General features: G+C 39.7%; 3 protein-coding genes across 3 annotated transcripts; 1 reads left to right on the top strand and 2 right to left on the bottom strand.

Annotated features, from left to right (window-relative positions):
• The first annotated feature begins 19,579 nt into the window (after positions 1–19,579).
• On the top strand, positions 19,580–25,427 carry Pfn2 (profilin 2). The gene is made up of 3 exons (XM_032898354.1): positions 19,580–19,849; positions 21,797–21,989; positions 23,801–25,427. Exons 1-3 carry the CDS (start codon positions 19,718–19,720, stop codon positions 23,896–23,898), a joined length of 423 nt encoding a protein of 140 aa, XP_032754245.1. The 5' UTR covers positions 19,580–19,717; the 3' UTR covers positions 23,899–25,427.
• A 5,297-nt stretch (positions 25,428–30,724) lies between these two features.
• On the bottom strand, positions 30,725–136,011 carry Rnf13 (ring finger protein 13). Its single transcript, XM_032898353.1, has 10 exons — positions 135,870–136,011; positions 113,173–113,298; positions 108,602–108,682; positions 98,752–98,877; positions 72,732–72,819; positions 65,594–65,684; positions 60,655–60,760; positions 44,482–44,575; positions 32,826–32,906; positions 30,725–32,361 (listed from the first exon to the last, which is right to left on the bottom strand). The coding sequence occupies exons 2-10, from the start codon at positions 113,284–113,286 to the stop codon at positions 31,997–31,999; spliced, it is 1,146 nt and encodes a 381-aa protein (XP_032754244.1). The 5' UTR covers positions 113,287–113,298; positions 135,870–136,011; the 3' UTR covers positions 30,725–31,996.
• On the bottom strand, positions 64,979–65,585 carry LOC116895176 (60S ribosomal protein L34-like). Its single transcript, XM_032896531.1, has one exon. It carries the CDS (start codon positions 65,324–65,326, stop codon positions 64,979–64,981), a length of 348 nt encoding a protein of 115 aa, XP_032752422.1. The 5' UTR covers positions 65,327–65,585.
• Positions 136,012–144,179: the final 8,168 nt, after the last annotated feature.

Raw genomic sequence — 144,179 nt, 5'->3', positions numbered from 1 at the left:
CATACTAAAATAAACAGTTGAACAAGAGAAAAGAAAAATTCTAATCACTACAAAATCGACAAAAAGGCACATATCAATTCAGACATTTCAATGATAACACTATTAATGGTCTTAATTTCCCAATCAAGACACACAATTATAGATTGGATTAAAAACCAGAAGTCATCTCTTTGCTGCCTCCAAGAAAATGTACCTCACCACAAAAGACAGATATTTCTTTAGGGTAAAGAGACAAAAAAAATGTATTCCAAGGACAAAAAAAAAAATGTATTCCAACTAAGTGGACCTAGGAAACAGGTGCCACTCTACTAATATTGTAAAAAACAGACTTCAAGCCAAACCTGGTGAGAAAAGATAAAGATGGTCAGATGGGAATAACGGATCAAGAGGGCAGTGAGTCTAAACACATTCCCTGATCACAGAAGCATCAGTTTCATATAACAAGTATGACTAGAGGTAATGTGGCAGACAAATGAAGCGCAATAGCACTGAGGGACTTCAGAAACTGACAAGTCTTTGCAGCGACAACAAAAAATCAACAGAAATATGAAGATTAAATTATATCATAGATCAAATTTGGACTAAAGAGACAGCTATAGATCACTCCACACAAATACTGCAAAATATACCCTGTTCTTAGCTACTGATGGAGCAGTATCTAAGATAATAGGATACTAAGTCTCATTAAATACAGGAAAATTGAAAGAAATCTTTGTATTCCATCTATTAACAAGAGAAGTCATTAACAAAAGATTACATCGCTCATTATTGAATGATGACTGTGTCCTTGAAGAAATTACAAAGAGGGGCTGGAGATACGACTATGTGGTTAAAAATGTATACCCCCCTTAAAGAAGACTCAGGTTTTGTTTCTAGCTCCTTGGTTAGGCATCTTACAACTGTCTGTCACTCCAGCTCCAGGGAGCCGAATGCCCTTTTCTAGGCTCTGTGGACACATATATACCTATATACAGATATACATAAATACACAAGATTTTTGAGAAAAATCTTTATAGGAAGTTAGGAAAATAAGAAAGTGCCTAGAATCAAATGAAAATGGAACACAACATATAGAAACCCATAGAAAACAATGAACAAAGTTCCAAGAGAACAGTTATAGCTCTAAGTTCCTACATTAAAAATTATGTACTTGGACCCTGAAGAAGTAAAGCAAGCCAAATCCTCCGAAGTCAGTACAGTGGAAGAAATCATTAAGATCAGGGCAGAAATTAATGAACTAGAAACAAAAATACAAAAAGCAATCAATATAACAAAGAGTTATTTCTTTGAAAAGTTAAAGAAGACTGGCAAACCCTTGACCAAATGAAACAAAAAAGAAAATATCAAAATCAATAAAACTAGAGATGGAAGGGGAGAAACATCTATTGGAATAGTAATGAAATTCAGAAAATCATTAGGACTTACCTTAAAATATATATATATATTCTGATTCTCCCCAACCCCACTGCCCACCTTCATCAGACCTGTAGATTCTGAACCATACAGGTAAGCTTCTCTTCCCACCCACCTTCCCTGCTTGCTGAATCCTCTGGAGCAAGCAGAGCTGCCCTGAGCATCCTGATATCCTAGGGGGGCCTACATCCCCTCCACCTTTCTGGCTACCTTCATCAGACCTGAATCTTTCCTGCTCAGGGAGTCCTCTGGGCAGCCTGCTAGTCCAGGTGGACACACATTCTCCTGACATCTCTCTGCCTACCTTATTGGAGCTGCAGATCCTGAACCATACAGCCCAAAGATACCCACAAGAGGACTGCCACCAAGGAACATCGCATCAGGGTTAACCCCCATCCTGATACCTATTATAACAGAAACATCCAGGGACCAAAGGCATCCAGATGACTAAAGGTCCTTGAAAGAACACACACAACAAAAGCCAGGGGAATATGACACCTTCAGAGGATGGCTATCCTTCTACAGCAAGCCCTGCATATCCTAAGGTAACAGAAGTACAAGAAAATGACCTTGAATCCAATAAGATAAAGGTCTTTAAAGAGGAAATTAATAAATCCCTTAAAGAAATACAGAAAAAATACAATTAAACAGGTAGAAGTCTTTAAAAAAGAAACAAATTCCTTAAAGATATACAGGAAGACACAAACATGTGAAAGAAAGATATAAAACTATGCAAGATCTGAGAGTAGAAATAGAAGCAATAAAGAAAACACAAACTGAGAGAATCCTGGAGATAGAAAATCTAGGGAACAGAACAGGAATAGCAGATGCAAACATCATCAATAGAATACAGGAGATGGAAGACAGAATGTCAGATGTTGAAGATGCAATAGAAGAAATTGACATATCAGCCAAAGAAAATGTTAAAGTTAAAAAATCCCTGACACAAAACATCCAGGAAATCTGGGATAACATGAAAAAAATCTAACCTAAGAATAATAGGAATAGAAGATTCAGCCCAACATAAAATACTAGTAGAAAAACTCCAACCCAAGGAGGATAACTACATCCAAGAAAACACAGGATACACACCACCACTACCACTACCACCATCACCACCACACATCAAAATAACAAGAAATAAAAATCATTGGTTATTAATATCTCTCAACATTAATAGTTGATTCCCCAATAAAAAGACACAAGCTAACAGAATGAATGCAAAAACAGGATCCATCATTCTGCTGCATACAAGAAACCCACCTCAGCAATAAACATAGACATTGCCTCAGAGTAAAGGGCTAGAAAAAAGTTTTCCAAGTAAATGGACTCAAGAAGTAAGTTGAAATAGCCATTCTAATATCTAATAAAATAGACTTTCAACCAAAATTAATTAAAAGAGACAGGAAAGGACACTTCATACTCATTACAGGAAAAATCTACCAAGATGATATCTCAATTATGAACGTCTATGTCCCAAACACAAGGATATCCACATTGCTAAAGCTTAAATTGCATATTGAACCCCACACATTAGTACTGGGAGACTTCAACACCCCACTCTCATCAACTGACTAGACATCAAGATAAAAACTAAACAGAGAAATAACAAAACTAACAGACATTATGAATGAAATGGACCTAATAGACAACTATACAATATTTCATCCAAACACAAAACAATATACCTGTTTCTCTGCACCTCACGGATCCCTCCCCGAAACTGACCATATAGTTGGTCAATAGCAAGCCTCAGCAGATACAAGAAAATTGAAATAATATTTTGTATCACATCAGACCACTATGGATGAACACTGGGCTTCAAAAACAGCAGAAACACCAGAAAGCCTACACTGTCATGGAAATTGAACAACTCTCTACTCAATGGTCTCTGAATCAGGGAAGAAATAAAGAAATTAAAGACTTTCTAGGATTCAATGAAAATGAAGGCACATCACACCTAAACCTATGTGACACAATGAAAGCAGTGCTAAGAGGAAAGGTCATAGCACCTAGTGCCTCCGTAAAGAAATTACAAAGTTCTCATACCAGCAATTTAAAAGGACACCTGAAGGCTCTAGGGAAAAAATAGAAGCAAGCATACTAAGGGAAGTAGAAGACAGGAAATAATCAAAATCAGGGCTGAAAGCAATTAGTTAGAAACAAAGAAAACAATACAAAGAATCAATGAAACCAAGAGCTGGTTCTTTGAGAAAATCAACAAGATAAACAAATCCTTAGCCAAACTAACCAAAAGACAGACAGTATTCAAATAAACAAAATCAAAAATGAAAAAGGAGACATAACAACAGACACTGAAGAAATTCAAAGAATCATTAGGTTGTAATTCAAAAGCCTGTACTCCACGAGTTTAAAAAATCTTAATGACATGGACAATTTTCTAGATAGATACCAACGATTTTTTTACTGAAGTTAAATCAGATCAAGTAAACTATTTAAAGATCCCTATAAGACCCCAAAGAAATTGAAGCAGTCATCAAAAATCTCCTAATACTCCCCCCAAAAGCCTAGGGAGAGATGGTTTTAGTGCAGAATTCTAATACCAATACTCCTCAAACTACTTCACAAAATAGAAACAGAAAGAACACTGCCAAATTCATGCTATTAAGCCACAGTAACCCTGATACTAAAAGCACACAAAGACTCAAAAAAGAAAGAGGACAGCAAACCATTTCTCCTAATGAACATCGATAAAAAAAATACTCAATAAAATACTTACAAACCGAATCCAGGAACACATCAAAAACATCATCCATCATGATCAAGTAGGCTTTATCTAAGGGATGCAGGGAAGTTTCAATATATGAAAATTCCTCAAAGTAATCCCCCATATAAACAAAAGAAAAGAAAAATTCACTTGATCATCTCATTAGATGCTGGAAAAGCCTTTGACAAAACCCAACACATCTTCATATAGGTTAAAAGTGTTAGAGAAATCAGGGATACAAGCCACATACTTAAACATAATCAAAGCAATATACAGCAAGCCAATAGCCAACATCAAGCTAAATGGAGTGAAACAAAAGAATTCCACTAAAATCAGAGACAAGGCTGCCTACTCTCTCCCTATCTACTAAATACAGTACTTGAAGTTCTAGCCAAGACAATAAGACAACTAAAGGAGATCAAGGGGATACAAATTAGATTATTTGTAGATGACATGATTGTATACACAAGCAACCCCAAAAATGCTACCAGAGAACTCCAACAGCTGATAAACTCACAAAGTGACTGTATATAAAATTAATTCAAACAAATCAGTAGCCCTCAGGCTGAGAAAGAAATTAGAGAAACAACACCCTTTATAATAGCCTCAAATAATATATAATGTCTTGGTGTAACTCTAACCAAGCAAGTGACAGATCTGTATTATAAGAATTTCATATCCCTGAAAAAAGAAATTGAAGAAGATGTCAGAAGATGGGAAGATCTCCCATGCTCATTGGTAGATAGGATTAATATAGTAAAAATGACCATTTTACTAAAAACAATCTACAGATTCAATGCAATCCCCATCAAAATTCCAACACAATTTTTTATAGACCTTGAAAGAACAATTCTCAACTTTATATGGAAAAAATAAGTCCAGGATGGCTAAAACAATCCTGAACAATAAAAGAACTTCAGTAGGAATCTCCATCCATGACCTGATGCTGTACTACAGAACAATAGTAATAAAGACAGCATGGTACTGGTATAGAAATGAACAGGTTGATCAATGGGATTAAATTGAAGACCCAGAAATAAACTCACAGACCTATGGACATGTGATTTTTGATAAACAAGCCCAAACCACACAATGGAAAAAAGAAAGCATCTTCAACAAATGGTGCTGGTCTAACTGGATGTCTATATATAGAAGAATGAAAATAGATCCTTATTTATCACCCTGCACAAAACTCAAGTCCAAGTGGATCAGGGACCTCAATATAAAACACTAAGTCTCATAGATAAGAAAGTGGGAAGTATCCTTGAATGCAGAAGACATTTCCCTGAATAGAACACCAATTGCTCGGGCTCTAAGATCAATAATTGATAAACGGGACCTCATGTTATTGCAAAGCTTCTGTAAGGCAAAGGACAGTGTCAATAAGCCTAAACAGTAGCCTTCATATTGGGAAAAGATCTTTAACAACTCTACATCTGACAGAGGGATAATATCCAAAATTTATAAAGAACTCGAGAAGTTAAACAACCCAATAACCCAATTAAAAAATTGGGAACAGAGCTAAAGAGGGAATTCTCAACAGAGGAATACTGACTGTGTGAGAAGCATTTAAATAAATGTTCAAAGTCCTTAGTCATCGGGGAAATGCAAATCAAAACAAGATGGAAATCTTATACCACTCAGAATGGCTAAGACCAAAAACTCCAGTGATACCACATACTGGCAAGGGTGTAGAGCAATGGGAACATTCCTCCACTGCTGGTGAAAGTATAAACTTGTAGAACCACTTTGGAAATCAATTTGGTGGTTTCTGAGAAAACTAAGAATAGTTCGACCTCAAGACCCAGATAGACCACTCCTGGGCATAAACCCAAAAGATGGTCTACCTTTCCACAAAGACACTTGCTCAACTATGTTCATAACAACTTTATTCTTATAGCCAGAAACTGGAAACAACCTAAATGTTCCTCAAGTGAAGAATGGGAAAAGAAAATGTGGTACATGTACACAATAGAGTATTATTCAACTATGAAAAACAAAGGCATCATGGATTTTGCAAGTAAATGGATGAATTTTAAGAATATCATCCTGAGTGAAGTAACCCAGTCCCAGAAGGACATGAATGGTATTTACTAACTTATAAGTGGACATTAGCTATAAATATTGGCTACTCCACAAACCCAAGGAAGCTGGACAGGAAGGAGGGCACAAGCAAGGATGCTTACTTGGAGGGGGGAATGGAATGGTCATGGAAAGCAGATAGAGGGAGGGAACTGGGTGGGACAGGGGATCAGGATGGGAATGGGAGGTTCAGGGATGGGGAGAGTTACGGGGTTTGGCCGATGGCCATGAGAATGAATGGAAATCTGCAACTGATAGGGGAAAGGTGGGGGCAAGTCCAGGAAGAGACAGAGACCTGGGATAGGGGAAGTACCCAAGAATCAATGGGGAGGGGATATCCTTAGCTCTTACTCATGGCATTGGTACTATGGAGCCTTCGAAGGGTTGTGGCCAGGCAGGAACCCTGCTGGAGCCACAGGGATACTCATCTACCCACAAAATTTTCAACCCAAAACTTATCCTGTCTACAAGAAATGCAGGGATTGGGGATGGAGCAGAGAATGAGGGAATGGCCAACCAATAACTTGAGATCTATCCTATGGGCAAGGTCAATCTCTGACACCATTGATACTCTGCTATGCTTGCAGACAGGAGTCTAGCATGGCTGTCCTCTGAGAGGCTCCACCCATCAACTAACTCAGACAGAGGCAGACACCCACAGCCAAACAGTGGATGGAGCATGGGGACTCTTTTGGAAGAATAGAAGGAAAAGTTGTAGCCCATAAGGAGATAGGAACTCCACAGGAAGACCAACAGAATCAACTATCCTGGACCATTAGGGCTCTCAGAGACTGAACCACCAACCAAAGAACATACATGGGCTGGACCTATGTAGCCGATGTGCAGCTTGGCCCTGAACAACTGGAGCAGGGGCTGTCCCAAAAGCTGTTGCCTGTACATGAGAGATATGTTCTTCTAGCTGGGCTGCCATATCTTGCCTCTGTGTGAGAAGAAGCACCTAGCCTTCCAGAGACTTAAAGTACCAGGGTTGAGGGATACCAACTCCCTCAGAGGAAAAGTGGGGAAAGAAGGATTGTGGGAGTGGGTGACCAGGAGGGGAGCAGTGATTGGTATGTAAAGTGAATAAGTAAAAATAAGTTAAGTACATTATATATATACGGAAAGAAATGCATACATTTCTATACATATATGATCTAACAAAATTGATCCAAGATGAGATAAATAATTTAAATAGATCTATTAAAAGCTGTTATATTAAATCAGTAATTAATTAAAAATCTTCCAAATAAAAACAGAAGACTATGCCCAAATGGACTCACTGGTGAATTTTATCAGTCATTTAAGGTAGAACTAATACAAATGCTTCCCAAACTAGTCCATCAACTAGACAGGGAAAGTACATTATCAAACCCCTTTTAACAAGCTAGTGTTACCTAATATCCAAAGTATAATAAAGAAGCAATAAAAGGAAAATCACAGACTAGCTCTCCTGATGAACATGACAAAAATGTTTAACAAAATACTTGCAAAAATAATGTTTATTGTGGGTTTATTCCAGAGATGTAAGGATGGTTCAATATATGCAAACCAATAAACGTAGCTAATTACATAAACTGAATCAAGGACAGACATCATATCAAATGTTCATCTCAATAGACACAGAAAAAGCTTTTGATAAAATCCATCATCCCTACTTATTAAATATATAGAGAGTTGTAACAAAGTATTTATTTCAACATAATAAAAGCTACAGCAAAAATTGAATGGGATAAAACATTTCCACTAAAATGAGGATCAAGGAATATTTTATTTTCACGACTCTTCTTCAGCATAGCACTGGAAACTTTAACTATGCAATAAGACAAGAAGCCAGAGGAACACAAATAGGAAAAGAAGACATCAGATCCTGGACAGATGTCATACAGACCCTAAGAGAACACAAATGCCAGCCCAGGCTACTATATCCAGCAAAACTCTCAATTAACATTGAAGGAGAAACAAAGATATTCCATGACAAAACCAAATTTACAAAATATCTTTCTACAAATTCAGCCCTACAAAGGATAATAGATGGAAAACTCCAACACAAGGAGGGAAACTACTCCAAAGAAGAAGCAAGAAAGTAATCTCCTTGCAACGAAACCAAAAGAAGAGAGACACACAAGCACAATTCTACTTCTAACAACAAAAATAGCAGGAAGCAACAATCATTATTCCTTAATATCTCTCAATATCAATGGACTCAATTCCCCAATAAAAAGACATAAACCAACAGACTGGTATGTAAAGAGGACCTAGCATTTTGCTGCATACAGGAAATAGACCTCAGAGACAAAGACAGGCACTACCTCAGAGTAAAAGCTGGAAAAAAACCTTTCCAAGCAAATGGTCCAAAGAAAAAAGCTGGAGTAGCCATTCAAATATTGAATGAAATCGACTTTCAACCAAAAATCATCAAAAAAGATAAGGAAGGACACTTCAAATTCAACAAAGGAAAAATCCACCAAGATAAACTCTCAATCCTAAATATGTATGCTCCAAATGCAAGGGCACCTACATTCATAAAAGAAACCTTACTAAAGCTCAAAGGACACATTGCACCTCACACAATAATAATAGGAGATATCAACACCCCACTGTCATCAATGGACAGGTCATGGAAACAGAAATTAAACAGAGACATAGAGAAACTAACAGAAGTTATGAACCAAATGGATTTAACAGATATTTATAGAACATTTCATCCTAAAACAAAAAGATATACCTTCTTCTCAGCACCTCATGGTACCTTCTCCAAAACTGACCATATAATCTGTCACAAAGTAGGCCTCAACAGATACAGGAAGAAAGAGATGATCTCATGCATCCTATCAGATCACCATAGACTAAGTCTGGTCTTCAATAACAACAATAATGACAGAACACTCACATATACATGGAAATTGAACAATACTCTACTCAATGATAACTTGGTCAAGGAAGAAATAAAGAAAGAAATTAAAGACTTCTTAGAATTAAATGAAAATGAAGAGACAACATATCCAAACTTATGGGAGACAATGAAAGCAGTGTTAAGAGGAAAAGTCATAGCTCTGAGTGCCTGCAAAAACAAACAGGAGAGAGCATACATCAGCAACTTGACAGCACACCTAAAAGCTCTAGAACAAAAAGAAGCAAATACACCCAAGAGGTGTAGAAGGCAGGAAATAAACAAACTTAGGGCTGAAATCAACCAAATAGAAACAAAAAGGACAATAAAAAAATTAAAAAAAACTAGGAGCTGGGTCTTTGAAAAAATCAACAAGATAAATAAACCCTTAGCCACACTAACAAGAGGGCACAGAGACAGTATCCAAATTAACAAAATCAGAAATGAAAAGGGAGACATAACAACAGAATCTGAGGAAATTAAAAAAAAATCATCAGATCCTACTACAAAAGCCTATAATCAACAAACTGGAAAATCTGGAGGAAATGGACAATTTTCTAGACAAATACCAGGTGCCAAAGTTAAATCAGGAACAGATAAACCATCTAAACAACCCCATAACTCCTAAAGAAATAGAAGTTATTAAAAGTCTCCCAACCAAAAAGAGCCCAGGACCAGATGGGTTTACTGCAGAATTCTATCAAACCTTCAGAGAAGACCTCATATCAATATTATCCAAACTATTCCACAAAATAGAAACAGATGGAGTACTACCAAATTCCTTCTATGAAGCCACAATTACTCTTATACCTAAACCACACAAAGACCCAACAAAGAAAGAGAACTTCAGACGAATTTCCCTTATAAATATCAACGCAAAAAATTCAATAAAATTCTTGCAAACCTAATTCAAGAACATATCAAAACAATCATCCATCATGATCAAATAGGTTTCATCCCAGGAATGCAGGGATGGTTCAATATACGGAAATCCATCAACCTGATCCAGGGTATAAAAAAATCTCAAAGATAAAAACCACATGATTATTTCATTAAATGCTGAAAAGCATTTGACAAAATTCAACATTCCTTCATGATAAAAGTTCTGGAAAGATCAGGAATTCAAGGCACATACCTAAACACAGTAAAAGCAATATACAGCAAACCAGCCAACATCAAACTAAATGAAGAGAAACTTGAAGCAATCCCACTAAAACCAGGGACTACACAGGGCTGTCCACTCTCTCCCTACTTATTCAATATAGTACTCAAAGTTCTAGCCAGAGCAATCAGACATCGAAAGGATGTCAAAGGGATACAAACTGGAAAGGAAGAAATCAAAATATCACTATTTGCAAATGATACAATAGTATACTTAAGTGACCCCAAAAGTTCCACCAGAGAACTACTAGATCTGATAAACTACTTCAGCAAAGTGGCTGGGTATAAAATTAACTCAAACAAATCAGTAGCCTTCCTCTACTCAAAGGATAAACAGGCTGAGAAAGAAATTAGGGAAATGACACCCTTCACAATAGTCCCAAATAATATAAAATACCTCAGCGTGACTTTAACCAAGCAAGTGAAAGAGCTGTATGACAAGAACTTCAAGTCTCTGAAGAAAGAAATTGAAGAAGATCTCAGAAGATGGAAAGACTTCCCATGCTCATGGATTGGCAGAATTAATACACGAAAAATGACCATTTTGCCAAAAGCAATCTAGAAATTCAATGCAATCCCCATCAAAATTCCAAGTCATTCTTCAAAGAGTTAGAAAGAGCAATTTGCAAATTCAAACCAGGATAGCAAAAACTATTCTCAACAATAAAAGAACTTCTGGGGGAATCATCATCCCCAACCTCAAGCAGTATTATAGAGCAATCATGATTAAAAAACAAACAAACAAAACAAGCAAAACACCCTGTTTGGTATTGGTACAAAGACAGGCAGGTAGATCAGTGGAATAGAATTGAAGACCCAGAAATGAACCCACACACCTATGGTCACTTGATCTTTGACAAAGGAGCTAAAACCATCCAATGGAAGAAAGACAGCATTTTCAACAAATGGTGCTGGTTCAACTGGAGGTCAGCATGTAGAAAAATTCAAATCTATCCCTTCTTATTGTCCTGTACAAAGCTTAAGTCAAGTGGATCAAGGACCTCCACATCAAACCAGATACACTCAAACTAATAGAAGAAAAAGTGGGGAAGAGGATCAAACACATGGGCACTGGGGAAAATTTCCTGGACAAAACACCAATGGCTTATCCTCTAAGATCAAAAAGCAACAAATAGGACCTCATAAAATTTCAAAGCTTCTGTAAATCAAAGGACTCTGCCTTAGGTCAAAATGGCAACCAACAGATTGGGAAAAGATCTTTACCAATCCTACATCTGATAGAGGGTTAATATCCCAAATATACAAAGGACTCAAGAAGTTAGACTGCAGAGAGCCAAATAACCCTATTAAAAAATGGGATGCAGAGCTAAACAAATTCTCAGCTGAGGAATACCCAATGGCTGACAAGCACCTAAAGAAATGTTCAACATTCTTAGTCATCAGGGAAATGCAAATCAAAATAACCCTGAGATTCCACCTCACACCAGTGAGAATGGCTAAGATCAAAAACACAGGTGACAGCAGATACTGGCTAGGATGTGGAGAAAGAGGAACACTCCTCCACTGTTGGTGGGATTGCAGAATGGTACAACCACTCTGGAAATCAGTCTAAAGGTTCCTCAGAAAATTGGACATTGCACTACCCGAGGACCCAGCTATACCTCTCCTGGGCATATACCCAAAAGATGCTCCAACACACAACAAAGACACATGCTCCACTATGTTCATAGCAGCCTTATTTATAATAGCCAGAAGCTGGAAAGAACCTAGATACCCTTCAACAGAGGAATGAATACAGAAAATGTGGTACATCTACACAATGGAATATTACTCAGATATCAAAAACAATGACTTCATAAAATTCATAGGCAAAGGAATGGAACTAGAAAATTTCATCCTGACTGAGGTAACCCAATCACAGAAAAACACACATGGCATACACTCATTGATAAGTGGCTATTAGCCCAAAAGCTTGAATTACCCAAGATGCAATCCAAAGACCACATGAAGCTCAAGAAAAGGATGACCAAAATGTAGATGCTTCACTCCTTCTTAAAAGGGGGAACAAAAATATCCATAGGAAGGGATATGGAGGCAAAGTTTAGAGCAGAGACTGAAGGAACGACCATTCAGAGCCTGCCCCACATTTACACACACACACACATATCCACCAAAACTAGATAACATTGATGAAGATAAGAAGTGTATGCTGATAGGAACCGGATATAGATCTCTCCTGAGAGACACAACCAGAGTATCAGAACATGTCAAATACAGAGAACACTAGCAACAAACCACTGAACTGAGAATGGGACCCCTGTTGGAGCAATTAGAGAAAGGACTGAAAGAGCTGAAGGGTTTTGCAACCCCATAAGAACAATAATGCCAACCAACCAGAAGTCCAAGGGACTAAACCACTACCCAAATGGACTGACCCATACATGGACTGACCCTGGGCTCCAACTGCATAGGATGGTCTTGTTGGGCGCCAAAGGAAGGAGAAGCCCTTGGCCCTGTCAATGTTGGACCCCCAGGCAGGGGAAAGTGGGGGGGAGTGGTACGGGGGGTTGTGGGTGGGGGAGAGTTGTGGACAGGGAGGGAGCACCCTTATGGGGGGAGGGGAGGGGATAGGGGCTTATGGACAGGAAACCAGGAAAGGGGATAACATTTGAAATGCAAATAAAGAAATAGATCCAAAAAAAAAAAAAAAGAAAAAGAAATCAGAAAGAAAACCTTCAAAATCCCCTATCTATCAAATAAATAGAAATAAATTTCTCAGAGAAAATCAGAGCAGCAGCTTGCGTGTAAGCAGGAATTATGGGGCTGCTCTGAGTACAAGTGTCAGCAGCCATGACAGAGGAGTCAAACTAGGAACATTTGTTTTGAAGCACAGTGAAAGGTATGGTGCCACCCTTCTATAATCTGCACATTTGTATAAGCAAGAAAGGCTTACCAATCAAAGACAACCCAGCATTACATAGTAAGACTCTGTTTCAAAAAACTAAGGGCTGGTATGGGGCTCACAGGCACAATACTTGCCCAGCAGGTAAAAGGGCTTGGGTTCAATTCCCAATACCACAAAACAATAAAAACATGAAGAAAAATGAACTCAGAAGCCAGCAAAATCAGTATACACAGTTCTTTAGAGATAGGAATTACCAGCAGATACAAAGTATACAATAACTAGGCAACAGATGTCTAAAGAAGTGATCCAGGTAACCACACATGACAAGCAAGGACAGGACCACCCGGAATCATCTGAGAGTTAACGTCTCACAGTGAAATGTAATTTCAAAAATAAAGGTTCAACAAAGGTTTAACAGAAGAGACAATTGAACATTAACATGGAAGGTGTATGTCACTTGACTTTTCCCTTACTGCTTTTAATATTCTTTCTTTGTTTTGTGTATTTGGTATTTTGACTATTTTATGTGACGGGAGGAGTTTCTCTTCTGGTCCAATCTATTTGGAGTTCTGTAGGCTTCTTATAGGTTCATGGGCATCTCTTTCTTTAGGTTAGGGAAGTTTTCTTCTATGATTTTGCTGAAGTTATTTACTGGTCCTTTGAGTTGGGAGTCTTCACTTTCTTCTATACCTATTATCCTTAGGTTTAATCTTCTCACTGTGTCCTGGATTTCCTGTATGTTTTGGGCTAGGAGCTTTTTGCCTTTTACATTATCTTTGACAGTTGTGTCATGTTTTCTATGGAATCTTCTGACCCTGAGATTCTCTCTTCTAGCTCTTGCATTCTGTTGGAATGTGTAGCTAAACGAATTACCCAGGATGCAGTACTGAAAGGAAAGGTAAAGAAACTCTAGAGAAAGTGTCGGCCTTTCCTTAATAGATAGTCTGTTTTGACGGGAATGAAGATGATATAAAGACATTTTCACAAAAACAAAAACATAAAATTTACCAAATACTGACATTAAGATATAACTAAAGAAAAATGACCTGGGATGTGACAAGGAACAATAAGTAAATAGCAAGGATGTATGTACAAAGATACAGGTCTGTCTAAACAGACCACAGAATGACCAGACTTCAAATGCTCTAAGGTTCCTGGACTGTGCAAAGAGATCCTTTACAACATTATTTAAAGTTCTATTATGTTAAACATACAAAGCAAAAATCTTCAGAGTAACATTAAATGGACAAATTGATCATATAAATTTCAGATGAAAAATTTTAAATACCAATTTATACCTTCACGCCTTTCTTATTTTTCTTTTTGTTTTCATTTGTTTTTGTTTTGTTTTGTTTTTCAAGACAGGGTCTCTCTGTCTCAAGAACAGCTCTGGCTGTCCTGGAACTTGACAACTCAGGCTGGCCTCCAGCACAGAGGTCCACCTGTGTCCACCTCCGGAGTTCTGGAATTCAAGGCTTACACCACCACCATCCAGCTTCAAACACACGTCTTCAAATGAAGTGGCGGGGGGATGTGTGGCACTAACAGAAGTGTTCACACATATTCAAATATATGCCAGTTATTACAATGAATATAAATGGAATAAATGTGTCAATTAATGGATATGCATCATATTGGATAAAGTGACAAATTTCACAAAATTCTTTGTGAAATTTATGGGACACATCTAAATTGTAGAGATAGAGAAAGATTAAAAACAAGCTGAGCTAGAAAGGTTTGGTTTTGTTATTTCCAACACATATTTCACATGTTTTGAGGTTTGATTCACAAAATATACTGTTCTTCTAATACTTTTACTTGGGAGGTAGAAGGTAGGATTAGGAGTTTGGAGTCATTGTGAAGTTGGTTAAATATCAAGTCAGAGGCTAGCCTGAGCTACAAGAGACAATGTATCATAAAACAATGGCATGAAGGTGAAGTAGAGCAAAGATATAGTAGGTGAAAGCTGAGAGAGCTGAGATATTTATCTTAATATTTATAAAGCAGATCTTAAGACAAAGTACTACAAGGGTTAAAGAAGACAATTAATGACAGGCTAAATTTTAAAATTTCCTAATTATTATATTACTTTTATAATTAACTTACTTCCCCTAAAATGAAATATGTGGGTGAAGATTTTAGCTGATGTAGTTAGATTTAATTCTGACCTTTTTGTAGTTGGGTAATTAGAGTCTATGTTTTAGTGTCTATTAAACTATTTATCAGGTTGTACATAACCATTATGGCATTTCTTTGGTTGGCCAAATTATAAATTTATGGAATTACATATATTACATTATTTAGGCACCAAACAACTTCTAAATCAAAGTTGTTCTACATGAAAGAATTTTGGGATAAGGCACAGAGTCTAGGCACATGACTTACTAGCTGTTACTCACACACCATTCTGAATACATGCACTAGCAGCAGAGCCACAAGTCTGCAGACTGCTGCCCTGTCACTACTACTCTGAAGAAAGGAGCGGAAGGTACAAGCCAGTGGTTCTTTTTCTTGTACTGATACTCCTCTGAGTGTAACCTGTATTGTCCCTAAACCCCAATATTCTGCCTCTACTGAAACTTTTGGACAGGCAAGATAAGCAATAGCTAGCTGACCTGGAAGAGAGCACTGTATACACTGTACTGGCTCAGTGCTATGGAGGTTGGGACTAAGGAAAACAAGCACAGGACAACTCTCTCACAGCACTGACACCACAGTCAGGAATGGCCTCTCTTAGTATACAAGCTACAATTCAAGCTGGAGCTAACAGGATATCAGTTTCCTAGCTATTTAAAATTTACTTTAGAAACAGCAGAAAAATAATGCCATGTGGAAAAAGTAAAACAGTAATTAAAACTCATTGTTACAGTTTTGAAAATATGAGGAAGTGGCAGGCTCTAAACTCTTATGTTTTTTTACACTTGATTTTAGCAAAAGAGAGAAAACTGTGATACAATTAATTTTTTTGCTTTTTGCAACATATGTTTTTTTTAATCTGTAGATTAGGATTTACAAAATATGCAGTTCTTCTAATACTTTCAATGTTTCAAGCCAACCATAAAAGAATGTGAATGAAATAATAAACTACAGAAATAATGCCTTAAAAACACCAGAGTGTGGGTGGCACTGAAGTCCTTGTGCTTGCAGGTAGGCACTAGGGGGAACCAGGAATGCTAAGGACCCAGGGACACCCCTTCGAAGAGCAGGCATAGTTAATACCCTAGTGATCTTTGCTATCCTTGTGGCCAAGACCACACCAAATCCTCTCCCAGACTCGTATCATGAGTTTGTCAATCTATATAACACCTTTTTATGGAAGATGTCACAAGTACTTTACAAAGAGTTTTGATGTAGTTATGTCTCAAGCTTTATTGTGCACATGAAAACGAGTTAGGAGAAATTTCACCTGTTGTATTTAACTACACCTAAAATAAACTACTCCGGAATAGACTCTCAAAATTTGAACCAACACCAGCTACTGAGTTATGTCAAACAGAGTTACCTTCCTGCCTCCAGGGAATCACTACCTCAAGTGGCCACCACCCCTACCACAGTCCTACAAAAAACATAGTTTCTGTAATTCTGCAAATTAGTATCTTTTCTATTATCTTATTCAATGTTTAAATTTACTGGATTATAGAATGCATAAAGGAGATGAATTCTAAACATTATCATTTTATAAATTTTCACAAAGTAAGCATATCTATTTCATTGGCTGTCGTCAGGTAACAGGTTTCACTGTGTAGCCCTGGCTAACCACTAACACTATATGTAGACATGGCCTGTACTGGCTGGTTTTGTGTGTCAACTTGACACAAGCTGGAGTTATCACACAGAGACGAGCCTCCCTTAAAGAAATGCCTCCATGAGATCCAGCTGTAGGGCATTTTCTCAATTAGTGATCAAGGGTAGGGGGGCCAATTGTGGGCGGTGCCATCCCTGGGCTAGTAGTCTTGGGTTCTGTAAGAAAGCTGAGCAAGCCAGGGGGAGCAAGCCAGTAAGTAACATCTCTCCATGGCCTCTGCATCAGCTCCTGCTTCCTGATCTGCTTGAGTTCCAGTCCTGATTTCCTTTGGTGATGAACAGCAATGTGGAAGTATAAGCTGAATAGACCCTTTCCTCCCCAACTTGCTTCTTGGTTACGATGTTTGTACAGGAATAGAAACCCTAAGACATAACCTCAAATTTAAGAGTTCCTCCTGATCCTGCCTTTCTAGAGCTGGGATTAAAGATATGTGACACCACACCCTGCCCCATCTTTAATTGCTTAAAAAAGATTTATTTTGTGCATCTTGGTATCTTACCTGAATGCATATATATGTATACTACCTGCATGCTTGGTGTCACAGATCCCCTGGAACTGGAGTTACAGTTGTGAGCTGCCACGTGGGTGTTGATAATTGAACCTGGTACCTGTAGAGGAGTATCCAGTCCTAACCTCTGAACCATTTCTCCCCCCATCTTTAGTTTTTAAGGTGATAATAAAAGTTAAGAAGTAAGAATTAAAATGATTGTGGCAAAAAAGGCAGAATAAGAAATAGGAAAGAGTGAGGGAGATTAAATCAGGTGAGGACACAATGGCAGAAGTGGATGGATTCCTTTATAAGGAGAATTCTCTATCTTCCAAACATGAGGACAAATAATCTCTACTTGACAGTTGACTACTCTGTTGTTGGTCCTACTCGAGGGCTTGAATGAGAATGGCCCCCAAAGGCTCATGGATGGATAGTCATCAGGGAGTGACACTACTTGGGAAGGATTAGTAGGTGTGGCCTTGTTAGAGGAAGTGTGGTACTGTGGGTGGGCTTTGAGGTTTCCAAAGTCCAATTCAAAACCAGTGATCCTCTCTTCCTGCTGCTTTGGGATCCAGACATAGAACTCTCAGCTATTTCTGCATATCATGCCAGCCTACATACTTCCAGACATGATGAGAATGGACTAAACCTCTGGAACTATAAGCCAGGCCCCAATTAAATGCTTTCTTTTATAAGAGTTGCTGTGGTCACGGTGTCTCTTCATAGCGATCAGAACTCTAAGACATTAGTTTTATTTTTTAAAGCCCAATAAATAAATAATAAATAAAAGTTCAGTGATGCTATTATAAAATTGTCAGTGTGCTCCACAACTTTAAACTTGATGATAGTTTGCAATCTACTGGAGCTCTTTCCCTTAATAAGCAGATCGGGTTTGTCACCTCAAACTGGTCATTGTTGGGGAACATCTGATGCTGAGTCTAGACCCAGCACATAAAGTTAATAAAGATGTAGGAGAATGTTCAGAGACTCTTAAACCATTTCCCACTCTGTCATATACAAGTCTTCCTCGGATGTAGATTCTGAATTATTTTCACCATTTAGTACAGTGGGTCTCAACCTGTGGGCCTCAAACCCTTTGGAGGCACGTATCAGATATCCTCCATACCAGATATTTACATTATGATTCACAACTAGCAAATTTACAGTTATGAAATAGCAACAAAATAATTTATGGTTGGGGGGTCAGCACAACATAGGTAACTGTGTTAAGGGGTCACGCTCAGCATTAGGAAGTTTGAGAACCACTGGTCTAGTTCAATGAATCTTTTCTAGCTCGACTATTCTTTGTATTTCGTGGATGTATTTAACGCACAGTAACTTTTCCAGTTACCAAGTACGCATAGGGTCTGGTTTTTTTGTTTTGCTTTGCTTTGCTTTGCTTTTTTTAGTTAGAATTTCTGGACCGTTGAGCCCCATGTGTGATTAGCAGCACTGCGTTCAGGGCAAAAGCTCCACTGAACCTGGAGTTCCTTGTACTCAAAGGAGGCAACAAAGAGCTGCGCTGCTCCGATGCCACTGCTCTGATTTCAGGAGCGTGCGAGGCGCAGCTGGCCAAGGTCTTTCAAGAGACACCTCCCCAAGTGTGGGCAACCCGCACTGGCCGCTCCCACTACAAAGAGTAAACCCTCGTCTGCATCCCGTCACCAGGGCAACCCTGCCACCCGACACCGGTGCTGTCAATAAATACCGCGTCCGGGGCTGGCACTTGAGGAGTGAGCACCGCGGCCGCCGTGCACCCAGAGCTCTGGCACCCCACGGCGCCCACTCAAGCTGCCTCGCCTCATAGCCTGTGGTGAAGCCTCCGCCGCCGCGCCCCAGCCGCGCGCCCGCTCGCCTGCCGCACGTGTGGGCCGTGATTGTCCCCGGCGGTATCCCTCCGCGCCCCCGCCTCAGCTCTCCCGCCCTCCCCGGGACCCTCGCCGGCTGCGTTGCGGAAGGATCGCACGCACGCGCGCACACGTCCCGCTGGCCGCGGAGAGCCGAGGGAGCTGCGGTGTGAGTCGGCCGTCGCCAGCCCCGCTGCAAGCGTCGCTCAGCCGCTGGCCCCTGAGCCCCGCGGCCGCGGCCGCCCGGCGCTCCCCGCTGCGGGTCCTGTCCCCGCCCGCCGCAGTTCCCCGGAGAGGGGCGGTCGGTGCCTGCGCAGAGCCGCCTCCTCCCGCCCCCGCCCGCCTCCACCGCCGCCGCCGCCGCCGCCGCCGCCGCCGCCGCTGCTGCTGCGCCTCTGCTCCTGCCGTCCCCGCTGCAGTGCGAAGGGCTCGAAGATGGCCGGTTGGCAGAGCTACGTGGATAACCTGATGTGCGATGGCTGCTGCCAGGAGGCCGCCATTGTCGGCTACTGCGACGCCAAATACGTCTGGGCAGCCACGGCCGGGGGCGTCTTCCAGAGCATCACGGTGAGGCCCGGGGGCGCCGAGCCGGCAGGTGTGCGGCGGGCCTGAGGAAGGGGACGCCCGCCCGCGAGGAAGGGGATGAGGCCGGGGCTGAAGGATAGGGTACCGCCGGCTGAGGAAGGGCATGCAGCCGGGGGGGGCTCCCCGTGCCAGCCGCTGAGCCTGGGGATGCTGCCCGAGGCCGCGCGGGGGCGGGGCGGCCGGACTCTTCGCCCCGGCGGCGCCCCGGCTTGCGGCTGCCAGGGTGGAGGAGGGGACGTCTCCCCGGGAGGCCCCTCAGCGTTCGGGGAGCCCGGCGGGCTGCAGTGCAGGTCCCCGGGTGTGGGCGGGAGGTCCTACGCGGCAGGCTGGCCCTGGCTCGGCAGTGTGCGCGGGATGTGGGTGGCGGCGGTGGCCGGGTCCCGGGAATTAATGGAGTGACTTTGCGTAGGCTTGCGGGTGTCCAGGCCTCCTAGGCTGGAGAGAAAGGTACGCGGACCACGTAGGTGGAATCGTGAATCTACTTCAGCTGTGGCTCTATAGTTTTTTTTTTCCTCCAAGATGGCGAACTGCCATTGATTTCTCTTCTCCACCTATAGAGATTCATCGATATACTGTTATCCCCAGTTACGCAACATAGCTCTAAAAAGGGGATGGTTTAAGGGTGATTTAAAAAAAAATCAGGGGAGTCGCTGGAGGGGGGTGACACTTCTCAAGTCACTCCCTCTTTAGTGATGGTAGTAAAAGAACTAATACCGATATCTGCTTCACGTTGTCTCATCTTCATGTGACTTGATGGCATTTGACTCGGTTGCCACACGTTTGGAGTATATTCGTCAATCAGCACTGCTTATTGTTATGCCCGTTTCTATGCAATGCTCTTCTTTAAAATTTTGGCACCAGTATCAAGTACAAGACCATTCCCTTAATTTCTTAGTTCCACACTCCCACTCCCTTCCCATCACCTAGGAAAATTCAAGTCCCATATCACAGGTGCTCAGCATTTTACTACTTAACATGGTTTAATATATCAGTGTGGATTCAGTCCATGCTAGGAGTGCTTTAAGATCTCCTGTCCCCATGTGAGAGACCACAATTCCTACAGCGAATTGACATTTGGTGATTAACTTTTTTTTTCTGCAGTCTTGCCTTTGTGTGTGAGTTCCCGCTGTCTGGCTTAAGAAGATTGCGGGAGTATGCTTGGAAATGGCTGGGGCCTGCTATGACTCTGCAGTTCTGATGGGGGCGACGCCTTCCTTCTTATTCATGGAATGTTAGAATGAACGTATTCTCTTTTCTGTTCTGCTGGCTACCTCACTTTCCTTACCAATGCCCCTCCATTTTCTGTCTGATTTTACTATTGCTTACTGCAGTGCTGTAGACAGACTCCACACTGCATTTGTCCAGAAGGAAAAGCTGATTATTGAATGGAAGGGCAAGGCAAGTTGGAGAGAAAAAAGTGGCTAGAAAAATAGGAGGGAAAAACGAACTTGGAAATGCCCCACAGTGATGGAGGCGGTGGTTGAGGTTTGAATATCAGGGATATTTCAATCTGCTCGAAACAGAGAAGTGAGCAGGTTTATCTGGGTAGACTTTCACTCAACTTTAACTTTGATGCAACATGACTAATGTGGCTGAATGTGACAGGCAAGCTTTTGTAAGAGCTTATAGCTGAATCTTTACAATTACATAAGCACCTTCAAGTAGCACCTGACTTGATATAGTTTATAAATAACTCAATTTCAGTTTGTAGCCAGTGTCAACTGCCAACTGTTTAGGGAGACTCTTTGTACCGTTGCTATACTCTGGCTTTTAGTTAGCAGACCTCACTGCAAAAGCAAACTAATGTGTAAATCATGTAACCGTGTAATGATAAAAACAAGAAAAATCAAGATATTTACATCAGCACACCATTTGTTGTATCAAATTCTGATTAACTGTAATTTTTTCTTCTTTGTTTTGGGTGGCCAGCCAGCAGAAATAGATGTGATTATAGGAAAAGACCGGGAAGGTTTCTTTACCAATGGTTTGACTCTTGGAGGAAAGAAGTGCTCTGTGATCAGAGATAGCCTATACGTTGACTCGGACTGCACAATGGACATCCGGACAAAGAGTCAAGGTGGGGAGCCAACATACAACGTTGCTGTTGGCAGAGCTGGAAGAGGTAAGCAAGCTGGTTTTTTGTGCCTAAAAGTTGCATGCCATGTTAGAACTTGGGTTTCTTTAATGGTTTAAGTAAAGATTCGTTCCTAGAGACTCTTAAGGGGGTTTGTGAGCTGCTCAGCACTGAGGGCTGGCACTGCTACCATCTCGTCTGTTTGAGAGTGGTGCGTACGCGCCTCACTCCTCCCCCTGACTACTGTAAACTGCCACAGCTTTAGTAATCTTAACAATGGAAAGTTGCCTCATGTTAGGATGTTAAGCCATCATGTTAGGATGCTGGGGTATATGTGATTGTTAAACTGTTCTGGTCACTTAGTTATTTTTGTGTCTAATTAGTCTTGTAGAGCTCTCCTTTAATGTTTGCTTAGATTTGAAATCCGTTCCCTGCTCATCATAAAAAGGAAACAATCACATTGTTTTATTTTTCTGCCAGGAACATTTCGGAAGAAGAGAGAAATAACCTAGAGTCTTAGAGTACATGTCCCATTTATTAAAATACTTCCAAAGAATGAGATTTTAATATGAAAAGTAGGAAACTACATGCAGTTTATATACTTGGCCCACAAACTCTGGTACCAGTTTCTAGACTTGGTAATAAAAATTCTGATTTCAATATGGCGTAAATTTAATATTTCATAGAGAACCTTTGAGATTGAAATTTACACTGGCATCTCACTGACAAATACATTTATGCATTAAGTTGTATAGCTGCATCATTTGGCAAAGTTAGCACACAACAGTTCTGCAGTGTGAGCCTACAGTGAGTTATAATTTAATGCTGTGGGTGTCTGAGGTGTGATTTGTTTCATAAACAAATCACATAAAACAAGATAACTTTAAAACATACAAATCTTAAGTTTTAGCTGTGTCCAGATATATAAGATGCTAAGGTTGGGAAAATAAATGCATCAGCTGAAGGACTGGAGAGATTGCTTAGTGTATAATAGCCATGACTGAGTTCCCTTCCCAGCACCCACACAGCAGCTCACAATTGTGTAGCTACAGTCCAGGGGCTCTGGTGCCCTCTTCTGGCCTCCAAGGACACCAGGCACACATGTAGTATATACGTATGCATGACAAACACACACATATGCATTTAAAAAAAATCAACACTTGAAGCCAAATGAAATGAAACTTTTTTTTATCATAAAACACTGCTGACATCTAGTGGCAGTGAGTATATTTGGCACACAGCTGTACATAAAGTTGAGTTCAGTACAATACAAATTAGGTGCTAGAAGTAGTAAACAAGTTTGATGATTTTTAGACTGGAAACGATTAGCAAAGGGAAGTATCAATATAAGACAAATACCACTGATGCAGAGTTTTTTGACTGACAGTATCATTTCTGTTTAAATTTGGTTTTCATTTTCCTCTGGAAGTGATAGACATGTTAACTTATTTATAGTAACACATGTGAGACAATAGCTTGTATTTATCATGCATGCTGCATTTGAGGAGAATTTATAAATGAAAAATATCAAGTTGTTAAAGTATATTTTGAGAGACAAATAGTGTGGTGTCAGCCAGAATATTTCTCCCTGTGACTCAAGGTAAATGATCGCCTTCCTTCTCGCTCTCACACAGAGCCTTTATGGGACTCAGCTGTTGTACAGTGGGCTTCCCTGCATACATCTCACAGTGTGCTGGTTTTACTAGCCTGAAGGATCTCCAATCTGGAGACATGATGGTTTTGAGTGTTAAACAGTTATGGAAAACTAACTTAATGTTAACTTATTAATCTATCTGCTTAAACTTATGTGATTCTTGATTAACACTTCTTTTGAAACACTTTTCTCCTTTTTCTTTCAGTCTTGGTCTTTGTAATGGGAAAAGAAGGGGTCCATGGAGGCGGATTGAATAAGAAGGCATACTCAATGGCAAAATACTTGAGAGACTCTGGGTTCTAGCTGCTAGGCAGACTGTTAAGTATTAGGGGAAAATTGCTCTTAAATTTTCCTAGCTGTAAGCTTAAGTCTTAATTCTGGAAATTTTATTAGCAATGCAGGGTGATGGGATATGAACCTGTGTCTCCTTTGTATCCCTCTGTTGGTGGGGAAAGGTGTCTGTCTTTCTTCCCCTTCCCCTTAAATAATTATGTTCATTTTTGTTTTGTTTCCTTGTGTACTCCAGCATTGGTTATAGTCATGGGAAAGGAAGGTGTCCACACAGGCACAATTAACAAGAAAACATACGAACTCGCTTTATACCTGAAGAGGTCTGATGTATAAGCAGCCTCTCCCATCTACCTACCTATCAACTGTCTTCATCACCACCCTAATTACGGTCACAATGCTACCAGATTGTAGATGGTAGCTAGTTTTTCCTTCCTTATTTTCTACTGTCATGATTCCCAAGGGTCATTTGTATGTTAGCCACTGTGTGACCAACCCTTATCTGGCATCGTAATCGCAGCACAATAATGATTTGCATGATATCTTGAGATTGGGGGAAGGGGGCATGCCAAGTCGGGCATCACTTCGTCTTAGCAATTAGTGGAATACTGATTACTAAAATAAGTTAATATTAAGCAAGGTGCCGGTGTACAATCTCTAATTTGATCAGTGTTTTCTCAGCACTTTGAGCATTTACTTAGCTCATTTAGTCTTCCTTTTGTAGCGCATGGTTGGGAGGAAAAAGTGCATGCATCTGTACTTCACACCTTTCTCATCCCCTCCCTTCGAACATGAGGCGTTTGGTTTGCTTCCATTCTCTTTGTGTAGTGCCTGGTTTATTTAACCTAATCAATACCTCCTCGCTGAGCAGTGAGAGTCGCAGTGATTTACTTTGATACAGTGATTGCACTTGGGACACTGTTTGTAGTGTCATAGCACGTGATGAGTGCAGCTGTGGAGAGAAAGGCACTTCCTCCCATGACCTTACTACAGTAACCATACCGATCAAATTCCCAGGGACATTCGATCATTGCAGTAGCTCAGACTTCTTGTCTTGTCTTTGCACACCAGCTGTACTCTTGAGTAAAATTGTAAAAGGCTGCCATTATGGATATTAGGTAACCCAACATAACCATCTGGAGTGTGTCCAGTTTATTTTTCATAGGACCAATTTTTATTTGCAGCTTAGGTTTTTATATGAAGTTGCATTATTGTGGACTTGGCTGTCTTGTGATGTATTTTTTTCATATGTATCCTGTGCCATACTATTGTTAAAATGAACTGTTGCTATTGTGAGATGGAATTTCTTTCGAATGGCACTACTTTAGGGACATTCTAGTATTTGCTTCTATTGTTTGGGCATTGTGGATAATGTACAGATTTAAAAACAAATCTTGTTGCTGATTTGTCCATTTCTTTCCCTGCACTTTGTTACATCTGGGATACAGTCTAACTCATCTGATTTAATATGCATTTAAAAAAATGCCATAACTATTAAACACCTTGTTTACAGACAGATGAAATAAATTTATTCCAACCAAATACTCTATTGGACTCCTGTTTTCATTATAAATTATACATTTTTGGTTATGTTGTTATTGTTGATTTTGGAGGGTGGGGCAGGAGGTATTTGCTGTGTAGTCCTTGTTGGCCTTAAACTCAAAATACTCCTGCCTAAGCCTTTGTAGGCAGCTGTAGCTGACAAGGGACTGTGAGGAAAAGGCCAGCTTACCTGCAAGCATGTAAAAGCACCTACAAATTTCTTTTCACTAAGCCTTGGTCTACTAGATGTGGCTTTTGTGCCTTCATTCTATGATCATCCTGACTTAATGTGAAGACAGCTAACCTGCTAGGGCATACATGTTATATTGGCCTCTTGATGCAAACTCTATATCTACTCTTTTATCTATAATTACTTAGAGGCTCCAGTGGCAAGAAGAGATTCTGTGCACTCCATTATGGAGGGTTCTTCTGGACTGAAGGGTCAGTGACTGTAGATTGCAGTCATGCTGGCAGCCTGACGTCAGCCAGTGAGCCTCGTAAAAGGCCAGAGGCCATTCCTCAGTCAGCACTCAGGAAAATCTCATACTTCTACATTTTCTGGTTTTCAGAGTAATGTGTTGACCACAGCTAAATGTTTTAATGCTAGAGTCTCTTACATAAATAATTTAAGTTCAAGACTATTGAGACACATATTACTGCAAATTATCAAGCAGAAACATAGCAGTAGGTACTCAGGTTATTCTAAGTGAAAGTGGGAGCTGGTAACAGTGAACATGAACTGCCTTAGAGGTGGAGAATCCATAGACCAGGACATGACTGTTTAGAAATAACCAGTGTGGCTCATATCAATTGACCTGCATACTACCCTTGAAAAAGATTGGTTAGGGAACAGGAATTAATCTTCTCCGTACTTAAAATATACTGCACATAACAAATTTTTCAAGGTGTTAGGCAGTAATTATGAGTTAAATTTACATATAAGATGTAAAATATTTAGAAGATAGAAATCTGGGTCTACTTTCATGTGTTAAGATACCCTAGACTTTACAAAACAATTAAAGCCTGTTATCCTTGTCAAGAATAAAGCTGGATAAATGAAAATTTAGTGATAAGGTGATGATTTGAGGTTTTTGAGTAATTATTCCCACATGAATTGTAAAACAAATCCCTTAACGAATACCTGGAAATTGCAATGTATGTTGAACATGTGATAGAGGATGATTATCACAATGAAATAGTAGAAGGTTGTCATTGGTTCCTGCTCACAATTTCAAAATAAATTTACTTAGGGAAATGTATGTGGGGTAGTATGTGTGTGTGTGTGTGTGTGTGTGTGTGTGTGTGTGTGTGTGTGTGTGTGCCGCCTATTATGTACTTAGTTCTGAGAATTTAGCATAAGGAAATGGAGCTATACAAATTTGTATATCAAAACGCCCATCACACTGAACAATAATCAAACATCAACACATCAGGTTGAGTATGTCCCCTAAACAGAATAGTTATAAAAGAATGACAAGGTCTAGATGGACATGCTATATCATGTGTGTGTTTATGTGTGTAATTATATATAAATATATTTTGCAGAGATCCATAGCCAAAAACTAGGCAGAACCAGGGGAAGCCTATAGGAGGAGGATGTGGGGCTATAGGAGCCAGAGGGGTCTAGGACACCACTAGAACACAGCCCTGTATGGGTCTGAACTAGGTCCTCTGTATTTTATGGTTTGTAGAGGTTGATGTTCTTATGGATATTCAGTGGAAGAAGGGACTGTCTCTGACTCTAGCCTGCTCTTGGGACCCTTTTTCTCCCACTGGGTTGCGTTGTCCAGCCCAGAAGAAGACATTGGATCACATTGCTGATGGTTGTGAGCCACCATGTGGTTGATGGGACTTGGAACTCAGGACCTCTGGAAGAGCAGTCAGTGCTCTGCTGAGCCATCTCTCCAGCCCCAAAACCTAATTTAAAATTCTAAGGGCTTGAATATTTAAGCTGTTCCTCAATATGTGAACTTAGGTTAACTGTGACACTTCATGTTGTCAGTTAACAAAGGCAGAAGGATCGCATTATGTGTGCAGTTCTCCACAAGGAGACCAAAGCTCTGGATAGTTACTGTCCAGTCATAGTTCAAAGGGATTACCAGAAAATCAGTGGGCTCACCTTCCTTAATGTGTCACTGTTAGTGTTTGTCAAGCTCCCAGCAGCTGGTGTGCACGAGGAGTTGTGGATGGTTCATCCTGTCCAGGCTGAACATCAGCAAATCCTGTCACCTTTGTCACTGACATACTCTTCATTGTTTTAAGACCTGGAAGTACTTTAATCTTGAAACCAGATAGCCTCTGTGTAAATTTTTTCTATCCCATTTATTCATTTTGAACTGATGGTTTGAATTCTATCAATCAGTTTTCAGACTGCCAGAAATATATTTTGTATATAAATTTGTACATTAAGAACAAATCTCTTTTTAACTAAGATCTCAGATTTTGAAACTAAGTTCATTTTTTCATAGTAAAACTTACTTTGAGACAAGGCCTCATATGTAGTCTTGCCTGGTGGCCTGCCTCTATCTCCCAGTGCTAGGATTAAAGAAGTGGCATGCCCAGATAGCTTTCTGTATTGCAGCTTATTAGTGTCTGATGGGAGGCATGCTGTCCAAGAAAGAAACTGTGCCTGGTTCTGCAAACTCCGCGTCAAGAGTCCATGGCTCAGGAGACTGTAGGGGAGATCACACCACTGAAGGAAATTATACCTCTTCCAACACTGTTGATTGCCAGTAGTCCCTCAGGGAGGCATGGGGCTTCAGGGCCCTCTCCCCAATCCATCATAAACTGTGGCCGGGCCAGTCCTGTGCAGATGAACCACAGCTGCAGGGAGTTCATGAATGACAGCTATGCCATGTGTAGGAGTCCTCCGTTTGCTTTGATTTCTCCCATTCTCTGGCTTTTAGGCACCCTCTTTCCAAACTCTCTTCCAGGATGTTCTCTGAGCCATGACGGAAGTGATCCTGGCTGCTCTGCTAAGAACTGAGCACACCACGGTCATGTATTCTCAACATTTTGGTATTGATGGATTTCTGTTAACCTCTGTCCTCTGCTCTCAAGTTTTTCGGGTGAAGGCTAGGCACCACCAGTATATAGATATAAACACGAGTATTTGTAAGCCAATTTAACATGAAGATTTAGTAAAACAGTAGTAGGATGTATATAAGGCCTATGATCTCTCCACCCATGGACTCTTAACTAGGTTTACAGAACCAGGCACAATTTCCTTCTTGTACAGCAGGCCTCAAACAGTTGGTATCCCCATAGTAGTCGCCACAATTTCCTAAGGGGAGACACCTTCCCTATCAAGTCATTATGACAGCTCTTGGGTGTTAGCCGAGTAGCAGCATTAATGACTTTCCTTACCCAGTAGTCTGGCACCGTGAAGGAATCTTCCAGCTCTGCTCCAGCCTCATTCCTCTCATGACCAGAGAATGTGATGTCTCCAGCAAAAGCATTAATCGGGTTCAAGTGGGCAACCAAGGTCAGTACCAGTGACCTTGAACTGAATTGTTTGAATTCCTTCCCCTCGCCACCATTCAACAATCCATAGGAAGTATTCCATACCTTTATTCCATGGCTTTGGGGAGGAACATTACCTATCCATAGAGGATACCTATGACCAATCTTTTTTTGTTGTTCCAATAAGCTTATAAAACACGTAAGCATGTGGGTTTCCTATAGATCCTTAGTATTGATTATCCTTTCCTCCTCCACCTCTGCCACCCTATTCCCCCATCCCCTCCTCTTGTGCAGACCTTCCTATCCCTAGTATCCCCCACCTTTTAACTTTAATGCCCACTGTGTTCAATCCTAACACACACACACACACACACACACACACACACACACACACACACACACACACACACACACACACACCCCCTTCCCACATGCATTCCTTGCTTTCTGGCCTTTACCAGCACTTAATGTTAAACACACTGCTCTACAGGAGAACATACAGTGTGTGTCTTTCTTGACCGTGGGTTAACTCACTCGGTATGCTATTTCCCAGATCCATTTTTTCCTGAAATTTTAGTGAATTTATTCTTTACCTTTACCATTGGATAGAATCCCATTGTATATATGTACATTTTCATTATCTATTCTTCATTCACCGACATTTAAGCTGTTCCATTTCCTGTATATTGTGAATAGAGCTGCAATAAACATGGAGGTCCACGTACCTCTGCTGTAGGGTATGGAACCCTTTGGGTATGTGTCCAGCTGGGTCATACAGCACTGTCCTGCTTTTTGGTTTTTGAGATACTGACACTGATGCCCATAGTAGTTACTCAGCTTACATTCCCACAAGCAGTGAATACGTTTTCCTTCTCCACAGTACTTTCAGCATTTGCAATCATTTGCTCTTGACAACAGCCATTCAGGCTTGAATAAGATGTTGAACACTTAAAGTATTTATTACATATTTTTGTTTCTTCTTTTGAGAACTCTGTTCAGTTCCCTAGATCATTATTTAATCAGGTTGTTTCCATTTTTTATTTTAAGTTCCATATATTTATATATACATCAAAATGATATCAGATGTCTGGCAAAGATTTTTCTTCCATTCTATAGGCTGCCTCTTCACTTATTAACATTTTCCTTTGTTGGCCTTATTCCCTGAGCATCTAGAGTCCTACACAGAAAGTCCTTACTTATTCCTATATCTATATCCTTTAGTAGTTCAGAATTGCAGATCTAACAAACACTATATTTGGAATTGGTTTTTGTGCAAAGTAAGAGATAAGGTTTAAGTTTTATTCTTCTGTATATGAATACCCAGTTTTCTCAGCCCCATTTGTTGACGATGCTGTCCTTTCTCCAATGTGTATTTGTAACATCTTTGTTATAAATCAAGTGGCTGTAAGCTCAGAGCTTACAGGGTTCTCTGTTTGGTCTGTTCATCTATGTATATTTGTGTCAGTACCATGTTGCTTTCATTACTATAGTAAATAATGTTTAAAAAGAAACAGAAAGAAAGATCTGGCGGTGGTAGTACAGGTCTTTAATCCCAGCACTCAGGAGGCAGAGGCAGAAGGATCTCTTGAGTTTGAGGTTGGCCTCAAACTCAGAGTGAGAGTTCCAGGTCAGCCAAGGCTATGCAGAGAAACCTTGGCTCAAGAAACCAAATGAAACCAAAGGAAACTAACCAACCAAACAAACAAATAACAAAGAAACAAACAGTATAAAATTTTTAAAGAGAAACAATTAAAAATTAAATTTTCTTTTCCTAGTGTTATGTTTCTCTTAAAATACACCACTTTAAAAAGATAATGAAATGCTCATACACCTGATATACTTATAATATTACATGATTTTATTCAATTTTCCATGTCACTAAATGAATCTACTGTAAAGAATTTATCACAATTTACAACAAAATACCCTAATTTACATTATTGAAGAGATAGGAGATGATTTTTGGCTATAGTGTTAATTTTGGTGGAAAAGCCTAACTGTTTGTAATGCGTGAGTAACCTTGTATCAATCCTAAGGTGATGAATGACCTTTATCATTTTCCTTTATAGCACCCTGCATATAAGGCAAGCGTGATAAAAGTTCATCAGAACAAATACTTTGTGGCTTTTAAAGTGGAAAACATTTATTAACATTGAAGCTCTCATCATACAAGGCCATATAAAAAGTCTTAGCATTCTGATTATATAAGTATATTTTCTACATAGTTACAGTGTTATATAATTTCGCTTTTCATAATACATTGCCTCAATACATTAGGTCTATTAAACAAAAGCACTTATTTTCAAATCCAATACTTGAACAATTTCCTCTGCACATGGTTCAGCAGGGCTAGTTAGCATAAGATGCTCTTTATGAAGAGGTATGTGATCTCAGTATTAACAGGTGCTGAAATTTGGTTTTTTGATGCAGCATTTTTTAATCACAACACAAAAGTATACTGAAATATGGAAAGTGAGGTCCAGAGACGTTCCTGTGGAATCAAACTCATAACACTATAATGGTTTTGAAAACCTTAAAACAAAGCACTTGAAGTCAACAAACACTAGACCTTTCCTATGAGGAAAAACTACTCAGGAATAGAAAGGAAGATGACATCTTTTAGTTTCTCTGTGGTACTGTGAAGGGAAATAAACTGCTGTTGCCACGCATTCATCATGACACCGAGGGACTGTCAGAAGGGACATGTGCCAACCCAACAGCACGAGGCAACTTTATGAAAGGGAGAGTTGTTTAGCTCATGCTAGATGACCTTGGCAGACCTCGTGTGTAAGAAGACATCTGCATACTGTGATCTAGGGCTCCATTTCAAGCTACACTGAGGATTTGTAAGTGTCCTTGGCTACATCTCGTCATCCCCAGAGCTAAAGTGATGCCTGAGTTACAGCACCAGTCTGTTACTGGTTAGTAGAGTGGCTGGATACCACTGGACATAAGTATCAGAGATCAAATAGCCTGGTTCAGGACTTGATTACACTAGAAAACTGAAAAGTAAGTTATTTCTACAGAAACTTCTAAAGGGAGCAGAAAAATGAAATCATATACCTAAATAAACATTTTAAGGGAAATAAACCAACCACCTGAAAGTCAGTCACACAGTATTTGCTATGTTGTAATCCGGCTCACCATTAGGCTGCAGCTGGACCACAACACTGTGGTCAGTAATTTCATTGTCTGCATCACTGCTGTCGGTCTCTTCATTGTCGTCGTCCTCGTAGTCTGAAGACTCTGTCATGTTGTGATGTGAGTGGGATTCTGACAGAGACCCAAATGACTGGGTCCTGGCAGAAGCTGAGGGTGGAAGTAAAGGGGTGTGCTCTGACACTTGGTTCTCTTCCTGACTGCTGTCTGTGTCAGAGTCCGAGTCACCTTGGGAAGGAACAACCTTTTGTTTGCAGACTGGACAGGTCTTTTTGGTTTTAGTTAGCCAGGGATCTACACACTTGCAATGATAAGCTGTTGAAGCAAAATACACATCTTCAGTACAACAGTTCTATTAAGAGCACTTAGTTTCAAATACAACGCTTGATTCAGTTCAGCAGGGCATAAGATGCTCTTTATGAAGAAGTACATGACCTCAGTATTAACAGGTACTGAAATTTGGTATTTTATGCAATATTTTCTTCTTATCACAACACAAAAGGATGACACTGACACATAGAAACTAAGATCCATCGATATTTCTCTTGAGTTAAGCAAGTATGCATCACACTAGAGTATGAAGAGACTATTACATTTAATTTCTTGCTATGTTTATTTAGTGTAGTGATCTGTTCACATTGTATGTGCATATTAGAAGTTAGTGCATTTTTATAGAATCACACCTATCCTTTATTGTGGCATTGCTCTCCCTTCTCCCTTTATACAGAACTCAAAATCGAATTATATGCAAACTCAAAGCACTGTGTGCGTACTCGTACCATGGGAACAGGGAAGGATCCTGAGCTTATCTCCATCTTCATATTCCTCCAAGCAAATAGCACACACGTCATACTCATCTCCTGTAACAGAAACATAAATAAAAATGTCACAGAGCCATCAAAACTTTATAGACTTTAATTGTAAATGCTTGTTGATTCTCTCTAAATGATGCCTTTGTTTTTCTATCTGGCTCAAAGAGCTACTTCAAGTTCAGGAACCTGAAGTTTTAAGTAATTAGCCTTTTACTCAACTCAGGCAATTAAAATTAGTTGTCAGAGTTGTTTACGTTGATTGTGTTTGTCAAGGATTTTCATTGGAATCACAGTTACATTAGTGTTTTACTTAAGCATTTAAATGTTAGTTTTGAAATATTTTACACTAAAAGACAATTTGGGGGATGGTGATAGGACCGAATAGAGGAATGCTAAGTAGGAATGCACTGACTGCATATATCCCTACCCTACTACACACACACATGCAAAAGCACATTAAAACATTCAAACACTTAATGTTAATTAAAATATATTTGACATGAAGACACTTGGCTTCAAATAACCAATGTATACCAATTCTATAGTGTTATGAGGCTGATAATGCAAACAAATGACCAGGGAAATAGGTATTTACTAACCTGCTACTTAACAGAAAAGAAAGGCATTGCTCCTGTGCCTTACTCTTGTTTATTACCCTATACTAACTAGTTTCCTTAATTCACAACTCTCCTGGGATTCAAAGGATACATTTTTAAAGGAAGAAAGGTACTCTTCTAAATACAGCTGCTTTGGGTGGTAGATTTAAAAATATTTTATCGCATCAATGACTGTTTTAGTTTAGTCCAAAAAAATTTCTTAAAAAGATAGCTTTAGGAAACAAAAGAGTTTCATTGCCTGACCTGCACAGGAAGAATAACTTTGAAAGGTGTTAGAAATAAAGCTGCTATCTGGGAAGATAGTCAGGATGGGCATCATACATAAAAGGGAATAATGGCTTTTTCCAAGTTTCCTCTAATTATTTAAACAGTGAAGGAAGAATCCAAAATAGAAAGCTTTAAATGAAATTAGTAACTTTGTTTTATTAGTATTTTGCTTACTGTATTGTCACTACCAAATATGCTCTAACAGATTCATGTGTATACATGTCGAGTTTGGTCAGACTGATTGGACAGGTCTTAACCAGAAATATTAAAGAGCTCTAACATATTTATGATAACTTATAATTATACAGATTGATCACTGACATGGATTTTGAGAGTAGAGTTTGAATACATTAGCAGTTAAATCCCAGCTGATATTATCATGACATGTCAAACATTTAGTCTCATTACCTGGTAATATGCCTATTAGAAGCCATGTGGTTAACAAGGATCAAGGTAGGTAGGAAGAATGGCTTGAATTTTTCACATGAATTCAGGATGACTACAAGAGTCCTTGCACAGAACTATAAGAAATAAATTTATAGTGCTTTAAGCCATTGCATTAGTCATAATTTGTAACCAAAGAAACTAATGAAGGTAGCTGTGATCTGGGTCATACTTAAATGTGTAGATTTATTATTTTAGAGCCATTGAGTTTTCATGTCCTATGCATAGTTCCAAGTGATGACTTCATATTAATCTTACACTTTTTGTTACAATACTTACTTTGTACATAAGGCTCAAAGATATAGTTTGTGATTGTGGACCAGAATAAAGCCTACTATTCTGTATGTTCTGTAGAAAGTCCTTGTAGTCCTGGACTAGTTGTGAAATGGTGAAAAAACTGGCTTGTCCCATCTTATAAGTTTATTTATTTGATATATAGCCTTTTATAAGACATAAATTATACATCAGTTTTTCAGAGTCAAAACCAAAAATTGCCAAGATGCACATGTGCTGAGGTGTTTGTGTGCTCCACAGAGATAATGCAAAAGCAGAGCACACAACACACATCTAGAGCTCATCCTGGTAAGAACAGAGTGGTAGACATACTGGTTTATCACGAAACACTGAAGGCCATCCCCATCAAATACACTGTTCCACCTTGAGCTAGTGGCAGTGTTCGTTGAAACTCCTTGGGGAAGTTACACATTTAAATGTTTAGCATGGCCTGAACTTTGAATATAGGGTTTTAACTGAATGGGTTAAACGCACTAGAACATGGACGAGCTGGCTGCAGCCTGACCTCACGCCTCGTCCCTAGTCAGAGTGTGGTTAAAACTGGGGATGGGAGACAGTGAGGAGGACACACAGACCTTTCTGTCAGTAAACAGCAAATGATGGCAAAAGTAATTATAAAAAACTAAAACATTAGTAACTAAGTTAAAGTAGTAAAAAATTATAAAGAGTTATTCCATATTTTAAAGTAATCACTATAAAGTGCTATGTTGTTCTTTTCTAATCTTTGATAAAAAAATCTTTCTTTTATATGTGTTATCTTAGAAAATAACAACTTTTCAGCTACAGTGGTTAAGAGCCTTAGGTAACTTAAATAAGAGAAAATTTCACTTTATTTACAACTTATTTAAAAAGTTGTTTTGTGTTAGTAAAGTCTACCATTTTTTTGAGTCTTGTTACATGGGTCTGTTAAGTATTTTCTCTTTCTTTTTTCCCTTGTTGTGAATATGTGCACCTGACACATCGGTACACTAAATACAATGCATAAAGGGAACATTAAGAAACTGTGTAAGATCTCACACAACGTATGGGGGAATGAAGTGGAGATTTCTGGTTTCTTTGGAGACTCAACTGGGCCATGTGGTGCTCTTTTGGAAACTGTTTTATGAGAGGATGCCTCGCTGAGAAACAGACACATGGTGTTTTTCTAGAAGCTGCCTGAAAAGAAAGCATATGTTTTGATAGAGTGGGCGCTTCAGAGACGACGTGATGTTTGGAAAGGGTAGAAATGTAACCCAACAGACAGTGGACAGTGTTGTGTGGCATTGGCTTCCCTTGCCACTCTCTGCTGACCATGCTGTGGCATTGGTCTGCCTTCTTTGCTGAACATCATTTGTCTTGATTTCATAGAGAGAAACACACCAAAGAACCAAAGAACTTCTCAGGATATTCCGCTGTTGCTGGCCGTTTCCACTGACTGTGGCTGATTGATTTCTTCTGGATCAAACTGTTGCTGATTTGTGAATGGTATTTGCTAGTGGATCCGGCTACCACTGCTGATTTGTTTGAACTGAACTGCTGATATCCTGACAAGGAATATTGGCATCACCCAGAAGAACTTTTTCTAAAGAGGTTCACATCCCCCTTTGCCCCCTTTCTTTCCCACTACCTCTGGTGGGAAAGAGGGTGGTTAATGCATTTAAAAATCCTTATTAAAGTATGTTTTAAAAAAATCTAACCCTACAGGGAAATCCAGACTTCCAGAATGCTCTATACTTCAAGGTCTTTGTTGTCTTAGTCATTATGTTTTATTGTCTTCTTCCCCTTTAACTCATAGTACCTAGAATTTTTTAGTATGTATATTTTTGTTAGTATATATGTGCATATGTATGTATGTATGCATGTATGTATGCATGTATGTATATATATGTATGTATGAGAACAACTTTGAATGTAGGTGCTTGTTTTCTACCTTGTTTGAGACAGATCAATTGTTCCCTGCTGCATACACCAGGCTAGCTGACCTGTGAGCTTCTGGGGATTCTCCAGTTTCCACCTCTTATCTTGCCAGAGGAGTGTCAGAACTAAAACCGTACATTTATGGCTTTTGGCGGTAAGGGTTGGTGGGGGTGGTACATATTCAAACACAGGTCCTCACCCTTGCTTGGCAGGTGCCTTACCCACTGAGCTATCTCCTTAGTCCAGAAGTTTAACAGCCATCTGGAAATTAGGAATTTAGAAAATTTCCTAATTAGGAACTTAGGATGTAAAATACTTCCCAGAGCTGACTTCAGGGCACCTAAATTTATATATATGCTGGACTAGAGAGGTTACCAGGGTTCAAATCCCAGCAAAATCTGGTGCCTCACATCCATTTATAACTCCAACACCAGTGGATCTGATACCCTCTCCTGGTTTCTAATACATGAGGTACACATATTTACATGCAGGCAAAGCACATGTACACATAAAAATAAAGCCTATGTTTTTTATTTACACACATCCTGAAATACTAGTGTTCTACTGCAGTATTTCCTTTGCAATATAAAGAAAGTTTAAAAAAAACCTACTCGACTTCAGTACATCTAAGGCTTTTGGATAAATGAGGTTTCTAAATGATTTATGCTTGTTGGCTAGATTATCTTTGAGTTTAGTTAAAACTAAGTTTAAGTAAAGTAACTATAAAAATAAACATAAATTTCCTTCTAAAAAGTTCATTGGTAAGAAATTGATAATAATATACTAACATCCCAGTAGAAACATTCTAGCAAAGGACATGCTATCATCTGGATCTTGAATGTTCCTCAAAGGCCTGTGTTTTAAAATTTGTTCCCCAGGATGGCAGCACTGGGAAGTGGTAGACAGGGCCTGATAGAAAGAGACTGGTCTCATATTCTACATGTTGAATGTGTCATCCAACTCTGAAGACTGTATAAGACATAATCAAACACAGTTGTAAACTAGATATTGTGTCTACTGACAATCCAGATATCTGAGCGTGAAGACTTCATTATGATGGGTGTTAAAGAAGAGATTTTTTTAGGAAGAATTAAAATAAGGTCTTAAGTGCAAACTGAATTTTGAAAAGGAAAAGACATCATTGGAACAGTAAACAAATATAAGGCATTTTTAAATAAACACTCAGAGTCGTGAGAGTAAGTAATAAATAGGAGTGGAAGGTAAAGTTAAATATAATTGAGCCAGATCACGAAAAGCTCTAGATACCAAGATGACTGAAACCGTTCAAGTAGAGGAGGCAGTGGACTGAAACATGTTGTTACAAACCCGTCGTCAGAGAACTGAAGGACATGGGCCTGAGCTATATAGGTGAACACAGAGACTCTAAGACTAACCCACTGCCTGGTCCTTTCGGGACTCACATAATAAACAGGCAGGTTGGCTTACATAATGTAGTAACAAGAATGAAGAGAAGAGAAACGATGCAATCCCCACCATCTGAAACTTTATCAACACACACTGCTCACAGCCTAGGGTGCAATAAAAGGTAATGCAGAAAATAAAAAGTTAAACGTTTTTGATGGATATTTAGGTGTTTTATTTGACATTAGTAAGAGGTTACCTGGAATCAGAACAGGAGAGAGACTAGGAGACAATTAACCATATAAGCAATACAGACTTTTGTTTTAGTTCAAAATTAGTAAGATAACTAAGCATGATGAGCTGGTCTACACACTTTGGGGAGCACATCTTATCCTTAGAGCTGGTATAACCACTCTATACAGCCTATCTATAGTCTGTGTGTCTGCGTGTGTGCGTTTAGACAGGGCAACCCTTTCAGCGGACCACTCACTACCGTACAAAGCGTGGTACTATGGCAGGGAGCCACACTTTTATATGGAGCTATATATAAACATATTTGTCCTGAAAGTTACTCCAAAACTGGGTCATATGCTTCCTCCTTAAAGTTTTCTAATGTGTCTGTAATAGTGATAGGCACACATTCATTTACAAGTGTAACTGGGGGAAAAAAATCAATCTTGGCAACTGAAAGAAATAACCACCCTGCAGACGGCACGTTTAGGTTTCTTTTCTGCAGAAGTTACGACATGCCGAAGCTCACCTGACCTGCAGGATGTCAGAGATTCTACACCTACCATGGCAGTACGGCACTGGACTGTCCACTTTCAGGCCACAGACACCCCATATGTGAAAAGACACAGTTTTGCATTGCCTTCCCTCATGATTGAGCAAGACGCATAGCAGACATTCTCAGGTCACATCCAAGTGGTAGGATGAGGTCTTGCGGTTCATTCTTTCCACAATATCATGCTGGCGGGACACTGGCCAACTAAAGAACAGTGGCCGCTGGCTTACTCATTACTGTAACCTACTTGTATGCCTCCCTCCTGCGAGTGTCGTCTTCATACAAAGCATGAGAAATGCTGAACTCTAGAGACGAGAGAACTGAGGAACCAGAACCAAAATGATTTGTGATGCCTTGGGAGTTCTAGTGATCTGCAATTCCTAAAGTAAAGAGACTGAACCTAGTACAGCATCCCTCGCTGAGCTCTGGACCTACTTACACGCATGTCAGCATGCCACTGCTCTCCTTAACATATTTGTAAATCAGAAAAAATTTAAAGCATACATATACAAAAATACGTCACTACTTGAAAAACATTGAAAGCCAATATTGAGACATCATTCTATTAAATATTACTATACACAGCAAGTAAGAGCTTTAAAAACATAATCACAACACTATTATCATGCCTAATAAAAATGAATGACAATTTCTTAACATCTAAATTTATTAATACCACTCAAAGCAAATTCAAATTTCACCAACTATCCTAAAAGTATTTTTTCACGGGCGATTGGTCCTAAGCAGGGCCCAAGCCCTCAGCTGCCTGCTCCTACTGCTATGCCAGCTGCTTGCTAGCATGCTTCCCAACCACCATAGACTCTTCCCTCTGAAACTGAAAGTTGCTGTGTCGTGATACTGTATCACAGTAACAGAAAACTAACTAAGATGCCTATAGATCCATGTCAATTCATTCTTAAATTATTCATTCGGATTTTTACAAACAGTGCTCTGTAGCTGTTTCCTCTGAACTATAAAATTCCTGCAGGGAGGACTAAGACTCATAATATTCTAGACGCTTACAAGACTTAAAAGTTCGTATAGCCTTTCTCAAAGGTTATCTATGAAACAATAAACAATTATAGGAGAGATGAGACACTCTTAGTGGAGCTATCTGCTAGCTATGTGTAGCACTTGAGAGATGCAGTTTTTCTGAGCCGTTACCCATGGTGGGGTGCACTATACAGGGATGTGACTATCTTTGAGTCACCCATACTCCTATAAGTAACCCTAAAGAATTTATTGGTTCAGCAAGCTAGAGTAAGTTATTTATTTGGTCTCTCATCCAGGCCCTATCTAGGGTGAATAAATATTTTCATGTTTTCCCAAGAAATGCTGCACAAGCAATTGGCATCTGAATAGTGGCTGAGAGATGAGTTGCGGAGAAGTGTGGCCTATATTATGAATGATAAATGTAACTGGGTGATCTGTCTGTGGATGGAGTATATGTGGGGGGTAATCTTGGTTTTTTTTTTTTTTTTTTGAGCTGAGGACCGAACCCAGGGCCTTGTGCTTGCTAGGCAAGCGCTCTACCACTGAGCTAAATCCCAACCCGGTAATCTTGATATAGCCATTTCCCCTCTGTGATATGACTCCCCTCTGTGGTGTGCCTCCTTGCTGCTGTGGCAATTACGTGTTCCCAAGAATGAGAGATAAGACGTAAAACCAAGGCCAAGCCACCTGAGAGTGAGCCACTTAGAGTGGCCATCTTCTATGCAGTATGAGGGGCCATGCCTCCTTGATGAACACAGGCCCATCTCATTCCCCAACAGCTGACGGACTAAGGACTATGTTGCAGTCCATGACAGCCCAGGTGATATGAGATCATAGGCAGTTTGTCACAGATATTGCATGGGTTGCTGTGGGCAGTAAGATATGTAACTAAGGCTCAGTTATCTGAAGGAAACTGGCTGAGCTTTACAGTGGGAAAAGGTCGATGAGAATTATCCTCTGATCTGGCAGGAAAGCTGGAAAAAGGAGAAGGAGATGAAGGTGTTGGCTGGCCTTCTGTTTCTCAGAGCTGGCAGGAAGCAAGGGAAAGAGCACAAATTAGATCTCTGCCAACGAGCTCTTGTTGGAGGTAATCACCAAATACATCTGACCTGCTTCACCTGGGAAGACTGACCACCAGTGTCCTCTGACAGTTGGCTTATGATGCTGTGTGGGACAGGCACAGAAGGGGTCAGTGAGTGCCATGGAAGTGGAGACACGGAATTATAGCCACCTACCATCATCCTCAAGACAAAGATTGGATAATCTGAGGTAATAGAGAAGAAATCAGTTTCTGAGGGACTGGCCCATACAAGTCATTAGGAGCACATGCTACTGATGGCTGAGGGTTCCATGAGTCTCAGGGACTGGAAGACAACAGGGAAAGGAAGGTGGGCAGGAGCAACCTGGGCAGCAAGAAATAACTATGTGGTGCTTGATAGTACAGTTTCACAGGAAGTTAGGAAGGTGCAGGCCTGGGACTGACAAGACTTACTCAGGGGTTGAAAGGACAGAATGCTGTTTAAAGGCACTGGTTTGGCTCCCAGCACCCACACTGAATTTTACAACAGCCTATATAACTCCAGTTCCAGGAAATAAAATGCTTTCTTCTGACTTCAGTGAGCACCAGGCATGCATATAGTTCACACAGATACACTGGGGAAATACATAAAATTCATTACCTATTCAAAAAGAAGAAGGAAAAGAAGTTGTTGGGAGCCAGTGTCATAGCCCAGCAGATATAGGCACTTGCCACCAAGCCCCTTCCTTGACCTGAGTTTGATCTGCAAGCTCATATGGTGGAAGGCAAGAATTGACTCCTATAAGTTGTCCTATGGCCTTTACATGTGTCCTGTGGAGCCTGTAACCCACCCCTGCCCCCCAAATAAATTAAAGTGGATGTAGAAAAGAGGAAAAAAGATTTTTTTTCCCTCCTTTCAGCAATGACCTTGGGACTAGAATAGGGATCTGCAGGCCGTCATGGCAGAGTGTAATCTTCGTAAGATCGAAGGGGCTCGGGCAGATCTTACTGGCAGGCCAGCATGCAAACGGAATTTATAAAGTCATGAAGCAATGCAGAGGAGCTGACAAAGGTGAAGCAAACAAAAGAGTCTTGTCTGGGCCATTCAGATCAGTGGGGAAACCTGTCTTAGAGTGCCTGAGTAAAAAGTTAACAAAAAAACAAATCCTGTGTTAGTTTCTGCAGGGCAGAACAGTTCAGAGAAAACGTAAGTGATAAAAAATAGTGCAGATGAAAAATATTAAGCTTGCCCTAGGGCTGTACAGTTATTTGCTTATGCGCTCTCTCTCTCTCTCTCTCTCTCTCTCTCTCTCTCTCTCTCTCTCTCGCTCTCGCTCTCGCTCTTGCTCTTGCTCCTGCTCTCGCTCTCTCTTGCTCGCTCTCTCTCTCTCTCTATAGTATTCTGTATGCATTTCTCTCTGTTACCAAAAACAAGCAAACAAGCAAAACAAAACAACACTGGGGTTGGAGACTTTGCCCAGACTGGGGCTCTAAGCAACAAGTTGTGCCAATGAAAACAAAAGGGTCACAGGTTAGCCGGTTAGCCTGGACTTATCAAACCTGAGGAGCCAACCCCAGTGGCAGGCACAGGAGATTTCTTCTTGCTTCCCCTTGGGGCTGATCCAGGCTAAGCAGCACAGCAGGCCTCACCGAGACTGCTGGATATGTAGGGGGTGCACAGAGGCTTCACAGACGATGCAGCAACACAGCAAGATAAGGAGCCCAAACGGCTGTGAGTTAGAGTTGGATGGATTGGTGCCCCATCTCTGCTGCTGTATAACACACAGTTGACACCAGTTCTAGGGTCTCTTGGTGCAGTGTCGGCCCTTGTGGATGCTTTATTAGCAGCAGCAGACATAGAAGGCCTGCAGAGGTTTTACCTGCCGTCTGCCAGTGCTGTAAGCCTTGGTGCCTTTCAGACTTTGAAAGGTATCTGAAGAGATGGTAGACTCTCTTAAGTGTTTGACTAAAGTCCCTGTACATAGGTAGAAAAGGATACTCCCAAGAGCCGTAAGGTTGCTAAGTAAAACCCTTAACCCCAGGAGTAGGTTGCCTTCCTGTGCCCTGTTCGCAGAGGACTCAATCCCCTGACACCCTACACACCATAAGGTTATTCCCACTATGTTGTCTGCACATCAGAGTTGGATGGTAAGACCCTCTTTCTAAAGATGACACACACTTTGGCTGCAGACATGGAGAAATGAGGCTAAGAGCAAGCTGAAAGTCCACTCTATTTTCGCTGTAGTATCAGAGTATGCAGACTTCTGGGGAAGAATTGTTGCTGGTAGTCTGCTCAAATGTGGATGCTGTGGGTTGTACTAACAACATACCAGGCAAGCTGAACACACTGGTGCAACTGTGACGTGACTGTTATGGGTACAACCAACTGCTTTTGAAAAGTAGATTTTTGGGGTGTGTGTGTGTGTGTGTGTGTGTGTGTGTGTGTGTGTGTGTGTGTGTGTGTGTGTGTGTGTGTGTGTTTTGGGACAGACCTCGCTATGTACCCTTAGCCTGGAAATCACTGTATAAACCAGACTGGCCTCAAACTCATGGTGGTCTCTGCCTCCTAAGAGCTAAGATTAAAGAATGCTAAGAGAAAGAAAAAAGGGTGTGTGTGGACTTTTTACTATTTAATTTAAGTGCTACTTCTGCTCAAAAATCCTACAATGGCTACTCGCCGTTTGTTTCTTTGGGGCTTTTTTGGTTTGGGTCTTGCTTAAAGAAAGAAAGGGCATGGAGTTGGGTTATTAAGGAGGTGGGAGGGTCTAGAGGAGAGGAAAACATGATGAGAATATATGAAAAAACTTTTTCAACTAAAAGATTGTGTCACATTATTCAAAAACATGGCGCTTTCAAAAGTGATCTCTAGAGGTAGACTTTCATACTGGGTCTGATCTATAAACAACTTTTAAATAACTCACCCTACATGTCCTACAGTTTTATAGCATCTATGTCCTTTTGAAAAATGAAATTCAATGTTTTTCCAGGTTTTATTGTTATATTTTTAATAAGATAAAATTATAAATGGTAATAAGACATTTAGCTATATGGAAAATGAAGCTTTGATTTTTATTTATTACTCATTCACCCTTTTATTTATTTTATTTATATGGGCAACACCATGTGCATGTCTGATGCCCGTGAAAGCCACAAGGGTGTTAGGTTTTCCTGGGCTATGCCATTCACAAATGGGTGTATGCACCATGTGGGTCCTAGGAATTGAATCGCAGTTCTCTTGGCAGAGTGACCAGTGCTCTAAACACTAAGCCATCTCTCCAGCCTTTAGAACTCTGGTTTAATGCCTTTCCTATTTTTACCTTCTTTAAACGGTCTTTAAACAGAACATTTTATTGGTTTTTTTTAATGTAGTCTGAGAAGTACTAGCCAAAATGATTATCAAGTATACACCCTCCGTGTGAAGCTCGCTTAGCACTGGCTGTAGTATAAATCCCAGACTCCTTTCCAGCTCTGTCAGTACAGTTCAAACCTCTGTAAACCTCTATTTCCTTGTGCATAAATGGAAAGATAACAACGGTACCCATTCCATATTAGTATGAAAATTAAATGACATATAAAATGGAAACACGTAATAGCTACCTATGGTTTTAAGGACACAGTATAGCAGCATATAGCATAGCATGTGAGGAAACAGGAGGAATGTCAATGAGGGCAGACTACCTTGGTGCAAGAAAGTATTTCTTCTCTGATAGTATAGAAATTTCTGATAGAAATTATTAAGATTTCTGCCAATCCCATTCCTTCTTCCTGCCTTTACCAGGCTACTAGCGCATAACAACATCTTTCCCAAACATTCATTATTAAAGTTAGTTAGTGAGTGTTAGAAATGTTATATAGTAGAGACTCAGAAAGTAGTATTAAGTAATTATATTCATCATGTATTCTGAAACACTAAATGTTAAGATTTAGGAAACAACAATATTCACTTACCCTTTTTAAATTTATGTACAGGAAGTTTTTTAAGTTGATCTTTGCGAAGTCTGTTTCTTCTGTTTCTATGTCTGTCCTGAACAAATTTTGTAATCTAATGATAGAAAGAAAGAAAAAAGACAAGTCAGATATTAAATATATAAATAAAAATTGGCATTAAAATAAAAAATCTCTTTTAAGTTTCTGGATAGCTGCTGTAAAGCCAATTTAATATATTTCAATCCTAATGACAATATTATTAATTAAACCACTAAGTTCAAAGTGATTTGTTAATTTTATATTATAATTTGAATTTCTTATTAAATAAACTTTAACTTCTTAAAATTACTACATTTAGTTTCTTATGTATATGTGCACACACGCATGTGCCACAGTGAGCATGTGGAAGTCAGAGGCTATCTTGGAAGAACGTGTTCTCTCTTTCTAGCATCTGAGCCCCAGGAGTCAGACTCAGGTCAGGTCACCAGACTTGGCAGCAAGCCTTATCCTGTAAACCATTTGCCAGCCCAGACTTTATCCTTCGTTTACTGATATAAAGTTATAAATGGCATTCTAATACTCTAGATCTAGGGTTTGCAATAATACAATCAGTAGATTACAAATTATACATACTTTAATTGGTAACAAACAGTTGGGAAGCTGGGGCTAGAGAGGTGAGTCAGTCGTTAAGAGAGAGCACTTGCAATTGCAACTCCTGCAGAGGACCCAGGCTCATTCCCACACCCACATGAGGCTCACAGCCACCTGTGACTCCAGTTCCAGAGGAGCCAGTGCCCTCTTCTGGTGTCCATGTATACAACTCAGAAATAAAAAGAATAAACAATCAATATACTTAATAGTTTACGTAAATCTCAAAACGTATGCTGAGAGATGACACAAAAGACCACACAGCTTTGAAGTCCATTAATCTAACAAACTGTGGTGAATAAAATCAGGTTTGTGCTTATCTAGGCATGTGAATCAAAGGAGACATAAAGAGAAATAGGGATTACTAAAGAACAGAAACAATTTTTCAGTGATAGACATGTCATCTTGATTGTAATAGTGATATTAGTATACCTGTGTGTGTTTGAATATATATATATATGTAATTATGTAAGTGCTAAACTCTACTATGATGTACAACTTAAATGTGTGGTTTATTTTATGTCAACCATACCTTAATAAATAATTAATTAACCATTAAAACATTAAAAATAACGGTTTTATTGAGGCTAGGTATATAACTCAGTAGTAGAATGGTTGACTTGTTTATACAAGGTCCTTTTATCAATCCTTGACTCTAAAAGGAAAAAAATCCAGCAATAAATTGAAAGGAAAAATTATGGACTCCAAATTTACATAAAAGAAAGCTGAAATGTATGCAGTTATGAATCCAAATACATATGGTTATAATAGATGTAAGTGGCATAAGTTCACCAATTTTTAAGGAAGCACGTAATAGGAAAAGAATCCAATTCCATGCTATTTACAAGATATAGTTAAAATTGAAAGACACCTTAAGGTTTATTAAGGGGGGTGAGGGGAATACATGTGAACATATTAAAGTAAAAGCCATGTACCCAGTAAAACAAGAGTAAAAAGAATATTTAGCAAGATATGCTTAAAACTATAGGAGCAATATATGAGTTCAAAATCTTAGGGATTTATATCTCTGTCAAACACAAATGTAAATACATTTAAGTAGTAGAGCTGCACTAGCTCTCTCTCACTGTCACAGGCGAGCACTTGAAGCACAGCCCCCACAAGTGAGGCTTTCAGAATAGACAGACAGACAGCAGCCTGCAAGATGCAGCACTGAAAGATAAAGACCACACTTATATATGTGCTTTGAGGGTTCAAAAGATTTTAAACTTAAAAACGTAATATTCAAATTAACTTCTTCTTACTTAGCTGAATTTGGCTATCAGAAAATTAAAAATAATAATGTTCTACAAATGGGCCTATCATAACTGCCCTGTGAAAGACCTAACAAGCAGCTGAAAGAGTCAGATGCAGATATGTGCACCCAACCAATGGACAGAAGCTGCTGACCCCTGTAGTTGAATTAGGGAAAAGCTAGAGGAATCTGAGGAGGAGGGCGACCCTGCAGGAGGACCAGCAGTCTCAATTAACCTGGACCCGTGAGATCTCTCAGACCCTGGATCACCAACCAGGCAGCATACACCAGCTGAGATGAGGCCTCCAACACATATACAGCAGAGGACTCCCGGGTCTGAGTTCAGTCAGTGAAGATGCACCTAACCCTCAAGAGACTGGGGCCCCAGGGAGGTCTGATGGGGTAGAGGGTTGGAGGGATGGAGGGACATCCTTATGAAGATGGGGGGAGGAGATATGAGATGTGGAACAGTCAGAGGGTGGACAAGAAGGGGGATAAAGTCTGGACTGTAAAAAAAAAGATTAAATTGAAAAAAGAATTAATAGTGTTCTGTTGCTTAGCTTTGTTTTAGAAAACCTAAGAATGCAAAACAACAGACAACTATAGTCAAAGCCGCACAATTCTGAAATCATTAAACTGTGCATTTTAAATGTCAACTTAATGCTATGTGATTTCTATTTTTTAAGTTAGACAAATCCACAAACTTAAATGGATGTGTAACTGCATTCTTCACATATATGAACAGCATTTATAAAACTTAACTACAAAAGGATGTCACAGAACAGTTGTTTAAATATTACCTAAGGATTCATAACATGTTTTCTGATCATAGTGCAACTGAATTAGAAATATGTATAAAAAGATACTGAAAAATGTCAGAAATGTAAAACTTTAATAAAGTAATCCATGGATCACAAAACAACCCCCGGAGGGTAACAGGTTTCTGGTGAAGCCTTTTTACCACCTAGACTCTCAGCAGCACGGAAGAGACCAGGAATTATTGGAGGTTGGCGAACCCTAACTCACGGGAGAAAGAGCACGATTTCCACTGGAGCAGCAGTAGACAACCTGGAGGACTCAAATACCTGACAGCAGCTTGAGATGCTGTAGGCTGAAGTATAGGCAAGGGTACCTATTCATTCCTGTAAAGGTACTATGCATTATTATCCTCTCTTAAGACAGAAATGGAGATGAGCAGGAAAAGGCTAGGACTGAAGGGAAACAAAGGAAATGCCTTCCAATAAGGATGCCATTTAAGTGAGTTGTACAGCCTAGTTTCAATTGATTTATCTACAAACACCCCCTTCACCTACGTCTCAGGAACACTGCAGAAGAGGGGGCAAAAAGACTCTTAAGAGTTAAAGAATTAGGACGTGTGCTGTGAGGTCGTGTCTCCTAGTAATACCAGAAGGTCCACCTGCCCAAATGTGAGCTGAACAAAGTAACTACAATAAATATACCAAACTGGATGACAAAAGCCCATGCGGCTACACAATAATGAGCAAGTGAGGAAAGCCAGGAAGGGGAGAGGTGGTCCTCCCTACAGAAGAGCACGCTGGTTGGTTGTCTAATACCAAATGGTCAGCCCAAAAACATACATAGAAGCAGCACTCTATGGACTATACAGGTTATATATGTGTGTGTGTGTGTGCATGCATTGTATATATGTATAGTCATAGGCATGAATAACAATTAGTTTTTTAAAAAGGGGCATGAATTTGAAGGAAAGTAGGGAAGGGTATACAGAAGAGTTTGGAGGGAAGAGAGGGAAGGGAGACGTGATCAAATTATAATTGCAAAAATAAAAAATATAAATACAAATCTTAAAAAAAAAAAAGACTTCACCTAAATGCCCTAAGGGACAACAGTGTAAATAAGGGCAATAAAAGTTAATTCAAGGAAAAAGAAGAAAGGCATTTTCAGGCAGGTGTGGTGGGACATGCCTTAATCCCAGTATTTGAGGAGGTAAAGGGGTAGCCATCTCTATGAGTTCAATGCCAACGTGGTCTACAAAGTGAGTTCCAGGACAATCAGGGTTGTTACACAGAGAAACTCTGTCTCAACAACAAACTAACTACCTAGAAAAGAAAAAGAAAGAATTTGTATGTATTTTGCTCACTGAGTGTGTGTGTGTGTGTGTGTGTGTGTGTGTGTGTGTGTGTGTGTGTGTGTGTGTGTGTACATACATATGCATCTCAAAGCAGTGTGAGTCTGGTTTATTATGGACGCAGAATGCAAGTCTACTTCATGGAAAGACAAATCACATAAACATGTAACAATAATGCAAGGCACAGATGGCCAAGAATATAAAGAGAACTCACTCCACATATGACAGAAATTCTCTTCAAACTGTTAGCAAAGGATATGAATAACAGAGACCACTATCGTACTATGTTGAAAATAACTTCTTAAAATATATAATTAGTAAGAAGTTGAGGCCTCCAAGGAAGAATGGAGGACTTTAAGCTGCCTACACATGACTGGTTAAGGAGACATCAGGAGAAGAAAGAGTAGACTGACTCCAGAGGAAGAAAGTAGAAGTCAGCCTCAGAAACTCGGAATGGCAGTGAAGGAACCAATGAGACAATGGGAAGGAAGAGGAAGGAAGAGATGGGTGAGACTGAGAAAAGGTGAGCTGCACCAAACAGCTGCAGCCGTGGCTTGCGTGTGCATGTGCGTGTGCATGTGCATGTGTGTGTGTGAAGACAGGGCCAATAACTAAGCTGAGTGACTCTGGGGAGAGGAGGCTTACAGCCCTCACAGCCCTCGCAAATTCAAATGCCGTCTCTGGTTTAGGTAAGAATGGTACCTCTGGTAACCAGTGAGGTAATAGAAAAACCCCATTTATCACCCTATGAGTAGGGGTGAGTTCTTGCCAGTGAATCTATATTTAAAACTGAGCTAGACTGGGAGGCCTGAGAACAGACAGCCACAAGGCAGGCAGCTATCATGTCACAAGGTTCAGCTCTGGAGCACTTAAAAAAGCAGGAAGGACAGATGCTGACAAGCTGACACTGTAGGCCACAGGAGGGTTGGTTCGGGGGGTGTTGGTGGCTGGGCAGGTTTATCAGTGGAAATAACCACACAGTCTGATAGCTCTCGAGTGTGGGCTCCGACTCTTGACTCACCTATCTACCTGCTGCTGGTCATTACTGCAGAACCCAAGAGCTCTGGCATGCACCCCACAGCATGGGAGCAGTACATAGATCTTGTGCATATGAACGCAGCTCTTTCCTCTGTATACATCTCAACCCTGTAGCTGCTACTTATGCATCTGACACACGGAGAGATGTCCCCTGCTAGAGTATTAGCCACCCTCTTTAATGTAACCTTCGAATCTCAAAGACTGAGAAACTCGCCAAGCCCAAAGACCACTAAGCTAACTATGACCAGCAGAGGTCTATGATACGGAAAGAAAGTTCTATTAATGGAGATACTTTTGGTGGACCATCCAGATTCCCACAGGCTAGGCTAGGAGAGAGGAAGAGAGGGAGGAGGGGGGGGGGAGAAGGATCAGGATGCTGCAGGGAGAGAGCCAGAGCAGACTCAGAGCTGCAGAGATCTTCTAAAATGTAGGCCGAAAGGGAAAGTGGCCCAGGGAAGGGCAGTCCAAAACCATCTTGGGCAGCAAAACCAATGGGCTTCACATAAGGTAAACCAGGCAACCAAGCTGAGGGAAGATTTAGAGGTGTTGAGCTAGGAGTAAAAGTATGGTCATGTTAGCCATGGGAGGCTTAAAAGATCCTAGCCATTGAGACAGTAAGGTAGGTAGGTTAAAAAGAGCTAGTGTACAAGTGTCTTTCATCCATGGATCCAAGAGAACCTGGGAAGGTGGCTGATAGCACAGCCCACCCAGGAACATTCAATTGGGATTGTAAAACTACATACGGTGTCCAACAACACAAGCTCAACACCAGCAGAAATCACATGAAAGACAGGAGGCTACAACTTCAACTGACCCTCCCCACATCCTCCCACACCTCACGTATATATAAATAGTAAGGACTCTAGTACTCCATTCCCCACAGCCCGCTATGCTCCCTATTTTTCTTTGCTTTTTCTCTGTATGTGTATATATACGTTTATGTGTGTGTGTACATGTGTGTCGAGGTGCATGTATATGATGTATGAGGAAGCCAGAGATAGAAAACAATATCTACCTAATTGTTTTTTGGATTTTGTTGGTGGTGTGTGGTTTGGGACTTTTGTCTGTCTGTCTGAGTCAGAGCCTCACACTGACAACTGGAGCTCATACACATGGCCAGATGGGTCTCAGAGATGATCTTGTCTTCGCCCGTGAGCCCACCCCAGGCGCTGGGAGAACAAGGAGGAGCTTCTGCTGCCTGCACTGGAGATGAAGGCTGGCCATTGTGCTTATCTGTTAGATAATGCTTGTCTTTTCTGCCTTGTCTTTCCCACTGTGTTTTCCCCTCCATCCCCCTTGATATACTTTTAATACCATTTTATCTTTTTTAAAACCCACATGTATCTGTTATTTTTGTTTAGCATACGTGCTTGTTTTGGAAATCAGACATGCAGAAATTGGTTCTCTTTTTACCCTGTGGATCCCAGGGAACAAGCTCCGATTACCAGGTGTATAAGCATCCTTACTCCCTGTGCTGTCATGCCCACCCATGCTTTTAGATTTTATCTCTTTAAATAACTTTGTTTTCCAACTCTGTCTTGATTATAAAATCTATGATCTTGAGTTGTATGTGACCTCATGCTCTCTTCAATTCCCTTCTATTATGTTATTTTCCTAATTGTCTTTTGCGTCTCCTCCATTTTTCCTTTTCCCAGTTTTCTTCATTTCATTCACTTATCATTTTTATAATTAACTAAATCAGTTCTTCATAGCACATTCAGAATTAGTCTCCCCACCACTGATTTATGATCATCAGTGATTAAGTGGGCTAGATCTAACCAATCTACTTTAATATATTTCTATATCCTATAAGGTTTAATACTGTTTGTTTTCTGTGTTGAGTAGTAATGGGGATGGTGTCTTCAAGGAAAATATCCCTAAATAAAAACTAGATATGTAAACATACAAATGTATAACATTGAGTCCATTAAAATATCCTGACTTTTCAGCCCCTGAATTAAAAGTTAGTTAAAATGCTGAGAGAAAATTCCAAGTTTAGTAGTAGAAATTACTAGTGACCTGAAATACAATATAAACATGCAGATTAATCATTTCAGAACCTGGAGAGGAAAATCAGTAAGAGAAGAAAAATCAGAAAGTGGATGCTTTAATCCTACTTAGAAGGGGGAAACAAAATAATCACAGGAGGTAGAGGGAGGGAGGGTACTGGGAGAGAGAGAGGAGAAAAAGGGGGGGGGCAGGATCAGGTGTGGGAAGAAACAGCAGAGAAGTACAGGGGTCAGGAAATTGAACAGAAATATGTAGCAGTGGGGGATGGGTAACTGGGGGTGGGGGGCACTAGCATGTCCCAGATGCAGGGAAGCAAGAGGCTCCCAAGATCCAACAGGAATGACATTAGCTGAAATACCCAACAAAGGGGAGATAAAACCTGTAGACCATATCCAGTGGATAGGCACGGCCCTCAGTTGAGGGATGAGGCCACCCAACCATTTCAAAAATTTTAACCCAGAATTGTTCCTATTTAAAGGAAATGCAAAGACAAAAAAATGGAGCAAAGACTGAAGGAAAGACCAGAGACCACCCACCTAGGGATCCATCCCATCTACAGACAACCCCCCAACTATTGCTAATTCCAAGAATTGGTTTCTGACAGGAGCATGGTATAGCTGTCTCCTTAGAGGCTCTGCCAGCACCTGACCAATACAAATGTAGATACTCACAGCTAACCATCTGACTGAGCCCAGGAAGAATTAGGGGAAGGACTGAAGGAGCTAAAAGGAATTGTAACCTCATAGGAAGAACAACAATATCAACCAACCAGACCCCCCTCTCCAGAGCTCCTAGAGACTAAACCACCAACCAAAGACTACCCATGGAGGGATCCATGGTTCCAGCTACATATGTAGCAGAGGGCTGGCTTATCTGACATCATTGAGAGGGGAGGCCCTTGGTCCTGTAGAGGCTTTATACCCCAGTATAAGGGGATGTTAGAGTGGTGAGGCAAGAATGGGGGACGTTGGTGGGGGAGCACCTTCATAGAGGCAAAGGGGAGGAAGGATGGGATGGGGGTTGTGAAGAGGAAACTGGGAAGAGGGAAAACATTTGAAATGTAAATAAATAAAATAACCAATAAAATATGGATAAAAATCATAATGATATAAACAAGGTCAGAAAGAGATCTAGATTTAAGACTAAATAGAAATATTTGAAATTTTTGAGAAAGAAAGAGAACACACAGTGGAAAGCACCCAGAAGAGAGAATGTAAGGGATGAGGACACAGTTGAGCAAATGGTACTGAAATGCCATAAGGAAAAACTTGGCATGGCCATATCCAAGACTGCTGGGATACACTCAAGAAACCAGCCTGAGTCCGTAGGATAGGAGCTGAGATAAGAAGGAAAGGCTCAGGGAATACATGTGTGTATGCACCACACAGCAGTATTAAAATAAAGCACTTAAACAATTAACATTGTGAAAAATGGTCATCCCAAAAAGCACTCTGCAGACTCAAGGCAATCTTACCAAAATCCTAAGACCATTCTTATTCACAGAAAAAGAAAAAAGGACTTAAAATTCTTATGGAAACCCAAAACAGAAAGCCAAAGAAATCTTGAGCAAAATAAATAATGCTGGAGGCATCTTATTATCAAACCTGATTTGAAGTTATACCACAAAGCTATAGCAATAGAAACAACATGGCTCTGGTATAAAGCCAGACAAATAGGCGAGCGGAGCAGAGGGCACAAATATAAACCCACACAATCATCACCACATGATTTTAGAGAAAGGTTTTAAAAATAACACTGGAGAAAAGATGCCTCTAACAAACGCTGCAAGAAATATTGCCTATCCACATACAGAAGAATGAAACCAGATCTCTTAGTTCACTTTGTACAAAAATCAGCTCTAAGTGGACCAAAGACTTTAGACTTGAAACTCTAAAACTGTTAAAAGAAAAAGTAGAGATGGGTAGATAACTTAGTCCGGTGGTTCTCAACTTTCCTAATGCTTTGACCTTTAATACAGTTCCCCATGTTGTGGTGACCCCAAACCGTAAAATTATTTCATTGCTACTGTTATGAATCATTATGTATATACCTGCCCAAAGGGGTTTTGACCCACAGGTTGAGAACTGCTGGCTGAGTCAATAAAGTACAAGCACAATGGACTCTGACCTCATAGGTAGCAATGAATATCCTAGTAAGAGCACCAGTGGAAGGGGAAACCCTGGGTCCTGCTAAGACTGAACCCCCAGTGAACTAGACTGTTGGGGAGAGGGCAGCAATGGGGGGAGGGTTGGGAGGGGAACACCCATAAGGAAGGGGAGGGGAGGGGATGTTTGCCCGGAAACCGGAAAGGGAATAACACTTTCGAAATGTATATAAGAAATACTCAAGTTAATAATAATAATAATAATAATAATAATAATAATAAAAAAGATTACAAGTATATTTATAAATTATGTTATAAATTAAAATATATACAAAATCTGTAAAAAAAAAAAAAAAAAAAACAAGCACAAACACCTGAGCTTGATCCCCAGAGCCCACATAAAATAACCTCGTTGTGATAAGACACACTATAATCTCAGTACTGGAGCCAGGATCAGTGGAGTCTTTGGGCTCACATGATAATCAGTTTTGCCTACCAAGTGAATTCTAAACTAGTAACCCCTCCCCAAACCACACTCCCAAACAACAACAACCAAAAAACCAAAACAACAAAATGAACCCAAAAGGTTTTCTTCCAGTGTGCCACTTAGGATCCCATTGTCATCATGGACCACAGGGGTGTCCCTGATGCTAAGATCCGCATCTTTGACGTGGGACGGAAGAAGGCAAAAATTGACGAATTCCCACTTTGTGGCCAGATGACTATGAAGAGCTTTTTCTTACCGTGGTATTAGTGTCAACAAATGCATGGGAAAGAGTGTGGCAAGGATAGCTTTTATATCCGAGTGAGGCTAATCCTTGCCATGTCATCTGAACCAACAGGATGATGTCCTATGCTGGGGCTGATAGGTTCCAGACAGTATGTGTGGCACCTTCAGGGAGCCTCAGGGCAGAGACCAGGGTTCACCCTGGCCAGGCTAGCATCACCTGCACCAAGCTGCAGAATAAGGAGAATGTGGTCGAGGCTCAAGTTCTCTGGTCACCAGACAATCCCCATTTCAAAGAAGTGGGGCTTCCCCAGGTTTAATGATTTGCAGATGAATTTGAAGACATGATTGCTGAGATACTCATTCCTGATGGTTGTGGAGTCAAACATATCCCCAATCATGGTCCCTGAACAAGTGGAGAGCCCTGCACTTCTCTCTGAGGACTTTCACAGTGTTCTCTTGTACCCTACCAAATCATGTTCAGCCTGAAAAAAAAATAGCACCTGCAGAAGGACATCCAAGACTGTCCTCTGGCCTCCACATGCATGCATGTAGTGACATACATACACAGTGCACAGAGAGAGGGAGGCAAAACACTTCAAGATTCCAGCTATAAAGCAAGGAGTTTCTCAAAGGTACTTAAGCTACTCAAGAAATAAAATCAACAACTGACAAGCAGAATCCCATGAAATCAAAAGGCTTGTATACAGTAAACATCTACTTCTGTGAGAAAAAAAATAGCACACAATGACAGAAACATATTTCCAGCTGTATGCATGACAGAGAATTTATATCTAGATTAAAAGTTCAAAAACTACACAAGAAATCAAACAACCCAATCAATAAAACGGCTTTAAAAAGTGGAAAGACAGTTCTCAAAGAAGTAAACAAAAATGGCTAATAACATTTTAAAGTGTTCAACTTCACAAGTCATCAGAGAAGTTCAAGTCAAAACTATACAGGGATTGCATCTTACCACAGTCCAAATGTCAGTCATTAAAACCAATAACCATAAACACTGGTAGGATATGTACAAATAAATGTGAGGTCTGACACTGCTAGTAGGAATGTAAGCTAGTCTAGCCATTATGGGAATTAATATGAAGGTTTTCTAACACTGTCCATATGATTCATCTACAGCAGTCCTGAGAATTTACTCCAAAGTCTTTAAATTGACGCGTCATACAGAAACACACACATTAACGTTAAATGCAGCAGTCTTTATAGTAGCTAAAGTACAAAACCAATGTAGGTATCTAACAACTGAGAAATGGATAAGGAAAATGTAACACACATGCACACACCTCTTTTAGCCAACAAACGTTACACCATTTTCAGGAAATTATGCAGCTGGACATATTATATCAAACAAAGTAAGCTAATCAAAGACAAATACATGTCACTTCTGGTTCCTAGATTTTATATAGATATTCAAAATCATGAATATACACATATACATAGGACTTATAAGTAAAGCTGTCTAAGAACCAATGGGGTGGTGGGGAAAGAGGCATGAGAAAAAGTGAAGTGTCATAAAGATGAGTAAGTTCAACAAACAATATATACATGCATAAAAACATTAAAATACTCATAAAGTTTGAATGGAGACACCCTCCATGATGATGAAAAAAGCCACTCTCAGAAGCCATACGATTATCTACAAATCCCAGAGCCAATATGAGCTCCCATCTTATGAGTCATTGGCTAGGTATCCCTGAGGCCTCCAAACTAATACAGGTTATTTCCACTGTGGTTGGTTGCCTAATTGTGGCTATATGGTGAGTAAGACCTCACTGCCAAGGCGGCCATACACTCTGGTCATACAGAGAAATTAAGCTAAAACGAAGGTGGACGCTTCCTACCTGCTTTACAGTGGTGCTTGCAGGCTGCTGGGTGAGAGGTGTCATCAATAATCGATTCAGCTAGATATACTTAGTCCACCTTGCATACTATACAGAGCAGGCAAGCAAGATGTGCTCACTGGTATGACTGATACTACTATTGGGGTAACCTAACTCTTCCTCCCTGGACTTGGGGCCTATTCCTTAAGAGAAAAGTCATGTCGAGGACTATAGACCTGTAAAGCTGGAGCTAAGGACTGGCGAGATAGCTCAGCAGGTCAGAGCCTTTGCTGTGCAAGCATAAGAACCTATGTTTGAATACCTATCACCTATAGAAAACCCTGCAAACATGGCTGCATATGCCTGTAAGCCCGGCATTAGTACACAGACAGAGGCAGGTTCTGCGAGCTCACTGGCCATTGAGATTATCTGAAGTAGTGAGCTCTGAGCTCAGTGCAAGACCCTGCCTTAAGGCAAGGCAGAGTAGATAAAGACATCTTAACATCTTCCTCTAGGCTCCACATCTGTACATATGGGAGCATGCATCCACATACTCACATGTACCACCCATATATATACGCCATACATACATACATACATACATACATACATACATACATACATACATACATACATACTTATACAAAAAAAGAAAAAGCTAGTCACTATGGAGACTATAGACCTTAGTGGGGAAACTACGCTTTTGTTTTGCTAAAGAGATATGATACGCCTATCAAATCACCTCCTAAATCTTTATACTTATGCCACTGCTTAGTGTTCCTGTCAGCTTTGGCCAAAGAAACTTTTTTTTTAATGGGAAGCAATTTTGCAGGGATGTTCAAAGTTCTGACAACTCAGGGCTTACTGAGTGTCTGGCCCTAAAAGGGACATCTACATCTGCCCTCCAAGGCGTAGGGAGTATTAAAGAAAATGGAAACAACATAGGAGTTGGAGGAAGGAAGAGAAGCAACATGAAATGCTGCCTTTGGGACATGATATGGCTGTCATAGTCATGATTGTGTTACAGCTCTCAGGTGAAAGCTATCCTGGCAGTTGGGAGTCAAGAAATACCACAGTCACACCACACAACAAACCTCACACAAGCCATTTATTGGGAAAGACATAGGAGGAAGATGGCTGCCTCTGCTCAGGAGAGAAGCAGCACAGAACTGGGCAGGAAGCAGGTTTATAAAGGGTTTTTAGGAAGGTGAGGTGGGGGAGGTGAGGTCTGTATTTCCAGGGTTGTCTGGGATTAGAGGGATTTTGTGGCCTGATCTGGAGGCAAACTCAGGGATTGGTATGATTTTGTGACCTGACCGTGGGCCTGGCCACTCTCCCACCTCAAGGGGTTAGAAAAGATGTGATGGCCGTTAGAGAAAGAAGTCTGGGAGTGGGGGAGGCTTAGCTGCTGGCCCTGTCTCGAGGAGCTTACAAAATTACAAAACAGTTATTGTTCCCTTCGTCATAAGACGTGTCTATAAATATTGTATTATGGATGAGGATGAGGTTCATGAGCCAAAGTATGCATGCTTTAGTAAATAACACCCATACTCACACACACAACTCTAAGTAAACTCAGCAGGCCACAAAGAGATAAGGGGGAAGAAAAAGAGAGGAAGACTACAAGGAAATAGGAAGGGGACTCACTGGGGCTAAGGGGATAAAAAGATTCACTATATACAAGTAGAAAAGTGCCAAAGAATTAACCCAAATTCTTTAAATGAAGAAAATAATGTTCAATGTGTCTTTAAATCAAGTCATTAAAGTAGCACTGATGGAAAATGTGGTTTGCATATGTACTAAATATGAATATATATGTGCTGTTCTTCATGCTTTGAAGGTCCATGACAAATGGAGGGAATAAAGGCTCTCAACGAAGACTTGAATGTTCTTACATAGTACTATACTCAGCTCATATTAAAGCTGATATTGTATGTGTTAATATGATTACATATATATTAATCTCTGGAAAATGCATACATGGATATTGGCATTGAAAAGTTCATGGTGTGAGCAGACTTCAGACACAGCTATGCATGTTAAATTGCTACAAGTTTGCACATGTTCTACCATAACTTGTAAACATTAAATAACTATATAGTCATAATCCTTCTAGTTTCACAGAGTTAAGGCTTCTTCTTACTTTCTAAGATAGTATATATTTAAAATGAAATTAAGGGTTTCTATTACCTAACCTCCCCCTCTTCCTTCCCTATACTCCCTGTCCATGCTTCCTTACCTCAGTGAGTCCCCCTTTGCCTTTCACATCTTCTTGTTGTTGGTGGTGAATAAGTCACCTGACCGAGCCTAATTTTACAGGAGTGCAGGTAAAGGTTATTTCTAGCAGCATGAACAATTTCCCAGTGGCTACAGCACTCAAGAAGATGGCTCTGCATCCTCTAGCAATTGTTAACTGCCTACAAATGCACTGGAAGGGGTGGTGTCTAATGAGCCACTCTCCTCTGTTAACTGCCTACAAATCCTCAGGGAAATGAGGCCCACCACACTCTATGAGGCCCAAATTGTGCATGCAGTCACAGCTGCTAAGAGACTAAAAGAGCAAGAAAGACCTTTATATATTTAATTTTTCTGTTAATATTTAAATAAAGAATATAGAATAATTTTATATCTATTCTGTCTCCAAATATTTTATATCATATATCATACAGCCTCCAGAAATTTCCTCAATATAATCCTAAAAGAATTAGGCATTGGCCAGATGTGGTGACACACACCTTTAATTCCAGCACCAAGGAGGAAAAGGTATACAGATCTCAGTGATTGAGGCTGGCCTGGTCTACATAGTGAGTTCTAGGACAGCCATGGATATACAGTGAGACACTATCTCAAAATAGAAAGGAGGTGTGGGAGAGATTAAATGAATTAGGCATGACTCACTCAAGTATTAGCTCAGTATCACTTTGAAAGTTACTAGGACCTCACAGACCCTCTAGAGTCCTGCAACCATTCTCTAGTTATAGTAGTCTTAGAGAAACAATGTATCATCTCACTACCTCAAGCCCTCGTTCTGTTTACATTTTAATATGAATTTTCTCAAATTTACTTCTAGGTGAGCTTGCTCAATTTGCTGATAATACCAATATATCACTACTCAGACTCTACATGACTATCCACTTTGTGTGTCAATCAGTACATCTTCCTTTTTCTCAAGTTTTTTTTTATTTTTAAATTTCTGTTTAATAATCTTATATTGTTCTTTTTTTAAATTAACTTATTTTATACTCCAGATTTTATTCCCCTCCCAGTCTACCCCCCTAGGGTTGCACATCCCATACCTCCTCCCTGCCTTCCCCCACACTATCCTCTCCCTCCCCCCTTAAGTTTCCACATGGATTTCCCCACCCCACCCGCCCCACCAGACCTCTAAACTCCCTGGGGCCTCCTCCAGTCTCTTGAGGGTTAGGTCTATCTTCTCTGACTGAGTCCTCTGCCGTATATGTGTTGGCCCTTATCTCAGCTGGTGTATGCTGCCCGGTTGGTGATCCAGTGTCTGAGAGATCTCAGGGGTCCAGGTTAATTGAGACTGCTGGTCCTCCTACAGGGTTGCCCACCTCCTTAGCTCCCTCCAGCTTTTCCCTAATCCAAACAGGGGGGTTCAGCAGCTTCTGTTCATTGGTTGGGTGCACATATCTGCATTTGACTCTTTCAGCTGCTTGTTGGGTCTTTTAGAGAGCAGTCATAGTAGGTCCCTTTATGTGAGCGCCCCATAGCCTCAGTAATGGTGTCAGGTCTTGGGGCCTCCCCTTGAGCTGGATCCCACTTTGGGCCTATCACTGGACCGCCTTTTCCTCAGGCTCTTCTCCATTTCCATCCCTGCATATCTTTCTCCAGTTTTTTAAAATTTATTTTGTTTTATTTGTATGGGTGTTTTGTATGTATGTATGTATGTATATATGCATGCATGCATGCATGAACACCACATGCATGCTTGGTATCCAAGAAGATCAGAAAAGGGCATCACATCAGATGCCCTGGAATTGGAGAAAAGACAGCTATGAACGACCTTGTGAGTGGTGGGAACTGGACAGAGGTCTTCTACCAGAACAAGTGCTCTTCCATTTCAAGCTAAGCTATGGATATTATTAGTATATGTTTTCCCTCCTTAGTTGTATATGCATTTTTACATGCAGTATGTTTCTATACAACTTAATAGATTCAGACAAACACTATGCATTTGTGTACCCCAACTTTCTATCTTGATACAGGAAAGGGTTCTCACCTGGGAAAGTCCCCTCCTACCTTTTCAGCCATCCTTTATCCATCTCCAGTTCCTCATGCACAGTAACTGTTCTTTCAGTTTATTTCTCTCCCATACTCTATTTGCCTTTGTTAGAACTTTATATAAAAACACATACTTAACATGTCTTATATGGCTTCTCTTAATTTTTCAATGATTTTTAGATCTACTCATAGTACTTTTATAATTACTAAAGTCAACTGACTTACCATAAAAATAACTATTAAGATGAGGCAGATGCCCACTATGATGAGGAAGGGGATCAGATAGTACTCCAAAGGAAGACTCAGTTCTGGAACTAAGACAACGTGGCCCCTAGAAGAAAAAATTAATAATTGATAGTTAATAACAACTATCAAGTTATATTAAAAATTAATGACATGGCCATTAAATTCAAATCTACTTTGCACACCTTATTTTCTAAGATATGATTTACAGAGTTTAAGGCAGTGGTTCTCAATCTATGGGTTGTGACCCCTTTGGGGGTTGACTGGCCCTTTCATAAGGGTCACCCAAGACCATCTGAAAATACATACATTTACATTATGATTCATGAGAGTAGCAAAATTACAGTTATGAAATAGCAATGAAAATAATTTTATGGTTGGGAGTTGCCGCGTGAGAAACTATATTTAAAATGGTTAAATTAGAAAAGTTGAGCGCCCCCAATTTAGGGGGTGCTTTTTGCACTTTTAAGTCTATTTTGCATATTGTTCAGAATAACCCCTAGAGGAATATTATTTACTGAATGCAATTAAGTATGCAAACATATTTTATATGTAACATCAGCATAAACAACAATAGGGCTTGAGAGATGGCTTGGTGGTTAAGAGTACTTCCTGCTGTTGCAGAGGACCTGTGACCACATGGTGGTTCACAACCACCCGTAACTCCAATTATAGGGATCCAACACCTTCTTATGACTTCTACAGGCACCAGACACACACATGATGAACATATATATGTGCAAGAAAAACATAGAGAAAATAAAAATAATAAACCTTAAAAGCAAACAAACAAGCAAACAAACACAGTAGCACCTCTAGAAGCATGTAATAAAAACTGACCTCATTCATTATTTCCATCAATATAAAACTCTTAAAGTCTGGGGCTGGAGAGAGGGCAGCTCAGTGCTTGCAGAGAAGTAGGGTTCAATTTCTCGCGTCTATATTGGATGACTCACAACCTGCTCTAACTCCAACTACAGAGGACCAACTGTCCTCCTCAGGCCTCCACAGGCACCATGCATGTACACAGTACACATACATGTATATAGGCAAACACTCATAGAAAAATAAAAATAAATACATCTGTTTTTCCCGCTACTTTATAGCAGTGGTTCTCAACCTTCCTAACTCATAAAATCATTTCATTGTTACTTTGTAACTGTAATTTTACTATAAACCATAATGTAAGTAGCTGATATTCAGGATATCTGATATGTGCAACCCAAAGGCTGAGAAACCCTACTCTAGAGTAAATACTGACACAAGTTAAACCCTTCTCCTCCTTATGTTTTACCTGTTGTACCTTACACAATAGACACAGTCCTTGGACTCCTGCAATTATCTATGGGATATGGAATGAAAAAAAATCTCATCAAGGAATTGCAAAGAGTAATTTCTTGTACATTTCCATGTTCTCCACAGTTTGACTGAAAGTGTCACAGAAATAATGTATGTTGTGGAGATGGGAATCGTAGAATATCACCTATCTCATTCCTCTTTGATATAATCATGCTGTTGGTTATATCCTATCAGATGAAAACAATGATCAGAATTAAGTTCACTGCCTTTCATGCATGGCCACACTTTACAAGATATGAAAACATTGCTTCACAACTACCCTTGGTCTAAGCAGAGCTATAACGTGCTCAGCAGTGGGTGTTCTCTCCACTGGGAGGACTGAGGCACTAGACCCGACAGTGTTAGCCATGGTCTCCTGTTGCTCACTGCTAGGTGTTTTTCCCCCAATGGTGATAATACCACATACTCGGTTCAAGGGAAAGTAATAACACTTATATTTTTTAAATTGTTTCTTTTCCCACTAACAAAAGTCTTTAGAATTTTACAGTACTTATGAAAAAATGAATATTTTTACTCCCAAGCTGATTTTCCTGCTATTGTTTCTCAAATTTACATCTAAGGAATTCAACTAAACTGCAATAAATATAAACAGTATCAGGAATTTCTCCTAAACACCCTCCAAAACTTACTAGGACTGCTAGTGTCACTTCTCAGCAGAATAAAGGATAACAAATTATTTTATATGCACTTGTATAGCTTTGTATAAAATATCTAAATGATAATAGCGTTGGTTAAAAAAGAAAGCAGCAGGCTTGGGTGAACCTATTTGATCATCTCTTTTAGTAAAAGACCATCTCAAAAATAATTTTCCAGTTTTGGGCACAAACCTTCTGCACTACAACAATGGTGCCACTTACATGAGACATTGATCTGCTGGTATGTCACCACCACACCCACACTGACATGCTTTAAGTTAACAGTGCTGGGGTCTGAAAGCCAGACCGCTCCATAACTAACTTTAACCAATTATAGCTGTTCAGTATCTTTCAGTAGGAAGCTTATACCTGATCTATTCAGGCTTTTCTTTTTTCATGCCTATGACTTACGTGGATACATTTTCCCCAATATGGCAAAACAATCTCCTGTGATTTAACATATTCAATTGCTCAGAAATACCTTGCTAGGCAAGAAGAAACAAGCTAAAAATGCAAATCAGGATGTTCCAATAAAGTAGAAATGAACACTTTAGAATAAAAACTCTGTTTATAAGTACAAAATTGAAATTCATGACATTCTCAGCCACACTGACTTAGTGGTCTGTATTTTTAACTTAAAATTCTACAAGTCGTATTCATGCTTGTCTGTCATGTTCCAATCATTTTAGCTATATTCAAGACATATTATGAGAATTCTAAATAGTCTAAAATCAATTAAGTATTTTAAGCATCTTGAGTTACAGGTTGTCCTGGCTGGTTTATTGTTAACTTCATAGAAGTTAGAATTATCTGAGAAGAGAGAACCACAATTGAGAAAATGTCTCTATAAGACTGGCCCATAGGCAAGCCTGTGGGGCACTTTATTAACTACTGGTTGGTGTGGGAGGGCTCAGCCCATTGTGGGTAGTGCCACCCCTAAGCAGGTTGTCTGGCTGAGGTTTTTAAGAAGTAGGCTAAGTAAGCCATTTGGAGCAAGCAGTAAACCTTCATGGCCCTTGCTTCCAGGTTCCTGCCTTGACTTTTCTCAGTGTAGGACTGTCACTTTGAAGTGCAAGCAAAGTAAATCACTTCCTCCACAGACTGCCTTTGGTCATGGTGTTTTATCACAGCAATACAAACTTAACTACTTACAAATTCAATAGATATTCAAGATACTGCTCTTTCTTAAGCAAACTGCTAGTGGTAGAGGTTGGGACAGCAGTTACTCATGGTTGAGATCTACTTTCTCTCTACTTTTGTATGTGCCACAGCTATGCATTCACCTTAGGTTAATCTCGATTTTTGAGGAGGAGTGGGAAGAGGTATTTAAATAATTTTTAGTTTTTAGTAATGTCTTACCACATTGCTTTCTATGACCATGCCTAAATACTGTAAACTCCAAAGGTTTTGCAGCTAATATTTGCTCTTTGAGGTCGAGAAATGTGTAATGGAGAAAATAAGGTTTATCCTCCTTTGTGTGTTTTCAGGCTAATTTCAAATCCAACATCAAGGACTACATATCAAAACAACAACAGGCTAATTTCCCAACTTCCTGTTGACACACAGAACCTTGACTATCTCCTTCTGACAATCAAGATCAGCCAATTACAGAGCCTTTAGTCCCACACAACAGTCTTCTATCCATACATAAGTGTGTTAATGAAACAGCCTATAGCCCACTCAACTACTGGATATGCATGCTGGGACTTGAACTCATGTCCTTGACAAGATCAGTATACCCTCTTAATCTCTGAGCCATTTCTCCAGTCCCCCAATATGCTATTATTCTTAACTAGACCATAGCATTAAAAACTTAAAGTAAAGCTGATACTTTCTTAAAATAATTAAAACCCAGAAACCTATTTTGAAACAAATTATCTCATTAATAACTAAGGCAGATACCCACTATCTCTACTAGTTAGTGTGGTGTGAAAGGTATTTCCAATGCATTTAGATGACAGAAAGCAACTTTGAGAAAAATTAGAAAGGAAAGGTGAAGCTGTTCGTATGTGTAATGGAAAAATTGTCAACCATACCATAATTTTGGCAATCACAGATTAACATCACCATATAAAATATACTTTCATTTCTGCAAATAAGTTCTTTATAGCAAATGCAAAGAAATAGGAGAGTTTGCCAGTAATTGCAAACAATAAAATAATAAACTTAAGAAACTATAAAATGGAAAGTTTATCTTTTTAGCAACACTGATGCCAACATTAGCAACATTCTGTAGCATGGACATAGTTTTTATAATCAAATTTAACAAAATACAAATCAAATAAAAAATTTTTTCCAAGTCTTGATTTTTATTACCTAAAAAACTTTGCTTTCTGATTCTGTGCTTGTGCCTTCAACATTTTCATACTGATTTCCTGCTCCTCAATAAGGAAAGCCATCTTGATCCTGTCATGGACACACTTAGAGCCACCATGGGCCCTGCTGACCTGCTTCTTTGTCTTAGACAATCTCATAAGGACTTGGGTCTCTCGAACACCTAGCAGTCTGCCTGGGCATACGCCACAAGCGGACTTAGGTGCTTTCCCAGCCTTCTTGGTGTACAGGTAAACAATCCTGTTGCCAGGGATTTGAGACGGCCTAGTTTTGTTAGAGGCTGTATTGTAGGAAAGCCTACGACGGTATGTAAAATGCTGGACCATCCTGAGTGCCTCTAATCACTGTCCCCAGAAGAGGAAAAGCATAAAAACAATTTTTTACAATACAATAGCGTGTATTAAGAAAAAATAATTTAACACAATCTATTAGCATATTATAAAACAATCTTTTCCAGGCTAGTCAGGGGAACATAGTGAGATCTTGTCTCTAAATAAATAAGCAAATTATCAAAGCAACTAAAATTATATAATTTTATTCTATAATAAGGAACAATCTGAAGTTACATAATGTTTTTGATATTCATTACTTACCCTTTTTCATATGTGAATTCATCTTTCAGGGAATTAGCTGATGATTCACCAATAAAGACAGATGGAATGTCAATTTTCTTTAATGTATCAACTGTGTAAAAGAACAGTAAGCTGATTTATAACAAGGCAATACTTAAGGGCCTCTCTAACAGCAGCAAATGAAATTAGAAACAATTACACCCAAATTCTCATGCCTACCGCTTGATCTTTCAGACTGTAGATTACCCTTACCAGAAAGGTGTTCATAAATGCCACATGACATTATAAAGGTAAGGTTTCTTCATGTACATGTTCACTTAGTTCTCTCAACAGTCTTACAAGGTAGAGACATAATTTTTATCTTTAATATTTTCATTTGACTTAGTCTTTTATAGAGAAGAAAAACTAACTATTAAAGAACAAAGAATAGGACAAAATTTTAGCCTTCCTTTCCACACAAAACTTGATTCTTAAGTACTGAGGAAATGTATTTTATATTCCCACTTCCAGGACAGAAACAAGCCACCACTGTAAGACGTCTTTACTCAGAGAAGTCTAACAGGCAACACCATGTTTCTGGCTCTCAAGGGAATGGTGATAGTTAACTGGCATGAAGCAAGGAGCTAGAGAGTTCAAGTTCCTCCTAGAGGTCATAGCAGGGCTACCATCTAACTGGTGTCCCAAGAAACTTGAGCTGGCCTCCATATTTTAAAAAATAAATAAAATGCCACCAAAATAAAATTCAAAAAATTTGCCCAGTATTCAGGAATGGAAATAAAATAATCAGAAACCCAAATAAAAGCAATTTAGGGGGGAGGGATAGAGACAGCTTATTTAGGGCTGTGTTCCAACGTCTCTCAATGGCTACATAGTAGCTGTGGGTCTTTATATCTGTCCCACCTGCGGCAGAAAGAAGCTTCTTCGACGATGGGTGAAAAGACACTGACCGATAAGATAAGCATGCAATTACTAGTTTTTCCTTTTTCTTTCTTTCTTCTTTTTTTTGAGACCAGTATTATTTTGTTTTATCTTAGGTCCCTGGGCTATCTAGTCAAGCAGTGTCTAGTATGGGCTTCATCTCTGGGGTGAACCTTAAGTCCAATCAGTGCTTTGTGGCACCATTGCCCTGGAATATCTTGCAGGCAGGACATCCTATAAGAAGGTAGGAGGAGTGTAAGAGCCAGAGGGGATATGAAAGACAAACGCGGCCCTCTGAAGTGACATAAGTGAAACTTATACGAACTCTCAGAGATTGAAGCAGCATGCATAGGGCCTACATGGGTCTGTACCAGGTCTGTCTGTCTGTCTGTCTGTCTGTCTGTCTGTCTCTCTCTCTCTCTCTCTCTCACTTGTGTGTGCGTGTGCTAAAGTTGAGTGGGTAGGGAAGGAGTGAGGATCTAGGAGGATATGAGGGACCTTAGTTGGCCCTGAGACCTTAGCACAACTGACTCCATGATCAAAATACCCTTTAGTCTGTAAAACTCAGCATGTAGACCACACCACTTGCCAAAACTAAAACAAAGAGCTAATCCATCAAAGTCCATAGTTACAGCAAAGTCTCTAAATGGACTAACCTTGCTTTTTGACTTCTATAGTTCTGCCTCCGGCTAACTGTTCTTGTTAGCTGAAGTATATCCGCCCAGGGCATGGTTTTGTGCTTAATAACTCACCCAGAGAAAGGTTCAGGACTATACTGGCATCTTCAACAATAAATAATACTAAATAATAAAGATTTTCTATTGCTTAAAACCTATGTCTGAGCAGTCATCTCTGGTGAATGCCCCCAACAATTATAGCTTCCAATTTAGTGTTTTTTATGGGATTCATGAGTGTCTGATTGAGAGTCTCTGATTCTTGTGCCTTTTCTTGGGTTCTTTTTCTTCTGTTGGTTTGTCTTATCCAACTTTGATGTGATAGTTGTTGTTTTATTTTATCTTGTTATATTTTTTAAATGGATGAATGGATAGATGGATAAAATTTAGCCACTAAGAGTAAAGGTTAACAACTGAGTGCCTTATGCCTGCAGGGAGAGGGAAAATCAGTTTTCAGTGTGTATTTCTACCACTAAACTCCACAGATTTTGTGTCTGCTTTTATTTAGTTTTAGTTTGGTGGTATAGGGGATGAGGGAGGACATTTTGATTTCTTGTTTTGGGGGAAGCATGTTATTGTATTGGGTTTTTGTTTATATTTTGAGAAAAAACTTAAAGTTATGAGGATAGGGAAGGGACAAGGATGTTGAAGGAGTCGAGGGAGGGAAAATATGAACAAAATATATTTAAATTTAAAATTTTTGTAAATAATAAAATATAATAGTAAGTACTTTTACCCAATGAGTCATATCACCAACCCCTAAGTTTTATTCTCACAGAGCTTAGAATTAAGAGATTTTATTCTTCCATGAAAATACTATAATAAAGTAAAAAAACTTGACATGAGGCTATTGCTTATATTTAATAGAAATAATATCTACTGAACTATGATATCAAGAACAAAACAGAATAGTCCTCATTTTAATAAGACGCTTGAGTTTGAATTAGAATTCTGATCAAAAGACACCTTTAATTTTGCCAGTAATATATAAAGATCACCAGTGTGATCTGAGTTAGGATGTATCAACTAATATTTTTTAAAAATTAAAAGACAGTATTTTAAAGGGGGGAAGAATACAATCAACTCTTCAGTACATTTTGCACAACAAAGGAAATAAAAGCCTATAAAATGGCAGGAAATATTTGCAAGCTAAAGGTCTGACAATAATAAGCAAATCTAAAAACTTACTAGCAAAAAAGTCTAATTACCCTAATTCTGAAATGGGCAAGAGGCCCAAGTGGACATTTCTCAAAAGCCGTTCTAATGTGCTAGCCACAAGTATACACTATATATTTCAAAAACAAAAGAGATGCTTAAAATGTTTTTGCCACTGAGAACTAATAAATGATCAAGATGATACCTAAGTAATGTGTGCATGCTATATGTTGTAGGTAGTGATGTGTGCGTGTTATAGGTTGTAGGTAGTGATGTGTGCGTGTTATAGGTTGTAGGTAATGATGTGTGCATGTTATGGGTTGTAGGTAGTGATGTGTGCATGTTATGGGTTGTAGGTAGTGATGTGTGCATGTTATAGGTTGTAGGCAGTGATGTGTGTGCGTGTTATAGGTTGTAGGTAGTGATGTGTGCGTGTTATAGGTTGTAGGTAGTGATGTGTGCATGATATGGGTTGTGAGTGTGCATGATATAGGTTGTAGGTAGTGATGTGTGCATGTTATGGGTTGTAGGTAGTGATGTGTGCATGTTATGGGTTGTAGGTAGTGATGTGTGCATGTTATAGGTTGTAGGCAGTGATGTGTGCGTGTTATAGGTTGTAGGTAGTGATGTGTGCATGTTATAGGTTGTAGGTAGTGATGTGTGCATGTTATAGGTTGTAGGAAGTGATGTGCATGTTATGGGTTGTAGGTAGTGATGTGTGCGTGTTATAGGTTGTAGGTAGTGATGTGTGCATGTTATGGGTTGTAGGTAGTGATGTGTGCGTATTATAGGTTGTAGGTAGTGATGTGTGCATGTTATAGGTTGTAGGTAGTGATGTGTGCATGTTATGGGTTGTAGGTAGTGATGTGTGCATGTTATGGGTTGTAGGTAGTGATGTGTGCATGTTATAGGTTGTAGGCAGTGATGTGTCTGCGTGTTATAGGTTGTAGGTGTGATATTGATGTGTGTGCATGTTATAGGTTGTAGGAAGTGATGTGCATGTTATGGGTTGTAGGTAGTGATGTGTGCGTGTTATAGGTTGTAGGTAGTGATGTGTGCATGTTATGGGTTGTAGGTAGTGATGTGTGCGTATTATAGCTTGTAGGTAGTGATGTGTGCATGATATATGTTGCATCAGAGAACAGCATCATCTTGTTTGATACATAACCCCACTTTGCTTACAAGTCTGCTGCTGCCCAGGACATGGCTGTCAGGCTGCACTGAAATCCTAAGACTTATTAGAGGCTAATTTGTAGACTTCACAATCATCACAGCCCTGACTGTGAAATTATTCAATATAAATAATAAAGGAAAACATTAGATTTTAAATATAATTTTGCCGCATCATACTAGAGATAAGAAAAGACAATAGCATAAGACTGGTCTGTTAATAAATAAAATATCTGCTATTTATTGAGGAGGGGGCTGTTTAGAGTCCTAAATATATTCCAACATAACATCTCAGTCCATAACTTTATGTCACCTGTTGTTCCAAGAAAACCTTTGTTCTACCCTTGCATATGTAAATCACTGAAGGTCCAGTAGTAAGAGACATACTAACTAAAAGTGTATAACTAAAAGTAAATAAAAGATCTTAAAACTATGAGGGTGGTCAATAAACAACTGCAATTACAGAGATTTTATTAAAGTTTAGATACCATAAAGGGGGAATGAAAAAAATGGGGGTAGATTTTAACTGGGGAGGAAAGCAAAGGTAAGGAGAGTCAAATAACACTATGGAGGCTTCAAAATGCCATAATGGAACACATGCTTATTCAAAGATATATACACAGTATATGTGTACATACACACATCCACATAGAAATACGCACCCATGTAATTTTAAATGCAGTTATATCACACAGAGTGACAATGCTCTCCCCGAGCTGTAGTCTATCTAACAAAAACCCCAGTGCCAGATGTCAAAACCCCACCTCAAGGTGTTGTTCAGGGTGGTCTAAGAGACACTCCCCAAACAATACAGGCAATTTTCATTGCCCTCAGTTGCCTCCCTGAGCTTAAATATAGTATCAGAAGATACTATGCAAGGTGCCAAGGGGGAAGGGAAAAAGCAATCAACAATCCTCTTCAGCTATAAAGTCTAGGAGCCATAACAGCTGCTGTCCAGGAAGGCATCGTCACTGGCACAACAATGACAATGACTAACCAGGGGATAACAAACAGCTGTCTAATTGGACTGCAAAGTGCTTAATAGCATGGAATTCATGTGTGGCGCTGCAAACCTAGCCAACAACCCATGGCTGGTGAAGTCAAGAACTTGAGTGGAGAACCTATAATTGTCACTTCCATAATACACCACAACTTCTAATGGATTCTAAAGACTTATCCTTAAACCATAGGTGAGTGTAGCTTTCACCCCTCATCAAAGAAGCTTCTTTTGCAGTAGACGGAAGCTACTATAGACATCCATACTTGGCCAAAATACAGAGCATAAGTATCAGTGGAGTGCCCAACCTCAACTGATACATCTACAACACAACCTCTTAAGGTTCAAGGAAATCAAGTAAGGAGGAACAGAAAGATTCTAAAAGACACGACCAGGATGCCTGCCCAAGATAGTACCTTCTATACAAGACAGAAAAACTGTACCCATGAAATCTCAACAATATGGTTGCCCAAACATTTTCTCCAGGATAAGCCCCTGGTGATAGGTTATCCAATCCCAAGTGGTCAGCCCTAACTACGTGTACATACAAACAGCACTAAACAAACTCAGCCATGTGTAAAACAGTAGCAATTAAAGGAGAAAAAAATCATGAATCTGAGAGAGAGTAACATAAAAGATGTTAAAGAGATAAGAGAGAGAGGGACAGAAATGATATAAATACAGAAAATTTTAATTAAAAAAATTCATTGTAACCTTGAATTGTAGAAACTAAACTGAGTGAAGGATACAGCTTTAAAAAATAAAAATAAAAAAACCACCGAATCACGGCACTGAAGGCCAGGCCAGGCCAGTGCACATCTCCGAGAGTTCACTATGCTACATAGTACCGTATCTCAAAACAAGAACAAATAAAACCAGTGAAAAACGCTGGTCATCTCATTAAAGTTGGCTCATTTTTCCCCATTTGAAGTAATATTTGGAATAAGAAAAATATTCTCATTTTAAATAAAAAATCATGAGTGTATCCATGTGATATAAAAGGCCAACTGACGGGTTGGGGATTTAGCTCAGTGGTAGAGTGCTTGCCTCGAAAGCACAAGGCCCTGGGTTCAGTCCCCAGCTCTGGGGGCAAACTGATGGTAAGAAAGCATATGTCGGGCAGGGCATAGTGGCATATGCTTTAATTGCAATACTAAGGGGGGGGTGGAGGGGGGACAGAGGGCAGGCAGATTTCCTGTGAGTTCTAGGCCAACCTGGTCTACACAGTGAGTTCCAGGATAGCCGGGAACACATAGAGAGGTCTCAAACACAAAATTTTTTTTTTAAAGGGGGGAAAGGAGAAGTAGGAAAAGAAGGCTGAGGAGAGGAAAAAGGGAGGGATAGAGATAGGGAGGGATAGAGATAAGGAAGGAAGGAAAGAAGGAAGGAAGGAAGGAAGGAAGGAAGGAAGGAAGGAAGGAAGGAAGGAAGGAAGGAGGAAGGAAGGAAGGAGCGAGCAAGCACAAGAACATCTATTCATTCATCCATCCACCTACCCAGGGACCAGAGACATGGTTCAATGGATAAAATGTTTGCTCTGTTTATAAGGATCTGAGTTTGGGTGTCCAAAGCTTTTATAAAAAGCCCTGTAATTCCTGCAGTGGGAGATAGACAGGAGGGTCCCTAGGGCATACTCAGCAGCAATCTCCCTAACTAGTACATCCCAGGTTCAGTGGAACCGCATCCTCCAAAAAAGGTGAAGGAGCTGAAGAGATGACTCTGCAGTCAAGAGCTCTTATACATCTTAAACTCTAATGTATAGATCTAAATAAATTACAAAAATGAATTTATTATTATTATTTATAGCATTCCTTTTACTACATTTTTATTTATTGTATGTGTATGTGTGTCTCTGTTTGGCTGCCTGTCCTCTGCATGCATGTGGTAGACAGAGAACAACTTTCAGGAATGAACTCTTCTACAGTGTGGTTAAACTTAGATCATTTAGTCCTGACAGTAATGTTTTGCTCACTAAATCATCTTAAAGTCATTCCATGGCATTCTTAACAAGTAACTACATCACTATTTATGGCTTTTGCCTTCTTTTTTAAAGAAGGTATCTACAAATAAATATTTAACTGTTCAGAAAAAAGACACATCAATTCTACCTCGGTTGGGAATGAAAATTACCACAAGAAGGCTAACGAACGTCACTATACAGCAGAAAGTGAATGAAGAAATTCTGTTGGCTTTCATCTGGATGATCTGTCAATCAGGAGACAAGAGAAGTGATACCTGTACTTACTGTCGTTGGATCCCATGCTAATCAGGTCATCAGAGTCTACATTGTGAACTATGGCTGCTTTGTATCCTGCTCTCTGTGCATTTAAAACCTGCGGATGAGAAAACAGTCATACTGTGAGGAAGATGGTCACAGCAAGCCTGCACTGTTTGCCTAGAAGCTTATCATGCACATCTATAGGAATTAAGCACAAATATTCTTGAAAGATGTCTACAGGAGACAGTGAGGAGTTCTTTAGATGTGTTCTCATTTCATTCAGGGCTTTAAGAGATTTCAAAGCAAATAAAGGCCACGGATATGGCACAAGTATTAAGAGGACTCTAAGGAATAAGGAATCTATTTCCAAAACAGACCCTTGCTGTGATCAGGCTGAGTAATCACTAGGCCCAGGCTTTCAAATTCTTCATAATACTTACTAGTGAGTGGTGTAAACTCAGGTGAATTACTTTCTCTGTGAATACCTGTATATACATGTTTCACTTACACACGCGCACACACGCACACACACACACACACACACACACACACATGTACACACACAGAGAGAGAGTGTGTGTGTGAGTGAGTGGGGGAAGGGAAGGAGAGAGAGAGAGGAGTGTGTCTCTATCTGTGTAAGTACATCTGGAGAGCAAAGGTTGATGTTAGTTGTCTTCCTTGATCGTTGAAGCAAGGTCTCTGTTTAAATCCAGAGCTCACAGAGCCACTTTGCCCTGGGGATTTTCTGCCTCTCCCCAACCCCCAGTGAAGGGATTACAGGAAGGCAGCTACACTACCCAAGACTTAATTTGAATGGGTGCTTGAGCTCAGCCTTCGCAGTAGGAAGTCGGGGTCTAATGCTCTTAGTCATCTACTCTACGCAGCTCTACTTTCTTTTTCAATCCTCAGTTTCCTACATGTTCTCATCTAATTTTAATAATAACAATAATAATTTTAAATGCTTAAAACCGTAATTCACACATAGAAATGTGGCATATAAAAGCAATTTAGGATTGCAGCCCACAGCTCTAGTGGAAGCCCCTGCGCCAGCAGAGCCATAGCTAGAACTCCAAAAAGCCCTATCCACAGACAGCCAACATTCCTTCACCCAGCGCACCCCAAATGCTGCCTCCTTCTCCTCATCACCTCCCGCGGTCCACAATTCCAGATGACGTCTGCTGCTGTAGCAGAGGCCAAGCCAGCTACCAGAATCCAGGCCAACAATTCCAGCAGAAGTCCCTGCCCCTCCACTCTATACTGAACCCCAGGCAGGCTGCTTACTCACAGACGGCCCCCACATTCTCAGTGCCTGCCCAGCATTCTGCTCCTCCACTACTTATCCTGTCTCGCAACTCCTAGGGGTGACCCCAGCTGGTGAACACCACAACTCCAGTCCCAGCTCAGGATGCAATGCCCTGTTCAACCAGAGGCCACGTGGGTGGAGACCCTCTACTAAAGCACAGGCCAGTCCAGCCAGAGGGAGAGGAAACCAAAACCAAGGTGGGGGAAAAAAACAAAACAAACAAATCAGCCATCCAGCAAAGTCACAAACAAGCAATCAGCACCTAGCACCTAGACCTGCAATTGCCCTAAACCCAGATGTCTAGCACCAGCATGAGAACGTGATCCACAGGGGAAACAAAAAGACTTTAAAACCAACTCTATGAAGATCACAGGGGTCTGGAAAGAGGAAATTCATAAACCCCTTAAAGAAATCTAGTTAAAGATAAAAATGGGGGAAATTAATAAATCCCTTATATCCCCACCCCCAAAACACAAAGAAGTTGAAAGGAATAAATAAAACTGTTCAAAACATGAATATGGAAATAGAATAAGGCAAACACAAGCTGAGGAAAGTCTGGAAATGGAAAATCTATGTAAGCAAACAGGAACCTCAGGTGCAAGCATAGCCGACAGAATATAGGAGATAAATGAGAGACTCTCAGGCACTGAGGATATGATAGAAAAAAGAGACACATCAAGAAAATATTAAATTCCTGACACAAAACATCCAAGAAATCTGAAACACTATGAAAAGATCAAACCTAAGAATAATAGGAATCAAAGAGGAAAAGAATCTTAGCCCAAAGGCCCAGAAAATATTTTCAACTAAATCACTAAAATTATTCCTAACCTAAAGAAGGAGAATCTGTAATGATACAAAAGGCTTACAGAACACCAAATAGATAAGACCAAAAAAGAAAGACTCCTCGCCACATAAGAATCTAAAGTACAAACATACAGAAGAAAGAAGGAAAGAAAGAAAGAAAGAAAGAGAGAAAGAAAGAAAGAAAGAAAGAAAGAAAGAAAGAAAGAGAGAGAGAAAGAAAGAAAGAAGAAAGACTCCTCGCCACATAAGAATCTAAACTGTAAACATACAGAAGAGAGAAAGAATGTCAAAAGATGCAAGGGGCGGGGGTGGGGGGGGCAAGTAACAGATACCGAGCGATTAGAATTACACCTGACTTCCGAATGCACATTCTAAAAGCAGGAAGTCTGGAAAAATGTCTTGCAGACTCTAAGAGACCACAGATGCCAGCCCAGACTACTATGCCCAGAAAAACTTAACAACACCATAGATGGAGAAAACAAGATATCCTATGATAAAGCCAAATTTAAACAATATCTATCTACAAATCCACAGAAAGCACTAAGGAGAACTCTATCCTAAGGAGTTTAACTACAAACAAGAAAACACAGGAAATAAATAATCTAACACCAGCAAAACCAAAAGAAGAGACGCATATAGACAGTCAGACAGGCAGACAGACAGACCACACACACACACACACACACACACACACACACACACACACACACACACACACACTACCAACGACAACAACAAGCAAATAACAGGAATTAACAGACATTGGTCTTGATGTCTCTCAATATCAACGGACTCAATTCTTCAACGAAAAGACACAAGCTAACAAAATGGACGCAAAACAGAAACCATCCTTCTGCGGCATACAAAAACTCACCTCAGCTTCAAAGATAAACGTTACCTCAGAGTAAAGAGTTGGAAAAAGATTTTCCAAGCAAAGCAAATGAAGAAGCGAGCTGGGGCAGTCATTCTAATATCTAACAAAATAGACTTCAAACGAAATTAATCAAGGAAAAGAGGACACTTCATACTCAAAGGAAAAGTCCACCAAAATGATCTTTAAGTTCTTAACATCTATGCTTTGCAAGAACACCCATATTTATAAAGAAAACACTACTAAAGTTTAAGGCACACATTGATAGTGGACAACTTCACTGATAATAGCCCACTCCAGCCAATGGACAGGTCATCCAGACAAACACTAAACAGAGAAATACCAGAGCTATCAGACATTGAGCCAAATGGACCTAACAGATACCCACACTGAAACACAAACAAATATACTTTCTTTTCAGTACTTCTTAGAACATTCTCCAAATTTACTACATACTTGGTCACAAAGCAAGTCTCAACAGATACAAGGAAATTGAAATACCACCCTTATCCTATCAGACCACCATGGATCAAAACTGGAGTTCAACAAAAAGAGAAACAACAGAAAGTTTACAAACTCATCAAAACTGAACAACTATCTACTGAATGACCACTGGGTCAAGGTAGAAATAAAGAAAAAAGTTAACGACTTGCTAGAATTCAAAGAAAATGAATGCACAACATGCCCAAACTTATGGCACAATGAAAGCATGGCTAAGAGGAAAGCCATAGCACAAAGTGCCTACATAAGGAAACCGGAGGGATCGCATACTAGCAACTCATCAGCAATCCTGAAGGCTCTAGAAAATGAAGCAAGCACACACAAGAGGGATCGATGGCAGGAAAAAAAGGGAAAGAGGGGTGAAATTAGTAAAATAAAAACAAAGAGAATAAAAAAAAATTAATGAAACAAAGAGTTGGATATTAGAGAAAATTAACAAGACAGACAAACCCTTTTCTAAACCAACTAAAATACAAAGAAAGAATATCAAAAATTAGGGAAATCAGAAGTGAAAGGGGAACATGACAACAGATGCCAAGGAAATCCAAAGAGCCATCAAGTCATATTTGAAAAAGTTCTACTCCACAAAATTGGAAAAATAAAAACGACCATTTTCTCGATAAATACCATATACCAAGTTAAACCAAGGTGAGATAAACTATTTAAATAGATCTATAACCCCTAAGAAAATAGAACCACTGGTTAAAGTTCTCCTAAGAACAACAGGAAGCCAAGCACCAGGCACTTTTAGCTCAGAATTCTACCAGACTTTCAAAGAAAAGCTAATGCCCATACTCCTGAAATTATTCCACAAAATAGAAACACAAGGACACTGCCAAATTAATTTTATACGGCCACAGTTACCCTGATACCTAAACTATACAAAAATTCGACAAGAGATTACAGACTAATTTCCCTTACGAACACTGATGCAAAATTACTCAACAAAATACTTTTCAAATCAAATCCAAGTACACATCGAAAAGATCACCCACCATGAACAAATAGGCTTTATCTCAGAGATGCAGGAATAGAACAACATATAAAAATCAGTCAATGTAATACACTACATAAAGAAACAAAGGAATAACCCACATGAGGAGTGAAGGGAGAGGTCAGATATAATAATAATAATAATAATAATAATAATAATAATAAATGTATATATGTATGTATTTATTTATATGTGTATCAAACAGATCAACTGGCTCAACAGTGTTACATAAAATTCCTTTTATAAAAATTAGAAATATTAGGGAAATGACACCCTTCACAATAGCCACAAATAATATAAAATACCTTGGGGTGACTCTAACAAAGCAAGTAAAAGATCTGTATGACAAGAACTTCAAGTCTCTGAAGAGAAAAATCAAAGAAGATCTCAGAAGATGGAAATATATCCCATGCTCATGGATTGGCAGGATTAATACAGTAAAAAAAAAAAAAAAATGGCCATTTGGCAAAAGAAATCTCCAGATTCAATGCAATCCCCATCAAAATTCCAACTCAATTCTTCATAGAATTAGAAAGAACGATTTGGAAATTCATTTGGAAAAGCAAAAAACCTAGGATAGCAAAAAAAAAAAAAAAAAAAAATAGTCTCAACAATAAAATAACTTCTGAGGGAATCACCATCCTTGACCTAAGACTATATTACAGAGCAATCATAATAAAAACTGTATGGTATTGGTACAGGGACAGGCAGGTAGATGAATGGAATAGAATTGAAGACCCAGAAATGAACCTACACTATGGCCACTTGATCTTTGACAAAGGAGCCAAAACCATCCAATGGAAAAAAAGACAGCATTTTCAACAAATGGTGCTGATTCAACTGGTGGCCAACATGCAGAAGAATGCAAATCGATCCATTCTTGTGTCCTGATACAAAGCTCAAGTTGAAGAGGATCGGATCAAAGACCTCCACAAAAAAATCCAGATATACTAAAACTAATAGAAGAGAAAGTAAGCAAGAGCCTTGAACACATGGGCACTGGGGAAATTTTTCCGAACAGAACACCAATGGCTTCTGCTCTAAGATCAAGAATCAACAAATGGGACCTCATAAAATTGCAAAGCTTCTGTAAGGCAAAGGACACTCTCAGTAGGACAAAATGGCAACCAACAGATTGGGAAAAGGTCTTTACCAAGCATACATCAGATAGAGGGCTAATATCAAATATATACAAAGAACTCAAGAAGTTAGACTTCAGAGAATCAAATAACCCTATTAAAAATGGGGTGCAGAGCTAAACAAAGAATTCTCAACTGAGGAATGCTGAATGGCTGAGAAGCACCTAAAGAAATGTTCAACATCCTTAGTCATCGAGGAAATGCAAATCAAAACAACCCAGAGATTCCACCTCACACCAGTCAGAATGGCTCAGATCAAAAACTCTGGTGACAGCAGATGCTGGCAAGGATGTGGAGAAAGAGGAACACTCCCCATTGTTGGTGGGATTGCAAGCTGGTACAACCACTCTAGAAATCAGTCTGGCAGTTCCTCAGAAAACTGGACATAGTTCTACCTGAGGACCCAGCTATCCCACTCCTGGGAATACACACAAAAGATGCTCCAACATATAACAAGGACACGTGCTCCACTATGTTCATAGCAGCCTTATTTATAATAGCCAGAAGCTGGAAAGAACTCAGATGTCATTCATCCTGAATGAGGTAACCCAGTTACAAAAGAACACACATGGTATGAACTCACTGATAAGTGGGTATTAGCGCAAAAGCTTTGAATACCTAAGAAAAAAGTCAGATCATTTGAAGCTCAAGAAGAAGGAAGACCAAAGTGTGAATGCTTCATTTCTTCTTAGAAAGGAGAACAAAATACTCACGGGAGGAAATACAGGGACAAAATGTAGAGCAGGGAGTGAAGAAAAGGTCATTCAGAGACTGCCCCACCGGGGGATCCGTCCTATATGTAGCCACCAAACCCAGTCACTACCGCTGATAACAAGAAGTACTTGCTGACAAGAATCAGATATGGGTGTCTCCTGAGAGGCTCTGCCAGAGCCCTACTGATACAGATGAGAATACTTGCAGCTAACCATTGGACTAAACAAGGGGACTCCAATGGAGGAGTTAGAGAAAATACTGAAGGGGCTGAAGGGGGGTTGCAATACTATAGGAAGAACAACAATATCAACCAACCAGACCCCACCAGAGGTACCAGGTACTAAACCACCAACCAATGAGTACACATGGAGGGACCCATGACTCCAGCCACATATATGGCAGAGGATGGCATTGTCCAACATCAATCAGAGGAAAAGTCCTTGGTCCTGTGAAGGCCTGTTTCCCCAATGTAAGGTAATGCCAGGGCATTGAGGTGGCAGTGAATGGGTGGGAGTGGGAGCATCCTCACAGAATCAGGGGAGGGGGGAGAAAGTATGGGAGGGGGGAAAGGGGGATAACATTTGAAATATAAATTCATAAAATATCCAACAAAAATAAAATTTAAAAATAAAAATTAGAAATAACCTGCAGGCAAAATTTATTTCCTCTCTCAATAAAAAGAGTTGCTTTATTGTTTTTTAAATATTCTAAAATAGTAACTGATGAACATAGGAAGTAGCTAGTTGTGTGGCAAGTTTCCAACATGAAGGATTTGAAAAGTGTCCAACCATGCTACTAAGTAAATAAAGCATGATAAATATAATATATATCTTTACACATATTTTTCAAAATTCTTATTGTTTTAAAACAAATTATATTTTAAAACTATAAATATTGTTATATATTAAATATTTAATGTTAAGAAACTCATGAAATATATCACTTTATAATTGATGCTTTTTATAAGCAGACCCCTTAATTCTTCAAAAAGAATTCCTAGATCTGATCACTAGTTTTATTTCAGTTAGCAGTACTACAAATAGTGAAACTTGCTGAAAAGTAAGAGGTAAAACCTACACTAAGTTCCAAAGAGTCAAGGCAAGCTTAGGGTTGAGTTCTCAGGAATAAAAACAATGTCTAACTATTCAGCCTCTAAATCTGACAAACAAGCTAAAGAGAAAAAGGCTATGTATGCATGGCAAATCAGCTTTGCACAGCAAATTCTCTTTACATTACCTGTGATTTCTCTAAAGCTACCACCAATGGAAAAGCTAAATGAATTCAAATAATTTTAATGATCTTATTTTTTAAAAATTAAGTCTGTGAGATATGAGTGTCTTAAGACAGGAATATTTTATCCGAATCCATGCCTCCATTGTCTACAAAACAGCCTGACACAGGGAAGAACATCACAAATCAAATGTCACTGAAGATTATTGGTTTATATCAGAAGGTTACATAAGTGGCAAAATTGGGCAAGAAAGATTTTCTGAAGAACTTGTTAAAAGAAATAGTTCACTGACCTAGGACCCTTAAGATGAAGAACTTTAACTAACATTAGGAATAATGACAAGAAATCTATAGATTAACAAACCTAGCATATTCTGTACTTATGTAAAGAAAAGGTCAATAATTAAGAACATACATTTATTATTTTAGCTTTAAGGTGATGATATAAAGAGTCAATTTTTTTTTAAGCTAACTTTACTTCTCTGGGAGCAAAGATGTAGCATGTTAGGACTGACAAAGCCACCATGGAAACCACAATAAAGGACAAATAGGGCTGTGTGTCATGCACAATAGAGACCAAAGATGGATCAGAAGCACTGCTGTCCTTACTGACGCCTCAGTCTTCCTAAACAGACAAAGAGGCTAGGTGCGATCTTGCTTCTGACACTATCTCCATCAGGCTCTATCTTCTGAATGCCTTAAACGTCCACACTGACTGACGTGCGCTCTGCCTCATGCCTTTTTCTATACATCATCTCCTCCCACACCAGCCATTCCCTGCTTCAAGTACTTTCATCACTCTATTTACCCGGGTATTAATATTCTATTAACTTAAAACCAAGCCACATGTTAAACTCCCACATACATGTCCATCCCAATTGCAAAACAGCTTCTCAAAGGTTCTTTCCATCTCCAGAAGCTCTCTACCTATGTTTTCTGGTGAGAAGAGCCCAAGTATCATCTGTTTTATAAGACGCTTTCTCACTCCAAAATGATTTGTGAACTCTAATAATTATTGTTCTTGTTCCTGGCAGTTATAGGGGTGTGTATGGGAGCGTGAGTGCAGTGTGCCACAGTGTACTTGTCACGGTCAGAGGCCAACTTTCAGGAGTCGTTCTCTTCCACCTTTCCGTAGATTAGGGGACTGAACTCAGGTTGCCAGGCTTACACAGCCTGAGCCTGCTGAGCCATCGCTGTAGAGAGAGCACCTTATAAGCATCATCTGTCAATAAATAAACCAATGGCCAATGAGCTGAGGCAGGACATAGAAGTGGGACACTGACAGGAACTGAGAGGATTCTGGGAAACAGTGACAGAATCAAAGCAACACAGGGAGAGATTAGAGCAAGAATAGATCGAGATGCTGAGGGAGGTACTGAGGAAGATGCTGAGGAAATGCAAAGAAAGAAGTGGGCAGGACTGGAGGAGAGGTAACTACCAAGTGGTAGACATAGAATAGTTTGAATGGGTTAAATAAGTTACAAGCTAGTCAGGGAATGAGACGATGCTTAGGCATTTAATAATAAATAATTGTCTCAGGGTCATCATTCTGGGAGCCCGGGCTGGAAAGGAAAACTTGTAATTTACTTTTTCAGCACATCTCTCCAAACCCTCACTCTCGGGTTTTAACACATCAACATGAATGACTTGATTAACAACAGCATGCAGGTATGTGTGTAAATAAAGCAGCCACTAAGTTTTTAAGACCTTATCAAGCAAGTAAAGATAAATATTTACTTCACATATCTAGCATGCAACTATTTTCAGAAATAAAATGTAAAATTATATTACCATCAAAAGCTGTTTCTGCTAAAAAAATAAAAGCTTCTAAAAATAAAAAAAAATGTAAAACCAATAAAATGGGATAGAATTCTGTGTGCTTAAGTGTAAACTCTGAGATAGATAAATGTTTTTAAGTTTAACAATTTGCCCCCCAAAAATGTTTTTATTGATTTTTAAAATGAAGAAGTGAAGAGAAATCAAGCAACACATTAACATATGTACCAAAATGCTTTTGAAAACAAACAAGGAAAATATATTCACATTTAGAAACTATAAATCTCAAGTGTCAGTCAAATTAAATTACATTTTCAACTAAGCAGCAGCTGGTATTTTTAAGAACACATGAAACAGAAATAAAACCTAAATCATTTAGTAATTATGTGCATGGTTTTGCATTCATAAAATGCAGCCTCAAACACATGGTGTGGGATGGAAGCAAAGAATGAAAGATTCATGAATAAAATCACAGTGAATAAAACCCTCAATCCAAAACAGCCGTCACAAGTAACAAACGCATGCAAACTTAATGAACGACATCACTACTCTACCTTTTAAAGGACTGGCCAGAGCTAGTGGCTTAAGCTGCAGGGAATATACTGAATATTTTACATTGTGTTGTGCAGACCAGGTGGCATCTAACAGAGAGTTTCAAGGAGATAAGGAAGGACCTGTTATTATCAATCAGCAGTGTGATTCTGACACTATCAACACTCTAATGATAATGGCATCCATGAGACAAGTTGCAAAGGAAATCCTGGAAACAAAACAATAGTTCATCTTCTTCAGTTTGAATAAATTGGTAATAACAACACTAGAATATAATATAATATACCTTATAAGAAGAAAGAAGTAATTGTGTTCTAAAGATGACCATGAATGAAGGACTCATGAGATTTAGAACTTGAGAAGCTATTAATTAATTTGACATAGATAACTAAGTTCAAGAACAAAAATGGTAAGAACAAAGGAACCTCTCATTGCTAGACATTTGTACTATTATCTCCTATGCTCACCAAGGCCCTACTATTTAGAAGTGAGGCAAGATAGGCAAAGCTGGTATGGAACAGCATTGTATTCGATTAGAGAGAAGCTTAGGCTGTGGTTTGGATCTCATATTAAAATCTCAGTCCTTAGTTTCGCACTATTAGAAGGTGTTGGAAACTTTAGAAGGAAGACCTTAATGGGACGTTTTAGCTGAGTGGGGGCTTGCCTTTGGGAGACTGTAGAATGCTAGCCTATTCCTTGGGCTCCTTTTGCTCCCATCCCGTTTAGTAAGCACATTGTTCTGCCACTTGCTCCCCACCCAGAAGCAACAGAGCCAAGGAATCACAGATAGAATTCTTGGAGACTATGACTAAAAAGTGTATTTTCTCTCCACAGACTGCTTATCTCAGACCGGCACCTTACAGTGACAGTAAAGAAAAGCTGAACAGCACAGTGGCCTCGCTAACAGATCAGGCCGAGGCCAGCATCACTACGGGTAAGCACTTAGCATCTTACCAGGACTGGAAAGGGAGACTGAAACTGACCTGGGTACGTTAGGACCCTATAGGGAAAAACAAAACTTTATTAAAGAAACAACATGTGTCTAGAAGAAATGTGTTAAAATACTGCAGTAAAGTAGAAACTTAAAGAAAATGTCACAGCATGAAATACCTATGCAGCACATTTTATGGAACTTGAATTAAATGTCTACAATAGAGAAAGTTTGGTTTAATCATAGAAAGATACAGAAGAGATTTTTTTTTCTTGCAGAAAAGAGAGCAACAACAAGCCTGTAACAGCATACTAAAAGATATAACCAAAACTAAATTATAAACAGGAAGAGCTACTTGACTTGAAGAGAAGGGTGCCCCTGGAAGGAAGGAAACTTGAGCAGCAGAATCTCATAACCAGATAACTTGGCCTTGCGTGCTGCTCTTATTATTACAAGATGTAGCTATTTAGTAAGTCACTTCCATAAAATGAACGCCCATCAAGAATGTTGTCCTGAAGATTTAACAAGTTAACATATGCAAAGCTCTAAAAACAGTACCTAGACAGCTCCTGGCACATAGGAAATATGTTTTCATTGTGATTAATGCATGGCAATTCGCTTTCATTTCTGCAGACAATCAGAGAGAAAGGAGAAAAGGGGAAGGAGGAGCAGATTATGGAGACGGTTCAGAACGGCCAACCTGGAGTTTCCTCTTGTGCTGAATTCCAAGCTGACACTTGAAAAAGGATAGACAGGGTAGAAATGTTGTTTTAGAGCAATCTGGTGTGGCTGGATTTAACAAGATAGGATGGTAGTAAGAATTCAAAATTAACTTTATTTTTAACCTCATACCTGGAAGATGTCTTTGACCAAAAGTCACAAAACTGATAAACTAAGCCTGACTTGATAGAGGACTACAACTGTCTTTGAATATGTTAAATTTGAGAGGTATGGAGATTTACTATGTAAAAAGATCTCACCAATCCAACTAGAGGCAAACACTTAAAGACTTCCAGCAAATAAATTCATTTATTAACTCAGTACTTTGAATAAACCTGGCTATATTTTTTCAAAAAAAAAACTTCAAAGAAAACATAGTCCACATTTTTTATCTTTCCTATCATTTTTAATATCCTCTAATGTCTATCCAATAGTTAAGTATAATTTGTGGTTACTCCACCAAGAGATAAGTAAGCAAACATATATGCACATCTACCTGCAAAAATCATAGAAGCATGATAGGTAGGAAAAATATTTTAAAAGAAAAATTACTGTATTAAACTAAACAAACTTGTAAATTTTTTATCTGAATGCAAGCCAACCCTTCAAATTTAAAAGCTGTTCTCTGACTGTGATAGTTTGTATAGGCTTGGCCCAGGGAGTGGCACCATTACGAGGTGTAGCCTTGTTGGAGTAGGTGTGTCACTGTGGGTGAGGGCTTTAATACCCTCATCCTAGCTGCCCAGAAGCCAGTCTTCTCCTGGCTGCCTTTGGAACAAGATGTAGAACTCTCAGCTCCTCCAGGCCCACATCTGCCTGGATGCTGCCATGCCTCTGTCTTGATGATAATGGACTGAAGCTCTGAACTGTAAGCCGGCCCCAATGAAATGTCATCCTTATAAATTGCCTTGGTCATTGTTTTTGTTCATAGTAAAACACAAACTAAGACACATAAAAAATAATTTCTTATATTAACAAGTGATGGGGGGGTGAAAAAGATTAAAAACAGGAGACTCCCTCAAACAGGCAGATGGGGTTAACAACTAGCAATGTAAGGAGCAGGACCAGGAACAACAATGCCGTCACTACCTAAAGACTATACATGGACTGACCCTGGACTCTGACCCTCATAGGTAGCAATGAATATCCTAGTAAGAGCACCAGTGGAAGGGGGCAGTCTGGTCCTGTAAGACTGAACCCCAGTGAACTAGACTGTCGGGGAGGGAGGTAATGGGGAGGGTGGGAGGGGACACCCATAAGGAAGGGAGGGGAGGGGGGATGTTTGCCCGAAACTGGGAAAGGAAATAACACTAAATGTAAATAAGAAATAATGTTAATAATAAAAAAAAAAAAGAAAGAAAAGGAGCAGGGACAGGTAGGTTGAGCAAAGACCTACGCTGTCACCCGCAGTGTGGGGATTTCCTCTTAGTGTCTCTGACTCAAGTCAAATCAGGATTGGTAGCATCCATGCAACAAAAAAAAAAAAAAAAAAAAAATTATAGGACCAACCAGTATAAAGAAAATTTGGAATTAAGAAAAAGAGAGGAAATCAGAAAGGAGTACGACCAAAAAAAGGACTGCAGGGGCTCTTCAGGAATAGCTGCAGTTCTACTGGGAGTTCTAGTGGTTTGTTTTAACAGTGTGGCTTTTGGTTTTAGGGGATGTTGTTGTTGTTGTTGTTGTTAATATAATTAATTATCAATAATAATTTTAGTGGCTTTGAAGTCTCTATCTTCAAAAGATGGCTAAGGATTCTAAATGAGATCACAGTGGTTCCTGAAAACAATACAATTGATAAATAAGATTTTAGACCACAGGAATGCAGGAAGGTAAAAGACCTTTATTGTAAACAAAGCTAAAAGTTTGAAACTCTCAGGAAATATCCAGGGAATGGAAAGAAGGCCTATCCAAGGTCACATACATCTAAGCCTTAAGTCTAGATCACTATTATTTTAACATAAGGCAACATTACTTTTATATGCCCTGCCTTTCTGTTGGATCACAGTCTAGCAAAGTAATATAGAGCATAGTAGTTCTAGAGTCATGAACACAAAGATGTGAATTCGTAGAGGGAGTGTTGGCTTAAATTTGAATTTTTAAACTAGGGTACTTAGAATGCTGTACAGCAGAATGCTATGCAAAGAAACCACTTCAGAAATTTGCTGCCATTCCCTTAGATTTTTAGCTGAACATAAAATATGCATGCTTAAAACAAAACTCCATGAGCCCATATAAATAATCTATCCCCAGATCTAACAAGAAAAAAAAGTACAAATTGATCAATTTCCAGAGCTCAAGGAAGTCAGGAAAAGTTTAAGTTCTGATCAGAAAGAAAAACCTTCTTTGAATATAACATTCAAAGGACCCACTAGGAAGAATATACCTTTATCATCAGAAAACAGTAATTAAAGATAATTAAGAATAAAGGTTAGCACTGATTAATAAATTTAAGTTCTATCTATTCAAGTTTATACTTATATTACTTTTTATGTGATGACTGACAGAATTCATATCTCAACCAATCTTAATATTTCTCAACTTAATAAAGCAGAAGTGGCTTTCCAATGAGATAATCACTGAACACAAGTTTTTAAGACGTTCATTAACATGAACAAACAAAATCTGTATTTGCTATCTGTCCACTAAGACTGTCTCAAATGACAAGGATTCACATAGTCCTTGACAAATAACAGTGATAGAACAATTACAATCAGAATGTTGATTGAGTGCCACCCAGTGATAGATCTTGAGTACACATGTTCTTTAATGTCTGCTCACTGTTCCGGTGTCCTAGGCCCTATATTTAAGATTTCATACACAAAACTACATAAAATATTAGTTATTATGCTAAGGAGTTATATTAAAAAACAAATCATACCAACCGGTCTCCATGTGCACCCAGAGCTAAGGCTGTCCCACAGCATTCCGGACCCAAATCCCGCCTGGTCTCCCAGAAGTGCTGCCACTCCTAAGCCCACAGGTGAGACCTCATTTTCACTCCAATAACTGTCCAAAGAGAGAGACCAGCCTCGGAGAAGCCTGGGACAAGACCCTTCCAGTCACCATCTGCACCCAGAGCTAAAGCTGTCCCACAGCCCTCCTGACACAAATCCTGCCTGGAGAGAGCTTGTTTCTGAGGAGTGCTCTCACTCCTAAGATCACAGGCTCACAGGCCCACAGAAGGAACAAGCTCCAGTCAGAGACAGAAAGACCAACTAACACCAGAGATATCCAGATGGTGAAAGGCAGGCTAAGAACCTAAGCAACATCTGTAAGGCAAAGGACACTGTGGTTAGGACAAAATGGCAACCAACAGATTGGGAAAAGATCTTTACCAATCCTACAACAGATAGAGGCCTTATATCCAAAATATACAAAGAATTCAAGAAGTTAGACTGCAGGGAGACAAATAACCCTATTAAAAAATGGGGTTCACAACTAAACAAAGAATTCACAGCTGAGGAATGCCAAATGGCTGAGAAACACCTAAAGAAATGTTCAACATCTTTACTCATAAGGGAAATGCAAATCAAAACAACCCTGAGATTTCACCTCATACCAGTCAGAATGGCTAAGATCAAAAACTCAGGTGACAACAAATGCTGGCGAGGATGTGGAGAAAGAGGAACTTTCCTCCATTGTTGGTGGGATTGTAGACTGGTACCATTCTGGAAATCAGTCTGGAGGTTCCTAAGAAAATTGGACATTGAACTACCTGAGGATCCAGCTATACCTCTCTTGGGCACATAACCAAAAGATGCCCCAATATATAACAAAGACACATGCTCCACTATGTTCATAGTAGCCTTATTTATAATAGCCAGAAGCTGGAAAGAACCCAGATGCCCTTCAACAGAGGAATGGATACAGAAAATGTGGTACATCTACACAATGGAAAATTACTCAGCTATCAAAAACAATGACTTTATGAAATTCATAGACAAATGGTTGGAACTGGAAAATATCATCCTGAGTGAGGTAACCCAACCACAGAAAAACACACATGGTATGCACTCACTGATAAGTGGCTATTAGCCCAAATGCTTGAATTACCCTAGATGCCTAGAACACATGAAACACAAGACAGATGATCAAAACATGAATGCTTCACTCCTTCTTTAAAAGGGGAACAAGAATACCCTTGGCAGGGAAGAGAGAGGCAAAGATTAAAACAGACACAGAAGGAACACCCATTCAGAGCCTGCCCCACATGTGGCCCATACATATATAGCCACCCAATTAGACAAGATGGATGAAGCAAAGAAGTACAGGCCGACAGGAGCCAGATGTAGATCTCTCCTGAGAGACACAGCCAGAATACAGCAAATACAGAGGCGAATGCCAGCAGCAAACCACTGAACTAAGAACAGGACCCCCGTTGAAGGAAGAACTGGAAGAGCTTGAAGGGGCTCGAGACCCCTTATGAACAACAATGCCAAGCAACCAGAGCTTCCAGGGACTAAGCCACTACCTAAAGACTATACATGGACTGACCCTGGACTGACCTCATAGGTAGCAATGAATATCCTAGTAAGATCACCAGTGGAAGGGGAAGCCCTTGGTCCTACTAAGACTGAACCCCCAGTGAACATGATTGTTGAGGGGAGGGCGGCAATGGGGGAGGATGGGAGGGGAACACCCATAAAGAAGGGAGGGGAGGGATTAGGGGGATGTTTGCCTGAAACCGGGAAAGGGGATTAACACTCAAATGTAAATAAGAAATACTCAAGTTAATAAAAAAAAAAAAAAAAAAGAATCTAAACAACAGAAACCAAAGCTACTTGGCATCATCAGAACCCAGTTGTCCCACCAGAGCAAGTCCTGGATACACCAATACACCAGAAAAGCAAGATTTGGATTTAAAAATCCAAATGACGAGGATATAGAACTTTAAGAAGGACATAAACAACTCCCTTAAAGTAATACAGGAGAACATAGGTAAACAAGTAGAAGCCCTTAAAGATGAAACACAAAATCCCATTAAAAAAAATTATAGGAAAGCACAATCAAACAGGTGAAGGAATTGAATAAAACCTTCTAGAATCTAAAAATAGAAATAGAAACAACACATAGAAATCAAAAAGGGAAACAACCTTGGAGATAGAAAACCTTGGGAAGAGATCAGGAGTGATAGATGCAAGCATAACCAACAGAATACAAAAGATAGAAGAGAGAATCTCAGGGACAGAAGATACCATAGAAAACATTGACACAATAGTTAAAAAACAATGCCAAATACAAATAGCTCCTAACACAAAACATCCAGGAAATCCAGGACACAATGAGAACATCAAACCTAACAATAATAGGTATAGAACAGAGGGAAAATTCTCAACTTAAAGGGCCAGTAAATGTCCTCAAGAAAATTATAGAAGAAAAGTTTCCTAACCTAAAAAAAAAAAAAAGAGGTGCCCATGAAAATATAAGAAGTCTAAAGAACTCTAAATAGATTGGACCAGAAAAGAAATTCCTCCTGTCACATAATAGTCAAAACACCAAACACACAAAACAAAGAAATAATACTGAAAGCAGTAAAGAGAAAAGGTCAAGTAACATATAAAGGCAGTTGTATCAGAATTATGCCGAATTTCTCAAAAGAAACTCTAAAGGCCAGAAGACCCTGGGTAGATGGCAGACAGACCCTAAGAGAACACAAATGCCAGCCCAGGCTACTATATGCAGCAAAACTCCATCAATTAACATAGATGGAGAAATCAAGATATTCCATGGCAAAACCAAATTTACACAATATCTTTCTACAAACTCTGCCCTACAACGGATAATAGATGGAAAAGCCCAACACAAGGAGGGAAACTACACCATAGAAAAAGCAAGAAAGTAATCTTGCAATGAAACAAAAAAAAGAAAGAGACAAGCACAAACATAATTCCACCTCTAAATACCAAAATTGCAGGACACAACAATCACTATTCATTAATATCCCTAAACATCAATGGACTCAATTCCCCAATAAAAAGACATAGACTAACAGACTGGATACAGAAAGAGGACCCAGCATTTTGCTGCATACAGGAAACACACCTCACTGACAAAGACAGACACTACCTCAGAGTAAAAGGCGGAAAAAATTGTTCCAAGAAACAAGCTGGAATAGCCATTCTAATATCGATTAAATCAACTTTAAACCAAAAGTTATCAAAAAAGATAAGGAGAAACAGTTCATACTCATCAAAGAAAAATCTACCAAGATGAACTTTCGATTCTGAACAACTATGCTCCAAATGCAAGGGCACCCACATGCATAAAAGAAATTCACTAAAGCTCAAAGCTTATATTGCACCACACAGAATAATAGGGGAGACCCCAACACCCCACTCTCATCAATGGACACATCATAGAAACAGAAATGGAACAGAGACATAGAGAAACCTACAGAAGTTATGAACCAAATGGATTTAACAGATATCTATAGAACATTTCATTCTAAAACAAAAGAATATAATACTTTCTCAGCATGTCATGGTATCTTCTGCAAAAATAAACTATGTAATTGCTCACAAAACAGGCCTCAATAGATACAAGAAGATTGAAATAATTCCATGCATCCTATCAGATCACCATGGACTAAGGCTGGTCTTCAATAACAACAAAAACAACAGAAAGCCCACAAAGACATGGAGAGTGAACAACACTCTAATCAATGATAACTTGGTCAAGGAAGAAATAAAGAAATTAAAGACTTTTTTAGAATGTAATGAAAATGAAGGCACAGCATACCGAAACTTATGGGACACAATGAAAGCAGTGCTAAGAGGAAACATCATAGCTCTGGGTGCCTCCAAAAGGAAACTAGAGACATCACACTAAAAGCTCTAGAACAAAAAGAAGTAAATACACTCAAAAGGAGTAGAAGGCAGGAAATAATCAAACTCAGGGCTGAAATCAACCAAGTAGAAACAAAAAGAACCATACAAAGAATCAAGAAAACCAGGAGCTGGTTCTTTGAGAAAATCAACAAGATAGATAAACCCTTAGCCAGACTAGCCAGAGAACACAGAGAGAGTAGCCAAATTAACAAAATCAAAAATGAAAGAGAGACATAACAACAGAAACTGATGAAATTCAAAACATTATCACATCGTACTACTAAAGCCTATATTCAACAAAACTGGAAAATCTGGAGGAAATGGACAATTTTCTAGCCAGATACCACGTATCCAAGTTAAATCAGGATCAGATAAACCATCTAAACAGTTCCAAAACAGGACCAGGTAGGTTAAGTGCAGAATTCTATCAGACCTTCAAAGACATCATACCAATACTCTTCAAATTATTCCACAAAATAGAAACAGAAGGAACACTACTCAATTCGTTCTTTGAAGCCACAGTTAGACTTATACCTAAAACACTAAAGGACCCTACAAAGAAAGAGAACTTCAGACCAATTTCCCTCATGAATATTGATACAAAAATACTCAATTAAAATTACTGCAAACTGAATCCAAGAACACATCAAAATGATCATCCATCATGATCAAGTAGGCTTCATCACATGGATGTAGGGATGGTTCAATATACACAAATCCATCAACGTAATCCATTATAAAAACAAACGCAAAGAAAAAAACCACATGATCATTTCATTAGATGCTGAAAAAGCATTTTACAAAATTCAACTCCTCTTCATGTTAAAAATTTGGAAAGATCAGAAATTCAAGATCCATCCCTAAACATAATAAAAGCAATATACAGCAAACCAGTAGCCAACATCAAACTAAATGGGGAGAAATTTGAAGCAATCTCACTGAAATCAGGGACTAGACAAGGCTGCCCACTCTCTCCCTACCAATTCAATATAGTACTTAAAAGTTCTAGCCAGATTAATTAGACAACAAAAAGAGGTCAACAGAATACAAATTGGAAAGGAGTAAGTCAAAATATCACTATTTGCAGATGATATGATTAGTATATTTAAGAAACACCAAAAATCCCACCAGAGAACTCCTAAACCTGATGAACAACCTCAGCAAGGTGGCTGGGTATAAAATTACCTCAAACAAATCAGTGGCCTTCCTCTACTCAGGATATACAGGCTGAGAAAGAAATTAGGGAACTAACACCCTTCACCATATTCACAAATAATATAAAATAGTGTGGGGTGACTCTAACCAAGCAAGTGGATCTGTATGACAAGAACTACAAATCTCTGACGAAAGAAATTGAAGAAGATCTCAGAAGATGGGAAGACCTCCCAGGCTCATGGAAAGGCAAGATTAATATAGTAAAAATGGCCATCTTGTCAAAGTGATCTACAGATTCAATGCAATCACCATCAAAATTCCAACTCAATTCTTCACAGAGTTAGAAAGAGCAATTTGCAAATTCATTTGGAATAACAAAAAAAAAAAAAACCAGTATAGTGAAAAGTATTCTCAAGAATAAAAGAACCTCTGGGGAATCATCATCCAAATCTCCAGCTGCATTACAGAGCAATAGTGATTAAAAATTGTATGGTATTGGTACAGAGGCAGGCAGGTAGCTCAATGGAACAGAATTAAAGACCCAGAAATGAACCCACACACCTATGGTTACTTGATCTTTAACAAAGGAGCTAAAACCATGCAGTGTGTTTGTGTGGGGAGGGGAGGGTCAGCATTTTCAACAAATGGTGCTGGTTTAACTGGTGGTCAGCATGTAGAAGAATGCATTGATCCATTCTTGTCTCCTTCTACAAAGCTTAAGTCCAAGTGGATCAAGGACCTCCACATCAAACCAGATACACTGAAACTAATATTAGAGAAAGTGGGGAAGAGCCTAGAGCACATGGGAACTGGGGAAATTTTCCTGAGGAAAACATCAGTGGCTTATGCTCTAAGATCAAGAATCAATAAATGGGACCTCATAAAATTGCAAAGCTTCCGTAAGGCAAAAAACACTGTCAATAGGACAAAACAGCAACCAACAGATTAAGAAAAGGTCTTTACCAATTTTAAAACCGAGAGCTAATATCCAATATATACAAAGAACTCAAGAAGTTAGACTCCAAAGAGCCAAAGAACCCTATTAAAAAACAGGGTACAGAGCTAAACAAAGAATCTTCAATTGAAGAATATCGCCATGGCCATGAAGCACCTAAAGAAATGTTCAACATCCTTAGTCATCAAGGAAATGCAAATCAAAACAACCCTGACATTCCACCTCACACTAGTCAGAATGGCTAAGATAAAAACTCAGGTGACAAAGATGCTGGTGAGGATGTGGAGAAAGAGGAACACTCCTCCATTGTTGGTGGGATTGCATGCTGGTACAACCACTCTGGAAATCAGTCTGATGATTCCTCAGAAAATTGGACACAGTGCTACCTGAAGACCTAGCTATACCACTCCTAGGCACATATCCAAAAGGTACTTCAATATATAACAAGGACACATGCTCCACTATGTTCATAGCAGCCTTATTTATAATAGCCAGAAGCTGGAAATAACCCAGATGTCCCTCAACAGAGGAATGGTTACAGATAATGTGGTAAATTTATACAGTGGAGTACTACTCAGCAATTAAAAACAATGACTTCATCAAATTATTAGGCAAGTGGATGGAACTAGAAATATTCTGAGTGAGGTATCCCAGTCACAAAAGAACACACATGGTTTGCACTCACTGATAAGTGGATATTAGCCTAAAAGTTTGGAATACACAAAATACAATTCACAGACCATATGAAGCTCAAAGTAGGAAGACCAAACTGTGGATGCATCAGTCCTTCTTAGAAGAGGGAACAAAATACAGGGACAGAGAGTGGAGCAGAGACTGAAGGAAAGGCCATCCAGAGACTGCCCCACCTGGGGATCCATCCTATATGCTGCCACCAAACCCAGACACTATTGCTGATGCCACTCCTGCTTGCTGACAGGAGCCTGATATGGATGCTTCCTGAGAGGCTCTGCCAGAGCCTTACTGATATAGATTAAGATGTTTGCAGCTAAACATCAGAATGAATACAGGGACCCCTATGGAGGAGTTAGAGAAAGGACTGAAGGAGCTAAAGGGGTTTGCAACCCCATAGAAGGAACAATATCAACTAACCAGACCCCCAACAGCTCCCAGGGACTAAACCACCAACCAAAGAATATACATGAGGGGAACAAAAAAAGCCCTTGGTCCTGTGAAGGCTCATTTCCCCAGTTTATTGGAATGCCAGGGTATTGAGGTAGGAGTGGGTGGTTGGGAGGGGAGCATCCTCACAGAAGCAGGTGGAGGGGGAATGGGAGAGGGGAGAACCGGGAAAGGGGATGACATTTGAAATGTAAGTACATAAACTATCCAATAAAAAAACAAAATCAAAAACAAAACAAACAAAAAACCTGATAAGCTTGCATCAAGCAAGAAATGAAAAATGTTGTTACTGGATAAAAAGAATATTCTTTCTTCACAAAAAGAAATGTGCCAGCCATGGTGGCTCGCAACTTTAATTCTGGTGCTTAAAAGGCAGCGGCAGGCATACATAATGAGACTGTGTCTCAAACAAGAGGTAGAAAATGCTTTCCTTTGGTTTTTCCTGGCCTGAAGAAATAATGTTTCCTTTCACAAGATTTTTTAAGTACAAGAAAAAAGATAAAGGCAGGAGGATCACTGCAAGTTCAAGACCAGCCTGGGCTGCATGACAAATGTCATGCCAGCATGACTACATATTAAGAATGTATCTAAAATAATAATGAGGAAGAGGAGGGGAGAGGAGGAGAAGGAGGAGGAGGAGAAAGCCATTCAGCAAGGAGGTGCTTGCTGCCATGCCTGACTGTGAGGTAAACCTCTAGGACCCAGTGAGGTGATGGCAGATGAAAACTAACTCCTAGGAATCTTGGACCCATCCCTGTAAGATGCTTTTACAAGATACTTTATTCTCATTGATAATTTGGTCGCATGTCATCCTTCTCTTGCCTAAACATTCATTATTCATCATGGCAGAGCAGAGCAATCTGAGGATCCTGTGGTTGGGGAATATACATATAAGTTAATTTTCTACCATTTGCTTAAGTCAATGCATTCATACAAAATTACAAATAGACATAAATGGACCACTATTATTCACTATTAGAAAAATATTATATAAAATTTAAAAAAAGATTTTGAATCTACATTATAAATAATTAGATTCTATAATATAGAGCTGTATATAATAATCAATCTGGAGCTCGAAAAACAGTGATTTCTAATCAAAAGCTGATACTTATTCATCAGAAATTCTCTTTGAGGTAAAATTATATGTTTCTCCAGTACCTAAGAGAATTTTACCCTTCCTTAAATTACCGTGATAGGTGGTCAACAACTATTACTATTAGGAATAGCCTGCGTTTTCTACGTCACATACTAATATAATTAAATTGCCCTTTTTAATCCACAGCAGAATTTTTCAACTGATACTGAGTCACTAAATAAATGCCATTTACCAATAATTAAATTTCTTTCAAACTACCATTTTTGCCATCTTTGCCTTATATTTATCTAAAATGAGAAAAATTATGCAGTGTCAACAGGTGACACCTGATGTCCGGAACCTATATTCAAGGTCCTAATAGGCATTTGAGGTTCAAATGTTTGAAATGTGTTTTCAGTCCTTGACTAGAACCACTTTCCCCTAAACTAATACATCTGTATTTAATAGAAGTTTGAAGAAGGTAAAAATCAATGAAAATCACCTGAGAGTCACTAAGTCTATCATTGAAGAAAAAACATGTACAACCAACTAAAAATTTTATCCATTTGAGACTGTTTATATGGTGAAATCTAATGGGGAAAAATGTTAAAATCTTCCTTCCTAAAATGAAAAATGGCTTAATTTAAACATGTCTACAAGTTTTCCACATATATATTTTTAGATTTAGTTTTATTTTTAACTATGTGTACGTGTGTGTTGGCATATGTGCAAATCCCCTCAAAGGCTACAGGCATGAGATCCCCAAAAGCGAGAGTTTCGGGCATTTATAAGGTTCCTACTGTGGGTGCTGTGAGTTAAACTCAGGTTCTCAACAAGGGCCATATGTACTCTGACTGCCAAGCCCTCTCTCTTGCATCCCACATATATACTCTTTAAGGATGTATTATGCACAAAAGCAGAAAGCTAACTGTTGCATGGACTGATTTAATGAACCTCTACTAGTAACCCAGAGAGGATAAAGAAAAGTGACGCTTCCAGAGGAAGTAGCATGTTTAGTTACACATAAATAACCAGGTAAAGGGAGGATAATGATCATGGTGGACAAAAACCTTGGACATGTGAGGCATTGCAGAAAAAGTACATAAAACATAAAAGGGCTGTCAACATGCCCCACATGGAGTGTGGCTGCAGCACAAAGTTAAGGACAGGAGGTGGAAAGCAGGGTATCTGTTAGACACACCCAGGCTCATGATGAGGACATGTTATGGCATAGATAATAAATAGTAAGCTAATATGCCTGCCCAACCCCTCCTTAAAAATGAATAGGCAACAACGGGAGTTCCTCACTTCCTAAGTTAACTGTCTCCAATCTCCGTCTAATAAGAAAAGTTTATCAAGGTTGGGGATTTAGCTCAGTGGTAGAGCGCTTGCCTAGCAAACAAGGCCCTGTTCGGTCCCTAGCTCCGGAAAAAAAAAAGAAAAAAAAAAAAAAAAAAGAAAAGTATATCAAACAACGACACATCCTAGTTTCTTTTTCACTGAAGACTGTACTATGTCAGAAATTACAGTACACATTAATAACCTTGAGTCAATATCATTGGTTTAGTTTTAATTTCCTTATAGAAAAAAATTTAATCTGTTATTGAACTTTATTTTAGTTGGGACAGTTTGTATTAAGTGTAGTTCCAGGTCAATATTGAAATAGTCCTAGTTAAAGCTCCATAAACAACGCTGAGAATAGGCAACCCCGACTTGACTTGCACACTAACTGATTTCTTATTTAAAGGGAACTAATAGACAATAGCAATGATACTTATGCTGTGCAAAGCTCTACATTTTCAGGTCCCTTTATAATTAGATTTTATTCTTTTATGAGTTTTTATAGAAGTCTCATTTCTTCCACGTAATGAAAGTTGTGAGCTAAAGTTCAGAATGACTTTTCTTGTTGAGCAGACCAAGTATGATCAAAGTGTGTGAAATGTGTGGAAACAGCATATTGTGTCTACTCTGTGAGGGAGCTTTGGATGTAGCTAGCAATAACACTGAGGTTTTTTGTCACATAGACTCAGCACAGTTCTTCTGCCAATTAGTCCACAATGAACTGAGACCACCCCTCAGAGCCTCACTGGTAATAGACTCTTACAAGAAATTAATGGTCACAGTTTGCTCTAAGATCCCAACTGGGCTTTGAGGGTGGCAGGAGCCACTGAGACTAATGAAGCCATCATCAAATGACCAATTGGTTGACCAACTAAGCCAATTAAGCTGTGTTCTATGTGTTACTTCTATTTCTTTATCACTCCTGACTGATTGTGGTAGAATTCTCACAATCGGTTCTGATTCTAAAGGTGGTTGACTCACAAATCATTTTTTTTTTGTTTTGCTCAAATTAACTTTAGCTGACATAACTAGCCTAGAAAATGTTCCTTTTAATATAGTGACAGTCAGACATACTGATACTGGTGCACGACTTTAAGCCCAGCATTGAAGAGGGAGAGGCAGAGGCAGAAGCAGATGGATCCCTGTGAAGCCAGCCTGGTCTATAGAGTTCTAGGACAGTCAAAGCTACATAAAGAGACTGTGTTGTGGTTGTTGTTATTGTTGTTGTTGTTAACTAGTACTAAATACAAAAGCAAGGTAAGTTCTACATTGAGTTCTCTTTACTATCTGCTTCCCCCAATTGTAGGGAGACAAAGCCCAATACAGGAAAAGAATAAATGTATCCATGGCAGTGTTGATAAAGGTAAGAGTTAAGCATTTTGTGCATAATATAAACTCTAAGGTATAGAATTGAAGGGTGAAGTTAAGTTTCCATTCTTAGATTAGATCAAGCAACATTCCACTATTAAATTACAGCTCTAGATGGAAAAAAAAAAAATCCAACCAAGCTGAATTCTTAGCACCAACAGTAGCAATCTGTATTCAGTCTTGCTAAAACTAAGCCTCTCAAAAGTTATGGTGACTTCCTTTTCTCATTTCCCACTAGCCACTAAATACTTAAAGCTCATTTTGAAACAGATGAAATTCAAGTAAAATTTCTCCCCAACCTTCTCTTCTATTTCCTTGGGTAGGCCTCATTCTTATTTTTTTTTTAATTTTTTTAAAGAGATTTATTTATTTATTATATGTAAGTACACTGTAGCTGTCTTCAGACACACCAGAAGAGGGCATCAGATCTCACTACAGATGGTTGTTGAGCCACCATGTGGTTGCTGGGATTTGAACTCAGGACCTCTGGAAGAGCAGTCGGTGCTATTAACCACTGAGCCATCTCTCCAGCCCCCCCCATTCTTATTTTAATCTGAATAATTTAATACACTGACATATCTTTCCTGATACATGGAGAATTTAAATTAACTAAAAACATTAATAACATCAAAAAGAAAATGTTACCTTTATATCAAAATTACAATCAAGTCTTCTAATCAATACGATAAAAGTACCAGATGAATTGTCTTTCAGTGGTGGAGGCACTATAGGTTCACAAGCATTCTCTGGTTTCGAGTTAATCAGAAAACCCTGAAAAAGAATTAGTAATAAATTATCTCTGTTTCACTCAATGAGTCAATTAGCTTACTATACAGATGTATTTCATTAAGACAGATGTCTGTCATTTCAATGCTTTACTCTAATCCAGATGTATTTTCTGGTAGGAACAGTTTGTTCACAGTCCCAGAAATTTTAAAGTAGAGTTTGCCTTCATAACCATTTCTGGGTTTTGTTTTTAAAAGGTTCAGAATGTTAACATTTTTTAGGATTACACATAAGTCAGTTATACCAAAGATAGTGTGCTGGTGTTTCCTAACAATGTTCTAAACCAAACATCTGAGTTAGCTCTTATGTCTTACATTATCAAACAAAAAGGCACACATTACATTATAAATAAAGTATTCTGGACATTTTTCTATATTAGTACTCTTCTGAGTATATAAAGATATATGTACAAATATGTTAATTTTTACATTTTTAATAGTTAAAAATCAGAGATCAAGCTCATGAATGAGGTGAATATTTTTAAAATCATACTATATACACATGAGAGAAAAGTAAAGTAATGCATTGGTTTAAAAATGAAGTTATAACAATGGAATTTCTTCAGCTAAAAAAAGTAAATCCTGATATTTTCAGGTATTATAGTAAGCAAAATAAGTCAGACTCAGAAACAGTCCATGCTTTTTCTCATATATGGAATCTAGGGGGAGGGGGGAGAGACAGAGAGAGAGAGAGAGAGAGAGAGAGAGAGAGAGAGAGAGAGAGAGAGAGACCCCATTTGTGTACATGTGTGTGCGTGCATGTGTCCGTGCGTGTGTGCGTGCGTGTATTCTTGCATGTGTGTGTGTGTGTGTGAGTGTGTGTGTGTGTGTGTTGTGCTTATACACACGTGCACATGCATATTTAATGGAACCATGAGGAGGTAAGAAAAGAATTTATGGGGTGGGGAAGAGGTGAAGAGAGAGTAATGCAATGTGTACCACACAGCTACAGAAGGAAGGACAATGGGAGACAGGGAGATAGTGAGATGACAGGCAAGAAGAAAGCAGCAAGGATGGGGACCAAGAGGAAAAGAATATAATACCACGTGTGAATGAAATGTCAACATGAAGTTCATCCACTTATCTATTAACCTAAATAAAAATTTAAAAACTTTTTAAATTAACAAAATTTAATTAAAATTGTAAAGTTTTTAGCAAGATAAATTTAAAAATTTAAAAACAGCAAAAAATGTACAATAGTCTAATATCAGAAAATGTATTGATTTGAAAAGTTATATTAACAGACTGAAATACAAAAACCAAGTGATCTTAACATAGTGAACCAATAAATACCTAAAATCATCAAATTTTAGAAAGAAATAAGCAAAGAAAGCTATGGTATAACATCTTCAAAGTTCTGCATGGTGCTAGAACTAGCCCCTTGAACCAAATCTTAGGATTTAGGGATTTCTTCTTCTTTTTTTTAGTTTGTTTATTTATTTATTTATTTATTTATAAGTACACTGTCACTGTCTTCAGACACACCAGAAGAGGGCATCAGATCTCATTATAGGTGGTCATGAGCCACCATTGCTGGGAATTGAACTCAGGGCCTCTAGAAGAACAATCAGTGCTTAACCACTGAGCCATCTCTTCAGCCCAGAATTTCTTCTTTTTAAAAACAAAAAAGAGTTTTGCTTGGCTTATGATAAGAACAGTGTTTGTACCTGCTTCAGGGATGAAAAATATAAGTACCAGTCCTTCGTTCACCCACAGAATTTCTCTCTTGATTCCAAACAACATTGGATTTGAATGTTCCAGAAACAGAACTGTGGCCATTTTCAAGGTGCCTAAATGCCCCATATATGCTTATACTCTGTATCTGAATCCCTAAAGCCTTTGCATGCCTCTGCAGACAGTATAAGGCCAAACCATGGTGCAGTAAATCCTTTTCAACTCATTTCTAACAGCAACTGAATTGAGCACATACTGAGAAGGCATAGAACTCAAGTGAAGACTCTGTGGAACCAGGAGCTCCAGCACAAGCTTGGATCCCAACTACTCAGGAGGTTGAAAGAACCAGCAAAAGAGTAGGTGAGTGAAAATGGAGAATTTTGCTTATACATCTTTTACATATGAACCATGCACTATTGTTAACACAAGACATATATAATCTTAAAAACACATACATTAAAAGTCATTAAAATAATCTTTTTGCTTAAGTTGATGGATGTGTCCTAAATTATTAAGTATTATCATTCCTGTGGAATATACGGAAGAGCACAACTTGCTAAAATAGCTTTCTATTACTAGCCTCAAATATGAGTCACTTAAAAATAAGTGCACATTAAGTCTGTCTCATCGACAAAGCGTATCAGAAAGCAGAGTCATCTTCCAATTGGCAGAACTCTCTGGCCCTGAAATAAGAGTGGCCAAGAAGATGTTACCTTCAGCCAGAACCCATGCTCGAGGGTCCAATCTCCTCTCACCGAGGATGCTTCCTCTGCTCTAAGGATCTCTCACACCTAGCTTCTAACCGGAGTACTTTATAAAGCTACTTAACATGAAGGGAGCCCAAGGAACAAAATGCGTAAGTGTCTTTCAGCCTGTTGAGTTACCCGGACTGAACACATCTGTATCAGAAAACAGAACATTAACAGCACTTCAGAAGCTTCCTACTCGTCAGTGCTCCCGTTAGGGAGTGACAATCTATGGACTTCCAACAGCTTATATTTGTTTTTACCTAATTTTAAGTTTGACACAAACAAAAACATACAGAACAGAAATGCTTTTTGTAGACTATTTTCTGTACAGTGTTTTTTTTTTTTGAGACTTATCCTACAGTTATATACTGTTTTCATTTCTAATTAGTATTCAAATGTGACGTATATCACAAGTTACTCACTATTGGTAAATATTTAAGTAGTTTCAGATAAGCTTGGAGAACCCCATGAAAGAGGAGGAGGAAGAACTGTAGGAGCCAGAGTGGTCTTGGGCACCATGAAAACATAGCCTAGAGAATCAACGAAGCAGGGCTCATAGGGGCTCACAGAGGCGGAACTGGGAACCCACTAAGCCTCCCTGGGTCTGTACTAGGTCCTGTGCATACAGGTTAGAGTTGTCAGCTTCTGTGTTTGTGGTATTCTGAACACTGGGAGTGGGGCTGTCTGACTCTTTCTTGTCTCTGTTTCTGCTCTTGGGTCCCTTTTCCTCCTACTGGGTTATCTTGCCCAGCTTTGATATGGTTTGTGCCTAATTTTATTGTACCTTGTTATGCCATGTTTTGTTTGTATCTCTGGGAGGCCTGCTCTTTTCTCAAGGGAAACTGAGAAGGAGTGGACATGGGAGAGAAGGGAGCTTAAGGGCGGTGACAAGGAGAAGTGGAGCAGGGGTTGCAGTGAGGATGTATTACATAAGAGAAAACTAAATTTAATAAAAGAATTTAAAATCCAAAAGGTAAAAAATAAATAAGATAAACATTCTAGTCAAGTTTTTAATGACCACATATATGCATATGTTTAAAATATATTTATAGAAGTAGAATTACAGACTGCCAAAGGTTAGGTCACAGGGTAGGTAGTATACATTACTAAAAACTAACAGGACATTTCCAGCATAGCTTAGGTGAACAATTTTTAATTGGAAGAGTCGAATAACCTGAACATAAAAATGATATTAAACCAGGCATGGTAGTAAAAGTCTGTAATCAATTCCCACACTTGAGAGCCTGAGGCAAGAGGGTCAATGAGTCTGAGGCCAACCCGGAGTACATACAAGATCAGCCAGCCCAGGCTATACAAGGAGACCAGAGACAGAGACAGAGACAGAGGAGAGAGAGAGTCAGACAGAGACAGAGGGAAGAGAGGGGGGGGGAGGAGGGAAGAAGGAGGGAGGATGAGCATAAGATGAACATACAGCTGAGCAAACATCTGCAGTGCCAGCACTTGAGAGGTATAGGTGGGAAGATCAAGAATTCAATGTCACATGAGCATACATAACGTATTGGCACATGTTTGGAGGTCAAAGAACAACTTCTGAGAGTTGGTTATCTCCTTCCACTATATGGGTCTCAGAAATCAAACTCAAGTCATGAGTGTATATACATCCATGCAAAAACAACACATAAACATAAAAAATAAATATTTTAAAACAATAAACAAACTCAAATACAATGAAGTACAAAAATGGCACAGCCAGTAGATGCAGTAATCCTAACTGTGAAGGTAGTTACAGAAAAGAAAATACTGTATGACACGGTCAATGCTTGTAGACAAAAAACAAGCAGACTACAGTCAACTGATCTTAATGCTATGACAAAATACAACAACAGACAAAACTACCTGCTTTTATCTTGTTCTAAACATTAACCCATCATTAGAAAAGTGAATTAAGTCTCCAGAAAACCCATCACAACTGTTTCAATACATTTCAGACAAATGTTGTTACTAAGCATTGTTCTCTTAGAACGAAGAATAAAATAAACTAAATATTCCAAACCATATGCCTACTTATAAGCCTGAGATTCATAGTTTCTGAATATCAGACAATATATAGTAATTAAAGATTAAATCTTACTGGATCAAAAGATTAGAAAATACTATACTTGTAGTGTCTCAAATTTACATCTTCCCTTGTTTACTAGGATTCTCCCCAACCACTTATGTTGATTATATAACTTATTAAAACTAACTCATTATATTTTAATAAAAACTGATGGGGTTGGGGATTTAGCTCAGTGGTAGAGCACTTGCCTAGCAAGCGCAAGGCCCTGGGTTCGGTCCCCAGCTCCGGGGGGGAAAAAACTGATAAGATATTTTTAAAGCCTTTCAATGGCCTAGAATCTTCCGAAGAATAAAATGCCAAAACTAATCACTATAAGTTAGCTAATTTTATATTATTAAAACTCTATTTCTACTCTCTCACACATCACTCAAATGACACAGACTCCAGTCATGACCCTCAAGAGGAGAAAGCAGTGAGTGGGAAAGGTAATCGAACTGTGGGTTCCTGCCATGTTCAGAATGGCTTGGACTCAAGTGTAAATGTACAGGGTTCAATTTTGTAATATTTTTCCAGCAAATTTTTATACAGTGTCATTTAATTGGGGGAAGGATACTGTCAAAAATTAATGCATACTTTTGTCACAATTTACCCTTTTGTGGGTGTGTTTTTGTTTTGTTTGGTTTTTTTTTTTTTTTTAATTGCTTCAATACCTCTGCCACTTTGAAAATTGTAACAGTTAATTACTTTGAACATTGCTAAAAGGACATTTTGTGTAGGGTCAAGTTATTTTTATATGAGTTAATGTGAAGTTGTAAATGGGAATCTATAGCAATGACGTCTGTATAAATCTGTGTCTATCTAGAACCTGTGCTGTCAGGGCACTCTTCCTCACGCTGTTGTTACTCATGCACCATTCAGACTTGTTAGAGTAGATGTGGGTTTAGGACTGCCGAGTGTGCCCAGTACAGTAGTTTTTATCACTAAAGAGTTGGACGTGGAGTCCTATAGTAGTTTCAGCGTTAGATAGTTTTTTCACCATACATCTGTGCATTCATCTTTAGCTGAACTGAATGTTTAAGAAATCTGTGTGCATAGTTACTAAGTTTTTATGAATTGTTGTGTCCTGTTAATGCATATTGCCCTGTGACTCCAGTATATCTCACCTGTACTGACTAAACCTAAATAAGAATTTTTATTGTTAAAAAAAAAAAAAAAAAACCTCTATTTCTGGGGATGGGGAGATAGCTCGGAGGTCAAGAGCACTCACTGCTCTTCCAGAGGACCTGTGTTTAGCCCAGCACCTACAAGGCAGCTCACAACTCTAATTCCAGTCAGAATGAATCACATTCCCTCTTCTGGGCTCCTTGGAAACCAAGGCACACAGAGTGGCACAGACATACATGCAGGTAAAATACCTATACACATAAAATAAGCAAAAGATAATAAAAAACATTATTTATGAAAAAATTAAAAGAACTAGAAATGACTTTGTTTTATAATAGTCTAAGAACATAAAAGCTTATTAATAAAAGTTTTTAAACCAGTATACTTTGTTTTGAAGTACACTGTGATTCGAAAAGAAAAAAGAAGGAAAACTTTATACAATGTTAATATGTAGTTCCAAAGAACTTCATTGTAATTCCTTCAAGTATGAAGTTTTGGGTAATTTATCTTTAAAGAATTTGATAACTAGCATTTATCTATTGCTAAGTTAACGTCTACTTCCCAACCATGACAGAGTAGCAGGATCTGGTTCACCTCTCTGCTTCAAACAATTAGAAAACCAGGCAGAAAGACTGTAAGTACCAGAGAGCCAAGAAATCTGCTGTGAGATTGTGCCTTCTAGAAATGAGAGAGAAGCTTCACCCAAGACACCTCAACAATATGGCTGCCTAAACAAAACCTGAAGAAGTCCAACACCATAGGCATGCCAGCACAGAAGTGGGGATGTTAGTCTCAGCAGGGCGCGTGCATAGGCAAAGAACTGCAGGCTAATAGAACAGCAGAAAGAGTTGTCCTAGCGAAGAGGCCCCTAATTGGTTATCCAATACCATGTGGTCAGCCCTGAACATATACATATAGGTGACACTGAACAGACTCAAAAGGTTGTATTTATATATTTAGGCATTTGTCTAGAAATGTCACTGTAATAACTAAAGAAAAAGAGGAAAAGAAACCAGAATATCTTATAATAGGAAATAGTTATGATCACTTATAACTTAAAATATTATATAGCACACAAAAAACAAACTATTTTTATAGGTTGCTGCTGTGGAAAGATCTATAAGACATAGAAAAAGTAGGAAAATCAAAGAGCAAAGTAATTAGTGAAGTAGGTATCTGCCATTCATGGCACCACAAATATTCTGAAACATCTCCCTACATGATAAGTATCATCTTCTCAACATGGTAAAAATTAGCAACAAAATATTATACAATATTCCTAGCTTTCCTATCTGGTAAGAATTTCAGCAAAATATGTGGTTAATATCTATATGGCTTACAGACTGCCAATCAACAAAACCCAGATGCTATTTGGAAATGACCACATGTGATAATATCCAGTTGATAGCTTGAGTAGCAGCAGCAGCAGAATACTCTGAGCTAAAACTTCAAAAGGATTCTGATGTGGTTCGGGGACCCAATAGCTGCATTTCCTACTTAGCTTTAACTGTCAACTTGGCATAGCCTACAGTCATGAGAAGAGTCGCTATTGAGGGCCTGTGGGAAATTCTCCTGATTGTTGGTTGATGTGTGAGAGTCCAGCCCACCTGGGAGGCAGCACCACACCTGGGTCAAGTGGTCCTAGGCTATACCTATGAGCCAACAGCAGTTTTCTTCCAACAAAATTTCTACTTCAAATGTCTGCTCAGATTCCTGCCCTGACTTCCCTCAATGATAGGCTGTAACCAGTAAACTGCAATTTTCCCTCTTCTCCCTAAGTGGTTTTTGGTTTTGGTGTTTGTCACAGCAGAAAGGGAGCTAAAGTGTTTAAAGTCTTAACACTGGTTCTGAGTTTTATCCATAAAGTAGTGTCATCATCTTTTCGCAAAGCCCTTTCCAAGTAAAACCACAAGAAGAAAAAGTTCACATATGCAAATGATTCATTTTTTAAATTTATAATTTTATAAACTTATGAACAGAAAAAATAAAAAGGGCCAAGTTGAGATTGCTCAATAGAAAAAAGTACTTGCAGCCAAGTCTGACAACTCAAGTTCAATTCCTGGGACCCACATGGTGGAAGGAAAGAAGTAACTGGAAAGTTGTCCTCAGACCTCCCTGTCTCACACACACACACACACACACACACACACACACACACACACACACACACACACAAAATAAATGTAATGAGCTTAAAGAGCTAAAAAAGTGCTACATATTCAGAAAAGGACCCAAAGGCCAGTAAGTCACTGGTAATCCTTTTCTGAAAAGAGCATATGACAGGTAGGTATAATAGCTAAGGGAGAGATAAAGGGAAGCTTTCCTTTTCTACTATGTTCCCTGTTGCTAAATATTATTCCAATGAAATATAATACATGATTGTGACAGTAGTTTGTTTTTTTTGTTTGTTTGTTTTGTTTTTTTGGTTGTTTTTTTTTCGGAGCTGGGGACCGAACCCAGGGCCTTGCGCTTCCTAGGCAAGCGCTCTACCACTGAGCTAAATCCCCAACCCCGTGACAGTAGTTTTAATAATCAAACTCTGTATAGAAAAACTAAAAGTGGCTGTGCCCATGGACAGCATGCTGACTGAGAACAAACTGAAAACAAGATGCAAGTGTAGTCTCGCTTATACAACATAGGCCTCACGCTGTTTTGGAAAGAGGAAGGAATTTCTATTGTGTCAGAGAAAGAAGGAAAACACTCAAATAAATAAAATTTCTGAAACTTTAAACTCAAGAAAAAAATATTCTGAAGCTTATGTGGAAAACAATCGATACTCCAATATGTAAAGAACTCTGTCAAAATACAAATGTGTTAATTTTTTTAAATAGGTAAAGAGCATTTATAGTCAACCAACTCTTAATGTGTGAGTGTGTGTGTGTGTGTGTGTGTGAGAGAGAGAGAGAGAGAGAGAGAGAGAGAGAGAGAGAGAGAGAGAGAGAGAAGCAGAAAACTGAGGTGTTTAACCTTATTGGATACTTGTGGCAAGCTAGTGAATATTTTATATGCAATATTAAACACAGTATACAGAAAAGGATGGTCTCTAAAATTAAATAGAATTTTTAACTGCCCTTAACTGTAGAATCAGGGTAACCTGAAATCTATACCAAAATTTAAAAGATGTAGGCCACAAAGAGAGCATTTTTATGTTTGAAGTCATACTCTATAGAAATAAATACATCAGGATGGAAACATTGATTAAGGGCTGGTAGTGCATATCTTTAATCCAATACTCAGGAGGATCTCTTTGAGTCTGAGACCAGCCTGGTCTACATAGTGAGCTGTAAGCCAGCCAAGGCTACATAGTAAGATCCTGTATCAAAAAGGAAAATAAAAATCAACGAAGCAATGATAGCAATAAGCTAAAATATCTAAATATACACTTCAAGAAATTAAGATGTTCAAAATTCGCAGTATTTCATGACATTGCAAGTAATCCCCAAAAATAAAACTGAAGGTCTTTTCCTATTAGCAAGAAAACTTGATAAAGAGATGCAATTTGGGGACAGGAAACAAACAGAAAATTTCTATGACGGTAAATACAGCATAAGGCTTGATACATAAGAATTTACATAAACATATATACACACATTTTGAAAACTGTGTACATAGCAACCCATATCATGTGCCAAATGTGAACCTACCTAATGTTAAGTAACACAGTCCCAGGCAATTTCACACCCTTCTTCATGTTTGTGTGTACAAGTTCAAACACAGTGCACACCAAACCCAGCACCTCACATGCACCTCTTCAAAACTGGGTTTTGTTTTTCTATTGCTTTTGTTTCCTAAGAAAGGTCTCACTGTGTAGCTCTGGCTAGCCAGGAACTCATTAGGTAGACCAGACTGACCTCGACCTCACAGAGATCAAGCTGCCTCTGCCTTCCAAGTGCTGGCATTAATCCATGCAGCACCATGGACTGTCTTTTTCTTATGTTGCTGCTATCTTCCTAAGTGCTTACAGGTATGTGTCATCATGCCCAGCGCAAATAACTCCACCTTTTCAAATGACTACACTTCACTAAGAAATGTTTTCATTTACTAAATGACCACTAAAAGCACCTTATTAAATCCCATGAGCCTCTCCAGTAGGATCTTCTCACCTTTAAGCCTTCAGCTGGTAGTCTATAACCAAATCTTGCTGGAAGGTCCTCAAATGTCTGAGATGCATTTTCAAAATTATACTAAATATAAAATTTAAAAGAATCAAGTTAAAATCAACTTATATATTACATTTAAGAGTTTACTAAATCATATAAATTATCATTTCTGTAATTCTTACTTACTACTGTAACTTATCACAAAATAGAAAAGGAGCGTCAATTAAAATAGCAAGAATAAATATAATTTACATAAACCATTTAAATTTTATTTTAACTTCATGTATTATCAAACACCAACAATAATTCAGTAACATTATACATCTACTGTTTTCTAGGTACAGATAACTCCCTAGTAAGGAACTTTCCAGATATATACTTTCCAGCAAAAGAGTTCCATAACTAAACCACCAACCAAAGAGTACACATGGAGGGGCCCATGGCTCCAGCCACATATGCAGCAGGGATGGCCTTGTTGGGCACCAGTGGGAGGAGAGACCCTTGGTTCTGAGAAGGCTCAATGTCCCAGTGTAGAGGAATGCTAGGGTAGTGAGGCAGGAGTGGATAGGAGGGTGGGAAAGCACCCTCATAGAGACAGGGAGAAGAGGGACAGGAATAGGGGATTTATGGAGGGGAAACCGGGAAGGAGGACAACAGTTGAAATATAATAAATAAAATAATCAATAAAAAAAAAAGAAAAAAACACCTATTCATTATTTTAAGAAAAGTTCCATTTCCTTTTCTCTAAGCTCTAAGGGCCTGATTTAATAGAAGAGACTTGCAAGATTTCTGGTGAGAGCTATGAAAGATGATTTCTCCCCAGGAAAAAAGCAGCCTCAGCTCATACTCTTCTGCATTATCAGTTTTTATATAAGTGCTCCACTGTGCATAAGAGTAACTTTCAACCTTCCTAACACTGTGACTCCTGAATGCAGCTACCCATGTTGTGCTGACTCCAAATCATAAAGAAATTGTCGTTACAACCTCATAACTGTAGATTTTCTACTGTTATGAGTCGCTATGTAAATGTGTTTTCTAATGTCTTAGGTTACCTCTGTGAAAGGGTCATTCAACACACCTGCCCTTCCCAAAGGGGTGACAACCCACAGGTTATGAACCCCTGACTTAAGGACTACATTCAGTAGAACACATAAAAAGGGAAAGCTGAAGCCATCGATTTAATATCGACTGAAACACTTAGATTTAATGTATTATTGGGAATGGTATGCACACGCCATTGCACACGTACGGAGGTCAGAGATAACTTGGTGGAGATAGTTCATCGTGTCTACTTTGACCTGGGTTTCAGGGATTAAAATCAGGTCTCAGACTTGGGAAGTAAGCATCTTACCCATTTCACTAGCCCAGGTTATTCAAAAATTTCCATTTTTCATATAGATATTGGTTCTCGTGCTACAATATTTAAGTCTCCTACTGTGGAAGAGTGTGTGCTTTTAGAAAATAGAAGACTAGAGATACGGTGGTACAGCCTTCCTTGCATGCACAACACCCTGTGTTCCATGTCCAACACCATACACACACAAAAATTCAGACAATAACAGTGCTGACCTAACTGTGATGTACGTCTGCTGTATCATTTAATAATCAGTCTGCTACAGAGAAAGTAGGGAAACGAGAGCAATACAAGAAAGTAAGTGTAGATAGTAACCAAGTAACTTTATAGTAAAAGTTAAGATCGGTGCTCATAGCCTATAGAAATAGAAAACACTGGACACATTTACATGTCATAAATATCAAACACAGAGCACACTTACAAAGGGAGTAAACGCACTAATCACCACACACACAAAGCTGCAGGGGCTAAAGAGGTGGCTCAGAGGTTAGGAGAACTTGCAGAGGACCCAGGCTCCATTCCTAGCAACACCTGCATGGTGGCTCAAAACCAGCTTATAACTCCAGTTCAAAAGGATCCAACACCCTCTTCTAGCGTCCACAGGCACCATGTAGTGCACATACATATATCCACACACCCCCAAATACACATAAAATAAAAATAAATAAATCTGTTTTTTAAAAGATGTAAAGATCAAGTAAGCCTTAGAGTCACAAAGTATAGAGGTCACATATCTGTGTAGACAGATATGCCACTCTAAATCAATCACCTGCTGGACAACCGTGTTCTTGCATCACCCGCCAGAGGCATACATAAGTAGCACTGGAGTTTATTTAGCATCATAATCTTCATGGCTATACTGAGACACAGACATCTTTCTCTCTCCTACAGAATAAGCACCATTCAACCAGGACACCTGACAGCTGCCAAGTCTCTTGGGCTCACCCTCAAGTCACGTCACTGTCCACAGTGAGAGCTGACACAGCAAACAGAGCTTAAGCTACCACAGCAGACAGCACAGGATTGGGTGATGCAGTTTTGTATGTCTTAATAAACCTGGCATTTCCCTTTGCTTCTCACTATACAGCTATAACCATTCATTTTGCTGACTTGGGTACCCAGTCCAGGATCGTACCTGGGTCCACCAGATATACTCAGGGACCACTCTACACTGACTTCCTATTGCAACAGCAATTCATATTTCCAGAGGGATTTACAAGGTACTTTAGTCACTAAGGGCTTCCAAACAACTACCACAATTCACATTTACTCTCCTAAAGTATTGCTACTTTAATATTCAACCAAAATCAGCTCTGTATTAAACCTGAGGTCATCAACCCCTCCCAAAACACCAATATAAAATGAATAAATTAATTTAGATCAATATAGAAAGAGCAAGTGTGTAAAAGTGGCACTTTATAACATGTACTTTGATAACAGAAATGTTATCAAACAAGTGTTCTTCAACCTTATTACGAGGTTTGCTTTTGGGTAAACTTTTAGAAATAAACCTCTAGCTTGAACAGCATCTGTGGCACCCTTCAGAGCTAAGAATACAGGTGTTCACTAATGGACACCTGACAGTGTAAACACTATTGCTGTCCCCCTCACTAATGTACACCCTATAGTGTAAACACTATTACTGTCACCCTCATTCATGTACACCCTATAGTGTAAACATTATTACTATTACCCTCATTTGCATACTGAACACAGAATACCAAAAACAACTTGTGCTGTTAACTTAGAAGAACCAAGAATCTAACCAAGGCAGTCTGCCACTGGAGCCCTGGTTTTTAAACTACTGGCCTGCTAAATAGACCTATACTTCCACTTTTATTGTCAATTAACTGTGAACTGAGATGTTCAGTAATCTGAACAAGAATTTGACTCAGCTTGTAACTCTGTTAACAAAGCTCTTGACTACCATTACATATGCTATGCATCCATGCCACTTCCTAGGATGTCACCTTGCTGACCACCAAGTAACCAATCGCTCTGACTAATATATACAATGGAAGCAAGGCAGACTGAGAACATCTAAAATGGTATCGTTCCAGTGCAATTAAGAAAATAATGCTACAACTACGGAACTGAGAATAGGACCCCCTTGGGGGGAATTAGAGGAAGTATTGAAAGAGTTGAAGGAGCTTGCAACCCCATAAAAACAACAATGCTAACCAACCAGAGCTTCCAGGGACAAACCACTACTGAAAGACTATGCATGGACTGACCCAGGGCTCCAACTGCATATGTGGCAGAGAATGGCCTTGTTGGCACACCAGTGGAAGGGAAAGCTCTTGTTCTTGCCAAGGTTGGACCCTCAGTGCAGAGGAATACGGGGGAGGGCAATAAGGGGAAGGTATATGGGGAATACCCGTATGGGGGACAGGTAGGGGAGGGATTGGGGGCTTATGGACAGGAAACCTGGAAGGGAAATAACCTTTGAAATGTAAGTAAAGAAATATATAATACAAAATTTTTAAAAAGAAAAGTAATACAATAAAAAGAATGCAAATTGAAAAAAAAAAGAAAATAATGCTACCTCAAACATCTATGTTTAATGCTGCTGTATTCGCAACATCATGATGCTTGCTATACAAGACAGAAAGAAAAGGGGGAGCAGGTGTAGGGGTATACTCCTATAATCTCAGCACCCAGGAGGCAGACGTAGGGGGTTTCTAGGCTAGCCCGGCCTACACAGTGGGTTTCAGGATAGCCAGAATTATTATAGTAAGAACTTCTCAAGGAAAAGGAAATAGAAGATACAAGTACTAAAAAAACACAGTAAAATTCTATATAAAACACAAGGATGTAGGAATGGGCTCAGAGTCTCAAAAAATCCACCATTTATCAGGTATTTAATGTACATGAAGTATACACTGGATATTAAGCAAAGGAGAATAAGATGCACCCAATTTTCAAGAAAAATTGTGTGGTTTGGCATGCTTATAAACACATTGTAAGATCACATCATGTAAAGACTTGATGTCCCAGGGTGAGAGATTATGGGGGAGAGGGATCTGGGAGAGGCACCATCTCAGAGGTAAAGGGAAAGAGGGATGAAAGGAAGAAGAACCCTGTGAGGGAGGACTGGCAGGGAGGGCAAATTTTGGGATGTAAATAAAATACTTAATAAAATAATAAGATCATATATTCATAGCTTTTTTTACAGCATTAAGAGATGATTTTAGACTGGAATACATTGTACTGTACTTACTGCTAAAATGTCTGCCTCTACGGGCAGCAGGTTCAGGAATGCAAAGAGTTGCACAGTCAAGATGGTATAGACTTGTGTGGCGGACAGCATGAGCATCCCTATGGAGAGCAGCATCTTGTGAATCACCTAGGAGATAAGGAAAAAATAACTGTAAAGCCTGGGGCTTTCTCCCCAGGAATAAATCATTTTCTACATTAATTCCTAACATACAAAAATAACCTTTTAAAATTACAAATGTGCTAATATTAAAATTAAGACATATTTGGAAGTCAGGCATTGTAGTGCATGCCTTTAATCCCAGCACTCAGGAGACAGAGACAAGCTAAACCCTGTGACTTCAAAACCAGCTAAGGTCTACACAAGAAGTAGAGGACAACAGGGGTTGCATAGAGAGAAAGAGAGAACTTGTCTTTAAAAAAATAAAAGGTATTTAAAAATCACCAGAGTCTGCAGAGACTAGACTAGGACACTTAGTCAACATGGGGCTGAGGATATAGTTCAGTAATAGAGACCGACTTTGCCTTGCAAGCACATGGGTATGCTCAATCTGACAGTGTGGGGGATAGAGGCTACTTCTAATAGTAGCACGTTCACAGTGATTCTGTTCTTCCTTTTAAGCACAAAACAAATGTTTCCCCACAGTGCATGGTTATATCACAACTTGTTAATCAATTCAATTTTTGTAGGAACAAGATTACGATCAAATTATGGTATGAAAACAGCAACTTTGCTTTAAATTTATTATTTTAACATTTCCAGAAATCTCATCTTTAGTACAATATAAAAATCCACCTACATTTGTTAAATATAAATTCATGTAATTTGAGGTAGGCCTCACTGTGTGGCTGGGCCAGCCTAGCATTCCCTATGTAGACCAGGCAGTCAGGCTAGCTTTGAACTCATAAACTTATACATCTGTAAAGGTATACACCACCAAGACCACATGAGTGCTTTTCTTCCTTTGTCTTCCCCCTTTTTACGACAGGATCTCACAACAATAACTGACCCTCAGCCTAATTTGTAGTTCAGGTTGGCCTTGAACACAGTGATCTGTGTACCTCTGCCTCCCAAGTGCTGGGGTTAATGGTGGAAGACACTTGTGCATGTTATATTTACATTAAACAAAGAAAAAAAAACAAAACAAAACTGATTTGACTGTCTCTGATCTAGAAATCAAAAAATTTCAGGTTTTTTAACATTTCATTTTTTTTTAATTAGGAACATGCAACTATTTGCAGAAATACTTTAAAGGCATTGAAACACTTCCTAACCCAAGTTCTTTTGCTAAGGGACACTCAATCTTTGCCTTTATCTCCTAACAACCCATAATTTTATTTTCCCTATCTATACCAGAAATAATCCCTACTCCCCCTTGCACTCTTGGAACCAAGTGAAATTAAGGCAAACCTCCAGTTCCTCTGTATCTTTCACTCTATAAACCATCTCCTTCGCTGTTAAAAATAAGAATAAAACACAATTGCGCATCTGATTCTCCCAAATCATTCAGGTTTCTATCATATGGCAAGTCAAAATACCAGGACAGACCTGAATATTACACAGTAAGATTTTTGTTGGCAATACTCAATCAATTTATAGTATAGATTTTTATGAATAAATGAGAACAAAGTTTACACAGACAAGAGATTTTTATAATGAATTGTTTTATTAAATACCACCAAGTTATAGAGAATCACCTTTAATGATATTGAGTGGGTGCTCTTGGTGGGGCATGGTATTGAGTGGTTTTGGTGAATGATACAGATTGAACGTCTCAATCTTACTCACACACTGAAAGCAAATACCTATAGTTCTTGAAACACCATTTTACAAAGCCATTAGTATCATCAATGACAATGTGTTAAAGTTGACTGGTAGTTGACAGAGCCTTTGACATGAAGGGTTAGTGGGAAAAAGGGGGAACAGGTAGGAACATAGAATGACTGCTCACAGGAACAAGGAAAGAGAAATGTTCTAAACTATATCTTGGTGTTACACAATTATATAAATATATTAAAGTCATTTCACTGTATGTTTAAAATAAGCTTTAGACTATGAATTTTGCTATGATAAAAATCTTCTAAGTGTATAACTTTGCCAAAATTAGGTCTTAAGGTAAAATAACTCTGGTGTGTTATTCAGACATTAGAATATATTCTACCTTCTAAAAAAGAACTTGGATTTCCAGAAGTTGCCTTCTGATGCGGCATGCACATTCCTATGGCCCCTATGAATTTCACCATGGTGTGCAATGTTCAGGGTCAAGGGTCCAGAAGGTGAGGGTACAGCCTATCAGCCTCATCTTCAGACATTTGTAAAACACACCTCAGACACAGATATGGCTGTATAAACAAGTGAGTGTGCTGACAGATTATTGCCACTGATGAGCACGTGAACCTCAAATTAGATAATGCAGAAGAGATTCATTCATAAAACAAAGTCAAGAAAACAACTGGCTTGAACCAAGCTGAACAGAGATAGTGTTTCCAAATAGAAATGACCAACTGATGAGCTACGAAGGCAGTACGGGGAGGGCAGTTCTGCAACAATAGTCACCTTCACCTTCTTTTGATGAGCCTTATGTTATTATCATGTGACAATAAATGCAGTGAGGTTGTTTCATTGAAAAAATTGGATAAAAAGTATGAATATAATGCAAGTGTTAAATTTGTGTATGTGTGAATATGTGTAGCTTTTAATGAAGAAGGTTCATTGTGCTTCCTAGTTTTAGCAATTTGACACAAGCTAATGTCATCTAAGAGGAACTTCAATTGAAATAATGCCTCCCTAAGATCATGAGATTGGGCTGTGGGCAAGCCTGTAGGCAATTTCTTAATTAATGATTGATTGGGTAGGGACTAACCCTTTGTGGGTGGTGCTATCCCTGGGCTGATGGTCCTGGGCTCTGTAAGAAAGCAGTCTGAGCAAGCCATGAGGAGCAAGCCAGTAAGCAGCACTCCTCCATGGCCTCTGCATCAGCTCATGCTTCTAGACTCCTGCCGTTTGAGTTCCTGTCATGACTTCCTCCAATGATGAATAGTGATGTGTAAGTATAAGCTAAAAAAAACCCTTTCCTTCCTACGTTGTTTTTGGTCATGGTGTTTCATCATAGTAACACTAAGATTTTTGTGATTGAGAAAGCACCAGTTTTTACATTTAGTTTAAATCAGCGTTGCTTAACCAGGAAGCCTTCTAAAAGGATCAGGTAACAGGCTAGAATTCCTTCTTCTAAAAGGATCAGTTAACGGGCTAAAATTCTTTGATGGCTCCTCCTAGCACTTATTGCCAATCATGTTACTAAACAACATTCAGGTAAATACAATTCTTCACTAAAGAAAAGCATTTATATGAAATGACTCTATACTTGCTATAAAACCTTTTATAAGCAAGGTACAATGACAAAAGCCTGTAGCCCCAGCTTCTTAGAAAGCTGATGTAAGGGCTGGAGAGATGGCTCAGTGGTTAAGAGCACTGACTGCTCTTCCAGAGGTCATGAGTTCAAATCCCAGCAACCACATGGTGGCTCACAACCATCTGTAATGGGATCCGATGCCCTCTTCTGGTGTGTCTGAAGACAGTGACAGTGTACTCGTCATATATAAAATGAATAAATAAAATCTTTTAAAAAAAAAAGCTGATATAAAATGATCGTTTAAGCTAATAATTGGAGACTAGCCTGAACTACAACACAATGAGGTCTCGCCCCTCAACACCCACCTTACACCCACAGTCCCTATCCCAGTCTTGTAGGAAGAAGAAAAAAAAGACGACATTAAAAAAAAAGTTTCTTAAAACTGATCATGATCTTCAAGGAAACCTGGAGGCTAATCAAGGGGCTGTTAAGGGAAACTGATCCCTTCAAATACTGAGATTTCCCACACCAGATCTCAATGGTTCTAATTCAAGTCCAGTCTGTGCTGAGGACGGAAGACTTCTCCATAACCACATATGGTTACACTGGTATACTGTGCTTCCAGTTTGTGTACTCCTAGAGTGGAATACAGTGCCACCCACATAATGCCCAGGTGGTAGCACACATCTGAAATGCCAACAGTGAAGGAGGGGAAGACAGGCAGATCCTAGGGCTCGCTTGTCAGCCTTCCCTGCCAATCCATGAACACCTGCCACAAAAAAGCAAATAAATAAGGCAGCAAACCATAGAAGACACAGATGTCAATCTCTAGACTCCACAGTAAACTCACAAACAACACATCCATACACATAATGCATACATCCATACAAGGAAAACTCTAACAAATCAAATTCAAGGACACGTTAAAATGATGTAGGCCATAAAGGTTCGTTCAACATATGCATATCTGTAACTATAATTCAGCCCGTGAGCGGGAATAGAGACAAAAACCCCTCTGGAAGAGCATGCATTGCTCTGAAACACTGAGCCATCTCTTGAGCCCCCAGGACCATTTGTAATCACAAATTAATCTTCTCCCTTCTTTGAAAGAATTCTAATAAACTTTAATAGTGATTTTTATCTGAAATCAGCTTCCTGGTACAATACAATGTTTTCCAATTCTCATATTTTCTGTCTAGTTTATACTATATCTTACCTAAGAAATATCCTTGCAAAAATATCTTGATTCTAATCTACAATGGTTTACTTCTTCCTAACTTCAAAAGCTTATGAGAATTAGAGGAAATGTGATAGATAGATCATACATACATACATGCATACATACATATGTGTGTGTGTTGTAAGACATGACAAGGTGCACGTCTTGCTTAAAAGTCATGATTTCTATAAAATTTAATAGAAAATAAAACAAATACAGCACAACGTGATAAAGTGAGGAAACAGCACAAGGTTGTTAAAAATAAAGAAATCACCCAAGCATAATGCTCATGGCTCTAATTCCAGCACTGGGAAGGCAAAGGCAGGAAGATTGCTACAAGTTCAAGACCAGCCAGGGATGGTATGATATATATACCATCCCTGGTGTGTGCGTGTGTGTGTGTGTGTGTGTGTGTGTGTATACCTTGTCTCAAAAAATTCTTTTTAATTTTAAATAGAATAAAATATTTAAATATAATGAGAAACATGGACTACAACACAGTTTCATCAAACCAACAATAAAAAGACAGTTCAGAGGCATCAAGGACAGTGTAGCTATGATGGTTAGCTTTAACTGTCTACTTGACAAAACCTAAAATTACCTTAGAGTCTCAGTGAAAGAATGTCTATAGTGAACTGGCTTGTGGGTAACAGAGAGGTCTCCCAGAAGGCCAGTCTCATTTTGATGTCATATGCTATATGTAAAACTTTATCATTTTAAACAGAGTTCAGTAACTATATTTTTACTGTCGAGCACTTAACCACTGCTGTGTTTTTCTAGAACCTTCTATCCTAACAAAATGAAACTGTAGCCCCTAGCAGCACTTCATTCTCCTTTCTGTCTGAGATTTGACAACTTAGCGCAGCATATAAGTGGAATCATTCGGCATGTCTTGTGTGAGTGGCTCAGTTCACTAGCATGTCTTAAAGATTGTTCCGTGCTGCAGAAGCCTAAAAGCTGCTTCCTTGCCTGGCTGGAAGAGCCCACGGCTTCTACGTGCTGCACGCACTTACTCATCCACCAGTGAATGTGAAATTCTTCCACTTCCTGACGTGTCAGAAAGTTCACTATGTTCCTTCTTTCAGTTTTTTGGGGTGGGGTGTGATAGATTGCCTCGTTGAAAAAACAGAACTCCTATGAAGATTACAGCTGGCTTTGTTCAACAGTTATTGGTCAGCCCAGACAGAATGTTTGCTGAGACAGCATGTCTCCCATGATTGTCTGTCCTTCCTGAAGCAAACATTCCAGAAAGGAAAGACCACAGAGTTGCACAGAGCTGCGCCAGCTCATCAAGGTCCTCATTGCAAAGCCCCTCACCCGCCCTGTAAAGGGTCCCGGCCAGACTTTCCCTTCAGACCCCTCCACTGCCATGGGAGGGAGGCTGCCCTTTGCTGTGCACGCTAATAGTGCAATCATGTGCTGAGGTCAGACTGTTCTCTTTCTGCATTCCGTCTCTTTACTCAGTGCTTAAAGTCTCCTGGGCACAAGCCAGAAGTAGAACTTCAGAATCACAGGTTAACTCTGATGTTTCTGAGTACTGACCCATTTTTTCACACACTGAAACACATGAGTCCCACCAGTAATGCACAGGGTTCCTTCGTCTTCCCATTACTGTCAGTACCTGTTGCTCGCTACTTTCCACACAGCCACCACAAAGAGCACAGAACTGCGGTTCTGGTTTGCATTCTCTACTTAGCAATAGTGGGCACCACTTCTTGTACTCTCTATCTGCACATCATCTTCTCCGGAGAAGTATCCACTCATCTCATTTTTAATCAAACTGTTTTGTTGTTGTTGAGCTACAAGGGTGCTGACACACTTTGAATATCAAACCTTGCCTTGTATGTGACTGAAAAGTACGTTTTCCCATCCGGTGCAGTATGCTTTCACAGCATAAAAAGTAGAAAAGTCGTTTAATGTACAAGCACTGTCGATTTTCATGGAATCCAACCCAATGTTTTATTTTCTTATCTGTGCTTTTAGTGTCCAATGTAAGAAGGCCAGTGGTGGAAACCTTTTCCTTGATTTTTGTTTTTATATTACTTCTATGTTTAGGCTTTGAACACTTTTTAAAATTTTTTTCATTAAATAATAATATGAGTTATGAGTCCAACACATATTAGGAAAACGCTTTCTTGATCCAGATTTAAAAGTGTATTCCATGTGATTACTCATAAACTTCTTACAGTCAAAGGACAATGTATAGGTCAAACTAGACAAGATGAAAATGTAGGGGCAGAGAGGCTAACAAAAAGAGCCTTCATAGTTCTCTCAATGCCACTGTTGTCATCTGTACTGCAGGTTGTCAACCCCAGCATGAGCCACGCAGAAATGAGGAAGGAACAATTGACAATGAAATGTTTTCATGGACATTGACATCTTGAGCACTAGGGAAACATAGTAGAAAATTCTGGTTTTCTTGGTTATCAAAATATGCACAGTGTACTTCAAAGTATCCATCTCCCAAATCAGAATTTCTATTTTTATGATTTTTCACACAAATGTCAATCCTACCACTGTAACATTGAAAGAAACCTGGATTTTATGCTAAGTGCTGCATTAAGGAGTGACATTCCCTCTAACCCTCTCTGCAGCCTTTAAAGTGGAACATAGGAGAAAGTGGACTGCACTCTCACTCAACTTCCCTATTTTAGGGGACTTCCCTATTTTAGGGGATTGAACTTCTCTATGTGAGCACTAATAGCAACTGACTGAGAAATGAACAAATTTGCTCACTCGTATCCCCCACCTTCATCCCTCATTCTTTAATGTGCAGTTCTTAGATGGAAAACAATATGGCCAATGATCCCCAGGGAGTTTGGACATAGAAACACGACCTCTTTCATACTGTTAATGGTGGCAGACTGTCACACTTCAGATCATATACCACTGCCATTGTTACAACCCACTTCTTCTTTAAAATGAACTTTGATTGTGTGTACGTGGGGAGAGGTGCCCACAGAAGCCAAAGACATCAGATCCCCTGCACTAGAGTTACTGGGAAGTACCAGCCACAGGATGTGGGTGCTCTAAGTGGCTGGCCCCTGCCCCAGCCCTATACCCTGCTGCCTTACCGTGTCCCCAGCTATGTTCCTGACCTTGTTTTCAGATGACAGACTCGCCCTGGCAAGTGTTTGCAGTCAAGTTTACACATCTGCTGGGAAGCACCTCTTTAATCTCCTGCTTCTTAAATGCTCATTGCTTCCTATCGTAATTTTTAATTCATATTTTTATTGTTTAGTGTCCTTAATTGCTGAAAGAATATGTACTTCTCAAGAACATCAATATTTATTTTACAGATGTGTAAACAGTGCCTAATAAATATTAGGAGCTTAACATTTAAGAAAACAAATGTGTACACCACTTCTCTTGAGACTAACAATGAAACCTCTAAACGCCACTACCTGTTAACTGCTTTTTACAAAGTTTTAACACGTTTATATTAAAACCCTCTTATTCAAGGCTCAGTAGGAAAGTACCTGCCCACCTGCCTCAGAGGCACTGAATCCCCAGAGCCACTAAAAACAAATAAAAACCTGTTTTTATGTTTCCATTAAAGGCAGGTGTGGCGTTCTGAACAGTAGTCCCAGCTACTCAAAAGAATTCAAGACCAACATAGGCAACACAGTGAGATACTATCTCAGAAAGATTTTTAAGTGAAAAGTGTCTTGTGTGTTTATTAAAAATGTGCATAAGTATACATACATTGAATATTATGGGGACTGAAGAGATGGCTCAGCAGTTAAAAGCAGTTGTTGATCGTGCAGAGGACCCAGGTTTGGATCCCAGCATCCTTGTCAGGTGGCTCACAACCCTCTTCTAGCTTCCCTCTTCTGGCCTCTGAAGGTACCTGCACACATGTGGTACACATATGTACTCTCTGTCACACACATACATATAAAATAATTCTCTAAACATTATGAAACAAAATAATCCACGAACATGTTAATTCCGGGTGGTGGGTCTTTATATCATTTTTGGTTTATTCTTCATCCCTATTTACACGGCTCAAAGTAAAACTCTCTAAAGTCTATTTATGTGCCATATTCTAAAGACTAAACTACATGAACCCTAATAAACCTGCCCCCACCACCTATTCAAGGGTTCTATTTTTGCACAATAGAGAAAACAGTTAAATGAGCAAGCAACAGAGCTCTTAGTTCACTAGCCTAACGTAATATTTGGAGGGGATATAATTATTCCTTGTGAAGTAAAATGTGCAATTAAAAAGTGAAGATTTATGGCCCAGCACATGATGGTATTGCCTTTAATCCCAGCACTGAGGAAACAGAAGCAGGTTGATCTCTGTGAGTTCAAGGCCATCCTGGTCTACATGGAGAGTTCCAGGATAGCCAGGCTACATAACATTCTTTGTCTTAAAAAAATCCAAATAACGATGGTGGTGGTGGTGGTGGTGGTGGTGGTGGTTGTGGTGGTGGGATGGGGTGGTGGTGGGTGGTGGTGGTGGTGGTGGTGGTGGGAGGAGGTGGTGGTGGATGTGGGATGGTGGTGGTGGTGGTGGATGGTGGTGGTGGTGGTGGGGATGGGTGGTGGTGGTGGTGGTGGTGGTGGAGGAGGAGGTGGTGGTGGTGGTGGTGGTGGTGGTAGTGGTGGTGGTGGGGTGGTGGTGGTGGTGGTGGTGGTGGTGGTGGTGGTGGTGGTGGTGGTGGTGGTGGTGGTGGTGGTGGTGGTGGTGGGTGGTGGTGGTGGTGGTGGTGTACCCTGGCACACAGGCAGCACTAATGGTACTCAGTGGAATTGGAAAAAAAGAAAAGGACATGACAGTGGGAAAATGACTTGTTGAGGGGGTTCTAGGGAAAATATGAGGAAAGCTTTAGTGAGTATGGTCAAAACTGTATACATGTCTGAATAAATAAAAACATTTTAATATTTTTAAAAATTAAGCAAAGGACAAATCTTGGGCAAATAATTAAATGTTTCTCCATTATGACTGTTTAATTACACACAAAATATTTACTTTTTTAAAAAATTACTTCTGTTTATATGTATGCATGAGTGCTTGCCTATATGTATGTGCACCATACACATGCTGTTATTGCCCACCAAGGCCAAAAGTGTTTGGGGAGGTTAGACGGTGCAGCCTTGCTAGTCACTGGATTCACACTTTGAGATTAAAAGCCTTGTGCTGCTTCCAGTTGTCCTCTCTGCTTTGTTTGCAGTTGAAGATGTGAGTGAGCTCTCAGCCTCCATTCCTGCTGCCTGCCACTTGCAGCTATGCATTCCTGCCATGCTAGACTCTTACTTACCCCTCTGAACCATAGGCCAAAATAACCCTTCCTGCTATGAGTTGCTCTAATCATTGTTTTTATCCCAGCAATAGAAAAGTAACTAATGCACTGGCAGGAACTAGTACACAGGCGAGTGATGGGCACTAGGAACTAAACTTCGCTCCTCTGTACGTGCACAATGGTTGAGCCATTTCCCCAGTGCTACCCCTAAAATACTCCATACAGTAGTTCTAACAATGAGTAAGACTGCCACAGAGAACGAAAGCAGCAGGCACGTGCATCAGTAGACAGCACGTCTCAATCAGCTACAGTCCCAAGCTTAGGTAACTGTGATGCCATGGTCACTGGCATCCCAATCCCAACTGGCAAACAGCTCAGCACGCAGACCCAAGAGTAAACTAAAGCAAAACAAACAAAAACAAACAAAACCACTCAGCTTTTTTAGGTCTTCTGAACTACTCCAAGTAACAATTTTGTTCCATCACTGAGTTATATCAGGATACAGAAACCATACAATACACTAAATTATGTATGATAGTAAGTGTAAGATACAGATGTACAGAGCAGGAGAGTGGGACCATCAGGCTTGAGAAAACCGCTGAGAATAACGGACATGTTTGTCAAATTCATACTGTATAAATATGCTATACAAATGTTTCATAGCTATATAAATGTTAGTGCTTACCAAAGTACACATGCACTACCTGCAAGTGTGTTCAATCATGAGTCACAACTCTGTTCTTAATAGTTTATGAAAAAGATAACCAGAAATGGCCTTTAATCCAAGCACCTAGGAGGCAGAGACAGAGGCAGAAAGATTTCTGTGAGTTCAGTGTCAGCATGGCCTACATAGAAAGTTCCAGGCCAGATATAGATACCTGTGAGACCCTGTCTCAAAAAACTAAGTAAATAAATAAATTATGATAAGAGGTTAAGACTGACAGCCCCAGAAGGATAAACATAAAGGGGGATCCTTCTCCAAAGCTGGGGTCCAGTCCTCAAATGCATATGGTGGAAGAAAATTAGGCAACAGATAATTTCAGTAGGTGGTCCACACAGGGCTGAATCAAAGCTGTCAGGAAAGCAAGACACAACCAGAGTCTCCAGTCTAAGCAAGGAAATACTGGTGTGCAAAGATCATCAGGGAATTGCTGCAGAATACCTATTGTTATATGCAGTATTCATGAGATGTGGCTAAAGAATCCTCACTTACTAGGCCTACACAGACCTAAGGGCCTTGTAGAGCTAAGGGCCCTGACAACCGAGGCCTGCATACAAGCAGGAACCCTGGAGGACATCACCTGCCCTCACACCCACCTGCCTGCTGCTTTCACTCACTGCTATCCCAACTCGGGGATGCAAACACTAACACACAACAGCACATGGCTTCTTTTTGGTATTCAAAATGCAAATACAAATGCACATAATAAAAACTATTTCCTAAGTAGAAAAGACAATTCTATTGGAAAGTAGATGTGTGTGTGTAATATTCTGGCAAAAAAACTCATCAACATTTTGCCCAAGGCTTGGGTGAGACCATGTTCATGACTCAATTTAAAGGTGACAATTGACCTGGCACAGGAAATTTCAACATAGCCCTGCATTTAGGCAGAGTATTATTTCTCTCTGCTTACAAAGTTGATAGTGAACATTAGGAACAAGGGGTAAAATAGAATTGGAAAACTTGCCATTTGACCAGAAAAGGAGAATGATCCCAAGCACCAAGAAGCTGAACTTAACAGGACAATAACATGAGGACAACTCAGGTTTGGCCATCTTCCATCCATCACAGGATCATCATGTAAGAGGAATGCATTTGAAAGCCTTTGCTTGAGGATGCCTGCTTTCCTAAGGCTGCCTAGGAAACTGCTTCCTAGATTCAGCACCCAGGCAATCAGTGGTAACTCTTAGTCCAAGGAGGCTAAGATACTGCCTAAGCTGCCACACACTGGAATCATCCGTGTGTTGCAGGCTTTATAGCAATGCAGAATGCAATAGTTATAGGGTCAGAAAAGCATCCACTCAGACTTTAAAGAAAACCTCAAAAGCCAGGTATGTTTAACCAAGTCAAAGTCCCTGAAGGCAAACACTAAGAGGACAATGTGTGAGGCCGTGAGAGTGAGTGGAGGACACGGTGGAGATCCTGGGAAGTGAGAGATCACAGGAAGATAGAATGTCTACTGAGACAGGCAGCACTGGAGCTGGCTCAGTGAAGGGGCCACGGGGCCTGGAGCCAGCAAAGCTACAAGGCAGAGTTGCCCTAGTCCTTGAAGGCTCTCACTGTGTGTGTGTCCAGAAGCCAGACATGGAACTACAGGACTCAACCTTTGCCCTGTTGTTTTCAGCTGTGCTTCAGGCCACCTCTCCATGCCTGCACCCCTCCCTTTTTAACGGGGGTTGTGACACAGTAACTTTAACTGCCCCATAGTCGCTCTTTTTCACTTTACTGGGGTTCACAACTAGCAGTCTGCTTGAAGCTCAGAGTATAGTTCAGACTATAGAATGATACAGAGACTCCTGGAGATGACTAAATGCAGTTTGCACTATGAGATAGGCATGTCTGTGGGGAGCCAGGGACAAAATGAGAATTTCAGTAAGAAATGTCCCTCACAGGCAGGCTCATGTGTGAAAGGTGTGGTACTGTGGCAGCTAGCTTGGTAGCTCGCTGTGATGGCATGACATTCAGTACTCTGCATTGTGAAAGGATGGTCCTGGTGCTGCCATATTGGGAGGTGGCGAAAACTGTAGGAGGAGGAGCCTGGTGAGAAGTAGGTTACTGAAGTGTGCCTTCAGACGGTATCCTTTTCTAACCTCACTGTTTTCTGGATTTCAGGATTTCCTTCCTACGAAGCTACAATAATCACAACTGAATGGTGCTTCTGTGAGCAGGTACACAGAGTAAAGCAGTAGAGCCTTGCCCATGTACCCACATAGAGCAAACAACCGATTTAAAAGGTGCAGAGCCCAGAGAATACTGTCTTCAGCCAGGGGTACTGGAACAAAAGGATCTCAACATACAAGACAGGGAACCTCTGACCTAACTGACACCACAACAAACAACAACAGAAAAGTGGATCAGTGACCAAAACAGAAGAGAAAACTCCTGGAAGAAAATACAGGTTAGGACCAGATTATGACAGTGCACACCTGTAAATTCCATGCAGAAAACATCCTAAATTCATATAGCTTGTGCTGCATATTTAAATCTAATTTCAAAAGGAAAAATAAGCCAGGAACCATGGGATACCTGTAGCCTCAAAAGTTGGGAGGCAGAGACAGGTGAACTCTCTGAGTTCTAGACCAGCCTAGTCTACACAGCAACAGGCTCCAGGCCAACTATATACTGAGAGGGGGGGGGGAGGGGAGAGGGGAGAAAAGAGAGGGGGTGAGAAGGAAGAGGGGAGAAGGGAGAGGGGGGAAGAGGGGAGAGGAGGGGAGAGAGGAGAGAGGGGAGAGGGGGAAAGGAAGGGAGTGTGAAGGAGAGGGGGAGGAGGGGGAGAAGGAAGAGGGGAGAAGGGAGGGGTGAGAGGGGAAAGAGGGGGAGGGGAAAGGAAGGGAGGGAGAAGGAGAGAGGGAAGAGGGGAGGAGGGGGAGAAGGGAGGGGGTGAGAGGGGAAAGAGGGGAGAGGGGGAAAGGAAGGGAGGGAGAAGGAGAGAGGGAAGAGGGGAGGAGGGGGAGAAGGGAGAGGGGAGAGGGGAGAGGGAGGGAGCTAAAAGATGTAAGAAGTTTCCATGTTAGCAACGACTTCTTAGAAACAGCACCAAAAGCATGAGTAAACAGATACAGATTGGGTTTCCTCAAATTGAAAACCTTTATGTGTCAAAGAACATTATTAAGATAGAGGCCACACCCAAATGGACAAAAAAAAATGTACATCATATATCTGATTCAGATCTCACATCCGAAGTCCAGAAAGAAGCTAGACAGATAGCTCAATCATTAAGACTACTTGTTGCTCTTTCAGAAGACTAGAATTCAGTTCCATGTTTAGAGCATCCACTTCAGACTGCTCACCACAACCTGTAACTCCAGCTCCTGAGGATCCAACACCCTCTTCCAGCTCCAAGGGCACCATGTACACACAGATACACAAAAAACAAAAACAACATAAATCTTTTTGGGTGTTTTTGTTTGAGCTTTTTTGGTTTTGGTTTTGGTTTGGGGAGACCGGGTTAGTTTGGTTTTCTTAAGACAAGGCTTCTTTCTATGTAGACCTGCCTGCCCTGGATTTCACTCTGTAGACAATACTGGCTTGAACTCAGAGATCCACCTGCCCCTGCCTTCAGAGTGCTGGGATGACAAGTATGCCACCACTGCCCAGCCATTTAAACCACTTTTTAAAAATTCAATCTCAAAATGATAAACTGTAAAAGGCAAAGGACTTAAATAGATAATACTTCAAGAAAATATGCAAATGTCAAGCAAGTGTGTGAAAAGATGTCCAAGTCCATTCATGCCAAAGCAGCATTAATCAAAACACAGGAGGGCCGGCATAGCTGCGCACACTTGTAATTCCAGTCCTTGGGCAGCTAACAGATCTTTAGTTCCAGGCCAACCTGGTCTACACAGCTAGTTCCAGGCCTAATGAGTCCTTGTTTCCAAAAACAAAACAAAACAACAATATATATATATATATATATATATATATATATATGACTACTTGTTGCTCTTTCAGAAGACTAGAATTCAGTTCCAGGTTTAGAGCATAGATAGATAGAGAGAGAGAGAGAGAGAGAGAGAGAGAGAGAGAGAGAGAGAGAGAGGAAGCTGGAGATGGATCAGTAGATAGAGTGCTTGCCACACAAATATGAGGACCTAAGTTCAGAAACCCAACACTTGGAAAGATGGTTATGGTGATGCACAACTGCACCCAGTGCTGAGGAGACAGAAACAGGGAGACTGTGGAGCTTACTGTCCAGCTTGGCTGGGTAAACCAGCAAGTGACATGTTAGTGAGAGACTGTCTCAAAAGTTGATGTAGAAAGAAACTAAAGAAGGGACCAGCATCATACACACTCAGTCTTACATGTATATGCACATACATGTACCAGCATATACCAAGGACATACACTGAGCAAAGAAGGTTAAAAAAAATGAACAAAGAAAGAAATATGAAATGTTACAAGAAATGTGAAGAAATTAACAACACCATTGCCAAAGTAAATACAAGAATTTTTTAGATAATATGAAAAACAGCAAAGTGCTCAAAAACCTAGACACAGGCTTACCATAAGCAATTTCACTCTTGGGATATACTTACAGAAATGAAAACTGGTACTCAAACAAATCCCCATTTAATAGAAACACGAAACATAGCAGATAAAGAGTTGAAACCATCCAAATATTCACCAATATTAAATAAATTGGTTTTGTTTATAAAGGAATATTATACAGCAGTAAAAAGTACTGGTAAGCCAGGCATAAACAATCATATAACATTTGATTCCATATAAATTACCCAGAGTAAGTAAATATATAGAAAAGGAAATGATTATTAGTAGTTGGGATGGCTAAGGATAGTAGGAAAATAAGAAGTAACTGCTAATGGTTTAGGATTTTTATTTTGAAGTGATAAAAATGTTTCAAACTAAACAAAAGTGGGGTGTGCAACATTGAAAACATACAAAATGCCACTGAACTGCTTTGTTTTAAATGGTTAGATCTTTTGGGTATATGGGGTTGTGTGCATATGGGGTACATGCATTTTAGTGTGCTGGTATGTAACATGTGCACACATATGTGGAGGCCAGCAGAGGACATGTTGTGTTCCTCTGTCACCCTGTGCCTTACTAACTTGAGACAGGCTCTCTCAGTGAACTGAGAGTTTGCCTTTTCAACTAGGATGCCCAGCCAGCAAGCTCACAGTCTCCCCTTGGCACTCACAGCCATGCTCAGCTTTTACATGGAAGCTACAAATTGGGACTCAGGTCCTCATGTTCCAGGGCAAGTGCTAACCCACTACACCACCTTCCCAATTCCTAAGAGGTTAAGTTTCTTAGGTCAAATCAATTTTAAAAAAACAATTAGCATTTATGATTTAGAAGTATATAGCACTTTCTTCCTAAAGGTCACACATGGAAATTACAAGGACAGTAACCAGACAATCTTCAACACTAATGAGGTGTTTTAAGTAAGTAAAGGTAAGAGCCAATGTCTGCTTTCTCTCAGTGCTTCATACAGAAATAGTCATCTCTCATTAGCTCAACAGAATTCTTTCCCAGTGGAATGCACTCCCTCTGCAAACTTTAAGTAGATATTTCAATCATTATATACTGAACTTAACTAGACAACATTTAAGTAACAAAACATTAACACATTTCTAAGTTCCTTAGAAATTTTTCTAGATCAAATTCCTTTACCCAACGAGAAGTCTTCATACATTAGTGAATAAAAGTGCCCCAAAGTTTGCTGTTTTTTTTTAATTAGACAAATATGGCTAAGCACATTTACATGTTTTAATGTGTGGATGTTTCATGATTATCAGCACCCTAAAAAATAAATAAGGGGTTGGGGATTTAGCTCAGTGGTAGAGCGCTTGCCTAGGAAGCGCAAGGCCCTGGGTTCGGTCCCCAGGTCCAAAAAAAAGAAAAAGGGAAAAAAATAAATAAAATAAAATATACATGATATTAACAATGTTTTATAGATTTTGCAATTAAAAGTGATTTCTTAAAGGTCTATGATAATCATTGAAACAGCATTAGTGTCTTCTTCTAGTCTTGCCTTGTAAGAAGGCAAAATGACATAAAAAACTCTCTCAACAAGTAAGGGGGGGGACAAGAGAGCAATAGAAAATGAATATGCTTAACACACTTAATAAGAATGAATGAAAATATCATAATGAAACTTACTATTATACATAATTCATATGTCCTGGGAAAAAGCAAAGTGCCTGACCATGTTACTTGCTGTGTAAAGTTCCATAGCAGGTCACACGGATGTCAAAGCAGTTTGTAACTAGCTTGGGATTCAGCACAGGAGCTCCACATCCACTTGTCCTCCCTCAACACAGTCCCTTGCTGTCCCCATGCTCTCTTATTTTCTGCCTCAATGAACTCTGTCTACCGCAGCCTCTCATGCTGTTCCTTGTGTGTACCACCATGCGCTAACCAAACGAACCCCATTATGCTAGGGATCCTTTTTCTTTAAACGTCCTCAAGTCAGGGACTGACATGTTCTGATTCATCTAGCATCTCAAACGAGGAAATGATGCAAGTGACTACTGAATAAACATAAAAGGGCGAAGAGTTACTATGACCTAGTATTAAAGCTAGATAAAGTACTACAGCTCATTTTCCTCTGCGTGAGAGCTGGCAGTTATAGAGTAACCACATGTGTTGACTGTGCTTTCAGAAGGTCCACAGGTCGTTAGTAAACAGCATCAAAACATGATCCTGATCTGGTAGAAACCTAGCCTTCGACTTAACTTAGTTAACCAAAAGCGGTTATTCAGCTTGATCTGTAGTCAACCGAAGCTTATAATCAGCTCTATTTTATCTATGCTAGTAAAGCCAAATATTAATGCAACATCTTTGTAAGACATCTCAAAAGCTGATCTATAAGCTGAAAAATTCCAGTTGCCTTACCAATGAGAAAATTAACTGAGAAGAAATTGTTATTGTCAGTGAACAATGAGACCCAAATTCCCTTAATGTTGATGCTTTTGTCTCCAATAACCTCATTTCCATCGGTCTCCTACATCAGCAAGAAACACTATTCACAGCCCCCCTCTCTTTGTTCATCTAGCAAACGCATGCCACTTAATTCTTACTGCAGTACAAATATTCTTCAAAACCGGCCTTGGCACAGCCTCTTCCTGCCTGTTATAAGCATTTAATGCACACCTTCATTGCTGTGCATTAAGAGCTTTCTGACGTTAATGTTTGTCTAAGAGGAGATAACAATAGTATATTTGGAGCTAGGACAATTTAACATTCAACAGAATGCATTACATTTGGCACTGTTCAAAGGGAAAGCCACTGTACAGGGAGGAAGAGAAAAGAGAAGAAGCATAAGGAAGACATGATCTCCTCCTTCAGAGGGCTCTGCTCAACCAAATGGGGCCTGGCATATCATTCTAATCTATGTAGTGTGACTTGAACAAGCTGTACAAAAACATCTAATTACCATTACTAAAAAGGCATCCATTTCTCCCACATAAAGACAAGCTTCGGAAGGACAAGGGTTTCTGTCCCTTCAGTTAAGTGATGCCCACTTAGTGCCTAGAGCATTACACAACAAAGCAGGTACTGAGTAAATATTTGTTGAGTGAAAACTGCTGGGGGAAAATAAGGAAGAAAAGAAATGCAAGCAGCAGAATTCAAGTAATGTTTTCATATATGCAAACCTTCTGCTCTCTTGTCATGCTCACCAACAAACACAGTTTTGTTTGACTGGCCAGTTACAACAGAGAACTAAATGTAAGTCACTGACAAAGTTCAGAACATAACTGAAAATCAAGTAATTCCACATAAGCCCTAGAAAATCTGGTAAAAGAAAGAAATCTATAGGCCCATCTATTACTTACTTAGTCCAGAGACCCTTTTGATGTTAAAGAGGGCTTTCAGACATTGTACCTTCTGTCTTCCCACAGGTCCCATTAGCTGAGGTTAATGATAACACAAACACCTCTTTTTCCATACATTAACTAATTTTCAAAACAACTCCAAATCAATACTGTTGCTATCATCATTTCACAGAGAGAGAAAACTGAAGCAAGAGAAGGAAGGCAATAGGATTTTGTCAGATTCATTCTGCCCACTATCCCGGGTAGCCTTCTTACCCTTTGAAGTCTCTCTGTGTAATCTTGGGTAGAAACAGTACGCTCTTCCAGCTGCACACCCTCTTTGTCATCCCCCAAAGTCCCATCCCAACTCTAAAGAAAGGTTTTGCTATAATCAATTCAAGTTAACAAAGCTATAATAAGATTTAAGATTTAACACGGAAATGTTGCTGAACACATGTTTAAATGCCTTTCAGAAAAAAACATCTTTCGACATTCTCGATGTGAGAAGCTCTAGTCTCCAATTTACTGTTCTTAAGGAATGGGAGGAGCCTTGTATGTTTAGACGACTTTTCCTTTCCACTCCTTTCCCTCCTGTTGCCCCTAAACACTAATAAAATATGATACAGGGAAAACAATCAGAGCATTGCTACTACAGGGATTCTCAGTCCTAGGGAGACTCAACTCAGGAGCTGAGTCAGTGCAGTGACCAAACAGGAATGGCAGTTCGGGCCAGTTCCCCATGGTGAGAGCATCATTGCTCCTCTGTCCATAGAGGACAGCGCTAACAGTATTCATTTACCCTCACACACTGAACATCTTCTCAAGGTCCATCATTCAGTCTCCTCCTACACATAGTACACTAAAATTTGTTCATAGGAAGAGTCCTGGTTTACATTTATAACATCACTACCTCCTCGCCAGAACTGACATGCCCCAGCCATGTGAATTGCCAATGCCATTTTAGCTATGTCAAGCCTATCCTTCATTTCAAGGTTTCTACTTCTCCAATGGACACTAATTGTTGCCAAATTGATGTTCATAAAAGAGGGATTTGTATCAATAAAAAATCACATGCAAAATTCTTAACCCGACGCTTAAGGATTCCACAATCAGTACCATTTTTCTTCATCAGTCTGTTCCTTAAATATACAACCATGGCAAATGTTCCCTTGACTTTCCTTCCTCTATACCTTTGCTCTAACCATGTCCTGGTAGGGACTGTTGTCTCCACACCTCCTCCACTTACTAACAATCATGCAAATAGCCACATCCTCAATGTAGAGTTAAGCAAACTTCTCAAAGTCAACAGCAAAGGAAAATTCAAAATACCCAATAGCATTTTATGGGGGATGGGGGTCTTATGATGTGTGTAATATATGCATATATACACATGTGCATAGACTTGAAAAGGCAAAGAGGGATATCAGGTGCCCTTTATTAGTCTATAAGTTGACACTTTATTCCCTTGACACAGGGTCTCTTACTCTGGTTTGTTGCTAGTCTGATGGCCAGCCAAGTCTACATAGCGAGATTCCCCTAAATAATAATAATAATAATAATAATAATAATAATAATAATAATAACAACAACAATAACAATAATAAGAACAAATATTATTTTATATTGTTAAAAATATATCTGGCCAGTAAGATGGCTCAGAGAGTAAAGACATTTGCTGACAAACATGAAGACGAGTTTGATCCCTGGATCCCACATCATAGAAAGACACAACTCCCACAAGTTGTCCTAAACCTCCACATATGCACTGTGAGCATATGTGTACACATACAAAAAAACAAATTTTAAGTCATAATTGTACTATTATCTACCATACTAATGAATTTGAGAATTGTATGTGATAATACAAAGTAATTAGAAACCTATTTGACTCATAGCTAATCTTATTTTTATTATTAGGTATTATTTATACACGGCGACATAAATTTTGACAATAGCAACCACATACTTTCATTCTTCTCAAATCAATTTCTGTGCGGTGCAACATCTTCATAAAACATTAATTCTATGTTTTATGTGAGCTCAATAATTATCAACAGAATATGTGGATTTAGAACCATCATTCATGGACATGCTTTGTTAAAATGAACTCACATGTCTATCAATCCTGTTTCTTCTGAGAAACGTAACAATGCTTACTAGCTGCCTTCCCCTTTTTGTGTCACAGGAAACCACAGTATGTGGCCCTATTCAGTAATAACAAGTCAAACAGTGGAAATCACAACTTTGGCTTACTCATTTTCTTTCAGCTATATATTACTATTTCCTAATTTTAAAATGTCCAAAGTCATAAGCTTTACTATAAAAGCCAACTATTTTTAGCTAATGCTAACATGACATTATTTTATCAAGCCAGTTAATATACAGCTAATAAAAACTACAAAACATAAAGTGTCTCGATCAACTCAATAAACCTACCCCAAGAGGTAAACACCTACTCTACCCTCACTTTGCTGAAATTAGTGCCCCAAAGCTGATATAAACTGTTAGTCTCAGATGCAGAAATATCAAAGGAAGTAGGCTGCTAGTAGGAAGTAGGTATGCTAGTAACAAGCTAGGCTTCTCTAAAATTCTTACAGAAATAGGAGGACAAATGAGTGGTTAGCCCCAAACCCTCCTATACTCAATTTCCCTAACCATGGTTTTTACCATGGCATTACTTAACACCGCACATCAGGACATCATGTTGACTTCAAGTAAGGCAGAGAAAAACATACACATACTACTACGACATTACAACATTCCCTATACAGAGACTGAAGTTCTGTATAATCAATTCAATGAAGCTTAACTATGTACAAACATACTATATTTTATCTCATTTAATTTTCACAGCTTTACCTTTTTTTCATTTTTTTTTTTTTTTTTTACTTATTGTGTGTGTATTACTTGGGAGGTAAGACATATACCACAAGGTTCATGTAGAGAGCAGAGGACAGTTTTATGGAGTCAGTTCACCCCTTCCACATTTGTGTGGGTTCTGGAAATCTAATCCAGATCATTAGGACTGCACAGCATCTCTACTACTCACCAAACGATCCCACTAGCCCTTTCCATAGTCACTGAAGACTGGAGGGTTAAGTCTAGTCTGATCCCCAAATTTGAAACTCTTTGGAAACAGTTTTTCAATACACTTTACATTTTCCTCACTATCCACATTAACAAACAAACAAACAAAAACTGTGCCCGAAATTGACTCTTTCACCATAAATTACAAAAAAAAAAAAAAAAGATTAATGAATCCCTGTGGCCCTCTACACTCAACTCCTATTTAACTACCACAGTCCAGGTGCATTCCTCTGTAATGGAGTTATCTTTTTGACTCATTGAAAACTGTCTTTAAACAAAGCTTGATGGTCCCGTAATTCCAGAACTGGGTAAGCTGAAGCAAAAGAATGACAAGTTTGAAGTCAGTCTGGGCTACACCTAGGGACCCTGTCTCAAATAAATAAATAATGACCCTGTGGCCAATTAAACTCTGAAAAGCTCTTCCCTAAATCTTTAAATTGCCTGTCTCTACTGGCTCTTGGGAGGCACGGCCACTTTACTGTATTGTATCAGAAAGTGCAGCTGTCTTCTCGGCACTGCTGAAAGGAACGCAGTTTCCACTGGAACTGCTGCATCACTGGGAGCAAGCAGTACCACCCAGGCAGGTTTGGGACCAGACATCTGCCCCTAGCAGCTGCCCACGGTGCTGAAACTGAGGATAAAACGGGAGTTAAAGGAAATTAACTACTGCCAGATTAGAAAAAAAAAAAAAATAGGGCAAATGACCGTAAGCAAGCAGAGAATATGCAGCAAAGGCTACCAAAGTTGTTTCCCTTTTAGGGACAGATCAACTCAATAAGCGTCCTTGCAAAAGTTCGGACTTCCAAGATTGGGTGGAGAGAGAAAAAAAAAAAAAAGCAGTTGTGTGGCCCTAGCAAGGTCACATCTAAGCCTGCAGGCTTAGCTTTTACGGAAGGGGAGTGGATGAGAAAGGAAGGAAGCGAGCGATGAGATTTTTTTTTCTTCTTCTTCTTCTTTTTTAAAGAAAAAACAGTCCCGAGAGTATTTTCGCCGAGGACTCAGAGGAAAGTCCTGGAACCAAGAGAAGTCTTCCAAGTATCTTTCCAGGTCACGGGCACCTTTGGAAGAGACCGTGGAAGCAAAATCCACAACCGGTCCACAACTTCAGACCTACGAGCCCACAGGATGGGGTGCTAAGGACTCGTCTCCGGCACGGGCCTATACTGTCACAGCACGTAGCCGAGGAGCCCCACGATCTCCACCGCCGGCCACCGCACCCAGGCCGGAGTGGGTGTGTTCTCCCCGCCAGGCCCGACAACCCCCGCCTACCGCTGCGGAGCCACACTCTTACCTGAAGTCCGGCCCCCGGAACCTAGGCTCACGGCCACCCAAGAGAAGTCGCTACCCGGACTTCATGACTGAGTATCCGCACTGAGCCCCTACCCAAGCAAGTCGGAGAAGGGACCACAACAGCGGGCGAGCGGAAGTCCCGCCTCCCACGCCTCATTGGCCCACACTCGGAGGTAAAGAGACACTATTGGGCTGTGACGTTGCCCGTCACAGCCCCGCCCCTTTCGCAAAGTCGCGCTGCCTGCCTCCGCTGTGTCGGGAGAACTGCCCAGTTTTTGATTGTCGTTCTGAACCGCGTGATCCATCATCCCTATTAGGAACGAGAAGATGAGGGAGGGACCGCTTTTGGAAGCCCTGGGTGCGGTGGAGAAGCCACCCTGGACTGTTCCAGCCTGGTCGGCAGATGATTGGCTTGCAGAGCGAGGCCCTAGTGGAGGCTGTGTGTCTGAGTGGCCCGCACCGATCCGAGGCCGAAGAGCGGCCAAATGTCCTGCGCTCCTCCGGCGAGCGGGGCTCTGAGGGCGGGGAACGCCGGGCGACGCCTTGCGCTGGAATCCAGGTCGGGTTAGAGCTAGCCGCTGGAGGTTTAGGCACGAACCACGAGGCCTGGCAGGGAGCCGGGCTGATCAGCTCACTGCTTGACTAGCCAAAGTCCAACCACGCGATTCAGTCCTCAAAACAGACATTCAAAAACCTTGTCACCTTTTGAAGAGCCAAAATCCCATCCCTTGTGTTCCCCTCATACTTTTTCTCCCCCTAATCTGAAAAGGCAGAGTGCTTGAATTTAAATGACCTATTGGGCCATTGACATTATCAGCTCCTAAACTACTGCTGTTTGTTTTTATGCGGTTTGATGCAAAGATTCTGACATGCCCTACTGGTCCTACTGTAGCTTGAAATAATAAGGCATCTTTGAGGCCCATACTGGCATCAAATATTTAATTAACATGTTTGGGGTTGGGGTTGGGTTATAACAGGGATATGAGTAGTTTATAGCCTCGCTTGCTTCAGGAGCCCTAAGTAGGTGGGGAACAGGAATAGAAAGACTTCCTGTTCTCTTTTTCCGTGTGCCTTTTTAACTAGAACCTATACCACACAAGCAATTTTAAAAAGCCAATATAAGGGGTTGAAGATTGAGTTCACAGGCAGAGCTCTTGCCTAGCAAGCACTAGACTCTGGGTTACAAAAAGGGAAGAAACAAAGAATCAAATTTGAAAAATAAAGACCATCAAGAACATTTTCAGCTGTGTAGCCCACAATTGTATAGTTGGTGTATTCTTTTCATTTATTGGGAAGAAGACATTCACAACTTCGTAATTCTGCTTTGACGAAAGTCATAAAGGTCAAGATTAGGAAAATGAGGGTAACTATTGCACATACACTTGCAAAGGGGATACCTTCTGATGCATTTTTAACTAAATTCTCTCAAAATTGTTTTTATATTAAATCAGATTTCTTCCATGATATAAAAAAGTTTTTTTAAAAAAGACAAAAAAAATAAAGACTTTTAAGAAAAGAACATTTTGCTTCTGTATTCAGTCTGCTCTGTAGACCATGGTAAATATATAGTTCTCTTAGAAATAAGTAAGCTAATGTATTTGTGTTGCACTTGGGCAGATTAATTTTATATATATATATATGTGTGTGTGTGTGTGTATGTATGTGTATATATGTATATATACATATATATTTACGTAATTATGTGTGTGTAGATATATATATACACATACATACACACACACACACACACACTCTCCCCCTTGTATTGAATGAAGGTAAATTAGAAAACAGAATGGAAAATAATATTTTCAATTGTGGTTTTTCAAGAATATGAAAAGTTTAATAGAGTACGTGATGATTTAAAAAAAAACACACACACTAATTATTCCCTCCTAAAAACAAGTCATCTGGATGTGATGGGGCAGGCCTAAAATCCCAGCACTCAGGAGGATCTGAAGTTACAGGGTCTCTTTAGCTTTACAGCAACGTCAAAGCCAGCCCAGGAAACATAAGACTGTCTTATTTACTGTGGCAATATGCCATAACCAAGGCAACTTATAAAAGAAAGTGCTTAATTGGGCTTTCTGTTTCGAGGGTTTATTAACCAGGGTTCTCTAACAGAACTTAGAGAATGAATATATATGAATATATTAATATATGTGGGATTTATTAAACGATGTAAATAAAGGCTGCTGTCTAGCTAATCCAATAATGGCTGGTTATGAATAAAAAGTCCAAGAATCCAGTAGTGTCACCTGGGCTTCAGTACACTGGAATCCCTAAGTGGGCTCAAATGCCAGTGTAGGAATGGACTCACTAGCAAGGTGACATCAAGCAAGCAGAGACAGCAAGCTTCCTTCTTCCCTGGTCTATAGGCTTCCAGCAGAAGGTGTGGGCCAGGTCGGTCTTCCCACCTCCAGAGATCTGGATTAGAGACGTCTTCCCAACTAAAAGATCTGGATCAGAGGCTTGTTTTCCTACCTCAGAGTTCTAGATTAGAAGTGAATCTTCAAACTTCAAATTAAGCAAAAGTCCTTCACAAGTGTGCCCTCCATTTGTGGGGTTTAGTTAACTCCAAATGTGGTCAAGTTGAGGACCAAGAATAGCCATAAAATAACCCTTTTATTTTCATTTCATATTTGTATTTAATTTTACTTTGAGACATGATCTCTGTGTGGTTTGGATCAGAGCAGCTCTCATATGCTTGGCATGGAGAGGGGCTCTGAGAGAAGGAGAGTCTGGGAGCTCTAAGATGGTTTTCCAGGCTGCTCTCTCTCTGTGTCTGTGTCAGTGTATCTGTCTGTCTGTCTATCTGTCTGTCTGTCTGTCTGTCTCTCTCTCTCTCTCTCTCTCTCTCTCTCTCTCTGTGTGTGTGTGTGTGTGCGCGCGCGTGTGCGTGTTCTGCTCTGCTCTAGACAGCTCTTCCAACCAAGTCAGAAATCTTGTTAAGAAAAAATTTCTGAAGAGCTGTATTGCTCTCCAGAGATCTCCAGACAGCTCAGCTCTCGATAGAGAAAATTTCTAAAGAACAATCTCTTTTTTGCTAGCTCATCTCATGCAAACCAAAAGCCCAGTTTTTTATTTACATGTCAATTCAGTTATCTATTCCAGATTTTCTTTTGATTATCTTATGAATCAGCATCCTGTGACCCCCAGCCCTTTGATTCCTAAGAGACAGCAAGCGTACGTTTCTTTTTCCTAACATTACAAAAGAATTCAGAGATGTGTCTGCTTTTGTTAAACACAGATGATAAACTAGTTGATGGGACCCTGCCCTGAAATGAACATTTCTACCATACCTGGACCTAGCCTTGTTCTGTCCTAGGCTGACATTGAACTCAGGAATCTGCCTGCCTTTGTATCTTTCTCACAATCTGGCTCATAATGTTCCTTTGTTCCTTTAGATTCATGAAGCCCCTCATAATTCATATTATGAATTATATGAATATCTTGCATAGTTGTAAAGTTCTATATTTTGAACTCATTCTAGAGCTCTATTCCATAGCCTTAAGGGCTGTCTTGAGACTCCCAGAGTTTATTGTTTTGCTGAGACATTAGCCACACCTTCAACTCCTGGACTCTTGCTGTCAGGTTATCAGGGAGTCATTACTGTTAACAGGGAGGACACTCCTCAGAGGAATATGAAATATGTACATTATTATACAAACAAGCCTTAAGCCTACAGCAGCCATCAACACTCTTGAGGGTTCATACTAGAGCTCTATCCCAGGGGCAGAGCCATGCCACTCTGTCCCCACCACAGATCAGCTTCTCCCCCTTTCTGTTTTAATTCAACTGTGTGAATGTTGATGGTGGGTGTGGTTACTGAGTGCTGAACTTGCTTGTTGCACACTGGAAGGAAAAACAGAACCAGGCAGAATAAACCTACTGCAAATCCTCCATTTATCAGCAAAGTCTCCAAGAAGAAGAAGTGAATTCATGCACAGCAGAGGCAAAGGCTACAGACACTTCCTCAATAGAAGTGGATCCCACTCTTGAATTATTAATATCTATGATCTTATACTGTAGGGAATCCGTATCCAAGGCCAACTTAGAATTGTTCCAAAAACACCCCTTTAAAGTGAAATTCATCTGAATTTTAGACCAGTCATGTTGAGAGGTATTATACTCCAAGGGGGTTACACAAACCCAGCAGAACAGTGAATTGCGCTGAAAGTTTGATCTTAATATTTGGAATTTGATTTCCCATAAATAGGACTGTTTCCACTAAAGCATTAAGTCTATCCTAAAGTCCTCTGTCAATATTTTCCTGGATCGTGAATGCTATTGATACGTTTTTGGATAACTGATCTACCTGATGTGTTGTGTGAATTTCTTTAAGGATGTAGTGGATAAGGCAAAACTAGAAATCATACCTATTAAGGCTGTGATACCCAAAATCAAGGCCACGACAAATCTTTTAGCCAAACCACCCTATGCAAAGCCTCTATAGACTAATCTGCCTGAGAAGGGCCATCTCCCCCAAGAAAATGTAGCTGTATCACGAGTTAGAACGCAGCCCAGAGTATACCAGACTCTGGTTCTCTCTTTAGATACTGCAGGCACAGTGGCTCTCTGCTGGTCAGCCAGCTACAGATGATTGAGAGCATCTAGGACCTTCTCTGCTCCATCTGGGGAATCGGAATCTTCATCTCCTTGATGGCTGATCTCGACTTCCTTTCCTCATAGCAACAGAGCTGTGGATCAGTCACTGCAGGTATGGAGAGAGGAGATGGGCAATGCCCATGTTAACCATTTGAGGTCATTTTAGGTCTAGAAAAGAGGCAAGGATGTTGAGGGAACCCTGGAAGGAATTCTTTAAGTGGAAAGTCACTGTTGCATTAAGGAATGCAGAGGGGAAAATTCAGAGTTACTAATTTCCCCTGCTGAAGGAAGTTGAACTAGCTGAGGAAAAGCCACCATGTCAATTATGTATCCGGGATAGGCAGTGACAGCTTATCTGTGAAAAAGTAACTGGCGTAAGTAGTTAGCATTATTTTATTAATTGGGGTTAAATAATGTTTATCAAGGTAGCTGGCTTGACCTGTGGGAGTTTGAGTGGACTCCTTGAAGCTTATACAAATCTCTTTAAGTTTAAGAAAGGATAAATCCCTTTCTTCCCACCATCTAAGTTTCTGTTTTTCACGTCCTCTATCTTTCATGATTTGCATTACCAACCACAGTCAATCACTTCCTCCCACCTTCACACACTTTCTCCGACCCTCAAACACTTTCTCCCAATATGGTTTCTCTGCATGCAGCTTAAAAGAATATTTAAACAAACTGCAAAAGCTTTAAACAAATTTGGGTTAAAAGGCGCGAACATTGTTTCAGGCGCTCCTGTTATAAGGGAAGAACAAGCATTTACATTTTTTTAGAAAAGAAAGCGGGAAATTTAAGTTTCCGTTGAGCAAACTGTGAGCAGTAAGATTTCACCCATCCTTTTCTGCTCCGCAGGTGCTTGCTGTATGGATGTCATTCTGTCTGGCCTAGAAAAGCAGGAAAGACCCACTCCGTCACAGCCTGCTCCCGCCACTTGCTTCATTCAGCTCCTTGTGTGTCCATGCTGAGACGGTCAGGCAGGCCTCTCCTCCTGAATGTGTCCCCTTTGCTATGTGTCACCAAGCTTGGTGGGTGGCGGTTGTGGAAGCCCTGGAAAGTAGAAGTGGACAGATGGACAAAAGACAGATGTGCCTGGGGGGATTCTGCAGGCAGGGCCATTGGTGGCTCTAACATGTGGGCAGACGACGGTGTGAACGCACCATCCTTGTAGACCCTCCTACCTCCAAAAGCAACCGCAGCATGATCAGACACCAAAGGATTCATGTAAAATAGGATGGAAATAATCCTCGCTCGATACTCAAAAGAATGCAAGCAATTTCTTTTCCCACTGAGATATTAAAAAACATAAATGAGGAAACAAATTACTCATAAAGAAACCATCATAAAGAAACCATTTGTGTTTGGAGAAGAACATCTTGAAAAGCACAAACAAGTTATTTTTTTTTTTAAATGCCTTAGGAAATTAGCCCAAGACTCAAATTAACAACTTTGTGAGGTGGATACTGAAAAGTTTAAAACAGAAAGGAAGGTATCAGAAGGGATTTTCGATAATATTTTTTCAAGGAGTTGAGAAAGATCACACAAAGTAAGTCTTTAAGCTTAATGCCTAAAACATAGTCATTGTTCTGGGAAAAATGAGTTGCTTCCCTTATTTATTTATTATTTTATTTATTTATTTATTTATTTATTTATTTATTTATTTTTGGTGGTTTGATTTCATTTGGCTTGGTTTTTTTTGTTTGTTTGTTTGTTTTGTTTTGTTTTTTTTTGAGACAGGATTTCTCTGTGTGGCTCTGGGTGTCCTGAAGGAAGGAAGGTAGGAAGGAGGGAGGGAGGGAGGGAGGGAAGGAGGGAGGGAGGACAAACTCTGGGTTACACAAAGGACAAAGTGAAAGTAGCTGACCAATGCACTTTCTTTTTGCAAATGGGGTGTTCCAGAACCCAAACAAGGTTAGTGAACACATCGGGACAGGAAGCTCGCTTGGTGACTATATCTAGTCTCCTTTTGCTGGGGTCTGACCTCACAGACTCCAATTAGCTAGTCTTAAATGCATCAGAGCAAGAAAATGAAGGAAGAGGCTAGCCATTCCAGGCCATCAAATTGTGGAAATGCAATCGGGTATTTATGTAAACAAAAGTTTTACCAGGTAGAGGAGATTAGATGATTTGAATAAACGTTTTACAAGGTAAGGGAGATTTATGGGATATTGGACCTTTGCAGGATGGCTACCATTGATCGAGGGGGAAAAAAAATCTCACATTTATAATATCTAAGACAACTGACACACAATTTCAACTTTATAACTAGTTATTTAGGGCATTCAAACAAATGCAGTATCTGTGTTGCAAAATGATATAAAATAGGCAGGCAAAATCCATATGATGTAATATGTTCTCGTAGTAGCAAAAATTTGGGGAAACAACTTAGAATTACGTGGGGAAACTAAAAATATTGTTTTTCTGATAGAGCAGTTCACTTCAGGGCAATTATATTGTGTGGGCTAGTTTTATGTCACCCTCAAACAAGCTAGAGTCACTTGGCCAGAGAGAACTTCAACTGGAAACTGTCTCAACCAGATTGGCCCGTAGGCAAGCCTGTGACTCATTTTCTTGATTAGTGCTTGATATGGGTGAAAGAAGCTGTTTAGGAAAACAAAAGTGCCGTGTGACCCTGCAGTTTCCGAACGAACATTTGATGGAGAAATGGGGAAACAGAGGAACGGAGCGTATGTGCAGAGAGAGCTAGAACTAGCTATGTGGCAGCCACGACAGGTGTGAGAGAAGACCGTAGTAGATGGAGGAACATATCGTTGCCCGGTAGAGCCGACAGAGTGGTGTGGAGCAGCCTGAAGCTTGCGCAGACTCTGTCCCCGAAAAAGCGGTCCACCCACATGATCACGCTGACTCTGAGCAGCTACAGGACCTCCTCTAAAGACCCCCATAGTCCATGCTGTCCCCAGAGTCCATGGTATCACAGTCTACCGGGATATCTGTGGTCGAAGCTGCAGCCAGGAGCTGTGTTGACGACTGAGCCCCTGCTGCCACCAAGAGCGATGAGGTTGTGCCACTGCCCGAGGCCATGTTGATATGAGTGGCCTGTACATCCACCTGTACAGACACCTAAGGCCATATTCATGTCTGTGGCCCATGCTGACCCTAAGGGCCATGTCTGGGTCTGTCATCCTGATGTAGCTGGGGCCATGTTGATGTCCATAGCCCGTGTTACTATCTAAGGCCAGGTGGTTGTTCATGCTGCCGACTATGCTGCCGACTGAAGCCATGTTGTTGTAAGTGGGCTGTGCTGCTACACAGAGCCATGTTAATGTCTATAATACACTTGTAGTCTGTGTTCTGGCCCAAGGCCATGTTGATATTCATGGGCCAGGCTACCACCAGGGTCCATAATGTAGTCCATGGCCTGTTCTGCCACCAAGGGCTATGATGGTGTCTGTGGCCCGTGCTTCAGCAGAGCTCCCTATTGATGTCCTGAGTCTGAGCTCTCATAGGAGGCCAGGTGGAGGTCGTCAGCTCATGCTGATGCTGGAGACCATGTGAATGTTCAGAATCTGTGCTTTGCCAGAAATCACAGAGGCTCAGGATCTGTGCTCCCCTGATTGTGAAGGGCAAGGAAACTACTTTTGCAGTGGTGTCAATGACTACAGAGAAGGAGGAACATTTGTTGCCTTCTGTGACAATACCTACCCCTACCCCAACTCCCATCCCCAAAAAGTAACAGCCTAAAAAAGGA

Source organism: Rattus rattus, chromosome 3, assembly GCF_011064425.1.
Source record: "Rattus rattus isolate New Zealand chromosome 3, Rrattus_CSIRO_v1, whole genome shotgun sequence".
NCBI lineage: Eukaryota > Metazoa > Chordata > Mammalia > Rodentia > Muridae > Rattus > Rattus rattus.
This window is presented reverse-complemented; position numbering and strand designations above follow the sequence as displayed.

What these genes read in the sequence shown, in the direction of transcription:
- Pfn2 (XM_032898354.1), top strand. Translation starts at nt 19,718, where the DNA reads ATGGCCGGTTGGCAGAGCTACGTGGATAACCTGATGTGCGATGGCTGC. An exon ending in GCGTCTTCCAGAGCATCACG is followed by an intron (nt 19,850 to 21,796) that starts GTGAGGCCCGGG and finishes TTGGGTGGCCAG; the next exon opens with CCAGCAGAAATAGATGTGAT. An exon ending in TGTTGGCAGAGCTGGAAGAG is followed by an intron (nt 21,990 to 23,800) that starts GTAAGCAAGCTG and finishes TTTTTCTTTCAG; the next exon opens with TCTTGGTCTTTGTAATGGGA.
- LOC116895176 (XM_032896531.1), bottom strand. Translation starts at nt 65,326, where the DNA reads ATGGTCCAGCATTTTACATACCGTCGTAGGCTTTCCTACAATACAGCC.
- Rnf13 (XM_032898353.1), bottom strand. Translation starts at nt 113,286, where the DNA reads ATGCTGCTCTCCATAGGGATGCTCATGCTGTCCGCCACACAAGTCTAT. An exon ending in TACCAGCTGAAGGCTTAAAG is followed by an intron (nt 98,878 to 108,601) that starts GTGAGAAGATCC and finishes ATTCTTTTTCAG; the next exon opens with GGTTTTCTGATTAACTCGAA. An exon ending in TGTACATAAATTTAAAAAGG is followed by an intron (nt 32,907 to 44,481) that starts GTAAGTGAATAT and finishes TTTCTGTTACAG; the next exon opens with GAGATGAGTATGACGTGTGT.